Genomic DNA, 116545 nt, shown 5'->3' with positions numbered 1-116545 from the left:
CTGAGGAGGAGGCAGTTTGTTTCTGTTATCCAGGTGTCTGGTGAGTCTGATCCGCTCCGCTGATAGACTTTGCGAGGAGGAGTTGCTCTCAATCCGTGTCCTCTAAGTCGGTTCAGTACAGCAGGATGTTGGTTTGAATCCCTGTTAGGATCTTCACTCTCTCGTAACAGACAAGCCCGTCTTTTATTGTCACACGAACACCACAATACATGTATGCGGCCACAACACACTCATGCTGACGGTGGCCGGTGAAAAGTGTCCTCTGCATTTAACCCATCCAGGCATGTCCTTTCCTCCGAGGGGCAGGCCAGGAGCAGTGGTCGCTTTCTCGTACAGCGCCCGGGGACCAACTTCGGATGCTGTCGTCACTGGTCGGATGACGATGACGATCTGATCTTCTGCATGTTTTTAGTGGGGGGGTTATATACGGAGGAACCCCCTGGGGGGTACGGGGAGAACATGCAAACTCCACACAGAGAGAAAGGCCCTTACGACGAGATAACCCACCTGGGCAGTGGGCACTGAGGATATGGGGGGGAGCACAACCACAGTGTCCCAGGCGAGAATCGAACTCAGGACCTTCTAACTGTGAGGCGACAGCGCTACCGACTGCGCCACCGTACCCCCACTTTGTAGGGTATAGCAGTTCATAATGAAGGCGTTTATAATTAATTTAGTCTCCCTCAGTGTTCATTCAGTTCTTACAGATTGAACAAACAGCACCTCTGAACTCCCCTATGAACCAGAATAATTGACTCGCCTTCTCTCTGCAATACTACAGCAACCTCCTATCCTATTAGTATGCCATCTTACCAGTTACCTCATCAATAGCACTATGGACCATCCACAAAAATGTTAACCACTTATTTGACAAGTACAGTTAAGGTGGGGCCATTTTTGCCGGCGACACATTGTGAAACGAGCTAGTGGGCTTTCTTAAGTATTCGGTAAAAATTCCAATGCCGTTACGTAACGCACACAAATTGGTAGGGCAGCTATGTATCACCAGCATCATGCCTCTCTCAAAGTCCACACGGTGGCGCCACTAATAAAGGAAACCGCAGTGCTGGTAGGGGACTGCTAGCACTCCTCAGCTGTTGCATTTGTTTTATTGGGAACTACTTAGCTTTGTTGTGGAATGTATGTACCTACGTTTGTCCCAGGATCATTCATGCTGAGAACCACTAGGTGTAAAAAGGGGATTGTTGATAACAATGGGACTGGTTAGCAATGGAGGAAGGATGGGGAAAATGAGAAGATAAGGAGCTTGGGGGTGGGTAGGGGGGGGGGGTCAGACTTGAGTACAGGAGGTTGGGTGAGTGATGTTTACCTATGGGATTAGTGTTGGGAGAGGATGGAGGATTCACATCCAGAAATGCCTGGACCTGGTCAGGAAATGTGCCTGCCTGTTGCTGCTGGCTCTCTCGGCATCACATCCCTGGCTGTGGGAGAGAGACGGATGTGCCAGCTCCTGATCACAGCAATCTTGAACCGAACCACTGGAACATCAGCTTTGCACACAGAGAGGTGATACAGTGGTATCGAATCGCCAACCCATACGCACCACACGGTTAATTTACAAAAGAGAGCAGGAGGAGAGCTGATAACCATCATCTCACATTCGCTTGCAGAATATCACACGCTCCTTCTCTTCTCCCTCATGGTCATGCGTACATGCGTACATGCATCATATTAGATGATGACGCAAGTAGGACAACAAGTATTCTCACACTCCAGTGCGAGCAGAAACCATAATCCTGGTGCTTGTCTTGATTTAACAGCTGGGGCCGGTTGCACCAACTGGTCTTAAGATAAGTTGGTCGTAACTTTACGACCTAACAGCTACGCCGGTTGCACCAAGACGGCTTAAAGGGATAGTTCGGTTTGTTTGAAGTGGGGTCCTATCAGCTAGTTCGATTATACACTGAAGTACTAACTGAAGTAGGTACAGTGGTCTGCAGGCTCGGCGCATTGTGGAACGAGACCCGGCACTCAGAGCAGCACCCAAACCAGCCTTTTCTCTGTAAGTACGGGGGTCAACAACTAAAACGTAATTTAGCCACCTAAAACACCTAAAACAACGCCCACCTAAACAAATCGATATCCGTGTACATGCACGCTCTATTTTGACAATTTTCAGCGCTTTACTTTTCCGCAAAACAGCAGTTTCATTGGGCACTGCTTTTTCTCCCAACTGTACAACTAACGTATTCCTCCGCGCAAGAGTACGCCTGGTCATGAGGAGGCGTAGCGCCTGCAGAGATCTCCGTGTCTTATCAGCGGAGACCGTTTTGAGTCCATGATCGTCGTAACACAGCCAGTTCTCCGTCTTTTGAAGCATGCTGTTAGATTACAACGAACTAGTTGTGTGGCTTAGCCTTCCAAAATGTTGCCGTTAATTTTTTAGAATGTAATACATAGAATTGGGAACGTTACATTCAATTTCATTCAGACTGTCTGTCTGGCTCAATAGCCGCCATTTTTCCCCCGGAGCGAGGGAGGGTGAGAGGAGGGAGGGTGTTTTACAGTAGTGGCTGAGAGAGCGTAGTGGCACAGTGCTCCAAGCAGGTCGCGAGGCACATTTTTTGCAACATCATCCAATCAGGGTGCATTCCCTGGCAATTCACATGGACGCGCATTGCTACGACCAGCATAGTTAAGACCAGTTGGTGCAACCGGCCCAGGGGGTTTAGAGAGACGTCCCTATTGAAGCCGATTTTGGAATCCTTCATATTTCTCCAGTCATTGTTTGATCGTCGCCAGCCTTGTTTCCTATTGCCAATAGATCCTGATGATCACAAACCATAGGGCTGGGCCAAAACAATACAAGCAGCACCCACACACACACAGAGCACAGTATCCTGCGATAGAACCACTATCAGCACCTGACACCTCGAAAACAGGAAAAACGTTTCAGCAGACACACAGATGTGTGTGAGTGTTTGGGGGAGGAGTGTGACTTGTGCTATATAACCCCGCTAGATAGAAATCTCCACTTCACTCTGCACTTTGCCAAGAAGGGAGAGGGGGATTGTCTCCATCATGTCTTATTATGAGGTAAGGTCTTGCCTGATGTCTATACTTGTGTGTGTGTGTGTGGGGGGTAATGAAGAACTTCAGTGAAAAACAATGCAGATTTATTTTGCACATAGTCTCACACACATAGGCTATCTGAAAATAGTTTTGCAGTCATTAGTTTGACAGTTATATAGAGTTGATTTGAGTTCAAGTCCTGGCATAAACTTTAATTACTGTAATAAAATTGTCTACAGTTTTTGGATATGTGTGAGATCTTTTGAAAAATAAATCGGCATTGTCTCTCGGGGGAAGTTCTCCTTTAATCAATATGCATTAAATGAGATAGCAGCCTGGACGAATGTGTGTTTAGCATCCATTGGGATGTATCTTGCCCTAAACTCTACATTCACTCCACATGTGTCTTGTCTGTCTCCAGCTGTTTGTCTTGGGGGATGACTTCAACGACACAGGCTCAGGCTCTGGGTCTGGGGAGCTTGGGGAGGACCTGGACGAGCCATGTGACCTGGACCAGGTGGTGACACCAGAGCTACAGCAGGTCTACTTGCCCGTGGTCTACGCCCTCATCTTCATCCTGGGCATCACCGGCAATGGCCTGGTGGTCATGGTCCTGGGCTGCCAGCGCAGGTGAGACCACTGTGCTATGCATGCAACAGGGGTGGGTAGTAAGAAGTAATGCACATGAGTTAAAAAAAAAAACGTTTTTAAAAATGTACTTTGTACACTGGGAGTAATTGTACTTTTACTTGAGTATACATTTTCAGTACTCCAGCCACCACTGGCAAGCAACATGTGGTTTTGTGTGTCCTGGCTTTAGCGCGTCCACATGCCCAAACTTGCACATTCCCCCCCCCCCTGCAGGTCGAAATGCAGCCTCACGGACCGGTACCGACTCCACCTCTCGGCTGCTGACCTCCTGTTTGTGCTGGCGCTGCCCTTCTGGGCGGTGGACGCGGCTCTGGCTGACTGGCGCTTCGGCGTGGCCACGTGCGTGGGCGTGCACGTCATCTACACGGTCAACCTGTACGGCAGCGTGCTCATCCTGGCCTTCATCAGCCTGGACCGCTACCTGGCCGTGGTCCGAGCCACAGACACCAACACCAGCGGCCTCAGGCAGCTGCTGGCACACAGACTGGTATATGTGGGTGAGTGTCTCGCTCTTGCCCCTGCTTTTTATGTCATTATTTCTCATGTCTCTCTCTCTCTCTCCCCTTGTATCCCATCTCATACCGTTTCCCTCTTAATCCTTCATCTCCCTCTCTCTCGCTTTCCCAACAGCTTTCTTCACCTCTACATATTTAGCTTTTTTGCTTCTCTGGGCGAAAAATCACATCTCGGTATCTTTAGGCTGAATGGCGATACACGATATATATGTCGGTATTTTCTACAAAGTCGGCTAAATGTTCAGTTGTAAGTCAAAGCCACGTGAGATGTCACAAGCATTTTTTTTTTATTACAACAAGACTGATCAAAATTAAATGCAAACACAGGGTTCTCTTCCTTGAAGTATTAGTGCTGCTTTCACAAAATATTTACATGATATTTATTTTTTTATTTTTTTAATAAATAAATCATCACTAATGTGGGTATAATGACTAAGTGGGTAAAGGCAAACAATAGAACAGCTACAGGCTAACAGGCTGGTAAGTTTGGAAAATGACATAACTTTACTGTAATGCAGCCTTTAACCAGGAGAAGACAACACTTATGCTATATTACAATATCCAAAATCTACGATGATATCTTGACTAGTCTCATATCACAATATCGATTTAATATTGATATCCCCGCCCTAGTGTCAGGTTTCTTTTTCCTCACTCCACCAACTCTCACTTTTCCTACTTATCAAATGATCTCCCCCTCTTCTCCTTTATGTGTCTTTACTCCAACTATTCCTTATCTGATTGTCTCTCTCTCTCTCTCTCCCCTCCAGGTGCCTGGTTGCCCGCTGGTCTGCTGGCAGTACCCGACTTGATATTTGCTCGAACCCAGGAGGGAGGGGAGGGGGTGACCCTGTGCCAGCGCTTCTACCCTGAACACAACGCTCCTCTCTGGGTGGCCATCTTCCACCTCCAGCTGGTCCTGGTAGGTCTGGTGATCCCCGGCCTGGTCCTCCTGGTGTGCTACTGCGTGATCGTCACCCGGCTGACCCGAGGCCCGCTGGGGGGCCAGAGGCAGAAGCGGCGCGCGGTCAGGACCACCGTGGCACTGGTCCTCTGCTTTTTCGTGTGCTGGCTGCCCTACGGAGTGGGCATCTCCGTGGACGCCCTGCTGCGTCTGGAGCTGCTGCGCTGCGGCCGCGGCCTGGAGGCGGGACTGGGGGTGTGGCTGGCGGTGGCCGAGCCCATGGCGTTCACCCACTGCTGCCTCAACCCACTGCTGTACGCCTTCCTGGGTGCGGGGTTCAAGAGTTCAGCCCGAAGAGCCCTCACCCTGAGCCGGGCATCCAGTCTGAAGATCTTACCCCGCAGACGCACTGGAGCCTCCACCACCACAGAGTCCGAGTCCTCCAGTTTACATTCCAGCTAGTTTTTGTGTGTGTGTGTGTGTGTGTGTGTGTGTGTGTGTGTGTGTGTGTGTGTGTGCGCACGTGCATGTGTGTGTGCGTGCATTTGAGGAAGTTTACACAAATGTACCCAAAAGAGTAAGGAGCAGTCTGCTGGCCCACGACTTGTCCTCTCCCTCATAGCGTTAAGTGTTTCTCTTGTAAATAGTGTGATTTGGATTGTTTTCAATGCTGCCATGCGTGTATTCTGTTGAATACATTTGTAATAAAATGTGGAAAACACCTATTTGTGATTGTGTCATTCATCATGAGATTTTCTTGTTTATTGAGTGATACAGTGTATATTGCTGGCTCGCAGTTAACCGCCCAACCAGAGCAAACTTCCCCTCCCCCCCCCCCACTCTCTTTATTCCAGTGGACCAATCAAATGATTGAGGTGGGGGATTATTCTGCTAAGCCTAAAACATTTTGGATTTATTACATAAAACACAGTTAAGAGTGGCAGAAGAGAGAGACAAGTATCTTTCCCAACTCAAATCCATTAGATCAGTGGTTCTGAAAGGGGTCCACAGCAAAAAGGGTAATATTTTATTGTCACTGTAATTCCATCCATGAGTAACAGAATGACAATGTATGACTATTTTGATCATGTGTTTCATACACTTTCTGTAATAAAACATCTAAATGAAAAAAATCTTATGAGATGGGAGACCCTCGGACAAAAATCTTACCAAATGGGGGTCCGTCGTCTAATTTGTGTCAGTTTAAGGGTCCTTGACGTGAAAAAGTTTGAGAACCACTGCATTACATCTCAAATAGCCTACATGATACATGGCCCAAGGTGTGGAAATCATCAAGACATTGTTTTCATTTATTTTTAAGTACCAATTTTGGGTTTAGTGAATTCTGGGGTCAAGATGGGAGTTTACATCTAGATTCCCTCTCTCGAAATGAGAGTGTAATCATGGCGTGTTCTTCCAGTCATAAGTACCATCTACTCTCTCTCCCTCTTGTGTTAATTCATGGTCACTCAGCCGCTCATTATTGAATCCACTGATCCAGAGCGTGAACGCACTAAAGTTATAACCTCTTCTGAAAATGAAACTCAATGTGTTTTCAAATGCATGACATGTTTCAACCAGGTGTGTCTGAGTCAACAATGCTGTCAATGGTGACCTCCAACGTGTGTGTCTGTGACGTGTGTGTGCCTGTGTATGTGTGTCAAATTTACGGCATGTCGGTGATACATACAGTGTGGGTCTATGTGAGGAGGTCCATTTTCCCAGCGCTTTATGCGCGCACACACACACACACACACACACACACACACACACACACACACACACACACACATACACACACACACACACACACACACACACACACACACACACTTCCACCTGGAAGTGAGAGAAACAGAAGCTGGAAGTTTACTGTGTCCCATTTCCTGGAGCGGAGGAAGAGGAGGATGAAGAGGGGAGGCGTGAGAGAGAAGAAAAGAGAGAATACTGTTAATCAGTGGTTCCCAACGTGGGGTCCGGGGACCACCAGGGGTCCTTGAGGGGCTCCGGGGGAAGGGGGGGGGGGACGAGGGTCCCCAGCAAATTGATGAATTGTTAAATGTCACCATTATTTTATTTACAAGAACTTAACCCAATTAGAGAATGTCAAAGAATGACTGTTTTGATCATAGTTCCTCGCGTCTATACTATAGCCATGGAATTCTGGACAAAATCATATCTAACAATAACAATATTCTCATATTTGGCTCAGAGAGACAACATCTCATTGGGTCCATGGCTCATGGACTAAATTAGGGTCCTTGATATGAAGAGGTTTGAGAATCACTGCTGTAAATCAGCATGCTGCAGTGAAGCGCTGCAGCTCTATCCTGTCGTATCCTTACAAGCCATGTGACGGGCCTGCTTTACATAAACCTTTATAGAATTACCACACATAGAATGGCAATACAGCATAACCATTCCGCTATTACCTTTTTATGTCAGTGGTGGGCACATGTCTGGTATCTCTCTCAATTCAATTAAAAGTGTCTTTATTGGCATGAAATACCGGAGTGCATGTTGCCAAAGCAAAGGTATACATTGTAGCCTAGTAAACAGAATAGAATGATGAGTTACAGTTACATATTGTTTATATAGGGCCTAAATAGGAAAACACTCATTGGAATATGTCAAATGTAAACAGACACATACAGGAGGAATGAACTCCGCTGTTGGTTTCTCTCTCTCACACACACACGCATGCACACACGCACACGCACGCACGCACACGCACACACACACACACACACACACACACACACACACACACACACACACACACACACACACACACACACACACACACACACACTTTCCACGCTATTCATAGTGTATTCAAAACAGGAAAGACTTCCTCCAGCTCATTTTAGGAAAAACAAGCAGCTAAAACAATCAAGCACCCAAGCCAAGCAGCTCTGCAATTAACTAGATAGAGAGCTGCACTAAGGTCAATTATAGGCCTTATTTGTTTTCCCCAACAGAATCAAGGACAGGCAGTGAAAGAAATGTAAAGCTGATCTGTAAAGTATTTCAAACCAGGATGTTTTTCCTTTCTTTTCTTTTTTGCATGTAACAGTTGATCTTACAGTTTACAATACAATCAGAAAAAGAGACAGTTTGTGGGCAAAGCGTCGAGCACACTGGTGAATACTCTCAGTAAATCATCACTCGCTTCTCCTCTTTCACACCCCGCGGCTCACTCCACTCTTACCGCCTATCTGACAATATCTTTTCATCTCCCTGCACCAGCAAACTACACATGTGGGAGTGTTACTTTGTGCAGTGTCTGCCTGTGTGTGTGTGTGTGTGCGCGTGTGTGTGTGTGTGTGTACACTTGATGTGCGTCTGGATAGTAATAGTATGGGTGCAGTACACACACACGCACGCACGCACGCAGGCACGCACGCACGCACACACACACACACACACACACACACACACACACACACACACACACACACACACACACACACACACACACACACACACACACACACACACACAGCTGTTAAAAGGGAAGCCCTGCCGGGGGAAGAGTGTTACTTGTTCCCACCCAAATTTCCACAGCCAGTCCTGGGATTCAAACTAGCAACAATTCTGCCATAAGCTTGCCTCACCAACTTCAGGATCCTGCCAGGCTTGAATGAATGAATGAATTTATTTATTTGGTGATAAAAAAAGAACACAACGGTACATATAGTAAGAAAAGAACAGACAATATATCAATCACCGAGGATAAAAACACAAAAAGCCCGAAGGCTTATTTCCATTGTGGTCCTCACATAAAACATATAAGACGAGGCATAAAAAACATAAAACCAATTAAAAAACATAAAACAACGGAGAGCGGTTACATTAAAGGAACTCAAGATAAAACAAATAGCAGCAGATAAAGCAAATAGCAGCAGGGCAATGTATCACTTATAAAAAGAATTAAAAAAAATAAAAAGGCTATAAAATAAATGTAAAGTGCATTGCCATGGAGCCACTAATTGTGGAGCCAGTACTTAAAGGCTCTTTTAAAACTGGTCACAGTAGTACTTGCTTTTATGTCCCTTGGCAGATTGTTCCAGTGAACTGCTGCACTCTACCTGAAGCTATTTTTCCCATCAGACTTTTAAAGCGACAGGGTATAAAATCTGTCGACCTACCTCGAGTAGCGTGCTGATGTGTTTCTCGTACAAGTAAAAAGTAGTTCAGTAGGTAGGCTACCTCAGGACCTCATGTAAAGTGATTTTAAAAGTGAGCAGCATTTTGATATATAAAGTGCACTTTATATATCTTGTGTGTGTATGTGTGTGTGTGTGTGTGTGTGTGTGTGTGTTCAAGTTCAAGTTCAAGTTCAAGCTCAATAATTTATAACCACCAAGTTGATTGGAATTTGATGCAGTGCAGATACAATACCGTCCATGTATATACTTTCTTCCATAACCAAAGTTGATAAAAAAAAAGTAGGCCTACACAAGTGAACATTTTAACATATCAAGTCAAACAACATCCTGGGAGTTTGAGTTGTCGCCTACAATGAGTCAACACTGTGCTCTAACTTCACCAGTGAGATGAGATAGCTTTTCGATAGATTACCGCCCAATGCACATTACACTGAAATTCACCTCCGTCTGTGCAGCGGAAGCAGAAGATAAGCAACAGGCTTATTTTATTTCAGATGGGAGACCATAACACTATAACCTGCTTATTTCTTTTACTTTATTGTCCATATTATTTTATCTTGTGATCTCTTGTACTAACCTATGCTATAGATATTGGATGTTTTCACTTTATGTATTTTATTGCGTTTTCTTAACTCTGAATGGCTTCTGAATCCACCTGCCCAGGGACTCCAGATGGAAATTAGCCTATGACTAAATCTGTTACAATGCATCTCTTCCCCTATGAGGATTAATGTCTATTGTATATGCTCCCTGACAAATAAACTAATAAAACAAACACCTCCCTTTATATGCGATTTGAGGCAATGTAATGGGGGGTCAGTATAGACTATAGAGTAGATAATGATGGTGAGAAATAAGATGCATAAAGGTGCATCAAAAGGGCATAGCCTAGCATAGGCTACTACAGAGTATGCTACAGTCGACAATACGAAAATACTCAGCATAAAATGCACGTCTTCTCCTTGATGGAGTACATTAAAAATATGGACAATTTGCTGGGTGAGATGGGTCAGAGGACCCTTTGAGGGCCTTGCGTTGGATATTGGAATGAAAGATAGGGGGCACATGGTGTGTGTGTGTGTGTGTGTGTGTGTGTGTGTGTGTGTGTGTGTGTGTGTGTGTGTGTGTGTGTGTGTAGTGAATGCATGTGTGTATGTGAGTCTTGTATGAGTTAGCCTACAGATGGCCGGGTTCCTTCAGAGTCAGACAGCCTGAGTTTCCTGTGGCTGAACAATTGTGGGAAAACCAGAGGTCAAGACAAAGAGGGAGCTTATGTCAATGAGAGGGGGGGAGGGGGAGAGAGAGAGAGAGAGCGAGAGAGAGAGAGAGAGAGAGAGAGAGAGAGAGAGAGAGAGAGAGAGAGAGAGAGAGAGAGAGAGAGAGAGAGGTGGGTTGCATCCAAATAGGCCGCAATAACTTCCTGCTTGGTTCCGGGTGGTTTGATACAATGTGACAGGTGAAACCAATAGCCGGTTGGGGGTCTTTGTGCTCTCAGCAGATGGAGAGGCGAGAATGACCTCAAGAAGACTGCACTGGACTGACTCAACTCCAACATTATTTATCCAATCCAGGGTCTTAAGTTACACACAACAACAACAACAACAACAACAACAACAACAACAACAACAACAACAACAACAACAACAACAACAACAACCGGATTGAGAAGTACTAGCCTAATCGATGCCAACACACTTTTTTCATTGGTTACTTACCATTGGTTACCACTATTAGGCTAGCTATTCATCATTAGTGTGCACATGCACGTACACGCACGCACACACACACACACACACACACACACACACACACACACACACACACACACACACACACACACACACACACACACACACACACACACACACACACACACACACACACTGCCCTCATGTGGTCATTTAAAGTTACTACACCGTGGGATTTGCCAGAGATACTTTTTTCTCAGTGGTTCTCAAAGGGGGTCCTCAGCAAAATCAATGAGCAATATTTTGATTTTTACTATTATTTTACTAAATGTTAGCGCAAACACATATAATATAGGGATCAAGGATGACTGATAGGGATAACAGTAACAGAAACCTTCTCAGATTGACACCACCAGTAGAAGTGGCATAATCTGTATTATGCAGGAAGCGTGTCGCGGGAAAGATGAGAGGGGACCCACGTCATATTACACATTCACTCGAGATTGGCTAGTTTGTCTGCCATAAAAAACTGCACGCGCGTGATTGGCTGACAGGGGCGCGCCAAAGATCACGTGGTGTCAGTTTTCGCGCGAAACCGTACACAGTTCCTTCCTTCCGACGTGCTGCCTGCTGGGTGTACATACTACAGAGAGGACCTGTCGTCATTTTGAAAACTTTTCAGCTCTTATTTTAACATTATTTCACTATGGATATCGCTGCGCCTGTTGTGGAGAATGCCGGAGAGACGATGAAAGACGAGTTGGCTGAAAAATGCCAGAAGTTATTCCAGGCTTTCTTGGAAGAGTAAGTGCATCATCGCCATGTTATTGTTCTCTCGATGTTAACGGGGGAGATAGCGCGTCCATTTAAAACATGTTTTTGACTGCTTTTTCTTTTTTATGCATAATGCACGGGTGTCATCATGCTATTTACCCGCGTGTCCAGGTTCCAGACCGGGGACGGGGAGGTGAAGTATGTCCGGGAGGCGGAGGAGCTGATCAGGCCGGAGAGGAACACGCTGCTGGTCAGCTTCACAGACCTGGAGGGCTTCAACCAGGAGCTGGCTACCACCATCCAGGAGGAGTATTACAGGTCAGCCTCAAAATGATTAGAGTCCATTGGTTACATCTTTTAAATAAATATTCATAGTTTCTTTCTATATCACTTTCTATTGTGTCTGTCCTTTTTCTGTTGAGAAAATAATTTTGAGACTTCTACAGTCCATGCTTGTGAGTCTTGAGGTACTGCTGGAATGGTGCTTCAGGTTATGCCAGCCTTTCAATCTGATTTTGAGGTCACACAAAATACTTAACTAGTATTAACTAGAACTAGCTTTCTAACTACCGTACATGAATTAATCATGAATTGCAGTATTTGTTATTAACTTACTAAATTATCTTACGAACCATTAACTCCTAAATAAATCGCTTGTAATTTATATCATAACTAATTTGGAAATGGTGATTCCATCACACTTTTAAAGTATGAAAATAAAATTCTTGGGGACACCCTGACGTCACGTAACCGGAAAGAGTCCACTGATTCATAACAGGTCTAAAGTCATGTTATAGCTGTCGGGCTCTTAGTGACAAGCAAGACAACAGTAATACTGACAAGATTTTGTATTGAGTTTGGCGTAACAGATAGGAGAGCGACCCCCAGTTCACCAGCGTCGCATAGCAACAACACTGTCAACAGGCCAGGAATGGACCGCAAGAATCATTAAACACACATTATTAGCTTATTAATCAAGAATAAAACATTTATAACTGTGTTTATGAATTACTTACTAATGTGTAATAATGTAGGAACCATAAATGATAAATCAAGTATTAGGGTATTACCTATATGGGTTATAATGGGGTTATTATCACACGTGAGTTACACTAGCTCCATTGGTGAATAAAGAACCACCATCTGCTTCAACAGGCATACAGAGAGGCTGCTGTGGATTCACAAGACTTGATTTTGTGTTTTCAGAGTGTATCCCTTCCTCTGTCGAGCAGTGCGCAACTTCGCCCGGGACCACGGCAATGTTCCTCCGAGCAAAGAGTTCTACGTTGCCATCCAGGATCTGCCCACCAGACACAAGTAAGACACACACAAACAAACAAACACACGCACACACAAATTTACAGGCATGTTTGGTTTTACCCAACGTGTGAATCACTGTACACATGCTCAGTCTCAGTTAAATTCAGTGTTTTTTTTGGCATAAAACATGCTGACATTGCCAAAGTAAAGCTACAATGTTTCAAATTGAAATTTATCCACAATATCTATTTAATTATTTGCACAAATCTTGGCTGTTAATTGTATGTTTATTTTTGTATGCTGCACCTATTCCCTCTTTGACACCCATAAAGTTTTTTTCCCCCCGATTAGTGAAATGTGACCTTTCTTGTGTGTCTGCTAGGATACGCGAGCTGTCGTCCCTGCGCATCGGCACCCTGGTGAGGATCAGCGGTCAGGTGGTGAGGACGCACCCAGTGCACCCCGAACTGGTAAAGACACCCATTACTATTACTGTTATAATCACCAAAAAGGTGTAACGCATAAAAATGTGCATGCTTATTGTAGTAAGATGTCACCACGCCCAATACTGACTGTGTTGCCCTGGTGCAGGTGAGTGGCTGTTTCTTGTGCATGGACTGCCAGGGAGTGATCAAAGACGTGGCTCAGCAGTTCAAGTACTGCCCGCCCACCATCTGCCGAAACCCCGTCTGCAACAACCGCGCCCGCTTCCACCTCGACACGCACAAGTCCAAGTTCATCGACTTCCAGAAGGTAGCGATGGCGAAGGGCTGCACGAGTGTGACCATGTGTAGTTAGTCCGTTAGTTAAGTTGGTTAGCTAACTTTGTGTGTATGTGTGTGTATGTGTGTGTGTGTGTGTGTGTGCACAGGTGCGTATCCAGGAGACGCAGGCGGAGCTGCCGCGGGGCTCCATCCCGCGCTCCCTGGAGGTCATCCTGCGGGCCGAGGCGGTGGAGACGGCTCAGGCCGGCGACCGCTGCGACTTCACCGGGACGCTCATCGTCGTGCCAGACGTGTCCCAGCTCAGCACCCCCGGTACGCCAAATGCACCGCCTCGAGCCGCGGCATGGATTTTAGCCCTACAGGCCACACCAGAGATGGCAACTTGGACACACAGTGACTTGAGACTTGTCCTCAAAAGGCTTGAGGCTCAACTCGGACTCGAGATTTAGGACTTGTGATCTATCTATCTATCTATCTACAGTATCGATCGATCTATCTATCTATCTATCTATCTATCTATCTATCTATCTATCTATCTATCTATCTATCTATCTATCTATCTATCTATCTATCTCATGCTGATACTGTATGCTAATAGATAAAAAAGTGAGGATAATACAGTACATGCTTTGAATTCCTCAGTTTGTAGGGTGTTCTAAGCAGACCAGATGGCATCCAGCAGATGGTAGAATGCTCATCCATAAGAGACTTGGACTTGTGACCAAAGACTTGAGACTTGACTTGGACTCTAGCGCGAAGACTTGAGACTTGACTTGGACTTGCAAAAAAAATGACTTGTGAGCATCTTTGCTACACGCGCGCCCCTCCCACACGTGATTGCTGGTTGTATTTATAGATGTGTGTGTTCCCTCCAGGTGTGCGTGCAGAGACCGGTTCCCGTGTAGCCGGAGGCGCCCAGGGCTTTGAGACTGAGGGCCTGAGAGGACTGAAGGCCCTGGGAGTCAGAGAGCTGTCGTACAGACTGGCCTTCCTGGCCTGCAACGTGGCCCCCACCAACCCACGGGTAAGACACACAAACCAACCCGACTAAAGGAGTGGAAGCTCCAGGGTTTGAATAACCCGCTCTGCACATGCTGGATGTGAATGTTAACACGCCCCAGTGCTGAGCCCCGAGCGTGCCCGTGTGCTTGTCGTAGTTCGGTGGCAAGGAGCTACGCGAGGAGGAGCAGACGGCGGAGAGCATTAAGAGCCAGATGTCGGTGAAGGAGTGGGAGAAGGTGTTTGAGATGAGCCAAGACAAGAACCTCTACCACAACCTGTGCACCAGCCTCTTCCCCACCATACACGGTCAGTGCTCCTCCCAGGGAGTGTAGGGATGCCCCATGTTGGATTGTTTGCCGAATAATTTTCTCTTTTGGTCGATTGCTGATGCTCATACAGATATCTGCGTGCGTTATTCCCCCCACCTAATTTGAGAGAACATCAAGTCTCTCCTGTAATGGAATGAACACATTTTTATGCCTACTCTTATCGTGATGGCCCACTGGCGCATACAGACACAATGTTTTTTTTATGTACACATTCACTGGGCAAAATGAGAAAAGGACTTCAACTTAGGTTCTGTAAAACATGCAAGCGCCATTTTATCGGCCCGTTCCTTTCGGGCCGGTGCCGATATTTCATTTGAAAGCCTTTATCGGCCGATACCGATGCCCGTGCCGATATTATCGTGCATCCCTACCGTAATCACCTTGTGTAGCCCCGCCCACTTGACCCATTGCGTCACTACTTCCTGTGCGTGTGTAGGTAATGACGAGGTGAAGCGTGGCATCCTGCTGATGCTGTTTGGAGGCGTTCCCAAGACGACCATGGAGGGCACGTCTCTGAGAGGAGACGTCAACGTCTGCATCGTAGGAGACCCCAGCACTGCCAAGAGCCAGTTCCTCAAGTAAGACACTATTTTCTTCTTGCAGGGATGAGGTTAGGCGCGCTTCCACCCGAGACAGCCCAGCAGGCTGGTCCGGTGCTCCCAGAGAATGGGCAAATATAAACTTGAAAGAAAACACTTTAGGTCCAAAAAAAACAAACAAAGTAGGCCACTGGAGCACACGGATCCTTTTTGAAAAACTTTTTTTTATTGAAAAACTAACGTTTCGACGCCATGAAACTCTGATGAAGACGCATGGCGTCGAAATGTTAGTTTTTCAATAAAAAAACGTTTTTCAAAAAGGATCCGTGTGCTCCAGTGGCCTACTTTGGTTTTTTTTTTGGACCTAAAGTGTTTTCTTTCAAGTTCAATACTATTTTCTTCTCTTCATGTGCTCACGTGGCACAAAGCAAACCATGTACATGATGCTGTCATCTATCCACCCACTACCATAAACGGACAGAATTAGTTTCTTTTTAAGCCGTTTGTCACTTTTTGTGCCTCTGCAATGCTCTGCATATTAGCATATATATATATATATTTTTATATATCATATTAGCATATCTTAATTATTTTATATTGTTGCATATGACAGTGGTTGTTCTTGTTGTGTACCTGATGTCCTGTCTTCTATCTTGAGCACACTGACATTCCAAATTCCATATCAAGGTTGATATATGGCAGTGATACTCAACTTGCGGCCCGGGGGCCAGATGCGGCTCGCGATAGGGTGCTGACTGGCCCCCCATCTATCTATCCTGTGTGCATAAGAGATGTTTGGTTCATTTTCTTTTTGGAGAGAGCCTTTAATTTATTTGTTTATGAACAGGGTTTACTCTGAACATATTTGAGAACTGAATTGAAGTGAGCAAACTGAATTTCTAACTTTTGTTGTTTATTGTTATGGGGGGGGGACTACAATCCACTACAGAAGACAATAATATTATTAATGTTTGTTTATTAACTGGCCCGTGGCCTCCTGTCATTTTATCCCTGATATATGGCAATAAACTGATAAATCTAGGAGTGAATATGAATCTATTTTGCAACCTCATATTTGCTAAGAAGATTTTAGTCAGACTGCAATAGTAATGTGTGTGTGTTCACGTGTGTGTGTTCATGTGTGTGTGTGTGTGTGTGTTCATGCAGGCACGTGGAGGAGTTCAGTCCCAGAGCAGTGTACACCAGTGGAAAGGCCAGCACCGCTGCGGGTCTGACAGCCGCCGTGGTCCGAGACGAGGAGTCGCACGAGTTCGTCATCGAGGCCGGAGCTCTGATGCTCGCTGACAACGTGAGTTTCACACTGCTGCTTTCTTTCTGTCCCTGTCTCTGCACAATGCTATCTGAGAATCAGATGTTTGTTTTTATGATGTTTAGGTCATTTTACAGTGAGTTAATTGGCCCTCTGAGAGGCCTCTGGGTGCCTCATGTCTGTGCAGTGGAGTAAATTACAGCGTTTTGCCTCCAGGGGGTGTGTTGTATCGACGAGTTCGACAAAATGGAGCTCAGGGACCAGGTGGCCATCCATGAAGCCATGGAGCAGCAGACCATCAGCATCACCAAGGCTGGAGTCAAGGTAATGGAGCTGGTTCAGTCTCAAACCTCCAGGCCACTTGATACTTAAGGTCATGGTGGAAAATAGTAATACTTTTACTCAAGTAATAGATGAAGGAATAGGTTTTCAATAGTTTGCCACATTTGTCAACTTACCCGTTGTGACGAGAACATAGAAACCACATTATCGTTGTTACTATATTACTACATCTTAAAAATGAAATGCCATTAACTCAATATAGCTGATGTAACCAAGTCTAATTTTGGAACTATTTTAGGTGAGCAACCATGTATTTGTGCGTTGCGCAGTGATTTTTTTTTAGCTGTACACAGTCTCCCATCACCTTCACTTCCAACAGAACTTGGGGAAGTAGTTCCTGGTAGTTCAAAACACGATTTTTACCACATCAGTTTATTTTTGTAACGTGAAATATGTAAAGTCTTCTACTCAAAATTGCCTTTTGAGATGATTCTAGTAGCCTACTGTCACTCAACATTCTATAATAAATAAAAGATCATCTCCGCTTCCACATTTTTGTTGCATCACACACAGCAGTCCTTCACATTATACGTTATATTTCCATTTTGGCTAATCTCAGCAGTTGAATAACAGAGCTTCCCCGTGTCTTTCTCCCCTCCTCTCTCTCCAGGCCACTCTGAATGCTCGCACGTCCATCCTGGCAGCAGCCAACCCGGTGGGCGGGCGCTACGACCGCAGCAAGAGTCTGAAGCAGAACGTCAACCTGACCGCGCCCATCATGAGCCGCTTTGACCTCTTCTTCATCCTGGTGGACGACTGCAACGAGGTACGGCTGTAAGCAACACTGTGTGTATATATATGTATGTATATATATATATATATATATATATATATATATATATACATATACATATACATATACATAGAGAGAGAGAGAGAGAGAGAGAGAGAGAGAGAGTATATATACCGGTATATACTCTATTATATATATACATATACATATATACACATATATGTAGATGTAGATCCCTAGTTTTTTTTTAATTTTCATAGGGATTCCCACCTATTGACTTTGTTTACATTGTCACCTCTGTTCACACCTCCTGTTCTTCTTGTTCGAATGTTGCTTTATTTAACCAAATAAAATGTTTGTGTATACAATTTAAAACCTGAAAAAAGAAAAGGAAAAAAAGTCTAATTTAATCCAACACGATTATGGCTCATATTTTGTTTTGAATTCTATATATGATAACTGACTGTTTCTCTGCGTGTGTTCCAGGTGACAGACTATGCCATCGCCAGACGCATCGTGGACCTGCACTCCCGCGTGGAGGAGTCAGTGGATAGGCTGTATACTCTGGATGAGATCCGCAGATACCTGCTCTTCGCCAGGCAGTTCAAACCCAAGGTGTGTGTGTGTGTGTGTGTGTGTGTGTGTGTGTGTGTGTGTGTGTGTGTGTGTGTGAGATACAGTATGTATGTGATATGTGCATTTTTCCAACAGAGTTTACATTGTGATTAGTATTAACGATCGTATGTTAATGTGTCTACTCCTGCAGATTTCCAGTGAGTCAGAGGAGTTCATCGTTGAGCAGTACAAGCGCCTTCGTCAACGGGACGGCTCCGGGGGTGTGTCCAAGTCAGCCTGGCGAATCACGGTGCGGCAGCTGGAGAGTATGATCCGCCTCTCCGAGGGCATGGCGCGCATGCACTGTTGTGACGAGGTGGGTACACACAGGAACTTGAGCTAGTAGTGAATCAGTGCGTTATTACAGTATCGGCTGGGTCTGTGCACAGGAGATTGTACTGATGAAGGGTCTGTGCACAGGAGATTGCACTGATGAAGAGTCTGTGCACAGGAGTTTGTACTGATGAAGTGGGTTTGCCTTTGCGGCTGCAGGTGCAACCCAAACACGTGAAGGAAGCCTTCCGTCTCCTGAACAAGTCCATCATCAGAGTGGAGACGCCTGACGTCAACCTGGAGCAGGATGACCCACTGGAGGAAGAGGAGGAGGAAGGTACTGAAGACGCGCGCTGCAGTGTATACCCTTGGAGACAATAAATGCACACATATACATACATTACATATACATAAAGTAGTAGTTTCACAAAGTTAAACTACTACACAAGCAGAGACGATACAAACATTCCTGTCATAACTGAAGACATTAATTAATCCTCATTTGCTGCATAAATGCTGTCAAAATCAAAACTCTACATTACAAGCAAACAAACTCTTATCAACCTGCAAATCTGTCAATAGCCAACATTGTTTTCAAACTAATAAGAGTTGCGTATTGCTTGACGAAGATGCTGTATCTTTACGTTCAATATATTCTACTGTTATATTAGCTGCTTGCTGCTGCAGTGACTCGGTTTAATCTACGTAATCCAAACTTGTCTATGTAGTGCAAAATGTCCCCAACGGAGTCCCCAACGGAGTGAACGGCGTCAACGGCCATGCCGACGGTCTTAACGGGCACGCGGACGGGATCAACGGCCACGTGAACGGCCACGCCGAGCCTGGGAGCCAGCCCAAGCCCTCTCTCCGCCTGTCGTTCTCTGAGTACCAACGTATCTCCAACCTGATGGTCCTGCATCTCCGCAGGGCAGAGGAGGGTAAGACTCGAACTGTTTGACTTTGAGACACACAGCTCGAGAATTATCTGTTTTTCAACTTTTGTTTTCCTGCTTTTCATCACATTCTTACACTTGATGGTAGGTACCACACTGAGAAGAATACCCGTGTTAACAAGCCATGTAGTCTAGTCGTGAGTCATGCACAAGGCATTTACAATGGAGTGAGATTTATTTTATTTGTTTCCAATTCAATTTCAGTGCAGTTTCAAGAATTTCTTCAAACGAGTGACAGTATTTTGAAATGCGGCAAATCTCTCCACTAGTATTGATAATGTCAAAATGGAAACAAGTGATATGATCTCACCCCACTGGCAGATATGATGATGATTATGATTTTTTAAAATAAAAAGAAGACTTTAAAACTCAATACATGACATGTTAAGATGGATGATTTTTCCTCTGTCCTGCTCCGTTTTTCACTCTGCACTAACCACCCCCCCCCCCCCCCCCCCCCGGATTAATTTATGACCGTCTTATCCGTCTGTACTTCAGTTATTTTACCTGTGTGTTTGTGTGCACAGCCGAGGAAGAGGAGGAGCTGAAGAAGAGCGCGGTGGTGAACTGGTACCTGAAGGAGATCGAGTCGGAGATCGACTCAGAGGAGGAGCTGGTCAACAAGAAGGGCCTGATTGAGAAGGTCATCCACCGGCTGGTGCACTATGTAAGTCCAGCCTCCATGGCCCGACAGCCGTGTGGTCTCACAGCATCTCTACATTATGGTCTTTTACCTTTCATTAGATTGTTAGTTTGACAAGTTTACTTCTTAAGTACTGAGGATAATAAGTCTATTAGAAGGTAAGTTTATGTAATGAAATGATCTATTAAACGCAACTTAGGGCTGCAACTAATTTTCATTATCGATTAATCTGTCAATTATTTCCTCGACGGATCGATTAGTTATTTGGTCTATAAAAGTCAATCAATCAATCAATCAATCAATCAATCTTTCCCCAAAGCATGAGATGGCATCCTCAAATGTCTTCTTTTGTCCTGACCAACAGTCTACAACCCAAAGATAATCAGTTCACTGTCATAGAAGACTTAAGAAACCAGGAAATATTCACATTTAAGAAGCGGGATCGAGAGAATTTGTCTCGTAGTATTTGTTTGTTAACAATGAGTCTAAACGACTAAATCGTTTCTAGAAACAGTTGCCGATTAATTTTCTGTCGATCGACTAATCATAGCAGCTCTAAATCAAGTGCTCTCATATTTCTACTATTCCACTGACTCAGTTGCTTCAGTTACACCTTTTTTGAACCTCCATTCTAAGCCTTGTGTTGAAGCTCAAACAGATCCGTGCTCAGTGCTGCATGCGTCTCTGTCTTCACCCCAGGATCACATCCTGATCCAGCTGTCCCAGGGGGGGCTGAAGGGCTCGGAGCCTGCGAGCGGCGCGGAAGAGGAGGCGGTGCTGGTCGTCAACCCCAACTACAGCCTGGAGGACTGAGACCCCTCCCTCCCTCCTGTTTAACTCCACTCCTTCAGCTTTCTACAGCCTGGAGGACTGAGACCCCTCCCTCCCTCCCTCCTGTTTAACCCCACTCCTTCAGCTTTCTTCATTTGACACCAAACGTCAAAAGTGTTTTTATTTAATGCCCGTATGTAGGACTTACGTAACAACGGCATTCGAAATGTTTTAAGTTTGATTCTTGTTATAGAGTTTATCACCTCTGATGTCGAGATCGGACTGCGGCTCTTTTTTTTTTAAATACTGACTTTGTTTTAGTCACACTGACTCTTGTAAATATGCTGCTGTTATTTCTTCCAGTTGTTGGCTGGCTTCCGTTTGATGCGTTTGGTTCAATGTCAAGGGAACCACTTTGAAATGTGGCGTTATATAACAGTAATTACTGTTTTATGGTATCTTAATTGTGTATTAAAGACATACACATGCCCCCTAGCCTGGGTAAACCCAGCCCCCAGTGACCTGCTCTCAGGCTCACCCTGCTTACAGTCACAAGGTGACTGGGAACTGAGAGAGCAGGTCACGTGGGGGCTGGGTTTACCTAGGCTACATGCCCCCCCCCCTCCCCGGGTTTCAGTTATTTTGTATAAAAGAATATGCACCTAAACTCCACATGTCTTTTTTTTTGTAAAATTATAAGTCCAGGTATGAATTGGATTAACTTCATCTACCTGCTCTGTACTATAACCGCTGACCAGTTGGTTTGGTTCTGATTGGTTCAACAAATAAAACATTCTTGTTCATGTTTCATGTTGTTTTTACAGATCTGCTTGGCTCCTACACCTGTAGTTTATCATCATGTACAGTAATATTTATGTTGTAAGTGCAGGCCACCTCAAATGCAGCACTTCTGTATTATACTTATATTAAGTTTGGATCATGCAGTGATACTTAAATGTTATTCTGCTCAGCAAAATGGAAGAATGGATGTTAAGTGACACGAGTGATGAGTTCATTTTGCACAATAATACTGCAACCAGTAAGGTTAACCAAAAAAAAAAAAGCAGTAAAATGCATCATGATTGGAAATAAAATATTTTATGTTGAAACACTATGGTCAAAATAACTTCTTTCCAAGCACCTCTAGCAAAGCAATGAAAAACTATCAGTAAAAATAACTGCAATATGGGATGACTACTAACATTTTGTTTGTTTATATGGATTTTTTTTCATCACAGTGGGATTTATGACATAATGATGATGTCACAGTGGGACAGAGCCCCAGCTCCCATTATATACTGATGATATTAATGCAAGTTTGTCTCAGTTGGTATAAAGCACTGGGGTGTGTGTGTGCGTGCGTGCTTATCTCTATGGACAGATTTTGTCACAGAGATTATCTCTATGGAATGATTGATTTTGTCACAGAGATGGCATCGATCGAACTTGTCCGCTTGGTGGCAGCAGTGCACGTCCTAGAAGAACAGACGACTGCGCATGCTCGCGTCGGGCCACAACAAAGATGGCGGCCCCCTGTGCGACGTTTGGCAGGACGGTGCTAAAAGGTAAAATAACGACATATGGTTACTTATGTGTTTAATGAGAACAGCATCAATTTAGATGGTTTCGGAATACAAACATCTGCGTAATTATGTCCTGCCGTAGCGAGTGGTTTAAGAAAAATACTACTCATCTCAGACAGATGAATTGTCAGCACAGCTAGCTACAGGTCAAGTGCCGAAATGCTAGCTACATGTTTACTTGGACGAACGGTAGAAATGAAAGGTGTGTGTGTGTGTGTGTGTGTGTGTGTGTGTGTGTGTGTGTGTGTGTGTGTGTGTGTGTGTGTGTGTGCGTGTGCGTGTGCGTGTGCGTGTGCGTGTGCGTGTGCGTGCGTGCACGTGCGTGCACGTGTGTGTGTGTGTGTGTGTCCTTTTTCACAGCAGACATTTTGATGTGGCATATTATAGGTAAACCCAGGTGTAATAATGACATTCCATCCCATTAGGTTGTGTGTTGCAATGCCAGCAAACAGGGCATTGGCACTGGAACTCCTAAATGGAATGGAACCATGTTATCAGTAATACCTGTCCTGTTTGCAATATTTTTTTTCGGATGATGGCGAAGGCTGGAGGTACCCTCTCCGCCTGTGATTGGCCTAGCGTCAAACGTTCATCCAATCACATTCGCTTGGCTATCCTGCGTTTAATAAATGACTAAATAAATGACATCCTGCGAACCCTGCTATGACATGTCACAATGGCTGCTGTGAAAAAGGTCTACTCTCTTTACCCCTAGTGAAGACATGAGTGCCTCCAGGCCCGTAGCCAGGGTTTGAGAAATACCGAGGTCGTTTTAGCGCGGCTTGGGGTGCCCAGGGGGCGCTGTGCCCCCCCGGATTGAAAATTGTGTCCATTTTAAAGTAAAATGCTTCAATCTGGTGCACTTTGAGAGCAAAATTAAGAGGCTAGATCTATAAAGAACTACAGACATCATGTTAGATTAATATCCTCTTTACTGTGCTGTTGCTTTAAAATGATACAAAAAATAAATGTCTCCCCATATAATATAATTCATATTCTGCATACAGGTCACATGGCAGAATACTGCTCAATTAAATACAATGGCCCATCTACACAAACATCACTTAGAACTGTCCCTAAAGTCTAGCCCCAATCTAGCCTCAATGCAAAAGCTGAATGTTGTGACTTATCTTTCTTCCTTCTATAGCAGGGGTGGGCAACTATTTTTCATGGGGGGCCACATGAGAAATCCAGATTGTTGCCGGGGGCCGAACAAATATTGTCATGCCGTAATGGATGGGCAACTTTGATGATAGAGAGGGCCACAAAAAAAGTCCTCGCTACCAGATTTTGCTGAGGGCTGAACGGCGCCAGCGCGAAAAAATTGGGGCATTTGAAGCCAGGTTTAGAGGAATAACTAATTTTAAATTAACAGTTGTGATGTCATTATTCAGTCTTAACCACCAATATTTGATCCTTTTCTCACTCACTCCTATGTCACCACACTCTCCCTGCAGGGCTTGAAATTAACTTTTTTCACCACCTGCCAATATGGCTGCTAGATTTTAAAGTTACCAGCCAATTAGAATTTCCACTATCCGAAATGTTTTTCTTGAAATAAACCAGAATATGAGTGGGTTAATTTAAGCATAAGTATCAGTAAGTGGCCGGGATTCTCAAAGCCTGTGTTGAGGGTCACACGAACATGCACTCTTGAAGCTAAATAAATCCAAAACCAACAAGTTAATTATTTAAATTTCTACCTCAATGTAGAACAGCCATTTCTTACACATGAGATTACTTTTGGCCTTTTAGTCATAAAGATTATTGAAAGATATTCCATATTCCAGACTGAAATGCTATAACAGAAGAATATTGGCCAGAATGACATGAACATTTGGACACTTATTCAGCGGGTATCTTGCATGTTGCGTTCAAGTGCACTGTAAAAAAAAAAAAAACTTTTTTTGCAATTCCATCGCAGGCCACACAGGGGGCCGTATGTTGCCCATGTGTGCTTTATAGTAACGTTCAGTCATAACTCATTTATAATTAAGCCCATAGTTAATGAACTAATCATGTACAAAACACACACACAGTCACATATTTTATATACTGTATATGTTGTAAGCCTAATTTTTGCCATCACAGCTGCTTTTTACATGTATGGGATAATACAGGCTAATATACAAGGTGTCCCAAGCTCTGAGTCATTATAAACTCAATTAGCTACAGAAGCTAATGTTCACATTCAGTCCTTGTATATTTCTCTCATGTGTTCATCATTCCTTTCCTCCTCTGTGTGTGTGTGATTGAGAAATGAGATGCAGGTGGTGTTCATCCTAATTGGCCTGGTCAGGTGTCAGATTGCTGCTGGCTGATTGGCTGGTGGAGAGCATTTAAGCCAGCTGATGCCATCCTGTCGCCCCTTGCTCTCCTCATTCCCAACGATGATGGCTGCTGTGCTGACTGCTGTGTTCTGTCAGGTAGGAACTGTGTGTAGACCTACTTTAGTAGTTCTGCAGAACTTTATTAAGATGTGTCTTTATCTTGGTAGACCTGTGCAGTCTAAACTCTAAATAGTTACCTTCCAGATCTACACTTTTGTACACTGTAAATAACACTTACCCAAGTAGCAGAAAGTAGGGGGAGAAGCCCTTTAGTTTTTTGTAACATTTTCTGATGTTTATTTTGTAGGAGCTTATAGGTAAGAGCTGTGTCTCTTATTTAATCCATCATTTTCTTTTCTTAGGTAAATTTAAGGTTGGGGATTAGTTTGATTGGTTAGTTGTGTTGGGGCCATGCTGTGCTCTGAAACTAAACCTGCTACTCGTGAACTTGTGATGGTGGTTTGGCTGATCATCCTTGGGAGTGGGAAGAGTGGGGGCACTTTTGTGTTGCGGTCCGGTTCCCCGAGGCCGGTTCCTAACATAATTGGGTGCTCGTCTGCTTTTATCATTCGTCAGCACGTCGTGTGTGTGTATATATATATTTTATGTTTGTCTGGTGGGCAGTCTTTGTGCAGGTGGTAAATGGTGTTAGTCAAGGTGCCTTTGCATGGAGCTGAGGAAGCTCATGGTGGTAAAGCTGGTGGAGAGGTTTGTTGGAGGAGGAGCCGGTCAGAGGGGACCAGTAAGACTGAGGAGGGGCGTGACAAGGCAGGGCCGTCAGTAGCACCGTTTCTCCGCTTTCTGTGTAGACTATGCTACCCTACAAGAGTCTCCGTACATAGACTTGCCTGTCACTCTGACTCCCAAGCCGTCTAAATCAGCGATACAGACATATTTACAAGTGTCACAGAAACACTTCAAAGCCACATATTGAGAAGAAGAGTTCATAGCTTCTTGACATCGGGGTTAGAAAGCTCGGTCGCTGCTCATAAATGCCTCTTTTCATCTGAAGTCTGTGCTGGTGATATTTTTTACCGAGCTTTCGGCCAGAGTGGCGCTGTTGAGCGCTCTGACGGCTGGGAGTTCTAACCTGGAAAAAATATCACCAGCACAGACTTCAGATGAAAAGAGGCATTTATGAGCAGCGTCGAGCTTTCTAACCCCGACATTGAGAAGCGATGAACCCTTCTCAATATGTGGCTTTGAAATGTTTCTGTGACACTTGTAAATACGTCTGTATCACTGATTTAGACGGCTTGGGAGTCAGAGTCACAGGCAAGTCTATGTACGGAGACGGGACTCTTGTAGGGTAGCATAGTCTACACAGAAAGAGGAGAAACTGTGCTACTGACGGCCCTGCCTTGTCACGCCCCTCTTCAGTCTTACTGGTCCCCTCTGACCGGCTCATCCTCCAACAAACATCTCCACCAGCTTTACCACCATGAGCTTCCTCAGCTCCATGCACACCATTTACCACCTGCACAAAGACTGCCCACCAGACAAACATATAATATATATACTCAGACGACGTGCTGACGAACGAGAAAAGCGGCCGAGCCCCCAATTATGTTAAGAACGGGACCGCAACACAAAAGTGCCCCCACTCCTCCCACTCCAAAGGATGATCAGCCAAACCACCATCACAAGTTCACAAGTCGCAGGTTTAGTTTCAGAGCACAGCATGGCCCCAACAACAAACTAATCCCCAACCTTAAACTTAAGAAAAGGATGGATTAAATAAAAGACAGCTCTCACCTATAAGCTCCTACAAAATAAACGTGAGAAAATGTTACAAAAAACTACCCTCCTACTTTACTTGGGTAAGATGTTAGTGTACAAAAGTGTGGAGCTGGAAGTAGTTATTTACAGTTTAGACTGCACAGGTCCACCAAGATAACACATCTTCAAGTTCTGAAGAAATAAGTAGGCCTACACAGTTCCTACCTGACAGAACACAGCAAAGAGTCAACAGAGAGCCATCATAGTTGGGAGTACAATGAGTGGACTCTTGGTTCAATTACACACTGAGGAAAGGAATGATGTGAACACATGACTCAAACGTTTAGATGCTATAGCTAATAGAGTTTTGAATGATAGCCCAACTTTTATTTCACCAACTGTGTCTGCAATGATGTGAACACATGACTCGAACGTTTAGATGCTATAGCTAGCTAATTTATTTCACCAACTGTGTCTGCACTTTTAAATGGGTTGATGCCATCCCTTGCAGTCATTGCCAGCGATGATGGCTGCTCTGCTGACTCTTTGTTCTGTCAGGTAGGCACTGTGTGTAGGCCTACTTTGGTAGTTCTTTAGAACTTGAAGATCTGTCCTTGTCGAGGTAGACTTGTGCAGTCCAAACTGTAAATAGCTACCTTCCAAATCTATACTTTTTTACACTAAATAACTCTTACCCAAGTAGTAGGAGGGAGAAGCCCTTTAGTTTTGTAACATTCTCATGTTTATTTTGTAGGAGCTTATAGGTGAGAGCTGTGTCTATTTATTTTTTAATCCATCCTTTTATTAGGTAAGTTTAAGGTTGGCGATTAGTTTGATTTGTTGATGTTGGGGCCATGCTGTGCTCTGAAACTAAACCTGCTACTTGTGAACTTGTGATGGTGGTTTGGCTGATCATCTTTGGGAGTGGGAAGAGTGGGGGCACTTTTGTGTTGCCGTCCCCTTCCCCGAGGCCGGTTCCTAACATAATTAGGGGGTCGCCCGCTTTTCTCGTTAGTCAGCACGTCGTCTGAGTATATATATATATATTTTATATATTTGTCTGGTGGGCAGTCTTTGTGCAGGTGGTAAATGGTGTTAGTCAAGGTGCCTTTGCATGGAGCTGAGGAAGCTGATGGTGGTAAAGCTGGTGGAGATGTTTGTTGGAGGAGGAGCCGGTCAGAGGGGACCAGTAAGACTGAGGAGGGGCGTGACAAGGCAGGGCCGTCAGTAGCACCGTTTCTCCTCTTTCTGTGTAGACTATGCTACCCTACAAGAGTCCCATCTCCGTACATAGACTTGCCTGTGACTCTGACTCCCAAGCCGTCTAAATCAGTGATACAGACGTATTTACAAGTGTCACAGAAACATTTCAAAGCCACATATTGAGAAGAAGGGTTAATCGCTTCTCGACGTCGGAGTTAGAAAGCTCGACGCTGCTCATAAATGCCTCTTTTCATCTGAAGTCTGTGCTGGTGATATTTTTTCCAGGTTAGAGCTCCCAGCCGTCAGAGCGCCACTCTGGCCAAAGGCTCGGTAAAAAATATCACCAGCACAGACTTCAGATGAAAAGAGGCATTTATGAGCAGCGTCAAGCTTTCTAACCCCGACGTCGAGAAGCTATGAACTCTTCTCAATATGTGGCTTTGAAATGTTTCTGTGACACTTGTAAATACGTCTGTATCGCTGATTTAGACGGCTTGGGAGTCAGAGTGACAGGCAAGTCTATGTACGGAGACTCTTGTAGGGTAGCAGTCTACACAGAAAGAGGAGAAACGGTGCTACTGACGGCCCTGCCACGCCCCTCCTCAGTCTTACTGGTCCCCTCTGACCGGCTCCTCCTCCAACAAACATCTCCACCAGCTTTACCACCATGAGCTTCCTCAGCTCCATGCAAAGCCACCTTGACTAACACCATTTACCACCTGCACAAAGACTGCCCACCAGACAAACATATAAAATATACACACACACTCACAGACGACGTGCTGACGAATGAGAAAAGCAGACGAGCACCCAATTATGTTAGGAACCGGCCTCAGGGAACGGGACCGCAACACAAAAGTGCCCCCACTCTTCCCACTCCCAAGGATGATCAGCCAAACCACCATCACAAGTTCACAAGTAGCAGGTTTAGTTTCAGAGCACAGCATGGCCCCAACACAACTAACCAATCAAACTAATCCCCAACCTTAAATTTACCTAAGAAAAGAAAATGATGGATTAAATAAGAGACACAGCTCTTACCTATAAGCTCCTACAAAATAAACATCAGAAAATGTTACAAAAAACTAAAGGGCTTCTCCCCCTAGGGTAAGTGTTATTTACAGTGTACAAAAGTGTAGATCTGGAAGGTAACTATTTACAGTTTAGACTGCACAGGTCTACCAAGATAAAGACACATCTTAATAAAGTTCTGCAGAACTACTAAAGTAGGTCTACACACAGTTCCTACCTGACAGAACACAGCAGTCAGCACAGCAGCCATCATCGTTGGGAATGAGGAGAGCAAGGGGCGACAGGATGGCATCACGCATCAGCTGGCTTAAATGCTCTCCACCAGCCAATCAGCCAGCAGCAATCTGCCACCTGACCAGGCCAATTAGGATGAACACCACCTGCATCTCATTTCTCAATCACACACACACAGAGGAGGAAAGGAATGATGAACACATGAGAGAAATATACAAGGACTGAATGTGAACATTAGCTTCTGTAGCTAATTGAGTTTATGACTCAGAGCTTGGGACACCTTGTATATTAGCCTGTATTATCCCATACATGTAAAAAGCAGCTGTGATGGCAAAAATTAGGCTTACAACATATACAGTATATAAAATATGTGACTGTGTGTGTGTTTTGTACATGATTAGTTCATTAACTATGGGCTTAATTATACATGAGTTCTGACTGAACGTTACTATAAAGCACACATGGGCAACATACAGCCCCCCTGTGTGGCGGGTATGTGTTAGAGGGTACACACAGGAAAATACTGTCACAGAGGACTAAGAGATGATTTACCATCTAGCATACAGAGAGGAAGCAAATTGTTGCATTTCTGATCAACTGTCACATTAAAATATCAATGACAGATGAATAGATCTGGGGGCCGGGGCTATTTTTCTAAAAAAAAAAATTTTTTTTTTTTTTAATACCGAGGTCATGACCTCGGTGTCCTCAATGGTAGCTACGGGCCTGAGTGCCTCCTGTCTTCCTACAGGAATGTAACATAGCTCCTCACATCAGCACAGGCACAAAAAGAGTCAGAAGTCATTTCATAAGTCACTAAAACAGAAGCCATGTTTATTTCCTCTTGGAGGTGTGCTGCTTGTGCCTGGCCGATGGCTCCGGACGCAGAGATGCCAAACCCCGATGGCGGTGCCTGCTGTGTGCCTGCGGCTCCAGGCAGCCTCTCTCAGCAGCAGGACAGACCCACAGAGGAGCACAGAGCCAGGGCATATCACAGGCACTCAAAAAGACCACAGACAAGCCATGGAAGATGAGGAGCCAGAGGGCCCCGAATACATCCCCAAGAGGAAGGCAAAGAACCCCATGATGAAAATCGGCTATGCCTGGTGAGAAACCTAGTTGTACACTTCTTTTCATTTATATTCTTTACATAGAGTTCAAGAAAATAGACCTTGTTCCTGGTAGACTGTGGTCATTCAGTCCTTTACCTATTGCACAGGTTGTAAACATCTGAAGATGCTGCTGCTGGTTTACCATCCTCAGACTAGACACAACTGAGTATATAGGATATAGCTGACTTCCATTAGTGATGCTAGTAGTCTCTCTTAAGGCCTGCCATGATTACAAAAGTATAAATCCTTACCATTGTTACCAATTATACATTAACATAAATACAAAATAGATGTTTAGAGTTGGTCCAGATATGATCTGATAATGCAGTGGTTGAAAGGGAATTTTCTTTTGCTTAGTGCATTTTCTACGTGGATGATGTAAATTGAGTAGGATTAACATGAACACAGTTGACTGAACATTAAATATTTGCTATTTCAAACAGTTAATACATTTTGCATTTCCTCAATTCACTCCCAACATTATAAAGATACAATTGGGAGTGCTGCATTCGACTCAGTCTTCATCAGGGTCTGATGAAGACTCTTTTGAGTCGAAACGCGTTGGTATCCCTGTAGAATAAAGGATTTTTAATATAATTCAGAGTGCCTCGGATGTCTTCCTCTGCTGCTTTCAACACCTGGGGAACTTCCTGCAACCACACTCGACAGCTACCTCTTTTTTATCTTGTCACTCCCAACATTTTTGAGTCTCTGCATTTCCAATCTTATTTAGTAGAAATGTGTTGCATATGCATACTGAGCAAACGGGTATCTTTGTCTTTCTCCCCAGGATGATCGGCCTCCCTGCAGGTATAATCGGCTTCATCCTGGCCAAGAGAGAGGTGGACAAGAACCGTCTGAAACAGCTGCGGATTCGACAGAGAATGAAGAAGTCAAACGAGGGAGAGTATGAGAGGAGCCGCTACCGCCATCAAGTGGAGGATGTCAAACTGGACTAGTAATGTGTGTGTGCCAATAGACCCTTCTCACGGGGGCCATTTTGTGTCGAGAAGCCAGGGTAAACACAGGTGCAAGCAAAACACTAATGAGGGTTTCCAAATTCCAATCATGGAAGTTGGAAACCCTCATTAGTGTTTTGCTTGCACCTGTGTTTACCCTGGCTTCTCGACACAAAATGGCCCCCGTGAGAAGGGTCTATTGATGCAGACTCCTGAGACCATCACACCAAAATCTCCCACTGCAGCTGCCCAAAGACTGAGATGTACTGAGAGGTGTCAAGTCACTCAGCTTGTGCAGAATATTAAAACACACAGGGGGATGTACATTTGCAATGAAAATGCTTGTGAAAAGGCAGTAATCAAAGGAACCGTGAGAAAATTTGTTTTTGCAGATTTAAACAAAACATGCTCTCACTTTTTTTAAATCAGTACACTATTAGAAAGGATTCCAATCAGACACAAACACCCTTGCAATTAGACCCTTTCAGTAAAGCCACAGAATGCTAAAATATACACATTATATCAATGTTCTGTAAATATGTGTGAGAGAATGTCAATATTTATAAATATGACGTATGCACTATGCAATCTCAACTCTGGTACCCAAGACTCAAAGGGTGCAACTGCATATGGATCATTACAACTCACAAATAAAAGTGTTTATTTGATATGAAAAGACTTAATAGATTCACATCAGTGCATGTACAGTATATCTACAAGCCAATATCCCACATTGACAATCCTTACCATACATACAAAATGTATAATACCGGTAGTTGAAAATTGCCATATACATACAGTATGTGACTTTGGCTTCAGCTTGATCAGTTCTCTATCTCTATTAGTTTCTAACCATCATCGGGTCAAACTGTATTTGTAAGTCTTTAATGTTTGGAGGAGCAGATATGTGGGTTTTATTGTATCAAGACAGTTGAGATATTTTACAAAGATGATTTTAAAATGTGTTCCTATGATTTAAGCTGGCACTGGTGCTATCCAATGTGGCACGCCCACCCTTTTGGCACTCGACTCCCGGATGCATATGCATAAATATATATATATATATATATATACATATATATATATATACATACATACATGTGTTGTTAAATATAAACAAGTGGTTGTGGGGACAAGGACGAATGTCACAGTACTATAAAAGCCAAATGAGTATAACCCTGTACAGCTCGCAAAATTACATTTTAGCAATGTCGTCATTGTAAAGACAGTAGCAATGGAGTGTGTAAATACAGCTATGATACAGCAACATATGTATTGAAGACCAATTGAAAAAGCTTGCTAGCATGAACCCACAACACATTCCCAGATGTTACTAGGTGTAAGCGCAATAAACACACCACACATTCAGATCAACTTCTTACCTACAGAGTACTGGTGGTGACACAATTGTGGGTACCGCCCTCAGAGGTGGCTCCTGAGTTCACAAATTCTTGCAAATTTGCAGATCTCAACAAACATAATTGTCCCATCTCAAACAGATAGGTCCCAGCTATATGCTGTACATTACTTGCATCTGGATTAATAAAGAAGAATGTACAGACACATCTGTCCAGCAACTGGCTAAGCTAACTGGTGTGCCACTGTCTATAGATACTGTGTATCAGAGTATTGTTTCTTTGTAAGTCACTGGTAAGTTGCATAAGGTAGAAATGCAGATTTGAGAAAGTGCATTACATGTGCATAGGAATGACCAAAAATGTTATAATCTCAAATTGACATTTAGCCCTTTCCCCTGAAGTACTTCATGGTTTTATGATCAGATTCTAATTTGACTGACATACTCTAAATAATCTCTCTCTATATATATAGTAATCTCTAAGAACTGCTACATGTGCTAAACTTCCCTACTCAAGGCAAGTGTAGCAATACAACTTGTTACCAGTAACTGAGTGGAGTAAAGCTTTGCACCATTACTGAACTGGTGATCCCAAATGTTCTCCCGCTAACAACTACTTCTTCATCTAAAATAAAACTGAGAACAAAGCAAATGTTTCACAAGGAGAATGGAATGGTTTTGCGGTAAGGTGCTTAGTCTGCACCCCGGTGACCTAAGTTGGCCCTGTGTTCTCATTTGGACGAGGCGCCGATGATCTGCAGAAGGAAAAGGAAGATCTGGATGATGTCGACGTAGATGGAGAGCGCGGCGAACACGTACTCCTCAGGACTGATGGAGTACTTCCTGTTGCCTATCAGCAGCTGTGTGTGGTACGCCAGGAACTACAGGACACACAGGAAACACATTACAGATTAGAGCTGTCCAAGAAACTAACCAAAGGAATACATCAAGTTAAAGTGGAGGTCTGTCTGATGTACGGTTTGTGCAAATACTCAGTGGAGCCATAAGCAACTTTGTAATAGGCAAACATTCAATAAAATCCTGTACTAACTGTTAAATGGACTGCATTTATATAGCGCTTTATCCAAAGCGCTTTACAATGTGCCACATTAACCCATTCACGCACACATTCATAAACTGATGGTGGCAAGCTACCACGCAGGGTGCTGGCACAGCCATCGGGAGCAATTCGGGGTTCAGTATCTTGCCCAAGGACACTTCGACATGCGGACTGGGGGAGCTGGGGCTCGAACCACGAACCTCTTTTATCCAAAGCGATTAGTGGACGACCCACTCTGCCTCCTGAGCCACAGCCCCCCCCCCCCCCCCCCCAAAGAAATAGCATAGCTGCTATTCCTGCCACCTACACATGACGACTAAAGACCACAGCATCCAATTAAAGTACTTACCAGGGTGTAGACTATTGCTCCTATGGCCGCATAAAGCATGTGAAGCCATGGAATCTGCCGACGACAAAACACCATTAAAATGTGTAAGAAAATATGTGTGTAAGTGTAAGAAGAGAGCGCTTTGTTTGTGTGTGTGTGTGTGTGTGTGTGCGCGCTGGCGTAACTCACATATTTGAAGGAGAGCACAATGGCTGTAATGATGCCCGTCACAAGCACAACAATCGCCAGCACACAGAACAGACCTCGGCACTTAGTGAAGTCCACCTGGGAAGAGACACCAGGTCAGAGGTCAAAACACAAACACACAATGGCCATTTTGCGCTGGCACTGCTGGCAAACACCCGCGCGCGTACTCTACCTTTGTCTGGAAACAGAAGACGGTGACGACGATGCAGACGACAGCAGTGATAGCCATGGCGAGGAACACTGCTTTCGTGTTATAGCGACTAAAAACAAACATGCAGTACATACAGTTATTACAGGGCGACACAGCCTGCATCTTATGCACTGCCATGTGTAGGTTTGAGTGTTTCACCTGGCTATGGCTCCAGTCATATAGGACATGGCCAGAGTCTGTAGAAATAAACAGATCATTGAGGGGTTAAGCAGCAAAATAGTATATTGGTCCACTTCACTACACATTGTCATTACAGTACAGCAAGATGCGCTGGGTTTGCCCACCTGTTTACTTGTAAATAAGTTTAGCTGTTCTGTATTGATAGAAATTAATTAATGATATATGCACACTATAGCAACTAGAATCAGCTACAAAGTTACATGAGAATAGGGTAATCTGAAGAAGGAAGAAAAAAATCCCCTTAGTAGTGGTTCTTTACCGGGTGCCGGTGGCAACTCCATAATTTCTCTACTCATAAACATCAACGTGTATAGAAGAGGCATATGCAAAAGAAACATGGCCCCAGAGATATGGGCAAGTGAAGGAATTATCTAAACTCTCAAGCATAAAAACAAACTAAATGATATATACTGTATGAAAAATACATCTTTAGTTGAGTCTTACACCTCTTAATTATGAAAAGCATACACTGTTCAATTTCTGATTTATGTCAATGACTACCAGCCGCGATATCGGGACTGGTATTGTTTTCACTGTGTGTGTGTGTGTGTGTGTGTGTGTGTGTGTATCTCCTTCAAAAGCATTTCAGATGCAACTTACTTAGCTCACTCACAACCTCTCTTTAAGAAATTATCTGTACTCAGCATCTTTCAAATAAACTTCCTCCTCACAGCACAGTTTGTCTTCAAAGCAATTTATCACCAGCTTCCTCCTACGTTCAACAGCTTCTTCAGAAGTGAACAAATCATTTCTTTGATCTAACACGCTGTCTGTTTAAAAGAGCTGTCAAACAGTATTTTTTCACAATCATCATGCTTACCGATGTGATCATACTGTGGTCTCTTTTGTGGTGTACTTAATTCCTTAATTCTTTTCTGTTTTCTCCTCTTCCCTGTCTTTTTGGGTTTCTTCTATTATTCTTTTACTTATCTTCTACTTTTCCTTATTTAACAGTACTACTTTACCTAAAAAATATATATAATGTTTTGTTCTTTTTAACTCTTGTTTGGGTGGCGCCTTCGTATCTCGCAGATCTTGTACATCACCACATTCTATCTAGAGCACTGAGGTAGGGATGCACGATATATATCGAACTGATCAATTATCGGCCGATAATGGTAAATTTATCTTTATCGGCTATTATCAGTGTCGGCTATATATAGCAGATATATTTAAGCAATATCACACGAGAGGGAGTGCTGTTGTTGGCTAATATCGTCACTGCTGTGATTCGGTCGTAGGCACGAGGCCGCAGGCCGAGTGCCGAAGATAATCACAGTAGTGACGATATTAGACAACAACAGCACAACCTCGAGTGTGATGTTGCTTTTATACAACAGTTCTATTAAACAAAGCTGATTAAAAAAATTACAAAAAGCTGAGAAAATATATGATTTCTCTATTTATTCCTCCGCCAACAAAAATAGTCCCCTCAGCTTTCCGGTTTGCCGAAAATGTAGCCTAATCAGCCTAATTAACTGCAGGGTGTCTACTTTTTGTCATACATTGATGTGAATCGTTTTGTTGATTAGAGCAGCTGTGAAGCGGAGTGATCTACACACAGTGAAGCGCCAGTGCGTTATCGTGAAATATCAGCACTGGTAGGATCCCTCTTGTCCAATCAAATTGCTCGGCTGGAACTAACTGTTGTATAAATCGGCTATAATATCATCTATACAAAACGAGTTGTTTAGAAGGAAAACTCCTTTGGATTCCTTTAAGCATAAAATGCCAAGGGGCCAATATGCCTTTTTTCATTGCATTTGATCTGCAGACTAAGCAGCCAGAGGCTTTTGCTTGTATAACAGCTTTTATTTTTGTATTGACTGATGCACTTTACTTCACTCATTTTGATTCTGAGGCAAAATGCTCTATAAAAACAAAAGTACGTTTGTGAAGTCTTTTCATCTACTTTACTAGAAAAAATAAACAAACATTTGAAGAGTCACAAGTGCTCTTTGTTTTGTGTTAACAATAGTGATGTCAGTTAGACTTGGTTAAGGTCAGAGCTATGGAATATTAAATCAATATATCTTTGTTCACTACATCTCAGCCGTTCTAACCCTCAGCTGTGCATGAACTACATTGGTTATTATGAACTTCTTTTTAAAATACAAAATTACCGGTTATCGTATCGGCCATGAGAAGCAGGTAATTATCGTGCATCCCTACACTGAGGTCTATGAACCAGATGCTCTTAGATGTCCCGAGATCTAGACGGAAAAACAGAAGCGATCGAGCATTTGCGGTGGCACTGCTGAGTCCTTGGAAACCTTTAAGTCGCTGCTAAAGACTCATCTTTACTGTGTGGCTTTCAATTCAAGCTGAGCCGTCACCTTGACTTCGTTTTATTGTTTATTTTTGTGTTTGTTGTTTTCCTAGATTGCATTTGCCTCCAACCGTGCATGTCAAATGCGGTTATTATTATTATTTTAAATGTGCCATATACCGTAAATCAACTTTGCCTTGCCTGGCCTATATTGTAATTACCGTATGTATATTCGTTATTAAGGGAGACCAGTTTCACCAAATGTGTCCTGCAAGCTGAAATTCCATTTTAAACGTCACCTCCAGTCCAGAGTGCGTGTGTGTGTGTGTGTGTGGAGGAAGGCACATGTATTGGAGGAATGGAATAGCCCGAATGGCAGTCTGACTAGCCAGTGGACTACAGTAGCTGAAAACATGGCAACAGCCTTAACCAGTCTGTCATGTCTAACTGCATGCCAGTTGGTTGACAACAATGCTGGCAGCAGCGAAATATGGCACTATTTTGCCTACAGTTAGTCGACAAACACAGACACACAAAACACCCTGGGCAAAAGTTGCCCAAACCAAGTGTGGCACCACATTATTGGTATTAAAGTCAAACTTCTGGTTTGGTGACATCAGTAATAGTCCAGTGGAAATCTCCACTGAGACGTTTCTGTCTCAGAATAAACCTGGTCCAGGTCCAGGAAAATGGCCTGTCAATGATTATGTGTCTCCATTTCCTGATTCATAAGACATCCAATTTATTCAGTGTTTGACTTACAAAGATCAGCAGCAGGATGATATTCCATGGGAACTTCCTCCTACAGAGGGAGCAGAATTCAACGCAGATTTGATCAATGTTACTTTGTATCATGTATGACAAAGTATCTGTAGGAAAACAATGCAAACACACTCACCGGGGGCCCTTACAGCAGACCAGCACCAGATGGGTGACAATATACACACCGCTGAAAAGACATACACATATATTAATAAGAACTAGTACAAAGTTTGGTAATGTGGTTTCTTATGAAGTTTAAACCTGAGATAATATGACATTGACGTTACACCAGTAATCAACAATTATTTTCATTGTTTTATTTTAATTATTATTATTATTTTTATTTTTTTTTAAGTTACCAGAGCCCAAAGCGATCTTTTAAAACTGCTTACACTGTCTGACTAGCAGCCAATAAGTAGTGGTAGAAATATTTCTTTATTGTTCCAAATGGGGCAATTCGGTTCACAGTAAGCAGTTACAATACATCAACAACGTCAGAGAAACATAATCACATATCACAAAAACTCAGACTAGACTACTTGCACAACCCCACTACTTCCTGAAATGAGTAGGGCAGTTTGGTTTCCTGTCCTACACTATTGGATGAACTGATTAATGTCAGGTGTGCCTGATCACTGTTGTTGTGACTGCAGCAGTCAGGCACACCTGACATTAATCAGTTCATCCAATAGTGTAGGACAGGAAACCAAGATGCCCTACTCATTTCAGGAAGTAGTGGAGTTGTGCAAGTAGTAAATTCATGCAGACAAGAAAAATGTAGGCCTACATCCTACCCCCAGTATGCAAAAGTAAGGAACGGGCCCTTGTTTGGGGGGGGGGAGCAACTCCCCAGTGAAAATCAATGGTAATTTCTTTGGTCAGACACAGTTTTAAAAGATTTGTTACACTAATGTGACAGTGCAGGTCTCACCATCCTTTAGCTTAGAAGGCTCAATATAACAGAACCATCAGAAAATTTAATATATCTGGACTTGCGGTGACTCACGCGGTCATTGGTATACAACACAAACAGCAGGGGTGAGAGGACACACCCCTCTCACCCCAGGGGTGAGAGGTCACACCCATTGAGTTATATATATGTCGATGGTCACACCCCTCTGGCCAGGGGTGAGAGGTCACACACCTGTGACAAACCAGTAGAATATTTAAGAGCACCGCAGAGGGCCCTATTTACTCTCACCCTCTGAGAACAGTCAGTTAAGAAGTCCACAAGCCAGCCAACGATATTAAATCCAAATCAAAACGACAGTACGTATGAGCCTTTGTGCAAGAATATGGGATTGAATACAATTAAAGGCAGAAGAGAAGTCGGTAAAAAGCAACCTAGCATGGGTCTTAGTGCCTAGGTGTTTTAATACTAAGTTAAGGAGTGTGGTGGTGGCATCATCTAGCCCTCTCTTAGCTCTGTAGGCAATCTGTGTAGGCAATCAAGTTTCTCTTCAGTCATAGCAAAGAGCCTTCATAAATTAGTTAGGGAACTAAGAGCCACCGTAGTCATTTAATGATATAGGTGTCGTAACTATGGCAACTGGAACTCCAATAGGGTCCTTCCACGTGTTTGGGCCCCTCCTCTGGTGGAGCGACAGCTGAAATATAAAGGACAGGACGGCCCAATGCGGCGAGGGCGGGGATTCTTCTCCTTAGTCTGCGAGAGAGATTTCAGCACTTCCACCTCATCTATAACAATACTGCTGTTACAGGCTCCAGCATGACTTCTAAAAGCAAGGTGTTCATGCACATCAAAACCTGGCTAAAAATGATCCAGATCTTCAGCCAGCAGTCCATCAGCTTTATCAGATATTAGAGCTTTCTTGCCTTTGTACTGACTTTGTAATCCAGGGTAAACCCGCACAGAGTATAATTTTTTAAATACAATTAAATGGAGAAAAGCAGCAAATCTGAGCATTTGTGAAGTTATTATTAGTAGAGCATATTACTTACAATGATGCCCAGTAGATGGCTTGGTTTTCTTGCACAAACACTTTGACAGGCTCACTACGAGAAGGAGAGGCACAGTTAAAGTGTGACACACGCACACGCGCACACGCACACACACACACAAACACACACACACACACACACACACACACACACACACACACACACACACACACACACACACAGTATACTCACACAAATGTGAATACAGCCACAATAGCGGTAGTGACAAGCAGCTGAGCCGCCAAAATCATATAGACCTGAAAAACACACATACCGAGAAAAGCAGGGAAGTTATATACATGTAGCTACGAAGAAGGAGGAAGAGCGCACCCATCAGCTCAGTGTGTCAGATGCAGGACAAAAAAACGATCAACTTGAAAAATAAAGTAATGTCCACACACTGGATAATGCTCCCGGTCAGTTTATTAATATAAAGGGATAGTTCGGTTTGTTTGAAGTGGGGTCATATGAGGTACTTGCATACAGTCAGTGCACTGGGTGAAGCACTCTGGAGGCATCGCGCACCGAGATAGGAGAACTGCACTCCAGCCGCGGCAGGCACAGAGAGCTGTCTGCTGAGTGTGAAGGGGGCCATGAGCAAAAACATTAAAAAAAAACAGCAGAAAAAATACATAAAATGCTTCCATACTGCTCAGCTGGCGTAATCCAAGTCTCCACAAGCCCTGAGATGCCAAGTTGACTTGAAAAGATGCCATTTACACCCTGTTTTTAGCTGAAATCTTCACTGTAGCAAGGTTGTATCCCAGTTGTTGTACTTTCAGCCCCCGCTTGTTTTTTTCTCTCAAAGTAAAATGTTTTATGGTCGCTCACGATTCAGTAGGTCGCTGGTTGGCTTGGTTCCAGCCTTAAAACTAGAAATGTCTATGAAGAAAATGAATGGGGAATTCTCTTCCGGAGCTGGAGACGTCACATGACTGTTGAGTTCTATATAGTCCACTGTAAAATACCCACAATGCACTGCAATTTCCAGTGAACCGCAAATGTACCCTACATTTTCTCCCAATGCAATGCGGTCGTGTTTACCAAAGGAGAAAAAGAGCAAGGTAGTGTCCGAAACTCGTTTGATCGTTCGTTCCCCATACAGTTCACTATATGATAAACACTATATGAGGAATAGTGAGTGAGTGAATGAGTGAACCATTACCAACACAGCACTAGTTTTCTCCTCATCTTCAGTTGCTCCTAAGCCAGCATGGTGTGTGTGTGTGTGTGTGTGTGTGTGTGTGTGTGTGTGTGTGTGTGTGTGTGTGTGTGTTTTACCTTCCTGATGAAGGCATGCCGGACGCTCAGACTGTCCCAACCACTGCCGCTTGCCGCAAACCCACCATCCTCTGTGTCTGTAGAGCAGAAACATCAGTGTTGTGTCACTAATAGCAGCATCAGTGTGTTACACTGTAGGAAGATAACTAAGGACAATCGCAAAGTTGCAAGTGCAATCAAATCAAATCAAATCGAGTCAATATATACAATATGTACATGAGTGGTGAAGTGTTCTGTGGATGATAAATATGAATTTACGTTGGATTTACATGAGATTTACAGACTGAGTTAAATAGACGTTAAATAGGCAGTGGATTTACATGAATTTACAGTCAGAGTTAAATAAGAGTTTACATTGGAATGTACATGGAATTTAGAGGCTAAGTTAAATAGGCATTAATGTGCAGGGAATTTACATGAATTTACAGTCCCAGTTAGACAGGCATTAAATTAGATACAGTATGAGTTCCAGTTTTATGGGGGGGGGAGTTCAGTTGAGTTTAGCAGGAGGTAGTGAGTTTGTGTGTGTGTGTGGGGGGGGGGGGTTGTTGGTGAGGCCCTTGGCGGAAGGGGTTTCCAGGCCTTGTTGGTGAGGCTGATGATGGTTGGGAAGAAGCTGGTCTTGTGGCGGGTGGTTCTGGTCTTAGCAGACCTCAGTCTCTTGCCGTGGGGGAGTGTCTTAAAGAGTTTGTGGCCAGGGTGGGAGGGGTCAGCCATGATCTTGCGAGACCGCTTCAGTGTCCTGGCTGCATGCAGGTCCTGGAGGGATGGCAGGTTGCATCCGATTATCCTCTCAGCGCAGCGGATGATGCGCTGAAGTCTGTTGATGTCTTTTAGAGTGGCAGCAGCATACCAGACGGTGATGGAGGAGGTGAGGATGGACTCAATGATGGAGGTGTAGAAGTGCACCATCGTGGCCTTTGGCACTTTGAATTTCTTCAGCTGCCGCACAAAGTACATCCTCTGCTGTGCCTTCTTGGTGAGAGCTCTGATGTTCAGCTCCCATTTTAGGTCCTGGCTGATGATGGTCCCCAGGAAGCGGAAGGACTCCACAGTGTTGACTGGGGAGTCACCCAGGATGATGGGGGAAGGTGGGGCTTTGTGCCTCCTGTAATCCACAATCATCTCCATTGTTTTTTGAGCATTTAACACCAGGTTGTTTTGACTGCACCAAGTCACCAGATGGTCAACTTCCTGTCTGTATTCCGCCTCATCTCCGTCTGTGATGAGCCCTATGAGGGTGGTATCGTCTGCGAACTTCAGGAGCTTGACGGACTGGTGGCTAGAGGTGCAGCTGTTGGTGTACAGACCGAAGAGAGAGGACACCGCCCTGGGCAGCGCCGGTGCTGATGGACCGAAAGTCAGTGATGTGCTTACCCAGCCTCAGATGCTCACGTCCTCACGTAAAGGGCATTTGCTTAGCACTGAGGTTCATGCAGATGCAAAATATATATATATAATATTATATATATAATAAGACTTCTTTATTGGCTAGCAGCACAGAGAGCTATAGTAAACAAGTAAGAGAGCTATAGTAAACAAGTAAACATGTCGTCCCCCAGGAATGATGCAGGCATCAAAAGTTTGGTCAAAATCGTACCGGTGAGATTAGGGTTGGCACGACGGACGAAGGCATCGACCATCGTCGATGGGCTGACCCCCATCGACCTCTAAGCCTTCTACATCGGACCATCATGATTAATTATCTGTTCGAATTAACATTTTGCAGATTTGATCATAAAAAAGGCCAAGTACACTCAACCGCGACGCACGGGGTACACACGGGCGGCATTAAACTGAAGCGGTAGAGCGGAGAGGAGGAGGGGGAGGGGAGGATAAGCAGAAGAAGTTCAATATTGCTGGTAGTGATAGCCTAGCCAAGCCCGTTGGTCTGTCACGTTCGTGAACGTGCATTGCAGCAGTGCAGCCAAATGGCATTGCGGCCGCCCAGCGACTTCATAAATAATGAATTAATCCCTAATCCCCCCCCCCCCCCCCCCCCCCGGCAACGACGATGCCATCGTCCATTGTTTACACTCCACTAGACGTTTCACTGTTGGTTGACATCGCCCAACCCTAGGTGAGATATCACATTTCAGTCAAAAATGTTGTGCTTTAAAGACCATGAAACAGCATCTTTACTTCCTTAATTGGAGGTGTTTCTTGTAGAGACAGCATGTTGGCGCAGGACACAGTGCAGTGAGAAAGGCAGTTAGATTTGATGTGAGGGGCAGAGCGGCAACACGCCCCTGGCTTACCCGAGCCCAGGACGTCTGACGGTATGGTAGGTGGGATGACAGGGGGCATCATGGGGGTGTGGCCGGGGTAGCCGGCTCCCAGAGCCCCAGCGGGATGAGGCTGCCCTGGGTACGGGCCAGGAGGATAGCCCGCCGGCTGGCCCGGGTACGGAGGTACGTTCGGGCCGGCAGGGTAGGGGGCAGAGGGTTGGCCCTGCTGGGGACCGCCATAGGCAGGGAAGCCGTAGGCGGGGGGAGGAGGGTAGTCCCCGCCCTGGGGGCCGTAGAGCGGGGCGTGGGCGTCTCCGTACCCTGGAGGGTAGTCTGACCTGGACATATCGCCTGGGAGAAGAAGGGGACGGGGCGGTTAGAGGAGGAATGACGTACATTTATTACATGCAACCCAACACGCCATGATCACAGCAGACACAGAAAATACATTTGACCTTTCTGCCTTCACAGTCCTATGGCAGAGAGACAAAAAGCAGAAGGGAAACTGGGTGCTATAATAAAAGCATTTGAAATAGAAATAGTGTAGGTGGAAACAAAACAACCATAGTCACACTCAAAACAACACAGAGGTTTAGAGCCAGAAGTATGTCTTCTCGTGCTAGCCACAAGCATGCAAACACACAAAGACACAGACTCAGCGATAAGGAAAGAGAGAGAGGAGAGAACGGTCTTAGACGCCACGTGTGTGTGTGTGTGTGTGTGTGTGTGTGTGTGTGTGTGTGTGTGTGTGTGTGTGTGTGTACTGTGCGTATTTACCCCTCATGTTTAGCGATGGGATTTGGGCAGGGTGAAATCACACCTGATCTATTCTGGATTAGGGATAGCGCTAACATAAGCGGGCTGCGTCTCTGGGGTCCTATCGGGTTGGAGGGAACATGTGGTTCTGCTTAGAAATGTGGTTCAGAAGAACCGCGAGGGCCCACTGCCACTGCAGCGCGGCCGCATCACGAGGGGAAATCTCTAATAACCATTAGGCCCATATCATTACACACACGACCACATGTAGTCATAAATTACCATGCATTAGCTCCATTGTTATTGTGTTATTTTTGCTCTGAAATATCCAAAATTAGAAAAACAGACACCTGCTCGTTGAAAATGATTGATAGCACATGAGGAAGGCAACTATACTTGAAGTTGCAGGATTGTTTGTATCGATAAGTCTTTTACTGACAAAATGATAATACTAAAATAAAAAGGAAACATTCTGCAGGTCATCTTTCCAGTTGACCCCTCACTCTATAAGGATAGATACTAAGCCAACAAATACAACATGAGAGCATTTGTATTAGTAAGCATTTATTCAACTTCTGTTGCATTCAATGATCAGGAAAATACAAAATGTCCTGTGAGCTCCACTTTCACAGGAACTTTTAGGAGAATACACACAGTAATGGAATTCAACAGCTGGCTCCACCTTACATTATGCCATGACATCACGGCCCAGGCGCTAGGCAACAGGGCAGAAAACACAAAACGGAAAAAATGCTTCAGACTTGCTGAGGTGCCCATGGAACAGTCACACAGCGGCCCACAGAGATCATCACCGCCCTGGCCACTCAGGCACAGTCCGCTATAGGAGCCTGAGTCCACAGAGATCATCACCGCCCTGGCCACTCAGGCACAGTCCGCTGGGAGCCTGAGTCGTGCGTATGTTTGAATAAGGGGAGGGTTGAATGTTTTCCGTCAAAAATAACGTTTAGAAAATGTCACACTGGTTAACTGCAGAAACCGCAAGCTATAGCCAAACATGTACAAACTGATGGTGGCTGATGTTACATTCCCACCACAGATTATCTATCCATCACTGAAGTCGTCATCACCATCATCATGTGGTTCTGAGTCAGTGTTGCTACTTGATGCAATCATTGCCACTGACTGTCACTACAAGTTATTTCACCATCTTAAAAGAAACCATGAAGCCCTAGATCTACAGCAGACAGGCCCTGGGCCTACTTGTTCTCACATTTCAAGCCTTTGCCTGTCATGTCGCTAGAAACTACAAGCAGGGCTGGCCAAGAACTAGTGGCAACAACTCAGTATTTATCATATTTCAGTGGAATCATATTGTGATGATGCGATCATATCACAATACACGAATCTGTTATATAAATTGAGTATAACAATTTAGATAACATTTGAAAATATCTGCAATGTATATCGATACCAAAGAAATCCTTATGATTATCATGACATTGATGTCAACCATATCGCCCACCCCTACCATCCATTAGCAATTTCTGAAATGGGGAGTGATCATTGGGTTTAACTGGACAGTTTGTCCCTGTGAAGCAAGTCTAGGCCTTGTGAACTGACAAAACTGACATCTAAATGAATGAATCAACAGGAGTATCACTGGGCAACAGGTCCTTTCCCGCATAATAATGTTACATAACAGTCGCTCCACAACAAACTGGGTCAATCCTTACTGAGGCGAGGTGTAATGTTAATGATCCCCTTGGGGAAAATTGCATGTTGCTGCAGCAATAAAACAACAATAACAACATCATCATAATTAAAGCAGAGCATAATTTAAGCAGAGTATGGTGTGTAATAGCACACAAAAATAAAGGCAAAGATAAGCAGAATTTTCTGCTTGCTGCAACAACAAAAAAATACAGAAAATGTGCAACTCATCTACATTTCAGACTGAGAATGCGAACAAACAAAAGGTAAAGTGTGCAGGGAAAACTGAAAGTGAGCAAATGCTCAGTTGCCACTTGCCAGTGCCAACTCAGCCCTTGCCTTGCCCCTTGGATTTGGAGGAAGTCCTGAGCACCGGAAGCAACCAATTAAAGTGTGATCGTTCTGGAAGTGCTGGATGATAGATCCAGTTTACTTCACTGTAGAAACTCTAGTGACTAAACAGCCTAAAAAAATCCACCATGCAGCAGTGTCCAGTGCACAGAGTGCACCCAGTCCACTCCCTGTTCACCGAGGGGGGACCAAAGCTGACAAAAAGCCCATTCAGGTAGCTTTTTAGGTGACAAGGCTGGTTAGCCAGCTATGAATGCGGCTCAGATAGCCAGATATTTCCACTGCACTACTACACCACTGTCAACTCTTGAATGCTCCTGGGTACCCTTTTACGGTCATTAGCTGCCATGAGAACTTAAAATAAGGACATGAGAAAATCCTAAAATAGATCAACAGTAACTCACCAAGTTGGAGAATCCCAAAATGAATAACCTGCTCGTGATTTCCACCAACGAACAATTTATGATAAACGCGGGTTTTGCTAAGCCGAGCCGATCCGATCCTTCTAGTGACAAAACACTCCAAAGTAACGCGGTGTGGTGAAAGTTAACGTTATAATTGTAACTTTTTAACAGCCTCTCGCTTTATCCTCGGGCCTCTCCCCGTGTTGTGGAAGCAGCGGCGGCAGGAGCGGCCAGATGTCACACAGGCAGCCTGTAGTGGAGAACATTTCCTGGAACAGCGAACAGCAGGGTGGAGTCCAGCGGAATCTGACAGAGCCAGAGGGCGTGTCTCTCTCTCTGAGTGCAGCTGACTCCTATATCCAGTTTAACCAGTGATGGATAGTGGGGGTTCATGGGTTATTATCGGTTATTATGAACATATGATGATCATAGACTGTAAAATGACCTACAGAGAACCATCAATGTACACAAAATAATTTGTATTAAAAAAAGAAAGAGATAAAATATATAATTGATCTAATTTATTTATGTTGATCTCTCCCTTAAATGTCACATTCCTCACATACCTTGCAACAATTTGATGCCACTTTAGTTAATTTAATGTTAGATCAGCCTGGAATGGTGATCAAACACTATTTCACAAGAGGGGTACTAAACTGAGTTTTAATGACAACATTCACCACCTTTTAAAGTGCTGTGATCTGTGATGTCAGTATATTATGACAAGGAATCTATACACACACCTTCAAAATGTTATAAATGTATTTTCTCTCTCCAAAAGGAGGATAATTACAAACATCTCAACAGACAGAATTCATAAACAAGTAAGAAACAACTTATTGGGGCAACTAACAACACAAGCATAATTTATATTCAGCATTTAGAAGTTAATGAAATCACAAAAGCACAATTGATATTCATTCAAGTTAATAAAATCACATTTTCAATACACGGAAGTTCAGAAACACAGCCGACCACGCTCACAGACAGTCTCTGGCTCGCACTGACAGCGAAAGAGGTCAACTTGAATCCAAAGCTTTGGCACGGTTGCAGCGCTGCACTTGATGGCAGTCGGCTCAGACAAAGTTGAGGACGAGTTTCTTGGTGAGGGTGTACTTGGGCTCTGGCATTTGTTTGTGCTTCAGATACTCGCCTTTGCTGACCTCCCTGTTCACACGTGTCAGAACGCTAAGAATATCCTCCTGGCTGCACAGAAAAATAAAGGGAACACGTTACATTGGGAAATGCTAATGTTTTCCAGCTCATTCAGGATGAGACATCTTCTGATGCAGAACTGATCACACCATCACAAAGTACAGTTTATCAAGGTGTATTATATATAACATCTATTATACCATCTTATGGAGACTTGTCTCTAGTTATAATTTAAACATTCGTCTTGAGTCTTGGTTCTCTCCTTTCTCTGAGTGAGTGAGACTCATTTGTAAATTCACATTTAACTTCCCTGCTAAAAAACCAGTATTATAGACTAGCAAAGCTGGTTTTGCTCAACTTTCCAGTCTTGCTGGTGGCCAGCTTAGAGTGTGTTTTGGGCACAATTTGTGTTTTTGTTTTCATTCAAAACGTTTAAAAGGAAACTAATCTCTGTCCACACGAGCGTTTCAGCTGTGGTCCAGAAAAAATCCACATCCAACCTAAAGCGCCTGAAACCGTATCACTTATGACTATTCACGTACACTGGGCATGCATATGCTCGTGTAAACAGGAAGCAGATTGTCCAACCACTCTGTTGGTTGGTAAGCTAAATGACTAAAACTCAGTCCGAGCTATCTTAAGGCAGTCTTTTTCATTTATCTTTATATATTATATTGATGCCGATTAGACCCATTTTATCTTGTGTTTCTAGAGTTGCATTTTTACAGCCACGTAAGGAATTGTTAATGTCATATTTATTTACACCCCCCCCCCCCCCATTTTTTTCCCTCCCCAATTGTACATCGCCAATTTCCCCCTGTCTAAGCAGTCCCGATCATTGCTCCACCCCCTCTGCCGATCTGGGGAGGGTGTACTGTAGACTCACATATCTCCTCCGATGCATGTGTAGTCGCCAGCTGCTTATTTTCACCTGACAGCTAGGAGTTTCACCAGGGGGACGTAGCACGTGTGGAGGAACATTATTCCCCCCAGTTCCCCTCCCCACTGAACAGACACATACCCTTACCCTTGCCACCTGCAGGGACGCCCGCCCAAGCCGGTGGTAACAACGGGGGCACGAACCTGCCTCGTGTTGGTAAGCGAGGGAAATAATAAGTAAAAAATAAATGGTTGCCCGTTGTGTGTGAGTTTTTTAACTACTTTGTTAGAACGGCTTCAACAGTCCCTGGAAGCTCCTCTCACCTGGCCACTGATCTCTCCAGCTGCCTGCACAGCTCCTGGATGTAGATGGAGCCCAGGCTAGTGTGGCGGAAGGACTTGCACTCCGACACCGTGGCCATGCCCACCAGGAAGTCTGCATCCCACGGCACCGACTCGGCCTGGACAGGACCCGCGTCTTCCTCCAGGCTGCTCTCCGCTTGCCTTGGCCTGGGGGGGCACGGCATCGCTCCTTTCTGGTACTCGTCACCCTGACACGCCTGGATGAAGAAGAGCTTGGGCTTCCCTATCAAGGTGGGGGCGTACCTGCCGGTGAACGGCCGCGTTAATTCTCGGAGGTTCACCTTCCCCTCGTCGGTTCCGAACACGCAGCCCAATTCTCCGTGGGAAAGGACGCACACCACCTGAGGTCAGAGGCAGAATCATTTGAAAACAAACCATCTGAAAGCATAAAGGAGCGTTCGTCCAGTGATGACGTAACATCAGAGATGTGGGATGCTGCTCACCAAGGCATCTTCTTCCACAAAGTCCCGTTTTCCGAGCTGTGCTAGTTCCTGCCGCATGTCATCTGCAGTCAGATCTTTACGTACCTCCACCTCAAAGCCAAGTCTGGAGAAGATCGCACGAAGAGCTTCTGTGCGACAGAGAACAGACCATTTATTTTATTGTGCAGGGTAAAAACTTACATCTGAACATCATCCTTGACCTGCACTGACTCTAGTCCTGGTAGCTGATAGCAAAACAATCACACAAATCAGTTCAGATTGACATTTTGCCCCTGGATTTTCAAATAGAACGATACCCACTCTCATCCTCCCGAGTTCCTGCTCGATTCTTCAGCTCATGTCCCAAAAACTGCTCATTGTTGATGATCATACAAACACCACGAGGGTTGTGAGTCAGCATGTAGTACTCCACCTACAGGATATAAGCACACATTACATTTGACTGTTTCAATCAATGAAGAGTTAGTCATCAAAACGACATGAGTGCATTGTGTGAGTGGCTACCTGATCATGAAGAGAGCTTGGCTCAGAGTCGGAGAAAATACTCTGCTCCTCTACAGATGGCAATGCAGTTTCACCTAATGGATGAAAACACATAGAAATTAAAAGGAGTCTGCCTTTTACATGTGTGGACAAAATAATGGCATAAGGGTGCGTTGGAGAATGTTTGTTGCGGGATGGGCTTGAGGGCCATTATAAAATATATGTGTTGTGTGTGTCAAATGAATGGACGAGTAAGACAGTGACAGAGTTGGAGAAACTTACGGCTTGGCTGAGTCTCTGATACAGACAGACTATGTTGTAGTGGTTGAGGGTTGCTGTTGAGCCTCTGTGGGAAGAAATAGATTCCCAATGGTCAGTCAGCTTATTACAGGCACACACAGACCACCCTGGCCACCAGAATAATGTTGTACGTTTCTGCAATCCACAGATGTTTACAATATTACGTTTCTGAACCAAAAACACGTTGCATATCAACATTTCTAGATATGTGTATATCAACGTTATAGTCTGCTATTGAAATAGCACGGTGGCCAGTAAGGGTGCTGTGGCCGGGGGGGATGGAGGGCGTAAACACTCGGCTTTCCCACCGGAGAGCCGCGTTCGATACCCAGAGTTTCCAAAGTCAATTTCAACGGTATGTCACATTTAACATTTGTTATTGAAGCGTAACCCAAACCATAATCCTAACATTAACCAAAGTTGGTTTACTTGCCTAAACATAACCAACGTTGTTAAAGATATATGCACAGACACACACACCTGGTTATCCATGCTGAAATGGGAAGATGGTCCGGCCCGATGTTGAAACCCTGCAAATAACACAATCACCTGGTGAATTTTGCAGTAATACATTATTAACATGTATATGTTCTTGTGTGTGTGTGTATTAGTGTGTGTGCGTGCGCATGGGTGTAATACCTTCTCTGTAGCGCTGTATCATCTGAGCCAGTTGTGCATCACACTCCAACAGTATTTCATGCAGCTTGTCCAGTTTCGTATTGGACAGTAACCCTGTCCGCTCCATTTCAGCAAACACATCCAATACTGTCTGTAAGAAACAGAGAAGATGTTTACGTTCCTCTGTGTCTACAGAGGCTTTGTAGTTGCATCACAAATCTCCACATCTGACACGATCATGGAGGTCCAATGGAGCTAGTTAATATGCTGAAATTATCTACAGGATTCCCACACCTTCTTAAACATCAAATTCAAGGGCTTTCCCTGCCCAATTCCATTAATTTCAAGGTTCAAGGGCCCAAGAAGGCATAGTTTGAGACATGGATCAAGCTTAATTACTGTTACAAAACGGAGATTTTTTTATTATGAGAACTAGCAGGCTTTACAGAAGCTCACACACAACAATTAAAAAGAGAGGCTTGAATGAACAAGCTCAACCGTGCTCTGTTACAGTGATGGAAAAAGAACTTCAATTTCTATTCTTGCACAAAATGTATAGATTCAAGCACTTTCAATGACCCATGTCTATTTTCAAAAACTTTCAAGGCCTTGACGGCACCACCCCCCCCCCCTCAAATTCATAAAATTTGAAGGCTTTCAAGGACCCATGGGAACGCTGTATCTTAACACAAAATCGATCTGATGTATCGGTGGAAACAGATGTATCGGTGGAAACAGATGTATCGGTGGAAACGGATGTATCGGTGGAAAAATAATCAATTCTCAGAAAAGACCCATGTCTATTCAGTTCTGTTCACACTGCCAAGTTGTACGCTTAAAAACGCAGCCAGCTTTTCACAGCCACTGTAAGTAGCCAAGAGCTGAGGACCTCCATTATGTCACTTGAAAGCTCTCTATTCATGTATGTGTGCAGTGTCTTTTTTTCTATCTATGTTCTCACAGTGCAAGACTCCATTTGTCCTCTGCCCAGCTCGCGACCCAATAGGAACTTCATGCTTTTGACATTCTCCTCCGTCGTGTCCTCATGTATTTGGTACAGCATCACCCTAATAAGAGTGAAACATTAGAGCACAGGGAAAAAGGTGAGGAGAAAAAACAGACACACTCAAACATTCGGGAGCAAAACTGATTTTATTTTCAGCTTGGCGTGATGTTGGCACGTGCAGTCAAAACCTCTTGTTGCTTTCACCTGTAATCAGACAGAGCGGGGCTTGCATCGGTCTGTGTGCCAAAACTTTCCTCTGGTCGGCGGCTGTCTGTCTCCAGGAGGCTGAGCAGGTCCGCACGACGGATAGTGCGGAGCAGTTCGGACAGGAAGTCATGGTTCTCCATCAGACCTTTCTCTTCTAGCCTCATGAACAGCTGCTTCCCATCCTTGACCTGTATGAATGGTGAATGGTAAATGGCCTGCATTGATATAGCGCTTTTATCCAAAGCGCTTTACAGTCAGTAGGTACATTCACCCATTCACACACCGATGGCGGCAGGCTACCACGCAGGGTGCTGGCACACCAACGGGAGCAATTTGGGGTTCAGTGTCTTGCCCAAGGACACTTCGACATGCAGACTGGAGGAGCCGGGAATCGAACCACCGACCTCTTTTATCCAAAGCAATTAGTGGACGTCCCGCTCTACCTCCTGAGCTACAGCCGCCCAAGGAAAAAGAGCAAGGATCAGGAGCTCATTCTGGCACAGTCAGTGTGGCGTTAACGATGACCTGCTGCAGGAGGGATACATTGCTCACCGTCTCCAGGCGCTTCCTGTTGAGAACGTCACGACACAGGAAGCAGAGTGCGGCCACCTCAGAGGACTCCAGCTCCTCATCGATGCGGGACAGCTGGAGCAAAGCCAAATCCATCACACAGCCACTCCCACCAACGCAGGCCTGGTCCTCAACTCTCCAGGTCAGTCCTATGAGAGGAAGAGGAATAAAGTGTGTGTGTGTGTGGGGTCAATAAAAATCCATGTCCTATTTATATTATAGTAGAACATTAAAAAAATATATATACAGCACATACAGACCTGACTGTAGTAGGAACATTACAGGAATATCATAGTGACTATATATATATATATATATGTGTGTGTGTGTGTGTGTGTGTGTGTGTGTGTGTGTGTGTGTGTGTGTGTGTGTGTGTGTGTGTGTGTGTGTGTGTGTGTGTGTGTGTGTAAAATAGCCATTATGACGATGACGCGGAGCGCACACACACACACACAGAAATAGGAATTTCACAAATTCATTTTTCTGAGTGGACTTCCCCACTAAATTCACAACACAATTTGCCCAGGCAGCCAAGGGAAGTCCACGGTCCAGAAGTTTCTCAAGATAAAAGTTCTAAAGAATCTTGAACTTTTAAAACTTGACTTAAATTGCCCCAAACCTGTACTTTGAGTTGTTTGGCGAGTACAGCACTGACAAAACTAGTTAGCTAGTCCCCAGAACGTACCTCCAATTACGTTGAAACTCTTCTGACGCTCCTCTATCGAAATTTCCGTCCTACAAACGAATACACACGTATTTCCGTATACTTCTCCTAATGTGACCGACACGTTCTTACAACTATAAACGCTACTTCTTTTAAGAAGTATGGGCGCTGACAGGCCGCCGGTTTCTCTTTCCCTTGCGAGTTTCACTTTGGACTGTGGAAGGAGAAGAAGTTTGCACGACAGTGTAAAATGCTCCAGAAGAATAATAAGAGGTTTTCCGGTTACAGCTTTCAAAATAAAATTGTTGTAAATTGACAAACATGCTGCAAATCTATACTTACACGAACGCAAACCCGCCCAACATCCGGCATGACGAGTATGAACTATGGGCACCTTGACAGCTGAACTGCCAATGCCATTGGTCAAACAGACATGCTCCGCCCAACCAAGGATGAGATAATGAACTGTCTAAGAAAACAAACACACTGGGCTATTAGAAACAAACAATTTTAATCAAAATTTGACAGAAACGTTTTGACAGTATCACACACAGCTCAGGTGAAGTCTCCTGTTTTAATGTTTTAATACATAATCATTTATTCTCCATCTATTCACTGTCATTCAGGGGAAAACACAAGAGGGAAAACAAATACGAGCTCTAGCCTTTATAGTATTTGAAGTGACTTTAAGTGAATGGGAGGATATAAAACCAGGCTGAGAGGCGCCTGTGGACGTGCTTTCAAAGTGAGGTTGTTTTGAAGCTTGGTTCTGGGGGGCGGCGGGAGGCGAAGGGGAGGAAGTACTCTCTGGCAAACTTGTAGATGTCATCTGGCTTCCTCAGCAGCAAGAACTGCAGGAAGTCAGCCATGAGGGCACGCAGCTCTGGGTGCTGCCTGAGGTACGAGGCATGGTCTGCCTTCAGCTCCTCCTGGCACACAGAGGCACACACGCACGCGCGCGCGTGCGCGCACACACACACAACACACACATTTGTATTGTGTTCCGTTCAAAGCAAGTGTAGATTAAGCTGAGACGTACTGTATGTGTGGACATTGGTTTAGTCAGGTATGAAGTCCAAGAAGGAATTATTTTTTCCTTTCACCCCTGAATTAATGTGTAACTGATGGGATGATGGATGCTGGTGGTCACCTTTCGGTCCAGGAACTTGGAATGCATCTCCATGTCCTCTTCCCAAACCAGGGGTCTCCTCTCAAACACCGGCTTGACATTCAATAAGTCTAACTCACACACACACACACACACACACACACACCCACACACACACACACACACACACACACACACACACACACACACACACACACACACATAGCATTTCCTAAGATATCATTGACTTGATCACACATAAAAGGGTGTGTGTGTGTGTGTGTGTGTGTGTGTGTGTGTGTGTGTGTGTGTGTGTGTGTGTGTGTGTGTGTGTGTGTGTGTGTGTGTGTGTGTGTGTGTGTGTTTCTCGAGGTGTGGGTGGGACAGGCTACCGTTTTCTAGCTGTGATGGCAGCTGCAGAAGCCTCATTATGACCGGTGAGCCCACCTGCACTCTGCTGGCCAGGTGCCTGATCAGAGAAAACACACTATTTACTAAAGCAAATCCCAACAAATCGAAGAGAGAGACAGAGAGACAGAGAGAGGGAGAGAGAGAGAGAGAGAGAGAGAGAGAGAGAGAGCAAGGACATGTCAAGTCCCTTTTGATGTAAATTTCAAACATGTTCTCTTAGTAAGTTTCATGCCTCCTCCATCATACAACAATGTTTAACCTGAGTTCACTCCTCTCCCAATGTATTACAAAAATCTCCATAGTAGGCAAATTAAAGTCACAACAATGGCGCACATTCATATTCAGCTTTAGACCAATACCTTGGTTTGCCAATAGAATACAGTATATCAGGCTGATATTGACCGTGAAATAAAAACCAGACGTTGGCCGTCAATATCATCCTATGGCTATGCCAACATGATGGAGGTGAGGATGAGATTTCACTCAGCTTTGAGGAGTCATATTGGTTGAACACTAGTGGTATACACCAACACTGACCAAGCATAATGACCTGGGGAAGTGATGTCATTGATCTTACCCATCAGGCAGGAAGTAGCACTGCCAGGTAGCGGGGACGTCCTCCACAGAGTCAACCCTCCTTTCCACCCCGAACACCTCCACCGTCTCACACTCCACATCCAGCTGCTTTGGACCAAGTTCACTCTGACCAGACAGACAGGCGGAGCATGAGAAGACACTCTCCGAGCAAAAGACACTGACTGAAGAGGGCTGACAGTGACACACACATGAATAAACACTTACATAAGTGGTGTGGGTGATGTGTAGTTCCTGGTCGAAGAAGATGAAGGTCATGTTTTCTGGTAGCTTCTTCCTCAGAGCGATCAGACGCATCAGCAGTAGGTTGGAGCCCTCAGTTTGCAGCCCTCTTAGAGCAGGTAAGGGAAAAGAAACACTCTCCTTCGTCACCTCCTGCGCATGCACGCGCAGGCACACACACACACACACACACACACACACACACACACACACACACACACACACACACACACACACACACACACACACACACACACACACTTCAGGCTCTTGGCCAGTTGACTCTTCTCATCCTCCCTCTCTGGTGTGTTCCCTCTCACCTCGCCTACAGTGGTAACTTTGTCGATCACCATCTGGCCGTCACGCTGCACCATGTGACACCTCCTGTCCAAACTGTGGCCCTCGAGCTGAAGACGGGATTCAAAACAACAATAACAACAACAACATGAAACATAACCCCCGTCAGCATATACAAAATCAAAACAGTCAGGCAGTCAAGCCAAAGTGTAGCGTTACAACCTTTTCTGACTGTTACAGCTGACCTATATTAAGATAGCAACACACTAGATGTGACTGACTCACCTTGACATACTCGTGGTAGTCTTGCTCCAGCGTCTCCAGGTTGGTGGATATGTAGGCTTACATGGACAGTGAAGGCAGAACAGAAGGAGAGAAACAGAGGGTATTCACCTTATGTAGAAGAGACCGTCTGGCTTGAGAGACTAACAGGAAGTGTAAATACATTCGGAAGTTCCGATTGTATTTACACTTCCTGTGACTCATAAACCTAGTCTGACTCATAATGTGAATCAAACTAGGTTTGACCAGGACTAGTTTGATCAGGTAAAACAGCTGGCGTTTTGAACAGGAAGTTGTGATACAATGGGTCAAGTGGGCGGGGTTAAGGTGACCTGTCACCTCTCTGTCCTCTCACCTGTCACCGTTGTCCCACAGGGGGTGTCGTCTATGGCTCCTTGGCTGTGGGCCTGCAGCAGCAAACAGGGCTGCTGGGCTCGACGGGCAAACTCCACTGTCACACTGAACTTCCCCAGCTCTCGACCGCCCTGCGACACCGTCACCAGAGAGTCGGAAAACACACACTGCTGCAGCTCTGTGGGCTCTGGGAGAGAGATGGTCATGTTTGAGTTATAATGCCGTTTATTAGGGGTTGGGTTGTAGCCTATAGGTTTTATTATAATTATTTTATTAATGTTAATATTTGTTTGCTTTGTTTAAGCACTGTCTCTTCATGCCAATAAAGCCCATTGAAAGTGAATTGGAAAAATGGGGAGGGGGGGGGGGGGGGAGAGAGAGAGAGAGAGAGAGAGAGAGAGATAGTTGTAGCAGCGCATGTGATGTTTTTGCTAGCATGGTAATAACAATGTAGCAAGACTGGAAGATGTGTCAGACTGCTGGTAGTGCTAACTGCTAACCCTCAGTCAGTCTCCTCAAACCATCTGGGAACCCATCGGTAAAAAAAAAAAGTCTGTCTCGAGAGATTACCTCAAACACTGCAGGCTAGCTAGAAACACATTGACAATTTACCAATGCTGGACAGAAAGCCGAGAGCTTCGTCAGAGGTTTGAAACTCTCCTCCGTCGTGTCCCTCAGCCTCGGTGGAGGTAGCGGCAGCAGGGTCGTCCTCCAGCCGGACTTCCATGACCACAACCCGCTGACAGGCAGGAACTAACAGTCAAATGAGCCGCTACGTGTCTCCGACAGCGTCTAAAGGCAGTCTATCGATGGCAGAGGGATTGTTTTATCATTTTAAAGCTATGCAGCGAGATGTTATGTTTGACCTCTTTTTGGATGAAGGAACACAACTACAACTCAAGTTGTCCTGGCAACGACGCTACAGTACCGTAAGTTTTCTTGTATCTGCGCAGTCGAAAAGTCAAACTGATGATGACGCACCTACAAATGTAGTTTGGGTTTAGACCGGGGGCGGGGGGGTTCAAATCAAACCAATGTCCGTGTTTACCAACAACACAGTCTGATAAATCTTGGGTAATGGAAAGGAAGAGAATTCTCACAGCAGCCAAAAAGATTTTCAAAATAGTAAAAAATAAGTTTATTCCCAGACAAAAATCTGCAACAATAAAAAAGAGGCAATGATTCAAGAATAAATGATTTTGAATGATTAAGAAAACAAAGTAGTTATACAAATATAGAAATGTATATATAAGAAATTCTGGTAGCCTATTCATATTTCAATAGTAAATCAGTTGCACAAGTGGTGCACATAAATGTCACATCCTGTCAGTGTCTACAATAGATAATCTCACAAGAAGAAACTTGAATTTGATAGCTGTGATAGAGTAAATGCAGCTCAATTACTGGGGTATGTATGCTACTGCAGTGGTTTTCAAACTTTTTCATGTCAAGGAGCCATAAACGGACACAAATTAGACCACAGACTCATTTGATAAGATTTTGTCCCAGGGTTCCCCATCTGATAAGATTTTTGCTTTGGTGACAACCCTCCCACTCTCCTGGTCCTGTCTTGCAGGAGCCTGGTGTTGGGGTCATTAGGATGATTGGGTGCACCTGGGATTAAGAAGACCTTCAGACCATTCCCTCCTTACCGATGCACCCTTGGGATTGTCCTTTTGGCCGACTGGTTAACGTGTTGCTCTTTGGAATGACAGACCCGGGTTCCATTCCCGCCTGTGCTGTACAATATACTGTACAGTATATACAGTACAGTATACCGTGTTTGCAGCATTTGTGGTGATTTAGCCTCAGTTTGAACATGGCGAGAACACAAGTTTCTTCCTCAGGGTGACCTTTCTAGCTTCAGGCATTTGCTTCACTGGACGACCACGGTCGAAGCCGTCTTTCTGGCTTACATCATTGTTCACCCGATAGAGAATGCTCATGAGGTCATCACGACTGAAACAAACACACAAAATAGTAACATGTTACCATCCATCACTATAATTCAGTGGACAGAATTACATCAAATACATTTTACAGCATAATAATACTGCAATGGCAATGATCAGATCATCAACTCGAAATAATGTAGTCAAAGTAAGACCAACAATTTATCTAAATTTGGATATTTCAAGTCCAGTTATCAACACATACTTTGTTTTGATTGTTTTACCTCGGACAGCCGTCGCGTAGCTGTTGGCACAGGGACTGCATGAACCAGGTCCCACCGCTGTGTCTGTATGATTTGTAACCCTCTACAGTGGAAACGGCAACCAGGAAATCTGCATCCACAGGGATGTAGACGAGTGGACCAGAGCTCGCATCATCAGCCTCCAGGTCCGAATCCACTCGCGGCTGTATGGCTCCCCCCTGGCAGGCCTGGATGAAGAAGACTTTGGGCTTGCTGCGGAGGGCGGTGCAGTTTGCCCCATTGAACGTCTTCGTTATTTCATTAATTGGGAGGAGCGCTCCATCGACCCCCTTGACACCACCTGTGTCTCCATGACTCATCATACAGCAGATGAAGGCGTCGCCATGCTGAGGAGGAGGCTGCTGAAGGTCGGTGAATGCACTGCCAGACCACTCCTGAACGTTGAGCTGAGGGATGTCTGTCAGAGAAGCAAAGCTTTTCAGCACCCGATCCATCTGGTTCTTTTCTCGGTCTTTACACATGAGCACTCTGAAGCCCAGCCAGCTGAACACCTTTGCCAAACTTTCTGCAGGGAAGGGAAAAAAAGACCCTTGACTCATTAATTACCTTGAACCATCAACAACACAAGTAAATAATGTAATGCTGTAAACATCGACTACATAACATACGAGCATCCTCGTTGGTTCCCGTTCTTGTCTTGTATGTCTTGGCATCATAGAAGATCTCGTTGTTAATGATCACACAGAGACCCACAGGCTTGCTGCTCAGCTGATACTCCTCACTCTACAAACAGTGGAAACAGAAACTACAGTTTGATGCAAATCCATGATGGCACACCATGCTGTCAGTTCTAGGACTACAAGAATTTCTATAACCAGATGTGCAAAATGACTGCTCACAACTCCTCTATGAGCATAGCATTTTCGGCACTTTAAAATTAATTACTTATTATACGTACTTTAAACATGTATTCCCACTTTACCTGAATATGAATACCCATTATATTTTCACATAGTGAGTGGAAGCAGATTGGGCATTTACAATGATGCCATCATTAGAAATTTCACCTCATGAATTATTAATCTTCTCTAATAGCACTGATTCTATATGTTGATTTGAACTACAAAGGAAGCATCGCAGACTTTGTTCTGATAAAGAGCCATCTAATTATTTGGAAGGAAAATGCCAAAACGTGAAAATAAATAAGCAAGAACTTAAACATTGTTAGTGTTGGAGTTACTTGGAGTTTGAAGTTACTTTGAGTCATCATAAAATGTGTTGGACGCTGCAGCTATATCTCCTTGATGTGTGTGTGTGTGTGTGTGTGTGTGTGTGTGTGTGTGTGTGTGTGTGTGTGTGTGCGTGTGTGTGTGTGTGCGCGTGTGTGTGCGGCCTAGGCTGAATTGGGCATCAGTGTGTTTAGTTAATCTCACTGAAGCTGTTTCATGCTTAGGTTTCTCAAGTAAAGATGTCACCTCATTTCTTCTTCCACTGTCTTGGCACAGGACATCTGGAGAAATCAGAGTAAAACAGAATTACACCCCAAAACATAAAAAAAAACTTTCGGACAACTTTGTGATGAAACCTTTAGATGTCAACTTAATGCACTTAGTATAATACGATCAAATGGAGATGTGAGAAATGAACAGACACATTGATTGCTATAGCATAATTATGTATGTGTTAATGTACCTTTATTGTGTAATGGGCTGTCTGTTGTATCAACAGCATGATAAGGAGTTGCATCAGTACTTTGGATGGGGATACCGGTAGATGGAGGACGGACCGGGTAGCCCCACTGCATGTGCTTCAGATCAGGGAAAGTATTGTCGATGTCCTTGTCATGTTGTAGAAGGTGCAGGAAGCTTCGGCAGGTGTCTTCTCCTTTATTCATAAGCTTATCCACAAGTCTGGTAACATGCCCGCCCTTATCCAGTCCACTGATGTCTTTCAGGTTGATGTACTCACGCCGAGTTACCAGTTTATTCTCATAAACTTTGTCAAGGATGAGTTGGTAGTCTGAACACAGAATGTCCTGAATAGTTATCTTATTACTTCTCACTGATTCTGTGGCTGCCATGCTGGATCTGAGAGAGAGAGACAGACAGACAGACAGACAGACAGACAAGAGACATCTTATTATTTGTATTTGTATGATGAAGACTACTCTAACTACTAAACTTTTGAGAGGGGTTGGTGTTGGTTGGTGTTGCTGGGGACCCAAGGATGTCCAGTCTTCAATTTAGTCTACTTTGGTCAACATGTTCAATATTAATAACCCTTCACTAAACAATGAATAAACAAGCGAACAGTGCTCTGTGCAGCAGCAGGGCGTATGGGCACTGCACTAGTGTGATCCTTCCTCAACATGGGTGATGAAGAAAATCAACCTGAAAGCTCAACAAATAGTCTTTTGAATGTCAAGCTTTCGCCAGAGATCGACTTCTTCAAGGCATAACATTATCTTCTTCAATGCATGGTCTAGCAAGTCGACTTGTTGTGTTACCTGTTCATGCTTTTAAATGTGTTATGCAGGCAGGCAGACATACACTCTCCATTCACTCAAAGTCTCGTTAACTGTCTGTGTGCAATATCTGTAGGCATTAACAGGATGATATACATGTTTACCCGTGCTAACGTGTACGTAACACTTACATTAGAAACTATGCAGATATTATGATATTGAATGAAACCTCAACTTACAGTCACGAAACTTTCCCTCCGAGTTGTGTTCGTAGTACACTACACACTGCTGCCGAATTCGCTTTCGATTTCGCGCTGCCTCTGATTGGCTTACCCTGATATGAGGAGTGATTATTGGTTAAGGTTAAAGTAAAAACATCAAATCAGAGGCAGAGTAGGGCGGGTCAACCAGGAAGTCCATACAGAATTTTCTACTACAAATAATACAGTGGATAGTCTCGCTCTCGTGATTCCAACAGTATGTTTCATACACTAACCTAGCACTAGCACTAACCATGAAAATATGCCTGCTAATTTAAATAGGCTTCCTGACATTGGCTGTGGTTTGAGGGTAGAGCAGGAAGTCATGGACAGTAATAAAAAAGAGCTGCAGCTAGACAAGAGGCCATTTCATTTTTTTAGTGCCGCACACCACCTAGTGGAAGAAAAAGAACCCTGCACTGTTGTCTGTCTTGGTATAATCCAATCCCAGTATGTTTTAATACTTTTTTTTTAATACTCTCTACTTTGTGTAGCTAACGTATTTTTTCTTATTTTCATTTCCATTGAAATATGCAGTGACCAGTCCAGTGCATCTGTGGGAGCTATGTTGAAGATGCTGAGCCTCCCCATCAACACATGAGGTCTGATATCTCCTGATACTTGAATACATTTTGAATAACAATATTTGTACCATTAGGCTACTAGAAGAGCAACAATGCTTTATCCTCACAGCTTCTCTCCTTTCTCTTCTTCTCTCTCTTTTTTTTTTTTAAAGTTTGGACATGATCTCAAATTTCTCTCTTGAGATTGTTTTAGGTTATGATTAGGCCAATTAAAGTGCTATGTTGTCTTAATTCAGTTCAGGACCCCCACTGGGATTCCAGAGTCAAGGGTTACACAAATACACATGTTAGAATATGTTTAGCAGTGGCATCAATTAATCTGGTTGAGAAATGTTGTTCTCCCATTCAAATCACTGGCTGCTTATATCATACCATGATGATGTATTGTATGCTATTTCAAGGAAGGGAGTGGTGAGTGTGAGCGAGCTGTGTGAGAGAAATAAAGATAAAAAAAGGAAGAAGGAGAGAAAGAGACCAAAAGTTTCCGGTAGGGAGCTATATAGCATGTGACATCATGCTTCTGCTGACCACAGAAATGTGTCATATAGTTTAGTGTCACTGAGCGGTCAGAGACCAGACAGAGACGGAGGCAGTGAAAGACAGCAGCAGGTACAGTAATTGTTTATTTTGTCTTTTCTTTACAACAATGCTATTCTAATGTACAGGAACATTTTATTTCTAATTTGATTCACAAAGCTTAGGTTATATCCACGGGCACATATTTGTCAGTTTTGAAAGGATAATAAGTTAGGCAATGGCATTGACGTCTTAAATTATTCTCTCTTAGATTTTTTTTGCTTGTGAAATGGAAAAGCTATTGTAGGCAGTGGACATTTCTGAAAACACACTATTTTCAATATAATAAAGTTAAACAGGGAATATTGAAATAATAGTTGCTTCTTATCTTGACCATTATCCTATTTGACCAAGCTATTACTTATTTTAGATGTTATAAGGGGAAGTAACGCCAGGAAATGACTTGCTGTATGCCTATGACATTTATGTTAAGTGTGAGGAACCACCTATATCTGACACCCCATAGTTAGTATTTTAAGCTCTGGGTAGAGCACATGCCCACCAAAGTTATTATACTTTAGATTTGCATTTAATTATGTTGAATTTTGTTTTGACTTTTTTTTTTTCAATTTCAATTTAGATTTAATAAATGTTGCTAGTTTAGTTTAGCTTTTTTCAGTGTTCTTTTTTTTTTATTACATGGGTTAGGCCTATTTTTCAGGGGCAAGATTAAAAAAGGTCAGAAAAATTATTGTGTAATAAAAACAACAAAACATCATACCATTAAAAATAAATCACTTAGGACAGATGAACAACAATCCACAAAAGACAACTATAAAAGATGATGTGAGTCAGTCAGTCAGTGTGCTTCATTAACCAAGATCCACCCAAAATACGAGGCTTATGTATGAAATGAATTGACAAAGAGAAAAACTAAAGACATTTTCGACATCATTTGAGTTTATTTTGTAAGCAGTTTTAGTTACAGTGTATTATTTATTTTTGTATAGCCACATTTTTCGTTTTTATTTCAGTTAACAAAAAGTTTCTTCCCCACACACCTAATTTTCGTTTATTTCGTTAGTTTTCGTTAACGATAATAACGTTGATGCCCACTAGGTCGGCTATGAAGCTCTCTCCTGTCCATCCAATATTGTGGTCCAGTTTGCTGGTTCTGTGGGCCCACAGGAGCTCTCAACATGGTGGGTGACTTTTGACCTTATAGTATGGGCGTGTGTGTGTGTGTGTGTGTGTGTGTGTGTGTGTGTGTGTGTGCGTGCGTGCGTGCGTGCGTGCGTGCGTGCGTGCGTGCGTGCGTGCGTGTGTGTGCGTGTGCGTGTGCGTGTGCGTGTGCGTGTGTGTGTGTGTGTGTGTGTGTGTGCATTCATGATGTTGTCAGCACCCTAATATGTCTCTTCTTTTGACTTGCAGAAGCCCCCAATGCATCCCTCTGTGGAGAGCTGGATGTTTATGGTGATGAAGTGAGTATCACAATAGATTTTTACTCCTAATTTCATACAGGAACAATAAACACCTCTTCACTCTATAAGATTCGTGAAACAGGTGTCTGTCTCCTTCGTCTGTGTCTTTACGTCTCTGTCAGTCACTATTTCAGCCTGTGGTCCAGAATTCTTCAGGACATCAAGAGCTTGTTGACGAGGATCTGAAGGAAACCTTTTCCTGCCTGCTCTACCCAACAAACACGCTCAACTGCTCCTGGTCATTCCACGTTCCTCCAAAAGAGTGGCAGTCTTCCGCCTTTGTCATGTAAGCACAGACCTGCTCCTAGTCATTTCTATTGACTGCTGCATTGATAGTCTGTGAACATGAACACCACTCAAAGAATCAGAGAGAGCCCATCTGTGTTGCATCAAATGTGACGTCTGGAGAAGGCTGGACAGTGAGTGAGAGACTTGTGTGTTTCTCTGCACTTTTACAGCAGCACTGCCAGTTACAAAGTAGAAAATGTGCCATAATGCCAGAAAGATAGTCCTCGATACAGCCTCATTTAGGTGTGGAAATGAAATCTTTATCATTTTGCACATTGGTGCAATCTGGGAACCCATCGGTTAAACAACAAAAAAAACAAGATTTTTTTCTATGCAAGTCGAAAGTCTGTGTCGAGAGATTAACAGTGGTGTGACATCAGGCATTAGGGTATGGTATGGAGGACCGGAAGAGTCATGCGGAATGTAATAAAGTATTTCATTAATTATTATCTAATTGTACAATAAAAAATAGTAATTACAAAAAGAATTCACAAATGAAGTATGGGACAAACAAACTATTCTCCATTGTTTCTGGCTATGGGAGACAGTGTTGAAAATGTTACTGATCCAGGCTAAACTGTCCGAGGGTAACCATTTTTTCAAAGTTAAAAGTATACCGTATGAATGTGACTTATTGTTTTGAGTGTGTATCTGTCTCTCTCTCTGTCTGTCTGTTTCTCTAGTAATTGTGAGGATGGGGAGAAACATTCCTTTGAGGAAGGAGCTCAATCAAAGTCTGTGGTTCTGTGTGGGGATTGCATCGATTACAGCAAGTTCAAGGTGATCCTCCATGTCAATGTGTCCCTGCCCAACATGTGGACAACCTACACCTACAAATACAACACTGGACTCCTAGGTAATACAAGTACAGTACTTTCACCATTGTTGTCTATTTATGAATATTACTACTGTTCTTGGTATCACTTTATTTTGATAGTCCATTCCTGACAGCGTATCCGCGGACTGTCAACAGATATAGTTTCAAAATTATATAATTTAGGTATTTTTTGACTCATGAAAACAATTCCATGCAGGAATGTTTCTCTGAAAACATGTCTGTTGAAACAAATCTTGTTGAGAGTCAACTGACAGAGAGTCAACAGTGGAGTATCGAAATAAAGTGCAAATGCACGCGTGCAAATGCATGCGTGTGTGTGTGTGTGTGTGTGTGTGTGTGTGTGTGTGTGTGCACGTGCTTGCACATGCATGTGTGTGTGTGTGTGTGTGTGTGTGTGTGTGTGTGTGTGTGTGCATGTGTGTGTGACACAGAGGTCCTGCCTCCACCCCCTAACATCTCTGCAGTGGTTAGAGAGGGAGGCCTGTTGGTGATCTGGGATCAGCCCTACAGTCGTTCAACCAGGAACCCCACATGCTTTATCTACCAGCTGAACATCAGTGGCAAGGTACTGTGTGTGTGTGTGTGTGTGTGTGTGTGTGTGTGTGTGTGTGTGTGTGTGTGTGTGCACGGGGGCATGTGTGTGTGTGTGTGTGTGTGTGTGTGCACGGGGGCATGTGTGTGTGTGTGTGTGTGTGTGTGTGTGTGTGTGCGTGTGTGTGTGTGCACGCGGGCATGTGTGTGTGTGTGTGTGTGTGTGTGTGTGTGTCCGTGCGTGCGTGCGTGCGTGCGTGCGTGCATGTGTTCAATTTGGATTCCTATAACAATGCACCCTATCTTCAATTTGCAATCTATCCATGTCGCTGAATCTTTTCAACCCAGGAGAGACTCAAGGAGGTGACGGGGCAGCTGAGTTATACAGAGCCGAACGCGGACCCAACACGCAGCTACAGAGTGAGGATGAGGACAAGGAAGGATCCCTTTTGGTGCACCGGCTCTCTTCACTGGAGTGACTGGAGTGACTGGAGTCACACTAGTGAGTGCTGGAACTGATTCAACCACCAGGTGGCGGCCAGTTTGTGCCACCTCCATCCACTGGTCCATTATTGGGACGAGTGTGGAAGCAATACATTAACATTAGCCACTTTATATTTTGAAATACAATAACCTCAGGAAGGTCATCACCGTCACTAGTGTGTGTGTGTGTGTGTGTGTGTGTGTGTGTGTGTGTGTGTGTGTGTGTGTGTGTGTGTGTGTGTGTGTGTGTGTGTGTCTGTGTCTGTGTCTGTGTCTGTCTGTGTCTGTGTCTGTGTCTGTGTGGGTGTGTTTAGCAGCGTCTGAGTCACCCCTCAAACCCAACTGGCTGGTGATCGTCAGCATTTCACTTGGAATCCCCATGCTCATCCTGGCTGTGCTGCTGCTGTTCAGGCTTCTGAGGTATCGGCTTCCTGTTTCTCTTATTATTTCTGCCCTCTGTTTGTAATGTGAAACTGAGCAGAGACAGACAGCACATGAAAACAAAGTGCAGCTTCTGGTAGAAGCAGTGATGTTATAGTCAGAGAGAAGAGTGAGCACAGTAAGCAGAAGTGAAAGCGTAGGGACGGATGGCGGCGTTTTTTGTGTGTTCTTTTTTTAACTGGGGCTGCAGAACACCCACCCAAACTTCCTCCAAGTAACATAAACCGCCCATATGTGTTCAACAACAGCCAAACAGTGGAAAAACACAAGATGAAAGAAAATGTCTTTTAATGTTCCACTGTTTCTGTCAGCTCTCAGTTTTAGAATAAATGAAATAATACCAATTTTATGCCACACGCGCGCGCGCGCGCGTGTGTGTGTGTGTGTGTGTGTGTGTGTGTGTGTTTTTAGGGTATCCGAGCTTCTGTCTCCTCCCATATTTCGGCCCGCCGCCAAGTAGCCTACAAATATTTTCTGGAGAAAAATGAAACATTTCTGGTAAGTATGCAAAATATGCACGCTCGCACACACACCCACACACACACACACACACACACGCACGCACGCACACATTTTATCACCCATTCCCCAAATTGAACCACAATGACTCACATTACTGGAGCCGACGTACAGCATGTTTAGTGTGATGTTCTTGTTCTTGTTCTGTGTTTCTAGTTTCCCCTTCCTGTCCAGCCGCCTAAATACGTGGAAGAGATCACAGAGGTGGAGGATGCATAGCAAACACCCGAAAAGACATTTCAATAGCAGCACAGAACTGAAACTACTGAAGTCACATATAGCTGTATGCACTGCCAGGTTTCTATATTAGAACATTTCCATGCAATAACCGCCCCCCCCATCCCACTGGTGCCTTTTAATATAACAGTGCACTCACTCCTCCCTCTTCTTTATAACGTGTTTCCCCACTTCTATGTCCTCTCCTTTGAGAAAAAGATTTCAGTGTCATCCTCAACAGCCAGAGAAAATATATTGATCACAACACTTCTGTTATGATTTAACAGTTAGTCGAAAGGTAAAGGAGAAGAAAAGTCGGCCTCTTAACATTACTGACTATATATATGTGTGTGTGTGTGTGTGTGTGTGTGTGTGTGTGTGTGTGTGTGTGTGTGTGTGTGTGTGTGTGTGTGTGTGTGTGTGTGTGTGTGTGAGTGAGTGAGTGAATCAATGATTGATGGATGGTTGAATTCTAGTGGTGACACCATGAATTGTTTACTTATCTAAAAATTGTATTGTCTCTCTTTATTCTCTCTTTATGACTTGCTGGAACCCAAAATATAATCAGACCATGGGTCATAGTGTATCCAAATGTAATCTGCTTAATATGCCAAACTGTTGACTTTTGTCAAGTACAGAGATGGGCAGTATTTGAAATACTTGTATTTGAAATACGTATTTCAACTACTTTTTTGTATTTTGTAATTTGTATTTGGCTGGGCAGAGAAAAATTAGATGTAATTTGTATCAAGATACTTTCAGATCTTGTATTTTGTGTATTTCAAATACATAAAATACATTTTTCTTTTTATTCTCAAATTGACACATGTAAACATTGACACAGGTTTAAACTAAAGATGGAGAAATTAGTTGTACTAAAAACAACTAAGTGAACTAAACTGAAACCTGATATGAATAAACAGAGAAATTACTTGTACTAAAAAACAACTAACTGGACTGAACTGAAACCTGATTTGAATAGGAGAAATTAGTTGTACTAAAAACAACTAAGTGAACTAAACTGAACTGAAACCTGATATGAAAAGATGGAGAAATAAGGTGTATTGAAAAACAACTAACTGAACTGAAACCTGATGTGAAAAGATGGAGAAATTAGTTGTACTAAAAACAACTAAGTGAACTAAACTGAAACCTGATATGAATAGATGGAGAAATAAGTTGAAAAAACAACTAACTGAACTAACCTGAAACCTGATATGATTCAGAATAGATAGAGAAATAACTTGTACTGAAAAACAACTAACTGAACTAAACTGAAAGCTGATATGATTCAGAATAGATTGAGAAAGAAGTTGTATTGAAAAACTAACTAACTGAACTAAACTGAAACCTGATGTGAATAGCTGAAGTAATAAGTTGTACTGGAAAAAAAACAACTAACTGAACTACCGTATACTAAAACCTGATATGAATAGATTGAGATTTAAGTTGTACTGAAAAAAAACCTAACTGAACTAAACTGAAACCTGATTTGAATAGGAGAAATTAGTTGTACTGAAAAACAACTAACTGTCATAAACCTGATTTGAATAGATGGAGAAATTAGTTATACTGAAAAACTATAACTGAACACCAAAGTACCCTAATGAAAATCAAAAATGTCTTTCTGTTGCTACAAGGATGTCTGAGCTTCACTGTGCATAATGATGGCTGTGCAGATTTTGACACTAGAATGGTGTTACCACTGCTGATAGTGGAAAGTTGTATTCAGTGAGTGATTGTTCTGGGGAAGTCATTTTAAGGATGTAAGGATTTGAACAAGAGTCCAATTTCATGGAAGGCCTTTTTTGTTTGAGATGCAGTTTCTCATCGTTCCTCTCACCGATTCACAATTTCACAACCTTAGACAGGATGTGCATCAGGGCATTCAATTCCTGAAATGTAACCTTTTCTAGTTGTATAAATATGTTTGCACGTTAAATAAATACTGTGACGACAAGTTACTGACATGGTGGTGAATGTGAAGTTGTTTAAAGGGGACCTACTATGCCTTTTACCTATTTCAGTTATTTATATATCGTGTTATGATGTCAGATATCTATGGCTAAACATAGTCAAAGTTCCAAAACTTGAGGTTAACATGCAGAAATGCTGCCTTTAAGTCAAAAGCCCTCACAGAAGGTGATTAACAGCTGAGCTGAAGGAGAAATTAGTTCTACTGAAAAACAACTAAAACTAATACCCCGTTCAAGACAACTCGGACTGCCGGAAAAAATGGGTTCCGACCTGTAAAAAGTGAATTGAACGGTCGTTCAGGCCGGAATTACAGCTCGGAAATTCGGGTATCATTCAGAGCTCCGGTTTCTCCGAGTTGACGTCACAGTCACATCAAAATGGCTACTTGCATCGTTGATGATAATCACAAAATTATTATAAAGATGTTTGTTGATGTTTTAACACACATTTTGAACTCTTAATGATGTAATGTTAACGTTTCATATGTGTTTGTGTCATCTGTGTTTCGTTCTGTGTGAAATTCAACATTCAGCATGTTCGGTTAGCATTGTTCGCTAGTAGGTAGCTGCCATGCTAACATGGGTTGCTATAGCAACAGTTTGGGTTTCCCTCCCGAGCGGGAGGTGCAGCGTGAACGCAAATCTGTCCGGGGCGGAGGTTCCGTGTTGAAACTTCGGCGGTCCGAGTTGTCTTGAATGCGGTATAAAATGGAAGAACTGCAGTGTGTTAGGGAGTACACATACTGTGACAGAGGACTAAAGAGAGGATTTACTGTCTAAGGAAACCAGAAAATTTCACTTTTGAATAGCTGAAATCAGAGAATTAGGACATTTTCCTTAAAGAAATGTCTCTAAATGATTAATAGATCATCAAAATAGGCAATTAATTTAATATTTGGCAATTCATCTATGAATTGACTAATCGTTGCAGCTTTTTATAAGTTTTTATAAAATGTATTTTCATGTATTTTCAAAATACAAAATACATATTTGTATCTCAAATACATTTTCAGACAGGTATTTTGTATTTGTATTGTGATACATTTTTTGAGCAAGTATTTGTAATTTGTATCAAAATACTTTATGATGTATTTTCGCCCATCTCTGGTCAAGTAGGACAATACAATGAGTGTCAGAACTTCAGGAAAGTTGAAAATCAATTGAGTATACATTTTTTGTGCTACGCAATCTGAATGGTTCCGATATTATAAAGACCACCTGTGTGATATAAAGCAGGTTAGATTCAAGATTCAAGATTCAAGATTTTTTATTGTCACTCCGTAGTACAAGTATCACGTGTGAAATTCTTGTGCTGTAGGCTCCGTTACAACATAGTGCAAATAACAGTATAACAGTGCAAAAACAGGGCATATAGATGCAGTAAAACAAGAGAACAAGCAATAACAGTAAACTTTTTCTTTTATTTTCTAGCGTAGACACCTTAAAACATGATTAAACATTCTGTTTGCACAGGTGCAAATAACATAGGCATAATTATCATATGTAATGGTAGCAGCTGCTACATGATTGTTTATTTGTGTGTGTTAAGGAGTCTCGTGGCCTGCGGGAAGAAACTGTCCCTCAGGCGATTAATTCGATTAAACTAGAAACACCAAGGACTATTTTGAAATACTACTTGACCCAGGTCTAATTACAGCTTAACAGCAGACATGTCTGGATGTGTACGAATAATTGTATTAGTCTACCTTTCAAAGTGTGGCTGAGCAGCCTATTCACTGACATGAATGTGGAAAATGTCAGAGCCTGCAAGAGCCTTTTTTTGCCTCCTTCATTACTGTGCTACACTTCCCTCGTTCTACTGTTATTCAGCAAGGTCATTAACCTACCATGACCTCAGATGTGATCAAACTAATTTCCTACAATAGACAAGCCGCAGATGTCAGAGATAAACTACTGTATAGCGTACGCACGGCTGCGTCTCCCCCAAGTGGACAAAAAGCAACAACACAAGAGCCCATCAACTATGTTCGAACCTAGAGAGGGAAAGAAATTAGACATTACAGGACAATAACTCTTTAAATATCGTCATTTTATGACACAACTTCTGGATGCAGACAGACTATCAGGGGCAGCTTACCTATATAGTCACATACTGACAAACGTACAGACACAAGCACACACACCACAAAGCACCACATATGATACATACATACATACATATACTACAGTTTGGTAGCAAGACACTTATTGCCAGACGCACGGCTCCCACACTGACTTGGACATGGTCACATTGGTCAATTTCAATGGTCAAATTCCTTGGATGTGTATATACTTGGCCAATAAAGCTGATTCCGATTCTGATTCGTAACTGATGTGTTTTAGGGTAATATTGGTGACATATGGTGGACATATTGATTAATTTATGCGCTAGATTGTAATTGGAGAAAAAAAATCAAACACTTTCAAAGCCGTTTATTCTCAAAAAACCCTCAAGGCCTAATTTAATTGTTTAATTATCCAAAATCTCCCAAAGCTTTTCAAGGCCTGTTGGAACCCATACAGTCTATGGTTGGAACCATCATTGATTCAAGATTCAAGATTTTTATTGTCACTCCATGGTACAAGTATCACGTGTGAAATTCTTGTGCTGTGGACTCCGTTTACAACATAGTACAAATATAACAGGGCATATGAGTGCAAAAACAACAAGAGACACAACAAGCAATAAGGCAGTATAGTGATAAGACAAGTCAGAGACAGTGGCATATTCACTGCACATAGGTGCACATGTCGTGTGCATACTTTAGACGTGCTTAAACATTTTAAATTCGGCGTATTTGACATACAGGTGCAAATAGCATATTCCTTATTAAACATACAATTAAACTCTGCGTTTTAAATTCGGCGTATTTGACATACAGGTGCAAATAGCATATTCCTTATTAAACATACAATTAAACATTAGACATACGTAATGGTAGCAGCTACAGTACGGTACAGTACGGCTACTACACTATTTGTGTATGTTAAGGAGTCTCGTGGCCTGCGGGAAGAAACTGTTCCTCAAGCGATTTGTGCGTGCTTTCGGAACCCTGTATCTTCTCCCTGAGGGTAACAGGGAGAACAGGCTGTTGTGGGGATGGTTTGTGTCTTTGATGATCTTCAGGGACCTCCTGAGGCACCGCTGTTTATACAGTTCATGCAGATCTGGCAACTCACATCCTGTTACGTGCTGGGCCGCGCGTCTCACTCTCCGTAGCGCCCTGCGGTCCATGGTGGTACAGTTCCCGTACCAGGTGGTGAAGCCGCCAGTCAGCAGGCTTTCAATGGTGCCTCTATAGAAGTCCCATAGGATTTCTTTCCTTAGCCCAAATTTCTTCAGGCGCTTGAGTCCGTGTATTCGCTGTTGGGCCTTTTTGACAACAGTGGCGGTGTGGCTGGCCCAAGTCAGGTCCTGGTGGATATTGACTCCCAGGTACTTGAAGCTGTCCACCCTTTCCACCACTGTGCCGTTGATGGTGATTGGGGGGTGTGCGCGCCCCCCCTCCTGTAGTCTACAATGATCTCCTTGGTCTTGGAGACGTTCAGAGAGAGGTGGTTGTCCTGGCACCATTGTTCCAGGGCCCCCACCTCCTCTCTGTAGGCCGTCTCGTCGCTCCCCGAGATCAGCCCCACGACTGCTGTGTCGTCTGCAAACTTCACGATGGTGTTAGAGGTTTGAGTCGCCACGCAGTCGTGGGTGTAGAGGTCGTACCAGAAGGGGCTGGAGATGCACCCCTGGGGCGCTCCTATGCTGATGGTCAGTGGGGAGGAGGTGAGGTTGCCCACCCTCACCACCTGGCGGCGGTCTGTCAGGAAATCCAGGATCCAGTCGCACATTGCTGTGTTAAGTCCCAGGTCCTTGAGCTTGCATACCAGCCTGGAGGGTACTATGGTGTTGAATGCTGAGCTGTAGTCCACGAACAGCATTCTTACGTAGGTGTCCTTCCCCTCCAGGTGGGACAGGGCGGTGTGGAGCACGTGTGCTACTGCATCCGCTGTGCTCCTGTTGGGGCGGTATGCGAATTGTAGCGGGTCGTGGTCCGGGGGGAGTGTGGGGCGGATCTTTGATACCTCTCCATCCCACTGGCCTCCACTCTTCTTTTTACATTGTGACCTTGTGCCCCTATAGCTTCTCATACCCCCCCTCACTCCCCACCTGCTACCACCTAGCTTCTCATACCCCCCCTCACTCCCCACCCGCTATCACCTAGCTTCTCATACCCCCCCTCACTCCCCACCCGCTACCACCTAGCTTCTCATACCCCCCCTCACTCCCCACCTGCTACCACCTAGCTTTTCATACCCCCCCTCACTCCCCACCTGCTACCACCTAGCTTCTCATACCCCCCCTCACTCCCCACATTGTGTCATTGTGGGGCGGCTGTAGCTCAGGAGGTAGAGCGGGTCGTCCATTAATCGCTTTGGATAAAAGAAGTCGGTGGTTCGATTCCCGGCTCCTCCAGTCTGCATGTCGAAGTGTCCTTGGGCAAGATACTGAACCCCAAATTGCTCCCGGTGTGTGAATGGGTGAATGTACCTACTGACTGTAAAGCACAAAGTGCTATATAAATGTAGGCCATTTACCATTTTACCAACCCTGGCATCCTTGACATGGCGTGAGTGTTTTGGATCCATTTCAGTTTGTCCACCTGAGTTAAAGGCATGTGGTTTCAACAGACCCCGAGCTGCTGGTGCTGGTGGGCGACACTGCGTTCACATCTCCATGTAGACCGACTCTGTTGAGCAGACCATTGAAACTGAGTTAGAGTTCACCACGAGCCACCACAGACTAAATGCCTAAAAAATAACTCTTTGAAGTCCTGTATCATGTGTGTGAGTGTCTGTGTGTGTGTGTGTGTGTGTGTGTGTGTGTGTGTGTGTGTGTGTTATACCTCGTTCAATGCGTATGTCTCCTAGCTGTGTTTTGTCCAGTGGATGTGTGAGGGTGGCTATATTGGCATCAGAGGCCATGCCCCTTCTGTAGCTCTCTATCAGTGTCTCCAGAGTCCTGAAACTCTGCAGTGTGTGAGCACGACCGCTCTGCTGACCCAGAAGAGACCAGCCGTCAGTGGAGTGTGTCAGTCTGTAGGTGTGTACACGGGGAGTTTTCCTGTAAAACACACAAGTGTGTGTAAAGGTTGAAACTGCGTAAATCAGGTTAAGGTTAACAAAATGTTCTACGTATGTAATGATTAACAAGAAGGGCCAGAATTCCATATAGAACAGCCGTAAGCGCTCATTTTTACATTTAGATTCCAATCTCAATTCTCTCATGTTAAATACCCAATTGAGATATATATATATATATATATATATATATATATATATATATATATATATATATATATATATATATTTTTTTTTTTTTTTTTTTTCTCCAGAAATGACAATATGAGTGACCTCTGGGTGGGTTTGACGGCCTGCCATGTTTTTTTTTACTCCTCCCGAGGTTAGCTGACAGTGTGATGTCATAGAGGGGGGACTGCTCCCTAGTCCGATACCTCACGAGTCCGACGACACCTCATGGTTTTGGGTTAGGGTCTGGGGGAGGTTAGGTTTAGGCGTGGGGGTGGGAGAGGTTAGGTTTTGGGTTAGGGTCTGGGGGAGGTTAGGTTTAGGCGTGGGGGTGGGAGAGGTTAGGTTTTGGGTTAGGGTCTGGGGGAGGTTAGGTTTAGGGTTAGTGAAAAACGGGGAATATAGAACCCGGGGAACATAGAAGCCGGGGAACATAGACATGATCCCCTGTCCAATGCCTCTTTTTTCGGACTCGTGAGGTGTCGGACTCGTGAGGTATCGGACTGGGGAGCATGCACCCATAGAGGAGGTCTACCAGAGCGCGTGCATATATCGTTTGTTATGTGCTGCCACTTTCGACACAGGGGTGTACAGTGTTCAATATTTGTCCAGAAATGACAATATGAGTGACCTCTGGGTGGGTTTGACGGCCTACCATGTTTTTTTTTTACTCTTTTTTTTTACTCTTTTTTTACTCTTTTTTTTTTTTACTCTTTTTTTTTTACTCTTTTTTTTTTCCAAACAGACAAGAGAACATTGAATATTGGAACAGACATGTGCTCATTACAGAAAATAAATTAAGATTGACAAGTATGATGGTACAAATTACAGTCGAGAATCAAGTAGCAATGACAAAAGTGAAAACAAAAACAAATTATTCCTCTTTAAATAGTTCACAATATAATTTGACAGTTTTATTACTCTTATTACCATCTATACGTTTAAGAGTCCTAATGTAATCATTAAACTCACAAAGAAACCTTATGAAATTGGGGGAAGATTTTAGCACTCTGGCCTTATGTATATGAAATTTACCATATAAAATCCACAGGTTAACAATGAATTCAATTACACTATTCTCATGATCAAAGTAGGTAATGACATGTATACATTCAATCCTGATGTTATATTTAGTTTTCCTTAGAATGTAATCCTGCATTTGAGTCCAGAACGCAAGTGAGTGCAAACAATGGTAAAATAAATGAACAAAAGTTACAGGGTCAACACTGCAAAAATTACATTTGTTATCTACTTCTAAAAATTTTGAAAAATACAGGTTTGTTGGATACATACTGTGCAAAATTTTGATGTGTACTTCTTTAATCTTATTATTGATACTGTGGCGACCCAGAGTTTGACATGTCGGTGGCGATTACGACGTCACGTGAAGGCAGCGGACCAGCCAGGGTAGTAGGGAACTTCCGGTCTCGGGTGGAGGGGGGAGTCGGGAAATACGAGGAAGCGGACAGGACGTGTGTGTAGCTAGGAGCTGTGTGTGTAGCTAGAAGCTATGAGTGTGAACCAGGAATAAAGACTGTACCAAGTATTGCCTCTTCTCCTCCTCACTTAATGATCCCGGGAGCGGATTATTACAATACAGAATCTATGTGGTGAAAGCCATGCTCTCTGCCAGTCAATGTCAGCAAAAATACTGTTCCAGTAAGCCTTCCCTCTAGGAGTAATTTTCTTTTTTTCATAGAAAGCATTACGGATATGTTTATTGTTACATTTAGCATTCAAAATGTCAATACCATTTATCTTCAAAAGGATTTCCAATCGCAATACTTCTTGATATTGAAGATGAGTTTTCATTAGATGGGAAAGACCGTTAGGGATGGCTTTCATCACATAGTTGAATTCCTTGCTTGTTACTGGAAAAGCTTTACGCAGGAGGAAATGCTCATAGCTAAATAATAAACCGTTTGCATCAAAAAGATCACTTACAAAAATAATATCTTTATCAATCCAGCTTTGCTTAAAGATTGATTTTTTCCTCACAAGAATGTCTCCATTATTCCATATGATGGTTTTGTGTGGGGAGAAGTTATGTACATAGCATAATTTCCATGCTAGGAGGGCCTGTTGGTAAAACTTAGACAACTTTATAGGTAGTTTTGTGATGTTAAAGTTACAGGAAAGTAGAAAATAGAGACCACCAACATTTTTGAAAATCTTGTTTGGAATTGCTTAATCCATTTCACTTTAAATGTATTATTCAAATCAATAAAATCTATCAGTTCAAATCCACCCTCTTTCCTGTTTCCAGAAAGTATTTCTTTTTTTAAGTGGTGGTGTTTATTTTTCCAGGCAAAATTTGTGAGTATGCTGTTGATTTCCTTAGATGTTGAGTCTTGGACAAACAATGAAAGGGCTGGATATACAAGTCTTGAAATACCTTCCGCCTTGGTTAAAAGAACTCTACCAAAAATAGATAGATCACGTTGAAGCCACATATTCATAATATTTTTTGTCTTTTTGATTCTAGGAAGAAAGTTTAGTTGTTGTCTAGTTAACATATCTTTAGTTACATCAATACCCAAATATTTAACTGTTTTTTTTACTGGAATGTTGGATATGCTTACCTCATCTGTATCATATAAGGTCAAGATTTCACATTTCCCTATATTAAGGTGCAACCCCGAAGCCTTCGAAAATTCTTTAATAAGTTGAATAGATGGTTGAATTTGGTGTTTATCTCTCAGAAATAAGGTTGTATCATCTGCTAGTTGTGTAATTCGAATTTCCCTCTGAAATATAGATAAACCATTTATATTGGGACTGTTCAAAATCTTTAAAGAAAGTAATTCTGTGACGATTAAAAATAAAAATGGAGAAATTGGACAACCTTGACGCACCGATCTATTAACAGAAAATCTTTTTGAGGTATTGGGATAGATCATTACACTACTATTGATGTCCTTGTATAACATTTTGACTACTGAAATAAATTTTCGCCCAAACCCAAACAAATCTAAAACCTTATATATAAATGAGTGTTCTAATTACTGTATCAAACGCTTTATAAAAGTCAAGAAATACAATGACCGCCTGTGATTCTACATACTCTGAGTAGTCAAGTATATCCATAACCAATCTTATATTGTTACTTATATGACGATTAGCCATGAAACCCGTTTGGGTTTCATTTATAATTTCTCCAAGGTTTTTTTTCAGGCGTCTGGCAAATACAAGTGCAAATAATTTATAATCCACATTTAGAAGTATGATCGGTCTCCAGTTTTCAATAGAAAGAGAGTCTTTGTTTGGTTTAGGAATTAAACTAATTAATCCCTGTTTCATTGTCGATGTCATTTCCTCCTTGTCAATACATTCTTTATACATTTCCATAAGTGGGGTTTCAATAACTTCCCAAAAAAACAGATAAAAAGCAGTAGATAAACCATCAATCCCAGGAGATTTTTTTTTTTTTTTTTACTCCTCCCGAGGTTAGCTGACAGTGTGATGTCATAGAGGAGGTCTACCAGAGCGTGTGCATATATCGTTTGTGCTGCCACTTTCGACACAGGGGTGTACAGTGTTTAATATTCCCTGTCCTGTCCAGTGTCCAATTTGTAAAGGCTAGCACTCCAGTAAACAGGTTTTAGCCATTTACATACTGAGAAGAGCGTTCTCAATGTAATTAAAACAGTTGGTGTTAAACAGAAACATGTGTATTGTATACCTTCGTTTAGATGCTTTGTTTATTGTTTTAATCTGCCAACTAACCATTTTTCTATGCCTTTTAAAAACATGATTACGCCGCTTTTACTCTGAAGGTAACCGGAAGTCTTATATTCGCTAGCTCAGCAAACCGGAAGTAAACCGGAAGTCTTATATTCGTCAATACGATGGAGCTGTGCATCTCTGTGCAGTTCTGCACCTGCACAGGATGCCTGTGCATCTCTGTGCAGCTCTGCACGCTTGCTTCTACTTCTCTATTGGGCTTATTCATAAGGTCATTCTAGGCTATTTATCTCCAGTATACTTAATATTGGAGGAGTCAGGGACACAATTGTTGCAATTTCCAACAACCCCAAACAGAAACCGTTTAGAGCCAAAGACCCCCCCATCTGACTGACAGGAGGTTCCCCCCAGGTTGGAGGTCTTGTTGATTTAGTATTGAATTGTAGAACTGTACGTGGGAAAATAGTGGTGAGAGTGAAGTTTAGAACATTCCTATCCATCATCTAAATTATGCTAATTTCTAGGGAATTAAATTATAGGGAACTGAAACACCCCAGTTTGAGAACCACTGCCGTCGACAATCAGTGGAAAATCTTGAAAAGTCAAATTGGTGTGCTTCTCACTAGTGATTGGAAACTTACTTGACACTATAGCTGGATGAGATTAACTCCACCCTCCTGGCACGGCTGGAAGGTTAAAACAAACACGTAACTGTCTCGAGCAGCATTCCACCAAAGAAGGATGTTATAATCTAGTGGTTCTCAAATGGGGGTCCTGGCTTGAGGGGGTCCCCAGCCATAAGGGGGGTCATTTATTTTGGCTATAATTCCATTCATAAGTAACACAATGACTATTTTGCTCGTGGGTTTGATACACTTTCTGTAATAAAACATCTAAAAGCATCAATCTTATTATCATATGGAGGGACCGTGGGACTAAATCCTATCAAATGGGGGTCCGTGGTCTAATTTTTGTCAGTTTAGGGGTCCTTCATGTGAAAAAATTTGAGAACCACTGGTCTAACAAACCAAATCAAGTCAAAGCTGATTAGCTGAACACAGTCCAATACATTTTGGTGGAAAGGAAGAGTATTCTTGCACAGCAGCCAAACAAGACGATAAAAATAGCTTAATCAAAAATGAGTTTATTCTTAGACAAAATCCCCAACAATTTAAAAATGGATATTTGTATATACAGTAAATGGATTTTGGATATAATTCCAAACATTGTCTTTGGGAAGGTTGGAGGCATTGCATTTCTACAAAAGTGTAATTTGGAGCTAAATAGAATCCTGCAATCAATTTAGTTAAGAAACCACTATTATCTTGGTTAATTATTTATAAACATTATTTCTCGCCCCATACAGCTTAATTTGGAATACAGATACACTAGATCTAAACAATGAATCAAGTTTTAATTAAAAAAAAACGTTTGTAGCTAAATTATTTAAGGAGAAGAGACAATAGTTAAAATAAATTACAATTTGAGGAGAAATGAGGCATTTCATTTCAAAATTCACCTAGATGTTATATGTATAAAGGATAAGGAAGTGTAACAATTATTAATTGTGATATTGTGAAAATATTAATTGGAAGGCAGATTATATAATGCTAAGATGGTTACACAAAGAAAGTTTGATACAAAAACAACAAATGAAGATGCACATCAACAGGTTCTCCTGAGTAGCCTACTTCACATCAATCCAGATGAATTATACTAAGTGTAAATGAGAGCTCTGGCTCTAAGTTTCAATTTGACTTGTCACCATACATGGGCATCGGTCAGGATGCAGAAACTAATGAATGTCCAGAAATGGCTTTTGTACAGAGGGAAGTATTTATTCTTCCAACACACTATTTTAGCAATGAGGAAAAACACAGGAGAAAAACAGGAGCTGCCCTTTAAATGCTGGAAGACAAACAAAACAAAGGATTAGGAAAAGATAAACAAATCAGATTTAGCCATGTAAACTTAGGGTTTAAAGTTGTCCAACTAAATACAAATAAAGAAATAAGGATATCCACCTTATTTTTGAATGCCCCGCTGTAAAAAAAAAAATCGTGGTGGGTACAAGGTCCGGTTTAACGTGACTCATTGTTTCAGCTTGCCATTTCCTTTGTTATACTCTGGCTGCAGACCCAAATTATAAACCGGAAGCTGGAGTCAGTTATAAAAGTTATAAATATAGTCACGTTATAAACAACTAACCAACGCTGGAGGTCCGTATGAAAACTCGAAATGTGTGTTACTCGAAATGGTTAAAAGTTCAATCAATTTGGTGGCGTTTTACTGCCATGTAACATAGCTAGCTAGCCGCTAACATTAGCCACAGTTAGTAGCCGACTACCCACAATGCATTACGTTAACCCAGCACCCGAACGACATGGCTGTAGAGCAGAATGGCTCTGCTGGCACTTTTCCTGAGTCCCTGAAAACTGCAGTTATTAAACCCCTACTAAAAAAGCATAGCCTTGATGCATCGGTAATCAGTAACTACAGACCAATATCTAATCTCCCCTTTATAGCCAAAATAATTGAAAAGGTTGTTTACCTACAACTCAATAGATTCCTAACCTCAAATGATCTCCTAGATAAACTCCAATCAGGCTTTCGCCCCCATCACAGCACTGAAACCGCGCTTACTAAAGTCATAAATGACATCAGAATGAACACAGACTCAGGCAAAAATTTGATTCTAGTGCTACTGGATCTTAGCGCTGCATTTGACACTGTTGACCACTCAATTTTATTGGACAGACTGGAAAACTGGGTTGGGCTATCGGGTACGGTCCTCCAGTGGTTCAAGTCCTATCTTCAAGACAGGAAGTACTTCGTCTCCATTGGCAATTACACATCTGACCTAACTAGGATGACTTGTGGGGTGCCTCAAGGATCCATTATGGGGCCCGTTCTCTTCAACCTTTATATGCTCCCTCTAGGCCTAATTATGCAAAAAAACAAAGTAGCCTATCATAACTACGCAGACGACACTCAGTTGTATATAACTCTTTCCTCAGCTGACTATGCCCCCATAGAATCATTGTGCCAGTGCATTGATCAAATAAATAACTGGATGTGCCAGAATTTCCTACAGCTAAACAAAGACAAAACTGAGGTGATCGTGTTTGGCCCCAAAGAACAAAGGCTTAAAATCACTGTACGCCTTGAGTCTCTATCCCTGAAGCCTAAGGATCAAGTCAAAAATCTCGGAGTTATTATTGATTCCGATCTCAACTTTAACTCCCACATTAAGTCAATTAGAAAATCTGCTTTTTATCATCTTAAAAATATAGCAAGAATTAGGGGATACATGTCCAGACAGGATCTAGAAAAACTAATCCACGCCTTCATTTATAGTAGGTTAGACTACTGCAATAGTCTTTTTTCTGGTCTGTCCAAAAAAGAACTTTGGCAACTTCAACTCATTCAGAATGCTGCTGCTAGAGTTCTAACGAAGACTAAGAAAGCTGATCATATCACTCCAGTTCTTAAGTCCTTACACTGGTTGCCAGTGTGTCAGAGAATAGATTTTAAAATACTGTTATTAGTCTATAAATCACTTAATGGCCTAGGCCCAAAATACATAGCTGAATTGCTCCCACGCTACGAACCGTCTAGAACTCTTAGGTCAACAGGGTCCAGCTTATTAACTGTCCCTAGGATCAAATCAAATCACGGGAAGGCTGCATTTACCCACTATGCTTCTGCTAGCTGGAACAAATTGCCTGAAGACCTCAGATCTGCCCCAACCTTACTTACTTTTAAAAATAGACTAAAGACTTTTATGTTTACCATCGCTTTTAACTGCTGACAGCTACTATGCAAACCCAATGAGTCCTCTATAAGTTTTAGCTCTTTCTGCAACTGCTGCACCTGTTGCTTATTGCACTTTTTATACTCTTTTTAAGTTTTGTTGTGATGCTTTTAAATGTCCATTTTATTTCTTCTTTTCGTTTATTTTCCTGTCAACCATTTTATGTGAAGCACTTTGAATTGCCTCTGTGTATGAATTGTGCTATACAAATAAACTTGACTTAACTTGACTTGCTGTAAAAGGGTAAAATCCTCAGACGTTTTTGTCAAGTTAAAACCATAGACTGTAAAACAGTCTATTACACTGGAAGCGGAAGAAGCACCCATCAGGCATCATGGCAGCTAGAAATAAGTTGGATAGGATAATAAAGATCAGTGAGGGAACCAACAGGTGAACAAAATAACTAATTAGTGAGGAGTAAAGCTAGGGAAAGAAGTGACGTAAAGGAAGTGAACTGGGTGAGCAGAGGAAGTGGAAAAACTAAGAATAAAAGGAAAATCTTTAGAACAGATGCCCCTGGATTTCTAATGAGAAATACAAAAAACAAAATCAGAGTCAGGGCAGGAGCAGGGCCAAACAGGCACTGCAGATTTGGGGGCGTCTGAAGCTACCCCGGACGACGGCCTGGACGCCACAGGCAGGACCTTCCAGGAGGCCGGCCCGGACACTGGCACCATTCAGGGGGCCTGCCTGGATGCTGGAACTGCATACGGGACCGTTCAGGGGGCCTGCCTGGGTGCTGGCACTCATGCCCGCGATGAGGGATGGGCACCACTGGAGGTCGGCAGTGAGGAAACACAGGAGGCCTGCGTTGACGCACAGGAGGCTGGCAGCGATGCAGCACAGGAGGTCGGCAGAGACGCAACACAGGAGGTCAGCGGTGATGGATTGGCGCCATGGGAAGTTGGCGCCGAAGGATGGGCGCCACGGGAGGTCAGGGAGGCACCTGGACTGGAGGCGCCTGGACTGGAGGCGCAGGAGGCACGTGGACTGGAGGCGCAGGAGGCACCTGGAGCGGAGGCGCAGGAGGCACCTGGAGCGGAGGAGGGAAGGAAACACTGCAGTGGAGCTGGTCAACAGGAGGGGGAGGACTAGAGCTGGTCAACAGGAGAGGGAGCACTAGAGGAGGGATGGTCAACAGGAGGGGGAGGACTAGAGCTGGTCAACAGGAGAGGGAGCACTAGAGGAGGGTTGGCCAACAGGAGAGGAAGCACTTTGCGAGAGTTGGCCAACTGGATTGGGAGGCTGACCAGCAGGAGGAGCATGGAGAGGGACAGTGTGGAGATGGCCCTGGAGTGCCGCAGGAAGCATGGGCAGACCAGCTGAGGGAACCACAACATCAAGCAGTGATAAGGGTGAAGAGGGCATGGCAGATCGTTGGAGATCGCCGTTCCATGAGACGCTGGATGTCCCTCATGGTCTCCAACATTTCTCTCAGGAGCCATTTTTTTCTCCTCCTCGTCTTGCTGTAGCTCCTGTGTTTTTTCCTGTGGTAGTGAGGGCGAAGCCATGGCAACAGTTTTTACCCGGCTCCAAGGACCATGTAAAGGAGAGCTCTCGCTCCAAGTTTCAATTTGACTTGTCACCATGGGGCATCGGTCAGGATGCAGAAACTAATGAATGCCCAGAAACGGCTTTTGTCCAGAGGAAAGTATTTATTGTTCCAGCACACAATATTTGGGCAATGAGGAAAACACAGGAGCTGCCCTTTAAATGCTGGAAGACACAAACACAACAAAGGATTAGGAAAAGATAAACAAATCAGATTTAGCCATGTAAACTTAGGGTTTAAAGTTGTCCAACTAAATACAAATACAGAAATAAGGATATAGGATAAGAAAGAATAAGGACCTAAAACTAATAGAGTAAAACATAAGTTTATCTTACCAGTGCTGTCTTGTGCATCATGCCGCCCCATGCATTGGTGTGAAAGGAATGGAGGAAACTGAGGAGTGCAGACTTAAAAAAGGAGGGAGGGAACTCAGGTGAAATGAATGGGGACAATCAGTGAGGGAACCAACAGGTGAACAAAATAACTAATTAGTGAGGAGTAAAGCTAGGGAAAGAAGTGAGGTAAAGGAAGTGGAAAAACTAAGAATAAAAGGAAAATCTTTAGAACACTAAGTTTACATCATTTGTGGTGATTTAGCTTAAGCTTTTTTGGTGAGTACACAAGTATCTTCCTCAAGGTGCAGATCTTAAATACAGGCATCTGCATCACTGGAACCTTGTCGTCAGAGCTTGTCTGGTCTGCGCCTTCCTGGCTTACATCATTGTTCACCCGAACGAGAATGCTCAGGAGGTCATCACTGTTGAAACAAATACACCAAACACAATGTACAAGACATGTTATCACCACTATATAATTCAATGGACATAATTATGATCAAATACATTTTACACTATACTGCAGCGGTAATGATTAGATCATCAACTCAAAATATTGTGGGCAAAGTAAGACTAACACTTGGTCTAAATTTGAATTTCAAGCCAAATACGTTAATTTGCTTTACCTGGGACAGCGCTCCCTCAGCTGGTTGCACAGGGACTGAATGAACAGGCTCCCAGTCCCATCTCTTCTCCTGTAGGATTTATAACCCTCTACAGAGGAAATGGCAACCAGGAAGTCTGCATCTTGGGGAACCCACTTTACAACAGAACTTGCATGATCATCATCATCAGCCTCCAGGTCTGCTTCCACCCCCGGCTGTATCTCATGCCCCTGGCAGGCCTGGATGAAGAAGACTTTGGGCTTGTTGATGAGGGCTTTGCAGTTTACCCCATTGAAAGTCTTTATAATTTCATTGATGGGGAGGAGCGCTCCATCGACCCCCTTGACACCACCTGCGTCTCCATGACTCATCATACAGCAGATGAAGGCGTCGCCATGCTGAGTAGGTGGCTGCTGAAGGTCGGTGAATGCACTGCCAGACCACTCCTGAACGTTGAGCTGAGAGATGTCTGTCAGAGAAGCAAAGCTTTTCAGCACCCGATCCATCTGGTCCTTGGTTAGGTCTTTACACATCAGCACTCTGAAGCGCAGCCGGCTGAACTCCTCTGCCAAACGTCCTGCAGGGAAGGAAAAAACAGACACACGACTCATTTAGCTTGAACCATCAACATCGCGGGGAAATAATGTAATGCTGTAAACATCGACTACATAACATACGAGCATCCTCGTTGGTTCCCTTTCTCGGGCCACTCTTGAAGTTCTCGTTGTTAATGATTACACAGAGGCCGACAGGTTCGCTGCTCAGCTGATAGTACTCCCTCTACCAACAGTGGAGACAGAAACGGTTAGCAAATCCACGATGGCACACTATGCTGTCAGTTCTAGGACTAGTAAGAATTTCTACAATCAGATGTGGAGAATGACTGCTCACAACTTTTTTTATTTAGCATTTTAAACATGTATTTCTTAAATATCTATTATGTTTTGACATAAGAATAGTGAGTGGAAGGAGGCCGGTCATTTACAATAATACATCATTCTAAATTTCACTTATCTTGAGTTATTACACTATTATAATACTGATATTCTATATTGATATTATTAAGTACAAAGGAAGCATCCCCATAATGACCACCATCTAATTATTTGCAAGGAAAAAGCCAAAATGTGGAAATAAGCAATAACTAAGCATTGTTAGTGAGCTACTGTTTAAAATTTTTACCTCATTTCCTCCACCTTTGTCTTGGCCCAGGAAATCTGGGCGAACCGGAGTAATCTTTCTGATCAAACCTTTAGATATCAACATAATGCACATGTGAGAACAAACACAATGATTATTGTAGCATAATTATCTTATATTATGTCATTATGTTATGTTATCCTCTACTCTTTCCCACTGGCTCCGCCCTCTGGGGGCTCCGTCTTAGCATATCCAATCCATGCTCAGGAATTGCTCAGCCAATAGGACGCCGCCTCCCTGTCTCTCTAGCCAATCTCTAGCCAGCCGGCAAAATATGACAGTGTCCCTGACATAACAACATTCTCCAGGTAGGCAACACCCAAGAAAACTGTTGACACTGTCGAGAGACGCTTTTTTCTGTTGCTAAAGACGTCATATCTGTCGAGAGAATTTCGAAAGTGTTGAGCGACGAAGCTTAAATTTGGCTTAAGACGGAGTCCCCAGAGGGCTCCACCAGTGGGAGACATCAACTCCCTGGGGAGACATCAGCCCCCTGCGTTGCTGATTGACCGGCGTGATGTTGGTGCATCCTGCTTTATACAGGGCGCAGGGTGGCATCATCCTATTGGCATGCACATTTTCAGTGTCAATCCCCAAGCATGGATTGGATAGGCTAAGACAGACCCCCCAGAGGGCTCTGCCATTGGTCATATAACTCTGGTTATAAGACATAACCTACGTTTATTGGGGACTGGGCTGTCTGTTGTATCAGGAGCCTGATAACAAGCTGCATGAGTACTTGGGATGGGGTTAGATGGAGGACGGGTGTAGCCCCACTCTATTTTCTCCAGATCAGGTAAAGCACTGATGATGTCCTCGTCAGTTTTCAGAAGTTCGAGGAAGGCTTGGCAGGTGTCTTCTCCTTTTCCCATGATCTTATCCAGAAGTTTGCTGACGTACCCCCCCACATTTTCATTAGTGATGTCTTTCAGGTTGCCATAGTCAGTTTCAGTTATCAATTTATTCTCATAAACTTTGGTAAGGATGAGTTGATAGTCTGCACGCAGAATCTTCTGAAGTGTTGTGCTTTTACTTCTCAAAGCAGCTTTGGCATCCATGCTGGATCTGAGATAGATAGATAGATAGATAGACAGACAAACAGACAGACAGACAGACAGACAGACAGACAAGGAAAAGGGGATGAGAGATGGAGAAAAAAGAGTCAGAGTGTAAAAAAAACAAGGTGCAGTAGGAGAAGAGCTGTCCATACCTGTTTTGGGTGGTGTTTGGGGGTGGGGTGGGGTGGGGGGGGGGTGGGGGTTAGGGGGGGCTTGGGTGTGTCGAGGGGGGAAAAAACACTGTGGTCTAAAAGGTTTGCACTTGCCTGGGAGGGGGGGGGGCGGGGGCTGGGGGGAGGATGCAAGTGGAACGTTTTCTTTCCAACACAATTCAATGGGGAAACAGGTTTTTTTATGTCTTTTTTGTTTTGATGATTGATGTTTATGTTCACCATGTCGATAATATAAGGGCTGATGTGCTCATGCTGACTACACATCCTCATAACAAGGTAATCTTTGTAATTATCATTTACTTTACTTCCGAGAATGGATAGGGCAATACGCTTTATTTCTTGGAATGTAAATGGTTTACACTCACTGATTAAAAGAAGAAAAAGTCCTCACTTACCTCAAGAAAAATAAGTTAGATATTTGTTTTTTACAAGAAACCCATTTATGCACAAAAGAACATGAGAAGTTGGGAAGGATATATGGAGGTCAAATATTTTCCAGTTCTTTTACATCTAGCTCAAGAGGGGTGTGGATTCTAGTGAACAAAAACGTGCCTTTTCTAGCCGAAAAGATAGAGAGTGACCCGGGAGGGCGTTATGTTATGGTGAGAGGTAGGATGTTTTCTGAGACGATTACACTAGTTAACATTTATGCACCCAACCATGACGACTTGACTTTTTTCCAATCAATCTTTCTGAAACTAGGTGGGGTGGATGGCGAAATCATCATGGGGGGCGACTTTAATTTAACACTGGACCATAAAATGGACCGCTCCTCTACTAAAAAGGCCCCCGAAACAAGGTCAGCAAAGGGAATAAACACATTTATGAAGGATTATGACATGAGTGAGATTTGGAGGTTTACACACCCTAAGGAGAGAGAATATTCATTTTACTCCCCTGTACATGATTCATATACTAGAATAGACTTTCATTATATCAACATCTATCTTACATAGAGTCGTCAGTTGTGATTATTTACCCCGGGTTATTTCAGATCACTCTCTAATCTCATTGGTCGTTCTCCCAAAAGAGCGTCTTCCCAGTTTTTAGAAAAGGTGATGTCTATCCCTATGTTTTCATGGTCAATGATTACAATGATACCATATAGAACATCATAAACTGTTAAAGTGACTAATCAATGGTGAATTTAATGACGTGAGAAGGAAATCACAGTTTCTGATAACTGATGCTATAACCTCAATTCCATGACCACTCTCTGGCATTTTTTGATGAGTAATTTGACTTCTATGGGCTTTTTGTTAAAATAGCCCCCAGGCCCCTCCCAAACATCCTGCGAATTTCTGCCAGACGCCAAATCCAAGATGGCCACTGGTACAATCTTGAAAAATTTACTTTTGAACCAGAGCACCTAGAATAATGTATGAAGACACTTTTCGGTGTAAGTCAACCACAAAGAATCTGATTCTGACATCAGTTTAACATTCTGACATAATTGTGACACAGAATTCCAAGATGGCTGCCATCCAGTAGCGTGAAAACGTAACTTTTGAATGGCAACATATACGTATGTGGTTTTTGGGGTTTACCATTTTTAGAGTAAGGACGGAGATTAACAATGGTGAATTATAGCTATTTTAATTGCAAATCCATGCCTACCAAACATGGTTTAGTAATGACAATTATTGTGTTTTGAGGGTAATTTCATAATTATGTTAGTCTCGCGCCACGGAAACAGGCAACTGGGATAAGCCCTCCCCTGCTCTACAGCTGCTCCCCATTGGAGCGACTGTTTCAGTGGCTGCCGGATGTCTGCTCCCGGCTATTACAAACTCTGTCATTGGCTCCGACCACGTCAATCAGAGCAGCTTCCGCTCCCTCCTCCCTGTGTGTCGCTGTAAATAGTGCCCTGCCGACTCAGTGAAAACAACAACGCTAACTAGCTAGCAAGCTAACGGCAGAAACCTACACGCTAGCTCGTTGCTACACGCTGAAAAGGGCAAGTTGGATTGTTGGAAACTATTTTCCAAGGGCACTGCCACTTTTAGTAACAAGCAGTATGGATTTTTATCCGTAAGATCAACGACACTTCAACTTCTTACTGTCCTCGATAAGTGGTCGGCAGCCTTGGACAGAGGCCAGCCAGTAGACTGCATATATATGGACTTCCAAAAAGCCTTTGATAAGGTCCCTCATAAAAGATTAATATCAAAACTCAAGTCTTACTGCATAGATGATAGAGTCATTGACTGGATACAGGACTTTTTACGTAATAGGAAACAGCAGGTGATGGTCAATGGGGCCACTTCAGATTGGAAACCAGTGACGTCAGGAGTCCCTCAAGGATCAGTGCTGGGCCCTGTGCTTTTTGTTGTTTATATAAATGATTTACCATGTGTGATACAATCTGATGTATACCTCTTTGCTGACGATACGAAAATATTCCGAATCATAGCTGGGGACTCAGATATAGACCATCTTCAAGCAGATCTACACAGCATGAGTAAATGGTGTGACACCTGGTTACTAAAATTGAATCCAGACAAATGCAAACAGTTACATATTGGGAAATCAAGTGCAGAGGTTTCAAACTACACTGTTGGGGATCTGGGGATCCAACAAGTGGAGGAGGAGAGGGATATAGGAGTTGTAGTTGACAGCTCACTTGAATTTCAAACACATATATTGGAGAAAATAAAAAAAGCTAACTCTATGTTGGCGATCATTAAAAGAACCTTTTTGCATTTAAGTAAGGATTTATTTTTACCCCTGTATAAATCTTTGGTGAGATCTCAGCTGGAATATGCAAGTTCTGTGTGGTCTCCTTATAAAGTGAAATACATAGAAAAAATCGAGAAGGTACAGCGAAGAGCAACCAAATTGATTCCAGGGCTGGATGAGAAATCATACGAAGAGAGGTTAAGATACTTACAATTACCAACTCTAGTATACAGGAGACATAGAGGCGACATGATCGAGGTATACAAACTTGTTCATAAAATATATGATTTCACAGCCGAGCCTATTATCCATTTTTGGAACAATAAATATGTGTTAAGAGGGAATTCCCTGAAGCTATTTCCAACAAACTGTCGCTCTGAAAGGAGGAAAAACTTTTTTACAGTTCGTGCTGTAAGAGAATGGAATGAACTTCCAGACGAGGTGGTGCAGGCCCCTTCAGTTAACACGTTCAAAAACAGATTAGATAAACATTGGTTAACAAAGGATTTCTTGTATAACTATAGGGCAGGCTGTTGATTCTATTATGAGACCACGTATTTGGCTCTGGTACTTTGTTTTAATGTATGTTATATGTTGTTGTGTTGTATTGTTTTTTAAATGTATATTACAACGTGACTTCTTTTTATTTTTGTACTGAGTGTGAGTCTGGTGTAGAGGACTATAGTCCTGTACCAGAAATTTTCAATAAACTTCAATAAACTAAGCGCCGCCCATCGCAATCCCACTATGGAGACCTGCGTGGGAGCTAGGGGAGGCTGGCCAGCGAGACTATGGGATAGGTGAAGGTGAATAGCCTGTGTCAATTGTCCAACAAGTTTTCTCAATTAATTTCCCTCTTTGCAATATGATAAAAGTTTCTCAGTGAGTTATAGTTGATTGCCTCACTGAATTATCTGCTAATATCCAATTTTAGCAGCAGAATTTGATGTCGTGGCGTGGCACGTCCGTGTGTAATGACATATCCAAAAGGAATTTTACTCTGCGCTGCGCAGCATAGAGATTATGGTGCGCTCAAGCGCAGCGGAGTATTTAGCGTGTAAGAGGTGCTTTTTTTTAGCGCGTAAGAGGTGCTGCCCCGTATTCTGCGCGTGGCATGCCTATGTCCAGTAAAATTATAACAGGCATGCGCTTGTGCATGCCCCCAATTTGCATTGCGCGCGGCATACCGCTTTTGTGAAGATAGGGCCCCCGGGACTTGCAAGAATCTGGTCAACTTCTCCTCTCCTGCAGCATGGGCTGATTTTAAAGGGATAGTTCGGTTTGTTTGAAGTTGGGTCCTATCAGCTAGTCAGATACACTAACGTAATTAGGTACAGTGGTCTGGAAGCTTCCAGACCACTGTACCTAATTACGTTAGTGTATCTGACTAGCTGATAGGACCCAACTTCAAACAAACCGAACTATCCCTTTAAGTCTGCAATGAGCATCAGAGGCAGGCAGACTGTAGGGTGCGGAGGGTTGGGGAGGCCAGGTCAAACAGGAAGGAGTTGAACTCATGCATGCAGGCATGGCTCAAAATGGATGCGAAAAGGTGCAAACACACCAGACGCTGAAGTGACGAAGCATCTGGAAGCGCAGCCAGTTTCATTTTGGCGCACTTGTTAGCACATTAGACCGTTCAGTCAGACCAGCCGTGATACGGCCGGCTCGCCCCATGCAGAGATTGTTTCGGTGTCTGATCTATTTTTGTGTGAGACCCGCGAGTGATTGTGTGAAGCCAGATAGGAAGTCAGTACAAGTTGTCACCGGCGCGGAGCAAAGCAGTGCGTCTGGTGTGAATGGCCAGGGTCCTGCTCGAGCTGAATTTACACACAGCGGCACTTTGCGTCTGCACCATCACAATTATCTTCCACCCTCCTCCCTGCATGCATGCTCCAACCCGCTCTGACTGACTGGTGGCGATCATTTATGGATTTCGTTTCCACTCCCTCCGTGTCGAATCTGTCTATCTCAAATGCCTGTGCCACTGTGAAACAACAACATCAACAATGCTAGCTCGTTGCTACATGCTGAAAACCGTTAGATCTGGATTGTGCAATAAAGCAGGCCTGCTTGATACTTTTGGTGGATAGTTGTAAAGGTGAACGGAGCCTTTTTCCCCTATACCAGGGTGGAGGTATTAGCAGCCAGACTCTGCTATTGTAGGGAGGGAGTCTGGCAAGCGAGACTACCCGGGGAGGAACTCAAGGTAGGAGCTGCTGAGATGGAGTGGAGCGCTCCAAGGCAGTGATTGACCTGGTTGTGGTCAACTTGTAAACCTCCACAAGTTGCTGGAACATTGTGTTTTTGATCAATGTGTGGCCTTATTCAACTCCAACATCACATACAGGCAGGGTGCGAACTACGGGGGAGCTGGGGGGGCTTTGGCTCCCCTTAAAGAAATAGTAGACCCCCTGAAAGCATGACTTGTGAAATTTGGGGGGGGTCTCTAAATTATTGACTAATATATATTACCCCATGTATTTTCTATTTCTTTTTCTGTACCTTCATAGTGAATAATGCGTAAAATTACGCTATTTTAATCGTATGATTCAGAGTGTGCTCAATCACTGTCAAATTCACTGTTAAGCCCCTATACCGACATGCATGTTATTCTTATCATCACCACATCGAAGCGTGGCGGCGCAGGTGCAAATCAAACGTCACTCACGCGGGCAGGTCAGATTTAAAACAACAGCAATATGTCAAAAAGAAAACAAGGCAGTTTGACAAACTTTACATTCACGAAGAAATGGAAGCAGCCGTCAGTTGAACAGCAACGCTTCTACTTCAAACGCAGATGTGGAAAAAGTGACGACGTGAAGCTGGAATAGCCTACCTCCGAGTCCTCCCGCATATGGAGGACTGTTTGTGAGATGGAATGCGTCAGGAACTTCACAGTGAGTGGGACATGGAGTGGATAAAAGTGTTGGACAGAGATAGCATGTTCTTGTGGATGCAGTGTGTATGGAGAGCAGTGCGCCCGTTTCGCCTTTCTGTGCCCCCTCACCCTCCCTCCCTCCCTCTCTGTGTGCGCAGCGCGCTTTTCTCTCTTGGAGAGAAAAGTGGAACACCACGACAAGAGCTGTATCCGTGTCTTTGAGCATGCTGATTTAAAATGAGTTATACCCCTAAATTGGCCTTCAAATTGCCTCAAATTTCCGCCGTCGCCCTTCGGACGCCGGCTGCAGTGCCCTTTTATGAATTTGAGCCCCTCTGCACCCCCCCCCCCCCCCCCCCCCAAGGTGACAAAAGTCGGCTCCCCCGAAAGCCACAGTATAGTTCGCACACTGCATACAGGAAGACTCAGAAGAGCAAGCGCATCTAAAAAACACGATTTCAGAAGGACAAGCCCGTCTTTATTGTCACGCGAACACTTCAACACATGCATGCGGCCACAACACACTCTCATGCTGACGGTGGCCGGTGAAATTTGTCCTCTGTATTTGACCCATCCAGGCTTGTCCTTTCCTCCAGGGGGCAGGCCAGGAGCAGTGGTCGCTTTTTCTTTCCAGCGCCCGGGGACCAACTTCAGATGTTGTCGTCACTGGTCGGATGACGATCTTCTGCATGTTTTTAGTGGGGGGTTATGTACGGAGGAACCCCCTGGGGAGTACGGGGAGAACATGCAAACTCCACAAGGCCCTTTCGACGAGATAGCCCACCTGGGCAGTAGGCACTGAGGATATGGGGGGGTCACAACTCCAGCGCCCACAGTGTCCCAGGCGAGAATCGAACTCAGGACCTTCTAGCTGTGAGGCAACAGCGCTACCGACTGCGCCACCGTACCCCCTAGAAGATCCTAGACCGTACCTAGATCTAGAAGCTCTATCTCCAATCTGTAGGGCTGCAAGAACCCTACATCACTCTCGTTGACATGGGCATGATCTAGAGGATGGCAACTCCATCAGCAATTGGATCGGCAGACACAAGATGGCACCCCATACAAGTGGTCGGACTATGTCCACAAGGTGTCATCCATCATCCTTGCCCGCCATGGTGATGTTGACATATCATCTGTGTGATCGACCGGTATGACACAGCATACTTGGCTAAAGATGATGAGCGGAATCTGATGATTCAGAATCTATAGCTACAGCTAATAAAAATTGCTTATTTTAGTTATCTTGTCATACATTCATTAAATATTTTAATGCAAGAAATCCTGGGGGTAGTTGGTACAGCAGTACCAAGGTAAAATGGGTGTTGACATTACCCAGCGAGCACAAAACGTTTTTTCAACGTTGATTTTTAGTTGAAATCTGGGTGATATTGGGTTTGAACGTCTAAGACCTAATTTCACCCTCTTTTCAACCGGCTAAAATGCGGTTACAACGTCAACGTGTAAAAAAACACAATTTGGTTCATCATATTGTTAAAACATTTGTTGTAGCTTGGAATAGAGGCAATATTGATAGTGTGTGGATTGGCATTTGTCCATTTTATTGTGTAACTGAGAGTTGAAATCTGGTCTATACGAAAACTACATTTCAACGCATTTTATGTCACATGAAATATCATAAATATGGGACTATAGGCTATGTGGTGCCAGCAAAAAGCTTCCAGGACACAACTATGGTTAATAGTTTAGCGCAATACTATAAAATAATGAATTCAGTTCCTGCAGCAACGTGCATGCGCAAGTAGCCTACTTAATTGCTAGCTATACTAACCGTGACTGACTAGACTAGACCAAAGCAAGTCTGCACCGGTCTGCACCAAGTGCGGAACGAGGTGCTCTGGGCAGCTATGTTATTGTAACAGACTGTATACGAGGCTCTGTGTACCTCCTCAGTCTCTGGTGTTAAATGAAGTAACCTCTGAAGCCATAGGCTACAGCCTATAGGCAACACACACACACAACATAATTTTAGTCTGTTACATTAATATAATAGTCTCGTACACATCACATAAAATAACTTAACTCCCGATCGTCACAATCATGTAGTCTACAAGTTGTGTGTGAGATAGAGTATATATGTGCCCAGCTCTCCATATCGTATAAGAAAATGTATAGCTCAGCGCGTTAAGCGGACTGGCTTGAATGTGGGAAAGCGGGGTGCGCTGCTGAATTTTTAATTTAAGAACCTGGTGAAATATGGTCTAAATCTGAACGTTCAATAAACGTCTGCAAATAGTGGGTGAAAAACTTTCACTTTCAAACCTTCCTTGCACGTTTTTTCAACGTTGACCCTAAACGTTTTTTAAACGTCTTTTCAACCGAAAAATGCTCGCTGGGTAATATCTTTTCAGTGAACATAATTCTGAAATGACTCCCAAAACATCCACCATTGTTAATCTCCTTCTTTGTGGTAAACCTCAAACGCACAGTATACCTTCCCATTCAAAAGTTACATTTCCACAATACTGGATGGCATGGCAGCCATCTTGGAATGAATTCTGGGTCAAAACTATGCCATAATGTCAAACTGATGTCAGAATCGGATTCCTCGTGGTTGACTTACACCGAAAAGTGTCTTCATACATTATTCTATGTGCTCTGGGTCAAAAGTCAATTTTTTTAACATGGCGCCAGTGGCCATCTTGGATTTGGCCATCTGGCAAGGAAAATCCCAGGATCTTTAGGAGGAACCTGGGCGGTATTTTAACAAAGGGTCTATATAAGTCAAATCACTCATCAAAACATCTTAGCCAGAGAATGGTCATGGCTTTGAAGTTATAGCATTGGTTATCAGATACTGTCATTTCCTTCTCACAAAACGTCATCAAATTCACCATTGATTAGTCACTTTAACAGTTTATGATGTTCTATGGTATTGTAACGTGTTTGGGTAATCCAGGTATTACCTGTAATGTGATGTGCAACCTAAGTGTCGGGATCACAGCTAGGAACTGATATGTGTGGGTGTGTTCCTAGGGGGAAGGGGATATATGTGACCAGCGGCCGGGGCGGAAGCAGTGAGTGCCATGCGGCGAGCAGACCGGTTGTTATGTGTAGAGCTAGCTGTGTGAAGCTAGCTGCTAGGAGCTAACGAAGCCTGTGAATAAAGACCCTGTACCAACTACAACTCTCCGTTCCTTGGTGTACCACGAGTACGCTACATTGGTGTCAGGCAGTAAAGCGGTAACGCCTCTGATTCGGCCGGGAGAGGAGAGAGTGAGGAGGAACGACGGAGAAAGTTGGAGCCGACAGCTTTGGGCGCGAGCGAATAAAGTGCGGAACGGAGCCGCCAAAGATGAAGAGGGAGAGGGAAGAGGCTGTAGCCTCGGAGTTCGCGAGGACGAATGCTGCGGTGGAGGGCTCGCTAGAGGACTACATGTGGATGGAGGAGGGCCGTGGGCAGAGGAAGAGCGAAGCCGAGCCGGGCCCCGCTGGCAGACAGGCGGGGAGTGACAAGGCTGAAGCACGGCCCGCGACAGCGAGGGATGGCGCCCGCAGAACCAGGAAGGACGTGCTCGTCCCGAAATACAACGGTAAAGGCGAGTGGGAGGCATACTGCAAGCAGTTTGAGGAGGCTGCAGAATGGAATGGCTGGACGAGAAGGGAGAGAGCCAGCCATCTCGTGATGTCCCTCGAGGGCGAGGCTACGGCGTGCGTGTCGGCAATAGCGGATACAAAGGACTGGGATGTGGTGATGGGGGCCCTGCGGAGACGCTTCGGACGATGTGAAGAGCAGGCCATCGTAGCCGCGGAACTGTGTAACAGACGCAGACGGCAGGGTGAGTCGCTGCGTGCACTGGCAACAGACATTGAGACTCTCAGCCGGCGCGCATACAGCCAGCTACCGACGGAGGCGCTGGATGGGTTAGCCCTAAGCTACTTTGTCCAGGCCATCGAGCCACGGGGTCTAAGCCAGAAGGTAACGCTGGGACATCCAAAAACACTGGGAGCAGCGCTGGAGTTGGCGCTGGAGATAGAGACAGTAGAAGGCTGGGATAAGAGCAGCGGCATAATGGAGGCCGCCCCAGTGGTGAGAATGGCAGCGGAGAGCCAGCTACAAGAAGAGCCAGCGTGGAAGACGGCCTTGGCAGAGCAAGGCAACATGGTGAAAGAGCAAGGCAACATGGTGAAAGAGCTATCTGAGTCGGTGCGCCAGTTAACAGAACAACTGCTCCGAAGCGCGACCCTGCAGCCCACCCCACGAGACAATACCGGGGCCATGCGCTGCTGGACCTGTGGACGGCCCGGGCATCGGGCCAGAGAGTGCCGCGGAGGAGCGTGGAACCAGGGAAACGGCGCGGGGCCCGTCTAAGAGGGGCGAGACGGGCCCCCTACGTCATATTCCCTATGGCCACGTCACCGTTGGAGGGGGCCCAGCGGTACAGACGGGGAGGTGGGGCGTCGCCTTCCCCCGAAGCAGACGACATCGCCGGCGCTGTCAACATGCAGAACGGGCCGCACACGATGAACGGCTGCCATGTTCAGGTCCGCCTGCAAGGGAAGCCCTGTGTCGCCCTGGTGGACACGGGGTGTACGGCAACGCTGGTGAATTACAACATGATGCCAGAGGGAGCGCTTCTGGAGCAGCCAGCGGACCAGCTGCTGAGGACAGTATCCGGTGAGTTGATGCCGATGAGGGGAAGGGGGTCCGTGATGATAACTGTGGGGGGACAGACAGTGAACTTTCCGGTATGGGTAGTAGAGATGGCGGGGCCCTGTATCTTGGGGGAGGACTACTTGACGCTAAACCAATGCACAGTAGACCTAGGGAAGAGCACACTGACGTTTGCAGGGGGGCCGGTAGTCCAGATGGGTCACCCTCCCACCGCTCCAGGGGAGCAACCAAACGTCAATAACATCACTGTATACCGCGTCACAGTTGAGCACGGGCCCCACGCGGAGCCGCAAAAGAGACTGTGTTGGACATGTGGAGAGCCGGGCCACGTGGCGAGGTGGTGCAGAAGCGGTCCCGGGAGACGGACCGGGTATGCGGGACAACGACATGGTCAGCAGGGAGCCTGCTGGGCGTGCGGCGAGATTGGACACCTGGCTAGAGAGTGTCAAAAGGCTGTCGGGGACCGGAGGGCAGCGGGAGAAGAGAGACGTGCAGGCGGCGGACAGGTGAGACTCTGCTGGACTTGCCGTTCGCCTGGGCACTTAGCCAGAAACTGCACTGCGCCCCCCACGGTTGCTGTGCGGAAAGCCGAGGTGGAGAGCGAGGCCGGTTGTGTTCCCCCTGCTGTCCTGAACACGCCGTCCCCTGGGGAAGGGGGGCGGGAGGACGACCGAGTGCAGGAGGTGGAGGAAGACGGGGAGGACTGTCCAGATGTGGATCTGGAGGACGACAGAGCGACCATCAAGGATGTCGACGTGAGTGAGTGGAAACGCAGGCAGGCGGAGGACGCGGAGATCGGTCCGGTGCTTGCGTGGGTGGCGGCCGGACGCCGGCCCCCTGTGAAGGAGACTCACATGTTTTCCGGTGCCACGAAAGGACTGTGGAACATGTTTTCCGACCTGCGGCTAGATGAAGACGGGCTGTTGGAGAGAACAGAGCACGGGGTAAAAGGGAGGCAGGCGGTTGTACCCGGTTACCTGCGAGAGTTGGCGCTTAAGGGGGCACACAAGGGCCCTGGTTCCAGTCATTTTGGGCCCGAAGAGACACTCACCCGCATCCGTGGACATTTCTACTGGGGCAAACAAAAGGAGGATGTGCGAAGATACTGCGATGCGTGTGAGGACTGTGGGGCACAGAGGGGGGACCGTGCTGACTTACACTGCAGTGCATGTGTTGACTGTAATGTGCTTCAGATGGGACAGAAGCTTTAAAAGGGGGGATGGAAATAGTGGTTGAAGTGGGATAATGTGAGTAAGAAAAAAGGTTTAAATGAATGTGTGAAAAAGAAGGAAATAATGAAAACTGGACATTATGACGGGGGTGCTGAAAAGAAAAGACTGGTTGTTGGGGAATTATAATTTGATGTGGTGATGGGAAAAATGTTGTGTTGGGTGTGTTTTGGTACAGGGGGATGTGTGTGGGTTATGCATGTCGCGTGGAAGCGACATTAAAGTTGTGTGGGGGAAGTGTAACGTGTTTGGGTAATCCAGGTATTACCTGTAATGTGATGTGCAACCTAAGTGTCGGGATCACAGCTAGGAACTGATATGTGTGGGTGTGTTCCTAGGGGGAAGGGGATATATGTGACCAGCGGCCGGGGCGGAAGCAGTGAGTGCCATGCGGCGAGCAGACCGGTTGTTATGTGTAGAGCTAGCTGTGTGAAGCTAGCTGCTAGGAGCTAACGAAGCCTGTGAATAAAGACCCTGTACCAACTACAACTCTCCGTTCCTTGGCGTACCACGAGTACGCTACAGTATCATTGTAATCCTTGACCATGAAAACATTGGGATAGACATGTCCTTTTCAGTGTTAGCATGTGTGGTTCAGGAGATATTATGCAAACTACATAATTTGCTTATGGCAGAATTAAAATGGCCGCCACAAGGCATTTTTGCGATGGCTCAATTTCTGAAGGGCCCCAAACTATAAGCGTACCAAGTTTCATGCTTTTACGAAAAAGGGAACATCATTTTCACATATCATCTGGACTAATAGCCTACACAGAAATCAGGGTTTTGTCATTTATATGGGGGTAGGTTTGTTTACAGAGTGATAACTATCCTTAATAATATCCGTCAATATTACCCTCACTATTACTGACGCCGGTGGCCGTTAGTGTAACTGCAGGCAGCGTGTGAACGAGCTGACGCGCGGGCACCATACTCGCACAAGCAGTTGCCTGGAGCTGTTCGTTGCTTTTTAACGTTAACTCGTAAAAGTCACTTGAAAACGGCAACCTGGACAATGTATCGGTCAGATCAGCCTCGAGATGCCCAGGAAGGATTCTGGATGAATTAGGGGACGTTATTGTGGCATGTTTGGTCGTGTTTTGGCTTGCGTTGGCTGCGGGCAAGTCGATACTCATGTTAGCACAAGCCAGGAAATAGCCTGCTCCCCCTGTATGTGCGGTACCGTGTAATGCCTGCAGTTGACCAAACTGAACAATCAAACAATGTTTCATAAGCATAACAGTACCGTTAGGCATATTTAGGACTGTTAAATTCATTATCCACACAAGACGGTAACGTTATTAGTGGGGCTGGTGGTAATTTCTATAAATGTAAATTAATATTAGTTAGCCGCGATTAGCATCAAGCTAACGTTACTAGTATGTGCAGTCCCACTGCAGTCAGAGCCTGCTGGCTGCGGTAAGGATACTCATGTTAGCACAAGCCAGGAAATAGCCTGCTCCCCTGTATGTACGGTACCGTCAAACAATGTACCGTAAGCATAACAGAGTGACAGGCTAACGTTAGGCATATTTCCGACTGTTAGATTCATTATCAACACAAGACAGTAACGTTATTAGTGGGGCTGGTGGTAATTTCTATAAATATAGCTAAATCTATTAGTTAGCCGCGTATAGCATCAAGCTAACGACTCACCACCGCAGCTAAATGCAGTCAAACAATAATGTTCCATGACCATAAGCATAACGGTAGTAACGTTAAGGTTGCATTACTTCACACAAGACGGTAATGTTAGCAGAGTTTCTGACCAGGTGGTCAGATACTTGTACTACGGAGTGACAGTAAAAATCTTGAATATTTAAAATCCATTAGCAAGCAGCTAACGTTATCTGGTCAAAACCACATTACAGTAGCTACAAGCAGCAAGTTCCCTTCATGAACCGAAAACACAGTCCTGACTCTAGTTTCCCCCCGATGTCGGTCACATTGCTGCTGTCTGGCCAGACGGGCTTCATTAGATAAATATTTATTTATTTAGTCTCGACTTTTTCTGGAGTCTGTGTTGTTGTTTCCTTTAGCTAGCAGCTAGCGACGAACATAACGTTAAAAGCTACTTCAGCCATTTCCCTGTTGCGTCTAGGACAAGAGACAAGCTCGTGAACGCGCGAGACGTCACATCCTCTAGCTGTGGCGGGAGATGCTATGCTATCCACTTCGAAACTGCGGTCTTTCATGTATCTTCTGAACGGCTGGTCGGAGAGAAACCGTTATTATAATACATCCATGAGAGAAACGCCCGTCGCCATTTTTAAGTTACGTCAAGGCGCATTCACTCAGTGCCAATAATAAACACTTTGTGCACATTTATTTCTCGCCAGAACCAACGGAATGGGCCTTTAACCTACCAAATCGGCAGGGTTATCATACCAAAATATAAACGAGAGACATGTAGGAAGACAAAAATAACAAAATTGTGCGGTCACCTCAGGTGGTACCGATTTTTGCCTTGGCCCATGGACTAATTCAGCAAGTGAATAAACCTGATTCAACTTTGACATGTAATCTAACCCACAAGAGATTATTGTTTTAAAAACTTTTATGAGTTGTTATAGCCTAGAGAGTGAAAATACAACCTTGAATAGTGAACACTTCCTGGAATCACTTAGACTGCCTAAATCAGAGGAAGAAAGAGGTAGGCTATTCTAGACCAACCAATAACTAAAGGAGAAATACTGAGTGCTCTCAGGTGCCTTCAATCAGGAAAATCCCCGGGGTTAGACGGCTACACAACCGATTTTTACAAAAAGTTTCAATTACACTTGATGACCCATTAATGGATATGTATCTCTATACAATTAACAAGGGTGTGTTACCCCCAACTCTCCAATAAGCTTTGATTTCGCTGATTTGTAAACCAGAGAAGGACCCCACCCTGCCTAGTTCATATCGTCCAATATCTTTAATTAATGTAGACTTAAAAATAATAGTGTAGCGAATCAGCAGTACACATACAGGGGTGAGCATTGGTAGTGTCTCGACTGCAGATAGGAACTGATGTGTGGGAGTGTTGTATTGGGGGAACACTATGCTGTGGGGATACTTCTGGAGTGAACTGAGCATGCGCGTCAGTCCACACACACTACTTGGAGGGAAAGCTGCTAGCTTTGAGCGTGACAACCGCTGAGAGTTGTAATATAACTAACTGTGAATAAAGACCCTTGTACCATCAAGAAGCCTCTGCCTCATGAGATAACGGATACGTTACAATAGCAAAGGCTATCGCCATAAGATTGGAAAAATATCTCCCTATGTATTAATTAATACACAGGACAAGATGTTACTATCCCTTGTGCCAAAATCCGAGGAAAAACACATTTAGAAGCCCAATCCAGAATAAAACAAGCTAACAGGCTAACAAACTAATAAACAAGACACAAATCACCAGTTACCTACCCTAGCCAACAGCAGTATGAAGCATGTCATTGGGGTTTTCAAGTGGGCACCTTCCTTCACCGACGTTTCGTTAAGTTAGGCCCACGACACCTCAAGAAGGCTTAACGGTGTAATCCAGCGTCCTGGAAACACCCCCCTCCATGCTACCACCGCACAACTGCATATTACCTCACTATCTAAGCCTAGCTATCCAGGTCGATTCGGTATGACATTCCTGACTACACCACCACTGTCAATGATTCAGCCCTGTTGATGCAGACCGTTAATCATGACCAACAACTAACAATCCCTAACTACACCACCACTGTCAATGATTCAGCCCTGTTGATGCGGACCGTTAATCATGACCAACAAACAATCCCTAACTACACCACCACCTTCAATGATTCAGCCCTGTTGATGCGGACCGTTAATCATGACCAACAACAAACAATCCCTAACTACACCACCACTGTCAATGATTCATGATCCTATGTTAATAAATAAAGACCAGACTGGGTTCATTAGAAATAGAATGTCAACTAATAATCTCAGACCCCTTTTCCATATAGTATCTGAAGCGAAGCAGTCAGAGGAGCCCACGATAGTGGTATCCCTTGACGCGGAAAAGGCTACAATAGCCTACCACATGGCAACATGCACGGGTAGATAAGAAAAGGCAACATGCACGGGTAGATAAGAAAAAATATGCACATCCACCGGACTCCCGGTGTGCTGGATCACAAAACACATGCAATAATGAATTAAACCTGATCTTACCACAGTCACAATTAACTTTCGCTCCGGATTGTGTCACTCGTGCAGTTGAATAGCCTAGTTTCCGTAAAAAGTAGGACGTTGCTTTCGATTTCAACAAACCTATGGAAGAAAGTTAACTGCTACTATAGAGCCTAGTAGAACTGAGTAGTAGGCTTCCTGATTGGGAGTTGAGAGAGCCTGGTGACGCGAGGTTAGATAGTGAGTAGGGAAGGGCAGGAGAGCAGGAAGACAAGAACAAAAAGGTCTATAACTAATGCTGTACAATTTATAAATAAATAAATAGTTTTTATGTGCTGCACAGTGAAAGCATTGGAAGTGCTTTAGTGCCACCTGCTGGTTCCTGTCTCATGACTTGACTTCTTCCTCAGGAAAATAGAACTGGAGACAACTTAAAAAAATTCTTAAAAGTGGCAGGTATTCCGAGGAAAGCTTATATATATAATATATATATATATATATATATATATATATATATATATATATATATATATATATATATGTCTTATATATTTCAGTATCCTTTAAGACTTATTTTTACATTCATTGTTTCTTATTTTAATTTCGCCTACATTAAAATATGCAGTGACCTAATAGTTGTCAGTGGGAGCTGTGTGTTGAAGATGCTGAGCCATCAACACGTGAAGTCTACTTGGAGGAAAATATTGAAATACTGTAGTATGAAGGAAATGTTGAATAACAATATTTGGTGAAACGTGCTTTATCTTCACAGTCTCTTTTTCTCCTACTCTCCTACTCTAACTGCTGCTCATAACTATGGTGTGTTTTGTCCTAAAAAGATCACTTCTCATTTAATGACAAACAAAAGCATGCAGCTGCCACAAACAAGTATGAGCTATTAGTGATGTTTTCTCCTAAGTTCAAATAAGATCATTGTAGTCTGTGAAACACGTCCAGTCAGGACATGTGTAATATTAGCGGCCTAGCCTAGATAAACTCAATGGAGACAAGTAAAGCTTCAATAGGCTATAACATTTCTAGCTGAATAGCTGTCCTCAGGACAATCTTTAGTGAGATTGGTATCCTGTGAAATCTTGATCATTAGTCATGATTCAGAGATCTGTAAAACTCTATCACACCATATTTAATTAAAATAAAGTTTATTACATAGCCTAGTTGTGCTAGACTACAAGTTGTTTTCAGAAATGGGAAATAAACAATTTGGTCATTTTGACCTTTGATCCATTGAACATGACCTAAAGAAAAAGAGAAAGACCCTGATCTTGTGATAACTTTTAATTATCAACTTTAGCATAGGTGACAGGTTTTAACATTTCTGAATGACCTTTCTGACATGGCGGTGTCAGTCTACCATGGTGATCTAATCTGAAAATGACACTTTTATTAAAAATCTGATATTGGATGGATATGATGGATTTTGGATGTTGATATGATTGAGATATGGACATGATTTTATTCAGCAGCTTTTTTCCATGCAGACAGTTGAAACTCAAACTGAGTTGGATGGATGGATCATAGTTTTAAGTTATGGATTCCAAAAGGTATAACAACTTTTTACTCCCTTACAAAAGGAGATTTAAAAGGCTTTGAAACCTTGAGGAAAGAACACCTTCTTGAAAAATCTGATCTCTATAGGTATTTACAGGTATTAATGATTTAGCCCAACAAATTAAAATGAAAAATCTTGGTCTGCAAATTGGTGATATGAATTTGAATGTTTTGTTGTACGCAGATGATATAATTCTCCTAGCAGGGAATGAGAAAGAGCTGCAGATTATGTTAAATGTTGTTCATCTTTGGAGTAGGAAATGGAGATTATTAGTTAATAGAGAAAAAACTCAAATTGTACATTTCCGGAAATCAGGTACAAGGAGAAGCATTTTTGATTTTCATGTTGGAGCTATGTCATTGGCATATACCAGTTCATATAAATATCTGGGTTTTACTTTTGATGAATTTTCTACGTTTGAAGAGGGCGTCAGTGTGTTGGCCGACACTGCTGGTAGAGCCCTGGGTTCAGTAATAAGTAAAGTGAAAACTTGTAAAAATCTTGGTTATGCTACATTCTCAAAGCTTTATGATGCATGTGTGTCACCAGTTTTGTTTTATGCAGCTGGAGTTTGGGGAAGAAAGGAATTTTCTAAGGTGAATGCCATCCAAAATCGTGCAATCCGATGTTTTCTGGGCGTACATAAATTTACACCTGTGTTGGCTTTTCAAGGGGATATGGGTTGGGAGCCTTGTTTGATCAAACAAAAAGGTGAAATGTTGAGATTGTGGAACCGTCTATCTAATATGCCAGAGAGTAGAGTTGCAAAACAAGTGTTTAACTGGGATAAAGCACATAACTATCCATGGTGTAATGATATGAATGATGTGTTCAGGGAAGCTGACCAGCAATTTATTTTCAGAAACAGTTTACGTTGTAGTGTTCGCTATATTAAACATAGGCTATTTCTTGATTATAAAGAAAAATGGGCCAATGACATCTGGCTCAAACCAAAACTTAGAACATATGTTCAAATTAAAAATATGTTCACTCCAGAACCCTATGTTACTTTACCCCTGGATAGATCCAGAAGATCTTTATGTGCCCAGTTGAGAACGGGTACCCTCCCTTTGGCTATTGAGGTTGGCAGGTTCAATTCTATTGCTGAGGAGGAGAGACTTTGTACTGTATGTGAATTAGGTGTTGTGGAAGATGAATTTCATTTTGTGTTTCATTGTACGCTATATGAGGAACCAAGATTGTCTCTATTTCAGTTAATGCAAAATAAGAAACCGGAACTATTTTGGTCAGGAGATGATGCGAAGTTGGAATGGTTGTTCAGAGATGAAAGTCTTCAGTTTGGCCAGGTTTATTGGGAGGGCTTGGAAACTCAGAATGGAGAAGCTGTTCATCTGAATATATAATTCTGTCTTGTTTATGTTTGAGCGTTTTGTAGCTTGTTTGTTGATTTGTATTGTTGAACTTGAATGATTTGTGTCTTGTAAGCCCAGACGGGCTGGGCACCTTGAATATGGTGCATGACACAGAAATAAAAATCTATCTATCTATCTATCTATCTATCTATCTATCTATCTATCTATCTATCTATCTATCTATCTATCTATCTATACGGAATCATTTCAATCATGAGAGACTCGTAATACAATTTTAACAATCTTTATTGAATCAGAATAGACAGTTTGAGTATGGCGTATGACTCCATGATGTGACGCTCCTCTTGCTATGAGGGAGGGGCGTCAGTGCTGTATGGGATAGAAAATCCCCCCTAAGGGGATTTGTTTCCAACAGGAGTCATGAGATTGGTGGTGATCTGGGGAGGTGGTGGGATGAAGCTTTTTGCTCTGGAGATGCTGGATGAATGCGTGATGCTGACACAAGGTGAGTGATGACTGCACAAGTGTGATTTAAGCTGTGGTGATGGGGGCTTTATATAGTACCAGGAGAAGGGCATTTATGATGTCATAACTGATGTCATTTATGATGTCATAACTGATGTCATTTGGGAGAAGGGCATTTATGATGTCATAACTGATGTCATTTGGGCAACTGACGTCACACTGCAAAGGTGACGTCATAGAGAAGGTGACGTCGGAGATGGTGACGTCATTTAGTGACGTCATTTGGGCTGAGGGGTATGACAGCATGGGGTGCTCTATCAATGCCTTATTTGGTCTTCCATGATTGAAATTCAGTCTAAGACTACACTTCAACCATGAGAGACTCGTAATACAATTTTAACAATCTTTATTGAATCAGAATAGACAGTTTGAGTATGGCGTATGACTCCATGATGTGACGCTCCTCTTGCTATGAGGGAGGGGCGTCAGTGCTGTATGGGATAGAAAATCCCCCAAAGGAATTTAAAGTTATTTCAGGAACTGGGAGAGTGAAAACGGGGGTCATGGAGCTCGCCTGGGGTATGCTTTAGTCAGGTCATGGGCTGACGAGGGGAGAATTATGCATGCCGGGAGATGAGGGGCTGACCGGGGTTTTTGTAAGGCAAAGGCGGGGATGCAAGGGAGTGGACGTGGATAGCCCGGGCATGGGCGCATTCATGAGAAAAAGGAGAGTTTGATTACCACCAACGAAGTGCTTGTTGCCTCTTTTAGTCATGGAAGGAGGGATCTTTGGGCTGATAATATGGCGTCTTGCTCTGGTCGGATGTAGGATGCATAGGCTGATGAGGACCAGCGCAGCGCCCCAGTTGTTGAAGGGAGGCGGAGGACACCCCCTGCATGGCTGCTGATGTGGCTGCCCCGATCCTGAATGAGTGACTGGAATAGTTCTCTGCAGGGATGTTGCATTTCTAGAGTGTGGTCTTGAAGTGATGGATGAACCAGGATCTCGTCATGTGATGATGGGGAGAAATGAGGAAAAGGGGGGCCAAGGGACTAGTTGGGGGCCTGATTCTAATGTATTGAGTCATGGCCGAGAAGGGGCAGAAGGGAGATTGGATGCGAGCAATGATTATAGAGCAGGCTCCGCCTACTTTGGTATGATTCAGGGAGATGCTATAGTGGTCGGGGTAGAATTTTAAATCGGAGAGAGTTATGTCGCGTGAGGGGTTTAAACATGGCGGGGGATGTGAACTCGCTGATTCTGAGGAACCCATAAAAGGCCAGGGAAAATACGCACTCTAAGAGGATGTCTAAAAAGGTGGAGTGAATGCCTTGTCTGAGGCTGGTTAGCAAGTGCCGTAACATGGGGAGAGTAATGGGACGCCGGGAGTCGGGGGCAGACGGAAAAGCTTTTGAAATGCCTTTTAATAGTAGTTTTAACAACTGGATTTGAAAATAGACTGGGAAATGCCGGGTCGAGGCACCTGGCGTAAAATTGGATGCCTGCCACTAGGCTGCGAATGTAAGGAGGGCGGAGGAGGCGGACATCTACGCAGAAAGTAATGAAGGCACGTACTGTGGGAATTAGAACGGGGTGAACGGGCTGGTTGAAGGAGAGGCAGAACATGGCAAACATTCGCCAAGCCGCGTCATAAGCTTTGATAGTGGAACTGGCCAATCCTTGCCTAATATAGGACTGGGTCGAGTGGAGTAAATGGGTGAGATGGGGATTGCGCTCTATGAGAGCATGAGGGCAGAAAAGGAGGGGTGAGGTGTCGGAGTCGAGTCCGCTTCGGGGTAGAGTCTGCGGAACGCCTGGAAATTGAAATGGGAGAGGTGATCAGCGATTATGTTAATATGCCCGGGGATGTGCCTGGCGACCATGATAAAATTATGGGTGACGGAAAGCCAGGTTAGGCGCCTGACGAAAGGCATAATGGCCGGAGAAGATGATCGTCCCTTATTGATGATGGCGACTACTGCAGCATTATCGCTTTTGACTGCTATCCTTTTACGTGCCCAGAAGCGCCCCCATATGTGACGAGCAGCCACTATCGGGTATATTTCGTATAATGCGGAGGACTGATCCAAGCCGGCAAACTGCTGCGGCCAAGTGCCAGCGAACCAGTGGCCTTGGTAGACCCCCGGGCCTTTCTTGGAGGTGGACTTCTTGGTTCTTTTGCCGCGGCCACGGCCTCCGGAGTGCTACGCGGACTGAGATCCGGGCGAGACGACTTGGACCTCCGTGGCGCTGGCTCCTTTTGCGGCTGCGGCCCCTGGTGAGAGGAGCGTCCCTTGTGACGCCCGAAGATGAAGCCTGGGGATTGGAGATTTGCCCGGGGCTGGCCGGGGCGTTGATCGTGCTCTGGAGGAAGGCGTCCACGGCGGAGTTGACCCTCTGCTGCTCGTCTTCAGACTCAGACATGATGATGGACTGAATGAAGCTTTTTGCTCTGGAGATGCTGGATGAATGCGTGATGCTGACACAAGGTGAGTGATGACTGCACAAGTGTGATTTAAGCTGTGGTGATGGGGGCTTTATATAGTACCAGGAGAAGGGCATTTATGATGTCATAACTGATGTCATTTGGGAGAAGGGCATTTATGATGTCATAACTGATGTCATTTGGGCAACTGACGTCACACTGCAAAGGTGACGTCATAGAGAAGGTGACGTCGGAGATGGTGACGTCATTTAGTGACGTCATTTGGGCTGAGGGGTATGACAGCATGGGGTGCTCTATCAATGCCTTATTTGGTCTTCCATGATTGAAATTCAGTCTAAGACTACACTTTGAACATAACATTAAGAATAACACAGAGTTTAACAATCCCATACTAAAGATATTTATTGGTGCTTACCAAAATGATTCAAATAAAGGTAATCTCTAGATTCTATAGAGGGCTTTTGGCAAAAAAAATCTCACTCTACAGAATACATTAAAGAAAAATGGGAAATAGAAGGTGATCTTTCAATCTCAAGTGAAGATTGGCTTGATATTTATAAATCCCACTGGAAATGCACCAACTCTCATGTATGGCGAGAGTTTGGGTGGAAGTGTCTTGTTCGGTTCTTCAATACACCAAAACAGAAAGCACATATTGATGGGGCGGAAACTAAATATTGGAGATTGTCTGGGTTTCAAGGAGTCAACCACTGGCACATATTCTGGGAGTGTCCAGGGATAAAACCTTCCTGGATAGAGGCTAGAGCTCCATAAAGCATTAAAAAGTATATTTATCAGGGACTTCCCCTTGGAATTTCCCACATTATTCTTAGGAAACCATGCTGATTTTCAAACAAGAAGATCGGATGAATATTTATTTGCTATTCTGATACTCGCCGGTAAAAAAGTGCTTACATTGGCTACTCGCTGAAGCCCCCACAATACAAGAATGGTTGGATATAGTAAATGACATCTATGTACTGGAAAGGATCACTCTTTGTCTTCGTCTCCAGAAAAGCATCTTCATTAATCTATGGTCTAAATGGGTAAAATACATAGCAGAGAACACAATGTTGTGCTGATATAAACTCTGTTACATGCTGTTGTACTAAAAATAAAGAATAAAAAAAATCTGATATTGGCCTGTCACTCTTGTCCCATGTTGATATGATGGAGATATGATGGACATGGTTTTACTCAGCAGCTTCTTTCCATGCAGACATTGAAACTCAAACTGACTATTTGAGCCAGAGCTAAAATGATGTACACTCACCTACAATGAACATACTATTATGGAGTTTGAGCCAATAGGCCAAATTCAGAGAAATGTGTTTTAAAGTTGTTTAACAAATCAAATCAAACTCGAAGTTGAACAACACAGTCTAATACATTTTGGTGGAAAGGAAGAGTATTCTTGCACAGCAGCCAAACAGATGATAAAAATAGCTTAATCAAAAATGAGTTTATTCTTAGACAAAAATCCCCAACAATTAAAAAATTGATATTTATATATGAATGGATTTTGGATATAATTCCAAACATTGTCTTTGGGAAGGTTGGAGGCATGCATTTCTACAAAAGTGTAATTTGGAGCTAAATAGAATCCTGCAATCAACTTAGCCAACTTACATAAGAAACCACTATTATCTTGGTTAATTATTTATAAACATTATTTCTCGCCCCATACACGCTTAATTTGGAATACAGATACCACTAGATATAAACAATTAATCAATATTGTTTTAATAAAAAAAAATGTTTGTAGCTAAATTATCTAAGGAGAAGAGACAATACAGTTAAAATAAATTACAATTTCAGGAGAAATTAGGTATTTCATTTCAAAATTCACCTAGATGTTATATGTATAAAGGATAAGGAAGTGTAACAATAATTATTCATTGTGATATTATTGTGAAATTAATTGTGAAAATATTAATTGGAAGGCAGATTATGCCAAGACGTTGTTACACATAGAAAGTTTGATACAATAACAACAATAACAAATGAAGATGCACATCAACAGGTTCTCCTGAGTACTTTCAAAGGTTTAATACCTGTTAGTCTGGGTAGGGCAGCAGCACAGCAACAAACAAGTTTCGGCGTGTAGGCCTTCTTCAGTGTTGTTTTCCTGAGTACTTCACATCAATCCAGATATAAATCATACTATGTTTACATCATTTGTGGTGATTTAGCTTAAACTTCAACATGGTGAGTAGTACACAAGTTTCTTCCTCAAGGTGAACCTAACTTCAGACATCTGCTTCACTGGAACTTTGTAGCCAAAGCCGTCTGTCTGGCATTCGAAACCGCCTTTCTGGCTGACATCATTGTTCACCCGACAGAGAATGTTCAGGAGGTCATCACTGCTGAAACAAATACACCAAACACAATGTACAAGACATGTTACCACCACTATATAATTCAATGGATATAATTATGATCAAATACATTTTACAGTGCAGTGGTAATGATTAGGTCATCAACTCAAAATATTGTGGGCAAAGTAAGACTAACACTTGGATATTGAATATTTTGAGACTTGAATATTTCAAGCCAAATACGTTGATTTGCTTTACCTGGGACAGCGCTCCAGCTGGTCGCACAGGGACTGCATGAACCAGCTCCCAGTCCCATTCCGGTATGATTTATAACCCTCTACAGAGGAAATGGCAACCAGGAAGTCTGCATCCAGGGGAACCAGCTTTGCAACAGAACTTGCATCATCATCAGCCTCCAGGTCTACCCCCGGCTGTATCTCATGCCCCTGGCAGGCCTGGATGAAGAAGACTTTGGGCTTGCTGAGGAGGGCTTTGCAGTTTGCCCCATTGAAAGTCTTTGTTATTTCATGAATCGGGAGGAGCGCTCCATCGACCCCCTTGACACCACCTGTGTCTCCATGACTCATCATACAGCAGATGAAGGCGTCGCCATGCTGAGTAGGTGGCTGCTGAAGGTCGGTGAATGACTGGTGAATGCCAGACCACTCCTGAACGTTGAGCTGAGAGATGTCTGTCAGAGAAGCAAAGCTTTTCAGCACCTGATCCATCTGGTCCTTTTCTCGGTCTTTACACATCAGCACTCTGAAGCCCAGCCAGCTGAACACCTCTGCCAAACGTCCTGGAGGGAAGGAAAAAACAGACACACGACTCATTTAGCTTGAACCATCAACATCGCGGGGAAATAATGTAATGCTGTAAACATCGACTACATAACATACTAGCATCCTCGTTGGTTCCCTTTCTCGGGCCACTCTTGAAGTTCTCGTTGTTAATGATTACACAGAGGCCGACAGGTTTGCTGCTCAGCTGATAGTGCTCACTCTACAAACAGTGAAGACAGAAACTACAGTTTGATGCAAATCCATGATGGCACACCATGCTGTCAGTTCTAGGACTAGTAAGAATTTCTATAACCAGATGTGCAAAATGACTGCTCACAACTCCTCTATGAGCATAGCATTTTATTTAGTATTTTAAACATGTATTTCTTAAATATCTATTATGTTTTGACATAAGAATAGTGAGTGGAAGGAGGCCGGTCATTTACAATAATACATCATTCTAAATTTCACTTATCTTGAGTTATTACACTATTATAATACTGATATTCTATATTGATATTAATAAATACAGAGGAAGCATCCCCATAACGACCACCCATCTAATTCTTTGCAAGGAAAAAGCCAAAATGTGGAAATAAGCAATAACTAAGCATTGTTAGTGAGCTACTGTTTAAAGATGTTACCTCATTTCCTCCACCTTTGTCTTGGTCCAGGACATCTGGGCAAACCGGAGGAAACTGTGTGATGAAACCTTTAGATATCAACATAATGCACATGTGAGAACAAACACAATGATTATTGTAGCATAATTATCTTATATTATGTCATATTATGTTATGTTATCCTCTACTCTTTCCCACTGGCTCCGCCCTCTGGGGGCTCCGTCTTAGCATATCCAATCCATGCTCAGGAATTGCTCAGGCAATAGGACACCGCCGCCCTGTCTCTCTAGCCAATCTCTAGCCAGCCGACAAAATATGACAGTGTCCCCGACATAACAACATTCTCCAGGTAGGCAACACCCAAGAAAAGTGTTGACACTGTCGAGAGACGCTTTTTCTGTTGCTAAAGATGTCATTTCTGTCGAGAGTATTTCGAAAGTGTCGAAGCAGAAATTTGGTTTAAGACGGAGTCCCTAGAGGGCCCCACCAGTGGGAGACATCAGCTCCCTGGGGAGACATAAGCCCCCTGCGTTGCTGATTGACCGGCGTGATGTTGGTGCGTCCTGCTTTATACAGGGTGCAGGGCAGCATCATCGTATTGGCATGCACATTTTCAGTGTCAATCCCCAAGCATGGATTGGATAGGCAGAGCCCTCTGGCTCTGCCATTGGTCATATAACTCTGGTTATAAGACATAACCTACGTTTATTGGGGAATGGGCTGTCTGTTGTATCAGGAGCCTGATAACAAGCTGCATCAGTACTTGGGATGGGGTTAGATGGAGGAAGGGTGTAGCCCCACTGTATTTTCTTCAGATCAGGAAAAGCACTGATGATGTCCTCGTCAGTTTGCAGAAGATGGAGGAAGGCTTGGCAGGTGTCCTCTCCTCTTCCCATGATCTTATCCAGAAGTTTGCTGATGTACCCCCCCACATTTTCATTAGTGATTTGTTTCAGGTTGTCATAGTCAGATGGAGTTATCAATTTATTCTCATCAACTTTGGTAAGGATGAGTTGGTAGTCTGCACGCAGAATCTTCTGAAGTGTTATCCTTTTACTTCTCACTGCAGCTTTGGCATCCATGCTGGATCTGAGATAGATAGATAGATAGATATATAGATAGATAGATAGATAGATAGATAGATAGATACCGTAGAATCTACGGTATCTATCTATCTACGGCGTAGATAGATAGATAGATAGATAGATAGACAGACAGACAGACAGACAGACAGACAGACAGACAGACAGACAAGGAAAAGGGGATGAGAGATGGAGAAAAAAGAGTCAGACTGTAAAAAAAACAAGGTGCAGTAGGAGAAGAGCTGTCCATACCTGTTTTGGGTGGTGTTTGGGGATGGGGGCAGGGGCTGTCGGGGGGGAAGGGGGGGGGGGGACACTGTGGTCTAAAAGGTTTGCACTTGTTCAGGAGCACCCTGCTCACACTCACACACACATTCACACCTGGAAGCTGACCAGTACAACCACATCTGATCTGCTGGCCACTGACTGAGCAGCATGGAGCTCAGTGGTGGTAATGAGGGAGGGGCAAGTGCTGCTTTTTCACTTTCCCCACCCAGATTGATCCTGTCGTTTAGTTCAAATGTCAAAATTGTGAACAATGAATGTGAACTATTTCATTTTAAGCTGTATGAACACTTGAGCTAGCTCTTATGTGAACGTGCACAAAGTGGACAGAGGTCTGGGTCCGGCATAATAATAATAATAATAATAATAATAATAATAATAATAATAATAAAGGTAATAATAATAATAATAATAATAATAATAATAATAATAATAATACCTTTATTTATATAGCGCTTTTCAAAACAAGTTACAAAGCACTTTACATACAGATTAAAAAGGGCAAAAGGCAGACAATACATAAAATTACATACAATTAAAAGACACTAGGTAGACATAAAATATACATATAAAAGTGTAACAATAAAAAACAAGGAGAATAAAACAATAAAATCACAATAAGATCAATAAAAAGCAAGTCTAAAATAGTGAGTTTTTAGACGTGACTTAAAAGAAGACAATGTGGTCGCTTCCCTGATCTCCTCTGGGAGGTCATTCCATAACCGAGGAGACTGAACAGAGAAGACAAGGTCACCTTTAGTTATAAGTTTGGATGGAGGAATAGCCAGGAGTTCTTTCCCTTGCAACAAGATCTGGCAAATGTCAACAACTGACTATACAAGCTGCCTGGGGCCAGCGTTTGGTGTGGTCTCTGACTGGGGGAGGGGAGTGTGTTCCAGTTGTTCCAGTCTAAATTTTATTTAAGCAAAGATGGACCACAGCACCTGAATCAAGACACAGAGACACTACATTGAGAGGAGCCACTAATCAACCGAATGGCTTTATGTTTTATTTTTTCACTGGTTCTTTATTGGTTGGGCACCTTTCTCCATCATAGGGCAATAGCCCCACATTGTTTATTTTCTTTGTTTGTTCATTTAGCTTGTTTTAATTTATGCAAACTATAGGCCTACAGTGAGTTTACTCCATCCCATCGCCTGCATGGCCTTTTATTGAAACGGCCTTGATGTCACCTATTGAATGGAGACAAGTCTTTTAAAGGCTATTTCATGCATTGTATCTATTTTGGTAGATCAGCAGTCAGGGCTCGAGTTATTCGAGTCTTGTAGGCTTTTGAGTAGGCCTATCTGGTCACAGCAAGCCTAGACGTCTACAATAGCCTACCAAATGGCAACATGCACGGGTAGATAAGAAAAAAGATGCACATCCACCGGACTCCTTAGTGTGCTGGATCACAAAACACATAATGAATGAAACCTGATCTTACCACAGTCACAAAACTTTCCCTCCGGATTGTGTCACTCGTGCAGTTGAATAGCCTAGTTTCCGTAAACAGTAGGAAGTTGCTTTCGATTTCAACAAACCTATGGAAGAAAGTTAACTCCTACTATAGAGCCTACCGTAGAACTGAGCGATGCAGCGGTCATTTCATTTTTTAGTGCCGCACGCCACCTAGTGGAAGAGAAATAACCCTGCATAATAAAACACGGTATAAACTGCATCCCAAGGATCTTGAGTGACACCTCTGACATTTTCTCATTGGATAATTTTTTATTCACATTTTCATATAAATAATGTAGTCACACAAATACATTTGCCAGATGTACTTTGTAGTAAATCTCCCCCGCTTAAACGCTGGGTAATGGCAATATCCCACTGACCCCTATAAAATAAAACGAGAAATATTTTTTGTGGGAGGAATGGATGGTTGAGATACTGGACATCAGATAATTTGTGCCTTTGCATCTCTACTGATAGCCCCAGTTCACCCACTTCTTAAAGTGTGCATAGTGTCTAGATCACTGGTTCCCAAACAGTCCGCAGGGTTTGCTCCTGGTGGTCCGCCAGAGAATTTTTGTTTTCATTTTACAGACAACAGTTTTTACATATAGGCTAGGCTACACATTAACGCTGAGGGGGGTAGGCTTGGGCCGATTTGAGCAAATATTGCAATATTTAGGAAATATCACGATTTTGAAGATCTAATTTCAGAGGTTGTAGCAGGCTCAGGTTTAAAACCAGTGACGTTTCTGGCATCATATGAAACTAGAAGACCTAAGGCAGGGGTGTCCAAACTTTTTTGAATGGGGGCCAGATTAGATGATGTGAAACTACCGGGGGGGCAGTCATTTTTCGCATCATATAAAAAAAAAATCACATACAATACAATTGTACTCAAAGGATTTTATTTACCATCTGAAAACATTAGTTCTGCCTGTGTTGTTCCTACTTGGTTCTTGTCTACAAACTGTATGATAGTGCTGTCATCGTTAGATGAACGGAAAAATGCAAATTGAACTTGCTTGATTAACCAATACTGTGTGGACGGCCACATAAAGTATGTTTTGAGAGACAAGCCGAGGGCCGCTTAAAATCGGTCCACGGGCCGCAATTGTCCCCCGGGCCGGACTTTGGACATGCCTGACCTGAGGCATCGATTCCAATCCTGATGTCATGCTAGCTTGTCAGCAAGGTGGCTAAATAATGCTCCAAAGGTAGGCAACATTTTGGCGAGGGATTTTTTTTTTCTCAAAGGGTCCTCTTTTTCACAGCCTATGTTGGCAGGTGTGTGTGTGTGTGTGTGTGTGTGTGTGTGTGTGTGTGTGTGTGTGTGTGTGTGTGTGTGTGTGTGTGTGTGTGTGTGTGTGTGTGTGTGTGTGTGTGTGTGTGTGTGGCTGGTGAAGCTGTATCTGCAGTGGAAGTAACCTTGCAAGCCAGCTGGAAGATCTTTTGATGAGATCATGCAATACCGCCCCTATCTGGCAGCGTCAGGTTACAGTGGAAGTGGTCCCTGGGAAATTTTGTTTGGTACATAGTGGTACTTGGTCTGAAAAGTTTGGGAACCCCTGGTCCAGATGGTTGTTAAAGGGACAACAGTGTCCAGAGGCTTAGGGATACACTTCTGTCAAACAGTTCTCTCCTCCTCCATCCTCTTTTCAACCATTTCCTCCTCTTCTCCTTGTCCTCTGGCCTTCAGTGAGCTGATGGCCTGGAGCTCTGCGGAGAAAAGCTCGGCCAGATCTCTGTTGGCCTGCAGGAAATCACCCAGCCTCGTCACCTGCTCCATGTCCTGAGAGAGAGAGAG

General features: G+C 43.7%; 11 protein-coding genes across 19 annotated transcripts in view; 4 read left to right on the top strand and 7 right to left on the bottom strand.

Moving 5' to 3' along the window:
- Nucleotides 1–3025: 3025 nt before the first annotated feature.
- On the top strand, nucleotides 3026–5565 carry LOC310797127 (C-X-C chemokine receptor type 4-like; the record flags this gene model as incomplete). Its single annotated transcript, XM_083659438.1, has 4 exons — nucleotides 3026–3057; nucleotides 3455–3663; nucleotides 3898–4181; nucleotides 4970–5565. The coding sequence occupies exons 1-4, from the start codon at nucleotides 3043–3045 to the stop codon at nucleotides 5563–5565; spliced, it is 1104 nt and encodes a 367-aa protein (XP_083515564.1). The 5' UTR covers nucleotides 3026–3042.
- Nucleotides 5566–11605: 6040 nt separating this feature from the next.
- mcm6 (minichromosome maintenance complex component 6) lies at nucleotides 11606–21298 on the top strand. 2 transcript variants are annotated; one of them, XM_083659422.1, is made up of 18 exons: nucleotides 11606–11767; nucleotides 11909–12055; nucleotides 12944–13054; nucleotides 13380–13437; nucleotides 13589–13750; nucleotides 13869–14034; nucleotides 14598–14746; nucleotides 14880–15030; nucleotides 15490–15631; nucleotides 16760–16901; nucleotides 17079–17186; nucleotides 17815–17970; nucleotides 18424–18552; nucleotides 18704–18868; nucleotides 19045–19162; nucleotides 19554–19763; nucleotides 20306–20445; nucleotides 21121–21298. In XM_083659422.1, exons 1-18 carry the CDS (start codon nucleotides 11670–11672, stop codon nucleotides 21232–21234), a joined length of 2466 nt encoding a protein of 821 aa, XP_083515548.1. In that variant the 5' UTR covers nucleotides 11606–11669; the 3' UTR covers nucleotides 21235–21298. The 2 variants fall into 2 exon arrangements, with proteins under 2 accessions (XP_083515548.1, XP_083515547.1); XM_083659421.1 differs by having other exon boundaries at nucleotides 13380–13467.
- Nucleotides 21299–22715: 1417 nt separating this feature from the next.
- LOC310797136 (uncharacterized protein) lies at nucleotides 22716–31881 on the top strand. Its single transcript, XM_083659448.1, has 4 exons — nucleotides 22716–22757; nucleotides 30144–30399; nucleotides 31196–31372; nucleotides 31555–31881. Exons 2-3 carry the CDS (start codon nucleotides 30197–30199, stop codon nucleotides 31362–31364), a joined length of 372 nt encoding a protein of 123 aa, XP_083515574.1. The 5' UTR covers nucleotides 22716–22757; nucleotides 30144–30196; the 3' UTR covers nucleotides 31365–31372; nucleotides 31555–31881.
- A 127-nt stretch (nucleotides 31882–32008) lies between these two features.
- LOC310797128 (protein lifeguard 3-like) lies at nucleotides 32009–46628 on the bottom strand. Its single transcript, XM_083659439.1, has 12 exons — nucleotides 46392–46628; nucleotides 43240–43560; nucleotides 40982–41058; nucleotides 39893–39957; nucleotides 39701–39754; nucleotides 37875–37925; nucleotides 37739–37778; nucleotides 34666–34703; nucleotides 34489–34576; nucleotides 34299–34394; nucleotides 34131–34184; nucleotides 32009–33602 (listed from the first exon to the last, which is right to left on the bottom strand). The coding sequence occupies exons 2-12, from the start codon at nucleotides 43553–43555 to the stop codon at nucleotides 33453–33455; spliced, it is 1029 nt and encodes a 342-aa protein (XP_083515565.1). The 5' UTR covers nucleotides 43556–43560; nucleotides 46392–46628; the 3' UTR covers nucleotides 32009–33452.
- A 414-nt stretch (nucleotides 46629–47042) lies between these two features.
- casp8 (caspase 8, apoptosis-related cysteine peptidase) lies at nucleotides 47043–53273 on the bottom strand. 2 transcript variants are annotated; one of them, XM_083659425.1, is made up of 12 exons: nucleotides 53101–53273; nucleotides 52398–52564; nucleotides 51843–52033; nucleotides 51594–51699; nucleotides 50654–50783; nucleotides 50495–50544; nucleotides 49997–50060; nucleotides 49736–49809; nucleotides 49532–49643; nucleotides 49232–49359; nucleotides 48750–49129; nucleotides 47043–47597 (listed from the first exon to the last, which is right to left on the bottom strand). In XM_083659425.1, exons 2-12 carry the CDS (start codon nucleotides 52509–52511, stop codon nucleotides 47468–47470), a joined length of 1479 nt encoding a protein of 492 aa, XP_083515551.1. In that variant the 5' UTR covers nucleotides 52512–52564; nucleotides 53101–53273; the 3' UTR covers nucleotides 47043–47467. The 2 variants fall into 2 exon arrangements, with proteins under 2 accessions (XP_083515551.1, XP_083515550.1); XM_083659424.1 differs by having other exon boundaries at nucleotides 52455–52564; nucleotides 53101–53225.
- Nucleotides 53274–53819: 546 nt separating this feature from the next.
- On the bottom strand, nucleotides 53820–57074 carry catip (ciliogenesis associated TTC17 interacting protein; the record flags this gene model as incomplete). The annotated part of the gene is made up of 9 exons (XM_083659025.1): nucleotides 53820–54008; nucleotides 54230–54318; nucleotides 54580–54656; nucleotides 55176–55300; nucleotides 55400–55567; nucleotides 55735–55821; nucleotides 55997–56052; nucleotides 56349–56534; nucleotides 56960–57074. 9 exons carry the CDS (start codon nucleotides 57072–57074, stop codon nucleotides 53820–53822), a joined length of 1092 nt encoding a protein of 363 aa, XP_083515151.1.
- Nucleotides 57075–57496: 422 nt separating this feature from the next.
- On the bottom strand, nucleotides 57497–86582 carry LOC310797125 (caspase-8-like). Of its 2 annotated transcripts, XM_083659435.1 has the most exons (6): nucleotides 61206–61263; nucleotides 60195–60589; nucleotides 59978–60012; nucleotides 59171–59285; nucleotides 58524–59067; nucleotides 57497–58306 (listed from the first exon to the last, which is right to left on the bottom strand). In XM_083659435.1, the coding sequence occupies exons 2-6, from the start codon at nucleotides 60580–60582 to the stop codon at nucleotides 58156–58158; spliced, it is 1233 nt and encodes a 410-aa protein (XP_083515561.1). In that variant the 5' UTR covers nucleotides 60583–60589; nucleotides 61206–61263; the 3' UTR covers nucleotides 57497–58155. The 2 variants fall into 2 exon arrangements, with proteins under 2 accessions (XP_083515561.1, XP_083515562.1); XM_083659436.1 differs by lacking the exons at nucleotides 59978–60012; nucleotides 60195–60589; nucleotides 61206–61263 and adding exons at nucleotides 85570–85637; nucleotides 86267–86582.
- LOC310797132 (uncharacterized protein) lies at nucleotides 62384–67452 on the top strand. The gene is made up of 10 exons (XM_083659443.1): nucleotides 62384–62419; nucleotides 63446–63528; nucleotides 63758–63807; nucleotides 63930–64093; nucleotides 64779–64951; nucleotides 65365–65498; nucleotides 65813–65966; nucleotides 66262–66367; nucleotides 66800–66886; nucleotides 67064–67452. The coding sequence occupies exons 2-9, from the start codon at nucleotides 63453–63455 to the stop codon at nucleotides 66846–66848; spliced, it is 906 nt and encodes a 301-aa protein (XP_083515569.1). The 5' UTR covers nucleotides 62384–62419; nucleotides 63446–63452; the 3' UTR covers nucleotides 66849–66886; nucleotides 67064–67452.
- On the bottom strand, nucleotides 82451–85485 carry LOC310797322 (caspase-3-like; the record flags this gene model as incomplete). Its single annotated transcript, XM_083659691.1, has 7 exons — nucleotides 82451–82861; nucleotides 83110–83217; nucleotides 83783–83840; nucleotides 84067–84204; nucleotides 84409–84964; nucleotides 85065–85167; nucleotides 85480–85485. The coding sequence occupies 7 exons, from the start codon at nucleotides 85483–85485 to the stop codon at nucleotides 82451–82453; spliced, it is 1380 nt and encodes a 459-aa protein (XP_083515817.1).
- Nucleotides 86583–109366: 22784 nt separating the features above from the next.
- Nucleotides 109367–114782, bottom strand: LOC310797124 (caspase-8-like). Of its 6 annotated transcripts, none has more exons than XM_083659429.1 (6): nucleotides 114728–114782; nucleotides 112617–113088; nucleotides 111935–112002; nucleotides 111408–111510; nucleotides 110767–111307; nucleotides 109367–110556 (listed from the first exon to the last, which is right to left on the bottom strand). In XM_083659429.1, the coding sequence occupies exons 2-6, from the start codon at nucleotides 112993–112995 to the stop codon at nucleotides 110391–110393; spliced, it is 1257 nt and encodes a 418-aa protein (XP_083515555.1). In that variant the 5' UTR covers nucleotides 112996–113088; nucleotides 114728–114782; the 3' UTR covers nucleotides 109367–110390. The 6 variants fall into 6 exon arrangements, with proteins under 6 accessions (XP_083515555.1, XP_083515558.1, XP_083515559.1 ...); XM_083659432.1 differs by having other exon boundaries at nucleotides 109367–110553; XM_083659433.1 differs by having other exon boundaries at nucleotides 111935–111969.
- A 299-nt stretch (nucleotides 114783–115081) lies between these two features.
- The window catches only part of LOC310797130 (uncharacterized protein CXorf38-like), a gene marked incomplete at its 5' end in the record, with an annotated part of 5566 nt that continues 4102 nt past the window's right edge, over nucleotides 115082–116545 (bottom strand). The window contains one exon of the mRNA XM_083659441.1: nucleotides 115082–116530. Within this exon, the coding sequence (XP_083515567.1) occupies nucleotides 116366–116530 (165 nt within the window). The 3' untranslated portion in view covers nucleotides 115082–116365. The remainder of the gene's footprint in view (nucleotides 116531–116545) is intronic.

Source organism: Poromitra crassiceps (assembly GCF_964638095.1).
Source record: "Poromitra crassiceps genome assembly, chromosome: 23".
Taxonomy (NCBI): Eukaryota; Metazoa; Chordata; class Actinopteri; order Beryciformes; family Melamphaidae; genus Poromitra; species Poromitra crassiceps.
This window is presented reverse-complemented; position numbering and strand designations above follow the sequence as displayed.

Bases quoted from the DNA above. Each gene is read 5' to 3' on its own strand.
- mcm6 (XM_083659421.1), top strand. From the start codon at position 11,670: ATGGATATCGCTGCGCCTGTTGTGGAGAATGCCGGAGAGACGATGAAA. The intron at 13,055-13,379 runs GTAAGACACACA...TGTGTCTGCTAG, and splicing joins GATCTGCCCACCAGACACAA to GATACGCGAGCTGTCGTCCC. The intron at 17,187-17,814 runs GTAATGGAGCTG...CTCTCTCTCCAG, and splicing joins TCACCAAGGCTGGAGTCAAG to GCCACTCTGAATGCTCGCAC.
- LOC310797136 (XM_083659448.1), top strand. From the start codon at position 30,197: ATGGCGGTGCCTGCTGTGTGCCTGCGGCTCCAGGCAGCCTCTCTCAGC. The intron at 30,400-31,195 runs GTGAGAAACCTA...CTTTCTCCCCAG, and splicing joins ATGAAAATCGGCTATGCCTG to GATGATCGGCCTCCCTGCAG.
- LOC310797128 (XM_083659439.1), bottom strand. From the start codon at position 43,555: ATGTCCAGGTCAGACTACCCTCCAGGGTACGGAGACGCCCACGCCCCG. The intron at 37,926-39,700 runs GTAAGTAATATG...ATGTCTTTTCAG, and splicing joins GCCATCTACTGGGCATCATT to CGGTGTGTATATTGTCACCC. The intron at 33,603-34,130 runs GTAAGTACTTTA...TGTGTCCTGTAG, and splicing joins GAGCAATAGTCTACACCCTG to TTCCTGGCGTACCACACACA.
- casp8 (XM_083659425.1), bottom strand. From the start codon at position 52,511: ATGGATTTGGCTTTGCTCCAGCTGTCCCGCATCGATGAGGAGCTGGAG. The intron at 50,784-51,593 runs GTGAGAACATAG...TGTTTCTTACAG, and splicing joins GACAAATGGAGTCTTGCACT to ACAGTATTGGATGTGTTTGC. The intron at 50,061-50,494 runs GTGTGTGTGTCT...TTCTTCCCACAG, and splicing joins ATTTCAGCATGGATAACCAG to AGGCTCAACAGCAACCCTCA.
- LOC310797125 (XM_083659435.1), bottom strand. From the start codon at position 60,582: ATGGCAGCCACAGAATCAGTGAGAAGTAATAAGATAACTATTCAGGAC. The intron at 60,013-60,194 runs GTACATTAACAC...TGATTTCTCCAG, and splicing joins CAGCCCATTACACAATAAAG to ATGTCCTGTGCCAAGACAGT. The intron at 58,307-58,523 runs GTAAAACAATCA...TGTTTGTTTCAG, and splicing joins CTACGCGACGGCTGTCCGAG to TCGTGATGACCTCATGAGCA.
- LOC310797132 (XM_083659443.1), top strand. From the start codon at position 63,453: ATGAAGCTCTCTCCTGTCCATCCAATATTGTGGTCCAGTTTGCTGGTT. The intron at 64,952-65,364 runs GTAATACAAGTA...TGTGTGACACAG, and splicing joins ATACAACACTGGACTCCTAG to AGGTCCTGCCTCCACCCCCT. The intron at 66,368-66,799 runs GTATCGGCTTCC...GTGTGTTTTTAG, and splicing joins CTGCTGTTCAGGCTTCTGAG to GGTATCCGAGCTTCTGTCTC.
- LOC310797124 (XM_083659429.1), bottom strand. From the start codon at position 112,995: ATGGATGCCAAAGCTGCAGTGAGAAGTAAAAGGATAACACTTCAGAAG. The intron at 112,003-112,616 runs GTAGGTTATGTC...TGATATCTAAAG, and splicing joins CAGCCCATTCCCCAATAAAC to GTTTCATCACACAGTTTCCT. The intron at 111,511-111,934 runs GTAACATCTTTA...CACTGTTTGTAG, and splicing joins ACAAAGGTGGAGGAAATGAG to AGTGAGCACTATCAGCTGAG.